The 144,179-nt window shown below is 43.7% G+C and overlaps 1 protein-coding gene across 1 annotated transcript; it reads right to left on the minus strand.

Annotated features, from left to right (window-relative positions):
• Positions 1–8,371: 8,371 nt before the first annotated feature.
• On the minus strand, positions 8,372–102,682 carry gfod1 (glucose-fructose oxidoreductase domain containing 1). Its single transcript, XM_060850113.1, has 2 exons — positions 102,169–102,682; positions 8,372–9,336 (listed from the first exon to the last, which is right to left on the minus strand). The coding sequence occupies exons 1-2, from the start codon at positions 102,419–102,421 to the stop codon at positions 8,417–8,419; spliced, it is 1,173 nt and encodes a 390-aa protein (XP_060706096.1). The 5' UTR covers positions 102,422–102,682; the 3' UTR covers positions 8,372–8,416.
• Between the last annotated feature and the right edge of the window lie 41,497 nt (positions 102,683–144,179).

The following is a 144,179-nucleotide window of genomic DNA, read 5'->3' on the forward strand; positions in this document are numbered from 1 at the left end:
GCTATGCTAACATGAAAAAAAACTAATTTTCAAAATGCCTAGCTAAAATATTAACAGATTTTGATGCAATAATTAGTTTTAGTATGTCCTGTTGGAAGCCGTTATTGAAAAGCTGAAAACACTGATAAAATAACTCTCAAGCATTTCAAAGAATGACTGGTTTAAGAGGTGATGTAGGATAATGATTCCATCGACAGAATCATCATAATGTAATATTTTAAAAACACTTCATAAATTTGCTTGAAATAAATTTATTTTAATTATTTTATAATCAGAGGAGAATGTACTGCTCTAACTTTGATCACACAATGTATGACCAAATAATGCTTCATGCTGTCATTACAAAAACAAGGAATACTAGGCATTCCACTACTAGGAATATTTTTAAAAACTATACCTCAACATAATATACATGTAGCCTGTTTAATCACAAATATTACCATCGCTACTTACTCATAATGAACTAATAATAAGTAATTGATGAAACTGTGCTCATTTTACTAGAATTTGTCCATAGCTTCACATTAGTCTTGAAACCATCTGTAAGTGTGTTCTATAAGGCAATTCATAACTTAAAGATATAAACAACTTGTAAAATTTACAGTAAAAGTACATTTCAGTACAATTATTGCACCCTATTCAGAAACTCAACACAATTTCTGGTAATCCTTTCAATGAGTGGTATTCCTTTAATTGCAATTGAGGGCATGCAGCATTAGAAAACTGATATGCTCAGTTGGACAGTTCTTCAAAGCTGTAACAGAATATGACAGTGCATACAGAACAATTTGCATATTACAAGTTACACATACCAGAAAAGCTTAGACAAAAAGTAACACATTCGTTTAGTATTCCAAATAAACAACACAAACTACATCTATTGAACTGACAAACATATACAGTAAGCTTGTCTGACAAGATAGCCATTTTAACCCTCTTCACAGTACTAGGATTTTAAAGTCCAATTGTTTTGTGCACATTTTAAATAAGAATATTTTAACAAAACCAAGTCTGTTTTGTCTGTCCTATCTATTATATAAAATATAAACTTTGTATAGTTTATAGTACTTGAAGTTTTATCTTGATAAATATTTTTTTCTGCATATATACTGATATTCATGCTAAAAATACATTACCATAAATAACACAAAGAATAGACAGACAAGTCTCCTCTGTACATATATCAAGCACTTCAAAAACCATTAAAAGAACACATTTAGTAATAATTCACATCTTGTCATCAGCAACATTTAATTTCAAGTACAAATGCAGACAGAAGTCTGAGTGAGCGTATTATTTCTCATTCAATTCCAGCAAAAAGATGTTTTACAAAAATTGAAAGCAGATTTATTTACTAGCCAATATTAGCCATTGATTTTATAATAGATTGCTAGTTTTACAAATAATTTTTGTTTTGTTATGTAATTGTATATTGAAAATAATCGAGCAATACAGAGGAACCTCACTTATCTGACATTCGATTATCCGGGAAGATTGCAAGGTCTCGATGCTCGGCTAAACTATGTTAACCAGCATTCGATTATCCGCAATTCGATTAACTAAGCAAAATACTGCCCGCCCATGTCCCTCGGATAATTGAGGTCCTCTGTTTAAGTTGGAAAATCGATCTTCATATGTGAAACAAATGGCTCACCTTCAACTGGGAGTTGTGTTTTAATTCTATCTCAGTGAATTCAAGCCTAAGTCCTTGAAATATGTTTTGAATTAATTTGTGTGAGATGAAAATGGTGAGGAGTGGGTGCATCTTTCTTTGACTCCATCTACATTGTTTACATTTGCAGTGCTAGTACAAATGATAAATTTATCTTTTTATAATATCTGTTGAGTCAGAGACAACCAAATCTAAATAGGAGTGGCATGTAAAACTGCATTTCTGTCATCCAACAGATTTTTTTTCATTATTGCACACCTTTAAGTATTGCTTATCATGCATTCTTTGTTACAGGACAGCACAGGATGAGGCCATTTGACTCATCAAAGAGCACCCCAATTCCAACCACTCCTTATTTATTTTCAATAAGTCTTGCAATATTTTCCCCTTTAATTATTTATCCAGGCTCCCATCTGAATCTGTATTCACTAATTTATCAGACTGTGCATTCCAAGTCCCAGCCACTCATGGTATAATACGTTTTTCCTCATGTTTCCTCCTGCTAATCATTTGTATCTTTACCTTTTTTGTCTACAATAGATAAAGAACTAAAGCTCTATTTAGCTGTTCATTATACAAAGCTGCATTATTGTGAATAACTTAAGTTTTGATGCTAACAATTACAGTCATATTGCAAAAAAATGTTTTTAACTAGGTTCTGATAGCTTCTGGTACAACTGCTAACTCCCAGAAACAGTGATATGTTCTCCTTCAGAGAACTGATTGCCGTTTCCAAGATGTCAGTGTTGAGCCACTGCTTAAAAATCGTTACTAGACGCAAACCAGATTATGTCATACACTGCTTCTAATTACAGATGTATTTCATGGTACTTACTTATTTAGTTGCTCCTTTTAGCTTTTGATCATATGTGTCTTTGGTGTACAGAATGTCCAAAGTGGGTGATTTTAGCTTTTTAAAATTTTCTTTTTGAGTAATAAGACAATTTTTACTCCTAACCAAGAGCTTCACAGAATAGAAGATAAAATGAATAATTTAGGTTTTTCCTCATAATTTTCTCCGCTGATAATCTGGATTTATATTCAGGGTTGGAGAAACTCCGTGATGGGAGTACAGACTACAGTAGTAACATTATCTCAACTTCCAAAAGCACCAGTGCCTAAAGGGGCGTGAATAACGCAGAGAGTATTTGTGGATTTTTGTGCCATCACAAATTCAAAACCTCAGGAAAAGATTGAGATCGCTGCATGCTTTGTGATCCAGCAAAAGTAGAAAGGTTCTAGCAATTTCCAAATGCTCAGAAATTTCTCAAAGGATAAAAGTGAAATCCCAAATGATAGAATCAACATCCAAAATCCATTCTTGTGGTATAACTTTAACAAATGGATAAAATGTACATCAAACAATTTTCAGAATGTAGAGTAGTAGTTTCATCACAGAACATTTAGTTACATTAAGTTGGAGTAAGCATTACAACTTAGGAGTGTCTCTCTGCTGCATTTTAGGATCTTTTTGTTTGTATTAGGAACGTTTCAGAGATCTTGTTATGTGTTCAAAGCATTTCACAATATATTTTTTTAAAAATGCAATTATACATTGTTTGACGTACATTTTATCCATTAATTAAAGTTACTATCATGTTAAAAAAAAAACAAGTATGGATGTTGGATGTTGATTCTGTCATTTGGGAACTCAGTTTTATCCTTTGAGGAATTTGAGTATTTGTATTGGAAATTACTTGTTCTACATTTTACTGACAATTATCCTGCAGTGGTATGTTGTGTTTGGACTCATATTTAGAGGAATACTTAATGTCACTGCCTAATGTTTGCTGGCATCTACTCACAAATGCTTCCTGAGAAACTCATAGAATCTTTACAGTGTGGAAAGAAGCCTTTTGACTCATCAAGCCTGCACCAACCCTCCAAAGAGCATTCTATCTCGACCCTACCCCCATAACCTCACATTTACTATGGTGAACCCACCTAGTCTGCACATCCCTGGACACTACAGATATCAGTGTAAAAGATAAGGCTGAAGCTTTTATAGCAATATTCAGCCAGAAGTGCTGAGTGCATGATCCATTGGTCCCCAGCGTTACAGATACTAGTCTTCAACCAATTCAATTCACTCCACATGATATCAAGAAACATTTGGAGGCACTGGATGCTGCAATGGCTACGGACCCTGACAACATTCCGGCAATAGTAGTGAAGACTTGTTCTCCAGAACTTGCTGCTCTCCGGCCAAGCTATTGTAGTACCCTTATGATTTTGGTATCTACCTGACAATGTGGAAAATTGCCCAAAGTATATCCTTTAACATAAAAAGCAGGACAAATCCAAGCTGGCAAATTAGCGCCCCATCAGTCTCGATCATCAGTAAAGTGATGGAAGGTGTCATCAACAGTGCTATCAAGCAGCACCTGCTCAGCAATAATCTGCTCAGTCGCACCCAGTTTGGGTTCCACCAGGGCCATTCAGCTCCTGACCTCATTATAGCCCTTGGTTCAAGCATGGACAAAAGAACTGAATTCCAGGCATGAGGTGAGAGTGGCAGTCCTTGACATCAAGGCTGCATTCGACAATGTGTAGCATCAAGGAGCCCTAGCAAAACTGAAATCAATGGATATAAGGGGGCAAACTCTCCAGTGGTTAGAGTCATACCTGACACATAGAAAGATGGTCGTAATTGCTGGTGGTCAGTCATCTAAGGTCCAAAACATGTCTGCAGAAGTTCATCAGACTAGTATCCTAGACCCAACCATCTTCAGCTGCTTCATCAATGACCTTCCCTCCATCGTGAGGTCAGAAGTGGGGATGTTCACCAATGATTTCACAATGTTCAGCACCATTTGCGACTCCTCAGACAATGAAGCAGTCTGTGTCCAAATGCAACACAATCTGGATAATATCCAGGCTTGGGCTGACAAATGGCAGGTAATGTTTGTACACTCAAACACCAGGTTGTGACCATCACCAACAAGAGACAATCCAACCACTGTCATTTGATATTCAATAGTGTTACTGTCACTGAATTCCCCCACTATCAACATCCTGGGAGTTATCATTGATCAGAAACTTAATTCGACTCACCACATAAAGGCAGTGACTACAAGCGCAGGTCAGAATACTGTGATACCTCTTGATTCCCCAATGCCTGTCCACCATCTACAAGGAACTCCCCACTTGTCTGGATGAGTGCAGCCCCAACAACACTCAGGAAGCTTGACATCATCCAGGACAAAATAGCCTGTTTGATTGGCACTGCATCCACAAGCATCTACTCCCTCCACTACTAACGCTCAGTAGCAGCAGTGTGTTCTACCTACAAGATATACAGCAGAAATGCACCAAAGATCCTCATACAGCGTCTTCCATCTAGAAGGATAAGGGCAGCAGATATTTGGGAACACCACTACCTTCATGTTCCCCTCCAAGCCACGCAACATCTTGATTTAGAAATATATCACCACTCCTTCGCTGTTGCTAGGTCAAAATCCTGGAATTCCCTTCCTGATGCCACTGTGGGCCGACCCACAGCAGGTGGACTGCAGCCATTAAGAAGGCGGCTCACCACCACCTTATAGGCAACTAGGAATGGGCAATAAATGCTGGCCAGCCAGCGACACCCACAGCCCACTAAAAAAAATTAGATAAATAAATAATTAGCATGACCAATCTACTTGCAAGTGTCATGAAAGCAAATTCAATTAAGGCATTTAAGAGGGCATTGGATGATTATTTAAACAAAGTCAATGATCTGGATTACAGGGAAAAGATAAGATATTGGTACTAATTTAAAATGCTGCGCGAGTCAGTGTAAACAGTATGTGCTAAATGTTGCCATTAAGCACCCATTTAACTCATGATCGCCAGCAACATCTTCTCAGTGCCAGAGAGTGAAGGAGGTCTGGTAGGGGATGGGTATGGTGGTTGAAGGTACATGGTTTCTTCACAGTATCTTGGTGGAACACGACCACAGTTCACATTCACAATGTCATGTGAAGGGAGAGAATGCATTGAACCTATTCCAGCACAATAGTAGTTCCATCTTGTAAACTCAAATTACATTGTACTGTTGGTGTTCCAAGTATCATTTTCTTTAAATTTCCAAAACTAGAGTTTGAAACTTCTTTGAAAGGAAGGAAACATCTTCTGTCATGAAAACTATTATAACTACTTAGCATTCTTCATAAGATAGCACTACAATTCTGATAGACCATAATTACAAGGACAAGGTATTAAAAGTCCTATTTTCTTCAACTCCACAATTTTAATTTATTTACAGATTTCAACTTTGAGAATAATTTTATCCTCTTTTGATATACCTTGTACTTTGGCAAAGGGTTTAATCAAGTGAGTTCTAAGTTCCCAGGTGACATGCAACAAGGGAGGAATTGCAGTTGCAAGAAGGATGCAGAGGGAGGCTTAAGGAGACTTAGACAGGCTAAGTGAGTTGGCAAATTGAACATATTGGAGAAATGTGAAGTTAGCCACTTTGGTAGGACAAAAAATGTGAAATATATCTTAAATGGTGAGAGATTAGGAAGTGTTAATGTGCCAAAGGACATGGGTGTACTTCATGAAAACTAACATCGAGATTGTGTACAATTTGGTTTTCTTCCTGAAGGAAGTACACATTTCTCATGGAGGGAGTACAATGAAGACTCATTCCTGGGGAGAAGAAATCAATGAAACTGGGCCTATATTCTCTAGAGCTTAAAAGAATGAGAGATAATCTCATTGAAACATACAAAATTCTTAGAGGGGTCAGCAGGGTCAATATGAGAAGATGTTTTCCTAGGTAGAGAGTCTAATACCAGTAAGTTAGTCTCAGAACAAGGAGTAGGTCATTTCGCACTGAGATGAGAAGAAATTTCTCACCAAGGAGGTGAATCTTTGGAATTCTCTACCCCAAAATGTTGTGAAGGTTCGGTCATTGAGTATGTTCACCACAGAGATCAATAAGATTTTTATATATTAAAGACATCAACGGATATGGAGATTGTGCGAAAAAATGGTGTTGAGGTAGAAGATTAGCCGTGACCTAGCTGAATGGCTCAAGGTGCCGAATGGCCTTCTGCCACTCTTATGTTCCTATTTCCAAAACTTAGTCAACATCACCTACTCAAGATCAATTAGGGACCGGTAACAAACTGGCATCCCACAAAAGAATAAACCAACAAACAAAACCACTGTTGCATGTACAAGAAGTGATGAGTATCAACTGAGTGAAACCCATGCTTACTGATTCTTTTTGCCTCAAAACTTTGTTGATGCTCGCTGGTTTGTTTAATTGCCCAATTGAGACTGACAATTTGACACCTGGAGAAGCTTAGATGCAATATCAATCAATGAAGGATGGAACATTCATATTTTGGCAACTCTACAGCACAAATTATGCACCGGTGACATTTGCCTCCTTGTGATTTTTGTTTACATAGCCCAGCCTTGCTTAATATTTGTGTTGCAGCTTAAAAAATTAAGCAGCATATGTTAGGGAAAACAGCACCACCATTCATGTCCTTTTTATTTATTATTGGGACATGGATAAGGCTGGCATTTATTGTTGACCTTTGTTTGCCCTGAGAAGGTGCTGAACTTTCTTCTTAAACCTCTGGCAGCTCAACTGCATACCATTCTAGGTTACTTTAGAGGCCAGTTGAGAGTTAATCTCATTGATATGGGACCAGAATCACATGTCTACTGGAGTCCTTTCAGTATATGATATCACTGGACCAGGTGGATTCTTGACAATCAAATCAACTTCTGGATTGCTTTTTAAAAAACATTTCTTGACTTTGTATCAAACTGAATTCTCAAGCTGCCTTAGTGGGATTTGAGATTACATTTTCTGAATTATTAGTCCAGGCCTTTGGATTACTAGTTCAGTAACATCAACACACTACCGTACAGGATCATAAAAAAAATTATTTTTTCAAAATGCAGTTTTCATTTTTTAACTTCCCAATTTATCCTCACCTTCTTTGGGTTTCCTCTTGCAATGCACTTTTTAAAAATGTAACTTGGAAACCTAAATGCAACTGTTGAACAATAATGTTCCTCAGCCAAGCACCAGGAATCTACATGTTCCCTGTTAAAGGAATCTTTTCCATCACTCCATTGTGAAAGCAATTAATATTACAAAAGCATTACATAGTGAACTGTTTAATTAGACTTGAAGCTGATTGGTGCAAATAGTTAAGATTTAAACACGATCCATTTTTCAGTTGTAAATATGATGTTTTAGGGCAATTCTGGTGCATCTTCTCATGCTTCAGTGGAAGCACACAGAAGTAAATAATAAATAGAAGTTCGTACTTATGACTTTGTAGCTGACTTGATATTCGGTCAACTAAAACTAACAGACCTCTACATACCTGCTATATTTCTTTAAAATTCTGTGCCTGGAGTGCAAAATTGCAATATTTCCAAACAACGTTATCTCCAATACAAGTTGCTTGAATTACAAGCAATTTAAGGTGTCACATGGTAATGAAAGCCATTGCCTTTTCAAAAGCTTAACAATGACCAACAGGGGTAGTCCTCAGTAGTTAATTAATATATTTTTGCTTTCATGACATTTTTATTACCAGACACAAAATTTTAGACTTACTTGGGATAATTTTAATCTTACTTACAAATAAATCCTGCAGATATGTCAATATTTATTTAAGCCAGGAAGTCACAGAGGTATAACACTAACATATCTGTGCATTCAAATATATATAAGTTTCTTTCACATACTGAATCTACTTGTTATAAGAATTGTTAAAAAAAGAGTTAGTATAATAGTGACATTCTGCTGCGACGCATGGCCTCACTGATCAAATATGCAGGACTAATCTCAGGCTCCTCTGTCATAATTACAATGTTCTGCCATTCACCGGTCTCATTTGATTTTTTAATGCTGTCCACCACACACAGTGCGTACAAACAATCCTCAAATGTTGCTGCCATTGTTAATGGTCTTCCATCCCAAGTCCGCCGGTCTTCTTGGTCTTGGAATGCTTGTCGAATGGCTTGAACCATCATGATAGTACCTCTGAGGAATGGGGATGGAATATCCCTAAAAGCTTTCTCTGGAAGCAGTGTATTACTTACAGGAGTCGAGTCTTCTAAAATCAATTCCTTTTGAGATGCAGTATTTCTTTGTCCATACAAGTCACTGCCATTAACCATTAATCGGCCAGTTGAACCCACCACAATGATTTCTTGTTTAAAATCTCCAGGGACATTGAAATTCAAAGTTACAGTACAGCACACACCACCGTCTAATACCATTTGGAAGGTGCAAAAGTCATCACTAGTGATTTGACGAATACCTCTGATATGCTCTGTCTGCTTCACAAACGTTTTCAGGAAGCCATGGACTTTGGCAGCCTTTTGGCTTGTCAGAAAAGTCAGAAGGTCAATAATGTAGCTTCCCACTGAATGTAGCCCTCCACCCCCCATCAGGTCATCACAGCTCCAGTTGTATTTCTTACCCAGAAGACTTCCACTATGAACCTGAACTTCACAGATCAAAAGGTCTCCGACATAGCCCTCTTGAATCATTTGTTTCATCTTAACAAAAGCAGGGAGGAAACGAAGAACGTTACCCATTATACTCATGAGTTTGGGATAATAATGTGCCGCTGACATCATCCTAAATGCATCCAGAGGAGTCGCAGCTCTATCACAGATGACATTCTTCCCAATTCCTAATTGAAAATAAAAAGACAATATAGGAACACGTGGTTACAAATACTTTTGCCCACTCACAAGCACAATGTTTAACAACTAGATAACAATCCAATTCCCAAACTCAGTTAACAGTAGACAAAAATATTAGAAGGCTGAAAACATACAAATACTTGAAGTAAAATGCTCTAGACAGGCATCTAAGTTTCTGTTACTAAGGAACTCTTTAAATCCAGTTAAAAATGATCATCTGTCTGTACTACCGTTGGTTTGTTAAGCAGGTTATAAAACCATGTAGATAGAAGTGAAAATGAAGTAAGGGACCTTACATTGTCATTTCACTGATTTTATTTCTATGCATAACTGGGGCTGTAGCACAATGCAAATCAACTCTTCCATCTATAGAGTGGATAGTTCATTTGGTACATGGCACAACAATGATCTATTATTACCACTCACCATGTGAGTTCATTCCAGGTTCTCAATCAGTCATTAAATCTAACTATTAGATTGCCTTATCCTCGTTCATCCTCATTGGATGCTGCCCAACATCATTATCTCAGATGCCAATGTTGGAGTATCTGTTGTTGTGCCCTAATTTATAGCACAGCAAACTGTTCATGGAATTCCTTCTCCCTGTAGACAAGATGTATTATCTTGGGAGAACATTGAAGTTTTTTGTGCATATACAGTAAAATCATCTTTTAGAGCTCAATCTACACAAACAAAAATCAAAACTGGCATGTGGCACATGGAAAAAACATCCACCATAAACATCTGACTTTGAAGTGGCAAAATGTTTGTATAGTTTCATGATCTCCCTATCCCCATTAATTATAATGTGATCTCTCCATATACAGATAATAAGACAAATCACTGGTGTAGAAGTAATCCATTTGGCCCATCATACCTGTACCAGATCTATTATCTAATGCTAATCTCCTGCCTTTTTCCCATATCCTTGCACACCATTATATGCAATAAACCATCTAATGCCCTTTGAAAGTTGCCACCCAGGTAAATAGTGCTGTGAAGAAGGCATATGGCGTACTGGGCTTTATTGGTAGAGGAATTGAGTTCCAGAGTCCTGAGGTCATGTTGCAGTTGTGTAAGACTCTGGTGCGGCCTCATCTGGAGTATTGTGTGCAGTTTTGGTCGCCATACTATAGGAAGAATGTGGAGGCACTGGACCGGGTACAGAGGAGGTTTACCAGGATGTTGCCTGGCATGGTAGGAAGATCGTATGAGGAAAGGCTGAGGCAATTGGGGCTGTTCTCATTGGAGAAAAGAAGGTTTAGGGGAGATTTGATAGAGGTGTACAAGATGATTAGGGGTTTAGATAGGGTTGACAGTGAGAACCTTTTTCTGCGTATGGAGTCAGCTGTTACTAGGGGACACAGCTTTAAATTAAGGGGAGGTTGGTATAGGACAGATGTTAGGGGTAGATTCTTTACTCAGCGAGTTGTGAGTTCATGGAATGCCCTGCCAGTATCAGTGGTGGACTCTCCCTCTTTATGGTCATTCAAGCGGGCATTGGATAAGCATATGAGGTTATTGGGCTAGTGTAGGTTAGGTAGGCTTTGGTCGGCGCAACATCGAGGGCCGAAGGGCCTGTACTGCGCTGTATTTTTCTATGTTCTATGTTCTATGAATGCCTCAACTGAACCTATTGCCACTATCACATTTCCAGGCAGTGCATTCCATATCCTAACAACTCGCTGTATGAACAAGTTTTTCCTCACATCACCCATGTTTGCACGTCTCTTTAAATCTATGTCCTCTTTTACTTGTTTTCTTTTGCGAGCAGAAACAGCTTCCCCCCATCTACTCTCTCCGGCCCGCTCATTTTGAAAACCTTAATCAGATCTATTCCTTAATTAGTCATTCCCTCTCATGAAAACAATTCCAACTTCTTCAGTCTGGCCTCATATCAAAAGTTTCTCATACCTGGAACCATTCTAGCAAATTGCTTCTGCACTCTCTCCAATGCATTTGCATTTTTCCTACAAATTGGCGACCACAATAATACAAAATTGCAAGAGCAAAAAGAATTCTAAAAATGATGTCCAGAAAATAAAATTTCTGTCATTTAATTAAAGCTAAAAAGCTCATCCACAAGGCAAATCAGAGGGCAGCAGAAAGAAGGTCGACCTATGTGTCAAATGAGCTACAGTAAATGAATGAGGATGGGACAAGACAGATAACTGTCACATGCCAAGAAAATAGATCTCCTACATGTTGCAGCAGTAGCATTTGCAAGACAGAAAAATGAAAACTCTAACCAGCCATTGCAAAAATTAAAACAGGAGTTCACATTTCCCTACCAATGCCTCCAACAAAGAAAAGAAAGGCTTATCTTGCTGTCATGATTTGGAGATGCCGGTGTTGGATTGGGTTGTACAAAGTTAAAAATCACACAACACCAGGTTATAGTCCAACAGGTTTAATTGGAAGCACACTAGCTTTCGGAGTGTTGCTCCTTCATCAGGTGATAGTGGAGGACTCAATCCTAAAACACAGAATTTATAGATAAAATTTACAGTGTGGTGTACTGAAATTATACATTGAAAAATACCACGATTGCCTGTTGAGTCTTTCATCTGTTTGAACAGTTTCACTTCTTTCATGTGTAAATCACAAAACCTTTTTTTAAAAAGTTGCATTCTCAGGTTAGCTGTAACAATGAGTGTTAGCTAGACAATATGTTGAAGGTGTTATCTAAATTTTTGTAAATTTTTGCTATAAATTCTGTGTTTTAGAATTGAGTCCTCCACTATCACCTGATGAAGGAGCAACACTCCGAAAGCTAGTGTGCTTCCAATTAAACCTGTTGGACTATAACCTGGTGTTGTGTGATTTTTAACTTTACCTTGCTGTGATCAATTTATGACCTTTGCTCCTCAGTCCCTATGTCCCTCTATCCATCTTCCTCTCCTTCCATCTAATTTCATCCCCACTCTCCTTATCTTCAACTGTCTCTCTTGGTGCTCCTCTCTATTGTCCTATCAATCCTTTTGTCTCCTTCCTTTTCTGTTCCTTACATAGGTGTATTTGCTCTCCAGGCTTCCAGCTCTGCTCAGAGTAATCCCTTTACCTGGAAATTATGTGCTTTTTCATCTGACATTACTAGGTTTTATGCATGATTTTCAAAGTTAGCCTTATAAATAAATGTAGTGTAAGCATAATTAAAGAGCTAGTAGTATTGCAGCTTTCACATTGTTATGATGTCCGGTATGTCTTAACTCAACCAATTGCTTTTGAAGTGAAATTGTTTTTTAAGTAGATAAATGCAGCAATTTGTGCACAGTAAGGTTCCAACAAACAGTTAATGAGATGAATGTTCAATTAAATAGTTCTTGATATTTGTTAAGGGATAATTGTTGACCAGAACATTGGCAGAACTTTGCCCTTAGCTCTGCTTCAACTGTCATAAAATCTTCTACGTTTACATAAATTGGCTGACAGTATTTTGACTCCTGAGTGGTGAAGCACATGATTTTCAAATTATTATCCTTCGAAAACAGTGGCACACAAAATGAAAAATGTTAAGTAGCTCTAATAAACTTCTTGAGTTGTCTGCCACAAGGGAGGCTCTCTCCACAGTGCCTTAGGTCCTCCACAGGTAGGGCGAGGAGAGAGGTCCCAAATAAACCTTAACTGGAACAGGGATCAAACACTATTGTTTGCATTAATCTGATCCGCACTGACCATCCAGTCAACTGATCCAGCTTATCTCTCAAGAAGTCCGAGTTGCTGTAATAACATTCACTTTTACATGCATGTTATAGCCTGGAGTAACCGATTATGGTGGTAGAGCTCAATTTCTTTCCAACACGTGGCTAACCAGCAGACTCCCACTCTTACTGTCTGCTCTAGGCATATGTTGGAAGGATTTATAAGTTGAAATTCAACCTATTTAACCATGTTATGATTGCATTTGTTTTGTCTGTCAAGTCCTGATTAGGAGCTTGAACAAAGAATTTCTGGTTCTTTGTTCAAGAGGCAAGGATTCCACCATTGCTTTTTCTGTAAAACTATGGACTGATTTTGATCAAGGTAATGTTCCTTCTACATTCAAATGTTGGATGATTGCTGACATTCAAATAATTCATCTTTGTGGTGTGTTATAGACCACAGGGAGAGTCTCAATATGCACTTCTGCATGCAGTCGTAGTCTGGAGTTAGGGAAGGTTGGTAGTGACTCCAACGTTTTGTCCATCACATGGCAGACCATGCATCTCTTCCACTCTTGCCATCTGCCACTGGCATGTGTTGGAAGTTTTTGCAGATTGATACCAACCTGTTGGCAGTATTATGAATGCATGTTCCTGAATGCTGGCTGAACCAACACCACCCACACTGGCAAACAAGTAAGAAAAGGTACATCGGAAAGGTCTGTTAGGAAGGAAGATCCAGGAGCATGACTCTGTCAGTGAAGGAACAATTACATAGTTCAAGTCAGGATGGTGTGGAGGCTTGGAGGGGAATTTACAGATGGTGGTGTTCCCATTCATCTGCCACACTTGTTTTTCAAGGAAGTAGAGGCCGTGGGTTTCAAAGGTGGTGTCAAAGGAGCCTTGGTGGATTGCTGCGGTATAACTTGTGGATGGTGTGTGTACTCTGCTGTCACTGTGCATTGGTGATGAAGGTAGTGAATGTTGAACGTGGTGGACTGACTGCCAATCAGTTGGGCCGCTTTATATGGATCTGGAGCTATGAAGGGCTACCACATTTAACATCCAATATCGGTGACATGTAATCTGGATTTAGTATGTTTTCTGAATTAGAGGGATACAATAATATAAAAGAAAATCAAATTAAGACAGTGAATGACAAATTAGCTAATCACTTTTATGCTTGTTTTATCATGAAATGAATATAAACTAAGATGGTAATCTGCATCTGGGTATTAATTTAAATGTTGTGGCCTGGAAGATAAACTGGCTAAGAATTGATGGGGTTCATATTTTTTCTCTGGGGTGGGGAGTGCAGAACTCGAGGGCATAGGTTTAGGGTGAGAGGGAAAAGACAGAAAAGAGACCTAAGGGGCAACGTTTTCACTCAGAGGGTGGTACGTGTATGGAATGAACTGCCAGAGGAAGTGGTGGAGGCTGGTACAATTGCAACATTTAAAAGGGATCTGGATAGGTGAATTGGCCGAGCTAAATTGCCCATAGTGTTAGGTAAGGGGTAAATGTAGGGGTAGGGGTATGGGTGGGTTGCGCTTCGGCGGGTCGGTGTGGACTTGTTGGGCCGAAGGGCCTGTTTCCACACTGTAAGTCTAAGTCTAAGTCTAATCTAATGAATAGGAAGGGTTTGGCGGGATATGCGCCTGAATTGGGTTGGGATGTCTGGTCAGCATGGACGAGTTGGATCGAAATGTCTATTTCCTTGCTGTACCTCTCTCTGACTCTATGACTAACTAAATGATGCAATGGTGAAGCAATGTTGGGATAGGTGGGAGAAATCGGGTCTGGGCTATATGAAAGAATTGTGGGAAGAAATCGCAGAGGCATTCTTACATAATTTAATAATTTGTTAGAAAAAGTATAACTGTAGAAGACTGATAGATAATTATGGAATGACGTTCTTTAAGGAAGGCGCATACATGTTCCAGAACTTACAGACTAATCAGCCTAATACTGGTGGCAGGAAAAATAATGGAATCCCTATTAAATTAACAAATTTGACCTTGCATTTTCCATGACAACACCCTCTATCAATCAGAATTGATTTTTCAACCAATCAGCAGTCTCCCCTCAAACAGCACAAATGTCCATTTTCTTCTTATGCTGGTACTTATTGCAACTTGTCCTGATAAATGCAAGGCAAAATGCTTCAATAAAATGGTTTTTTCAGCAATACTCAACTTCTGTACTACCAAACAACTACAGGAGAGTATAGAAGAATATCCAGAAAAGAAATATAGAATTATGAATCTAATTCAGCATGGATTTCAAAAGAAATATTCTTGCCTTATGAACATAATTCAATTTTGGGGGGAGGTAACAGTAAGCGACAATGTTGTAATGCAGGAGATGTCATTTATCTGGAATTTCAAAAGATTTTTGATGAGGTGGTCTATTATAAACTAATGAATAAAATCAAGGAACATAGAGTCTGGAGAAAAGTGGCAAAATGGATTGCAAATGGCTTCAAGTTAGAAAACAAAGAAAGGGAGTAAAGGGTGGGTTGTTCATAGCAACAGCAGCTGGGAAGTGATGTTCACTGCGTTAGTGTTGGAACCACTGCAGTTCCCACATTGGCCTTCTGATGCAATCAAATCTTAATTTCAATATTTGCAGACGACACCAAATTGGGGAGGTGAATAGCCAGTGCCCTACAGATTAGTGAGAGATTGTACAATTTGCCAGAAGGTCACATTGCTTCGAAAGAGCTATCCCTGCTGGTTAGACAAAAATCTTGGAGCACAAGTGCACCAATAAATAAATGTTATGCCTCAGTTAGGAAGCCATTACAAAAGCAAAGCAAGCATTAGACTTTATTTTCAGCAGGATAGATCGAATTCAGAAATAACTGTAGTGGAGTCAGGAGAAAAGTGGCAAAAATGGGTTGCAAATGGCTTAATCCTGTGCTTTAATCCTGTGCCTTAATCCTATGTAATCATGTGTAGGTTAGTCTACTTTACCAGAAATGTTGCTATTCAAATATTCCATCCTTAATATGAATTGAGATTTAACGTACAATTACTTTTTGTAAATGCTAGATTTCAATGCAAATCTGATTACACACCTATACCAATACTCCACACACAAAATATATCACCTTGCTGATCTTTGAGGAGTCCTATTGTCTCCATAGCCTGTCTCCCTATTCTCTCCCTAACTTGTGGCCTGTCTCAGGGAATGAACACAACTCTGCAAAGTACCTCCAGATATATATGCAAACACATTTCTCTCTGTATGTGCTTTTCTTTCCTTTGTGGGGCCAGTGCTTCTCCAGATCTCACAAGGAAAGTTTAGAGTTTTCTCTATCCCAGATCTCTATTCAAATTTTTGTACATGAACCCTTTTTGCACTGTCCCCCTTAGCTACACAGTTTTCCGGCACTCCTCTCAGCTCCTGCCTCTTTCAGGTTTGATGACACTAAACAGGCTTTGAATGAAGTCTGCTCATTTAAAACTGGTCAAACCTCGTTCCGTAGCGAATGAAGTCTTTAGCATCTTTTCCCTCAAAAAGCCACTGGCAATTGTTTACTTTGTGTACTAGATTCATCAGTCCCTTCCAATGCAAGCACAATTTCAACTTCATTTTTCCTGCTAATTTAAATGAATGTAGCGTGCACCCTGTCTTTTAATTAATTCATGGCACGTGAGCACTGTTGGTCAGGCCTGCATCTATTGCTCATCTGCAATTCCCTGAAAGGGCAGTTGAAAACCAGCCTCAATGCTGTGAGTATAGTCACATGTAGGCCAGCAGATTTATTTCTGAAAATGTGTTGCTGGAAAAGCGCAGCAGGTCAGGCAGCATTCAAGGAACAGGAGAATCGACTTTTCAGGCATAAGCCCTTCTTCATGCCTGAAACGTCGATTCTCCTGTTCCTTGGATGCTGCCTGACCTGCTGAGCTTTTCCAGCAACACATTTTCAGCTCTGATCTCCAGCATCTGCAGTCCTCACTTTCTCCCAGCAGATTTATTTGAACTGCACTGCCCCAACAGGAGGCCTACAACATGAAAGGTTAGCACAGGATTAAGCTACTTAAAGGCAGCCTGTGCCTCCTAAAACAGGAAGCACTGTAGCTGCAGCAGGTGCTAGATGCCATTCTAAGTTGACTGTGTCCTGGGAAAGAGGAGGCCTTGGTTGGAGAGGTGCAGAGGAGGAAAGAGATTCTGTGTCTGTGAGGCTCCCTCCACATAAACTCTCAGAAGGTTTTAGGAGCAGACATGCCCATGATGATCACTGACTGCAGCCAAGACTCAATGAACTGAATCGGTGCTGCAAAATGCATTTTATCAAATGCCACATCCATCTATTTCGTTACTAACTTCACACAGTTCTCAATCCACAGCACAGCCATCATTCACATACCAACAACCTCTGTTAATCAAGTCTCATCGCTAAAATTCTAAGCTGTTCTTCATTCTCTGACACCCAAGTTTCATTCCTTCCCACACCTGTCAGATTGCACATTTCTGGCTATTCAACTGTGGCAGGCATATCAGCAGTAATACTGCATCAACTCACTGGCACATATTTTTTTCATTCTTGAAAGACAAGGTGTCACTCAACCAGAGGAGCTGACCAGTAGGGGGCAGGCATGTCTGAATGTCCATACACCTTGGAAAGGGCAGTATTTACAATCGCTTGAGCAGCCATTGCTGAGGCATGGCAGTGCTGAAATGAAATGACTTGATAAGAGATCCTCAAGCGTAATTGTACTTCTCACACTTATCCCTCAACTTACACGCTCATCTGATTTATAAGCTGCAAATAATGACCCAAAGCTGCTTGAGGTTATCCTTCAAAGCATCTGAGTCTTCTCCACCTTCTACCCATCATGCTGCAGACACTGAGTTTGCACTACGCAGTCGCAACGTTATAGGCAAGATGCAAAACGATAAGATACCGAGGAATATGCAGGGTTGATTATTGGCAGTTTTTATGCATGATAAAATGCTTTAGACTATAAATTTGGTTTGAAATGTTTATTTTGTGGTGACTTTTGTTTTTGAATTGAAACCAAGTGTGTGCCATAATCATTAATAAGAGAAGAAGGGTAAGGGAATTGAACTGGGAAAGGGGTAGGGAAGTGGGGTTGCTTCACTGGCAAACAATTATTCACCATTGGATGAGTTGTTCAGAGACAGCCCAGGCCGAAAGTGATTCATACCCCTCCAACGCACCATATAGCTGTGTATTCATGATGGCAAAGTTGTGCACTGTATAACAGACCAGCATGACTCTTAGCCTCCGCCCTGTCAATTCTAGCAGGGGTTCTCCAGGGAGTTTCACAGAGCAGAAGTGTCGTTTCAGCACACCAATAAACTGCTCCATCACATTTCGTATGGAAGTATGGCATCCATGAAATACATCAAAGAAGGAGATGTGATAACCAGGAACACACAGTCAAGTCAAAAAGGTGAAATGAAAGGACAGTCTCAATGGCGAATTGGGAAATGAATTCCAGAGTAAGGAGCCAAGGCAACTGAGTGAGGGAAGGGAGTCAAAGTCCTCAATCCTGACAGGAGTGTGAATCTGCTGACACATAGCAATTGAAAGTAGTGTTTGTAAAGTTATACTTATTTCAGAGGAAGCAAGGGTAAATTCATGTGCGTATTTATTTGTAAAGTGCCTGTTAATAACTTGAATTGTAAACAGACAACAAAATACACAGATTTAGGAATTAAGTGATCCAGAATCTGAGTGATTTGTAAACTAACTGCTCAGTTGGAAGTTTGGTGTGATTGGGATCTCTTTGTTGAGTATTTTTCAAGATTAAACTTAGAATAAAAATTAGAAGATGATGTAGATCTTTAAAACTGGAAAGTTAAGTGCAAAGATTCCTAGTAGAGATTCCTAGCTAATAAAGACAGCCTGAAAGTGGCAGTTAACCGTCACTGTTTCTTGAACCAAGTACAAAGACCTGAATTTGGTAGAAGCAGTGCAGAGGAGGAAGATGTTATTTTTAATTACTTTTTTTTTACTTCCTGTAGGTTGTAAGTGTTCTTTTGTCTGCAAGGTCAGTGTTTTGCTATAATTTTAGCTATCTAGTTACTAATTTATGACAGACAAGGTAGGTGATGCATTGCAACTGCAATATGTGGGAGTACATGGAGTGCATTGTAGTCTTGGACAACAATATCAGCAGTGTTTATTTCTAATTTACTTGTGAGATGGGGATATTGCTGATGAGCTGCCTTCTTGAAATTTTCGCAGTCCTTGGGCTGTAGGCATATCCACAGTGCTGGTTGGAAGGGATTTCCAGGATTTGGCCCAGTGATGAGAACAAAGTCAGGATGGTTTGTGGTTCAGTGGGGAACTTGCACATGATGGGGTTCACATGTATCTGCTGCCTTTGTCCTGCTAGGTGGTATGTTTGAAAGGTGTTGTCAAAATAGCTTTGGTGACTTACTGCAATACATCTTGCCACTGTGAGTCTGAAGACAATGAATGCCACAACATCACCACAACCACCTGAAGAAGGAGCAGTGCTCCGAAAGCTAGTGTTTCCAAATAAACCTGTTGGACTATAACCTGGTGTCGCGTGATTTTTAACTTTGCACATCTTTGGACTGTGAGAGGAAACCACACAGACACGGGGAGAATGTGCAAACTCCACACAGTCACCTGAAAGTGGAATTAGACCTCGGCCCCTGAAGCTGTGAAGCAGTAATGCTAACTACTGGCCCACTATTCCACCCAATTTGGCTTGTCCAGTTAGGTTTCTGGTCAATGATAATCCCTAATGTTTTGATAGTAGAAGATTCAGTGATGGTGATACCATTGAATGCCAAATGATGACAGTTAGATTCTCTGTTATTCTAAATGGTCATTGGCATACACTTGCTTCATATGACTGTTACTTGCTACTTGTCACCCCAAACCTGGATATTGTCCAGGCATTGCTACATTTGGTACTGCTGCTTCAGTATAAGGAGTCACAAATGGTGCTGAACATTGTGCAATCATCACAATTTCTGACCAAATGATGGAGGGAAGGTCACTGATGAAACATCTGAACATTGTTGGCCATTACCCTGAGGAATTCCCACAAAGATGTCCTGGAGCTGAGATGATTGACCTCTAACAATCACAACTATCTTTCTTAGAACATAGAACATAGAACAATACAGCACAGAACAGGCCCTTCGGCCCACGATGTTGTGCCAAACATTTGTCCTAGCTTAAGCACCTATCCATGAAACTATCCGATTGCCACTTAAAAGTCACCAATGATTCTGACTCTGCCACTCCCACAGGTAGCGCAGTCCATGCCCCGGCCACTACCCCTGACATCCCCCCTATACCTTCCACCCTTCACCTTAAATTTATGTCCCCTTGTAACACTCTGTTGTACCCGGGGAAAAAGTCTCTGACTGTCTATCTATTCCCCTGATCATCTTATAAACCTCTATCAAGTCACCTTTCATCCTTCGCCGTTCCAATGAGAAAAGGCCTAGCACTCTCAACCTATCCTTGTACAACCTATTCTCCATTCCAGGCAACATCCTGGTAAATCTCCTCTGCACCCTCTCCAAAGCTTCCACATCTTTCCTAAAGTGAGGCGACCAGAACTGCACGCAGTACTCCAAATATGGCCTTACCAATGTCCTGTACAGCTGCAACATCATCTCACGATTCTTGAATTCAATCCCTCTGCTAATGAACGCTAATACACCATAGGCCTTCTTACACCTGGGTGGCAACTTTCAAAGAGCTATGAACATAGACCCCAAGATCCCTTTGCTCCTGCACCTTACTAAGAACCTTACCGTTAACCCTGTATTTATTGTACTGAAGCTGAGATGGTTGACTTCCAACAATCACAACTATCTTTCTTTATATTAGGTAATACAGCAACCTGCAGAGAGTTTCCTCATGATTCCTACTGACTCAAGTTTTGCATGTTTGAACCAAGGCTGTAAAGATGTCAGGAGGTGAATGGAACTGATTGAATCTAAACTGGGCATCGGGGGCAGGTTATTACTTCGTAAGTGCCACTTTCCATATTGTCAGTGATCGAGAGGAGACTATTAAGGCAGTAATCAGTCAGCTTGGATTTGTTTTGCTTTTTACAGACAAAACATAGTTGATCAATTAACACATTACTGAGTTGATATCACTGTTGTATCTGTACTGGAACAGCTCCGACAGAGTCACAGGTAGTTCTGGAGCATAGGTATTCATTTCTGTTAAAGAATATCTTTAACTTTGAGTCAGAGCTGCTGAGCTGGACCTCAGGCTGCAGACATTGTAGGCATCAAGGAAGGGAGAAGTACCAGGACACACTGTTCCAGGAGGCAGCCACTCCCCTTAGGTTACATAAAATTTTACAGTTTGTCTATGGTAAGTAACAGAAGGGCATTGCTTCGAGTCAAGCATGTTTGAGGATACAGTGTGTAATGATGTGTAATGACCCTCATCTATTGTCTTCAACTAACAGATACAAGCTATATACTAACTGTGTGAATAAGAAGAATTGCAGGGTGGATGAGCAAATTGAAGATGTCACCAAATGGGCAATGATAAGGATTGTGATAGTAAGTGGGGACAGTAAACAGGTCAGGGGAATAATCGGTGTCCTCTGCAGTTGTGACCAGGAGCTCCAAAGGTCGTCAGTCAAATAAAAGCGTAGTAAAATGTAGAAAAAAAAGGAAATTCCCTTGTGACTGGAAACAAACCTGGAGTGGGAGTGGAAAAATACAGTTTCCTTGAATCATGTAGGAATTAAAGGCAAGGAGGCAAGTCAAAGAGCTAGCTCACTGGAAGGCACCGTTTTTCAAGGTGGTTCTGAGACATTTAGGCAGGTTGCAGGCCCGGGGTAGTCATGAATGTTTTTAGAGAAACAGAGGATGTGAAGAAATAAATTCACTTTAAGGAAGGCTTACTCCAGGATTCAAAGACATCTCCATAAAAGTGTTCCTGAAGGATTAGAGCAAAGGATTTAGATCTTGTTTTCAAAAGGCACAAGAAGGAGGCCTGCAAGTCTAATGAAGAAGGCATGTCTGGGAAGGTGAAGTCTGTAGTTGTGAGGTAGTTTGCAAGACAATGGATGCAATGCTGGAAGAGAATAATAACCTGTGGTGTATAAAAAGGTGGGTGACCTCATCTTCAGCAATAACTCCCTAGAGAGATGCAGTCTGAGACATTGCTGCTTGGACATTTCCATGAATGAAAATAAGATCCTGATGGTACACCTTTGAGATGCTTAGTGCCTTCTATAACCATGAAGCCTCATTGTACCCTCCTCATCCATGCCCAATGGCTGTCCAACCCATCTGGAGCTCCCCTGACATTACACTCCACATGCAGCCCTTCCATTTCTGTGCCATGAGAGGATTCTAACACAAAAAAGGGAAACTCCATAACCAAATGAAATCTCCACTGCAATAGACTTTTCAAGAATGTGTGGACCTGAGAAACACCTATTTAATAATAGCACCTAATTTTAGACTTGGACTCTGTAAACTTGATAGCCTTCCATTTTCAAAATAAAGCTTCCTATGTCAGCAGAAAGTTTTAAACAATGCCTGTGACTTCCTTCCAGGCTCAGCTACTTCACAAATCTCATCTTCTTTCTGCAGGTCCTCCAAAAATACACAAAAAGTTTGCAAGCCTGTTACCAGCCTGAAGGACCTACCTGCCATCGGTCTTTCAGCTATTGATGTGCCATGTCACCCACTTCTCATACATTTGGTCAGGTAAGGAATACTGTCAGGAGCAATCCCATGCCATTTTGCCTGCTTGCCCATCCTGTCACTTAGACAAGGTCCCTCATGGCAGATTGATACAAAAGGTGAAGTCACATGGTATTAAGGGTAGGTTGTCAAGGTGGAGATAGGTGAAAGTGAGGACTGTAGAGCTGGCTTAGCCATAGGAGCCAGAGGGTAGTGGTGGAAGGATGCTTATTAGAATGGAGTACTGTGACTAGTGGTGTTCCACAGGAATCAGTGCTGGGACTTGTGTTGTTCATGATCTACATAAGTGATTTGGAGTAGAATGTAGCTGGTCTAATTAGTAAGTTTGCAGACAATACAAAGATTGGTGGAGTTGTGGATAGTGAGGAGGATTATCAGAGGATACAGCAGGATATGGATCAGTTGGAGGTTATGGCAGAAAAATAACAAATGGAATTTAGTCTGGACAAATGTGAGGTGATCCATTTTGGAAGTTCAAGGACAGGTTGAAATTATACAGTGAATGACAGAACCCTTAGAAGTATTGATAGACAGAGGGATCTAAGTGTGCAGGTCCACAGATCACTGAAGGTGCCAGAACAGGTGGATAAAGTAGTAAAAAAGGCCTATGATATGCTTGCCTTCATTGGAAGGGGCATCGAGTATAAAAATAGATAGGTTGTGCTGCAGCTTTATAGAACTTTAGTTAGGCCACACTTGGAATTTTGCCTACGGTTCAGATCACCACACTACCAGAAGGAGTGGATGCTCTGGAGAGGGTACGGAAAAGATTTGGCAGGACGTTGCCTGGTATGGAGGCTTTTTCCCACGATGGACTGGTCAGTTACTAGATCAGATTACTTACAGTGTGGAAACAGGCTCTTCGGCCCAACCAGTCCACACCGACCTTCCGAAGAGTGACCCACCCAGACCCATTTCCCTCTGACTAATGCACCTAACACTGTGGGCAATTTAGCATGGCCAATTCACCTGAGCTGCACATCTTTGGACTGTGGGAAGAAACCAGAGCACCTGGAGGAAACCTATGCGGACACATGGAGAGTGTGCAAACTCCACATAGACAGTCACCCGAGGCTGGAATCGAACCTGGGACCCTGGTGCTGTGAGGTAGCAGTGCTAACCACTGAGCCACCGTGCCACTATTACTAGGGGACACAGGTTCAAGATAGGAAGGGGGAAGTTAAAAGATGTGCAAGGCAAGTTTTTCACATAAAGGGCGGTGAGTGCCTGGAATGTATTGCCAGAGCAACATTCAAGAAGCACGTCGATGAATACATGAATAGGAAGGGAATAGAGGGTTATGGATCCTATAAGTGAAGTCAGTTTTAGAATGGAAGGGCAAAATGTAGCGGTGCAGGCTTGGAGGGCCGAAGGGCGTGTTCCAGTGCTGTATTCTTCTTCATATGGGACTGGTAAAATTCAGTCCATGCAATTCAGCCATAGCCAAATCTTCTAGGCAATAAAACAAAGCCTGGCCTACCTGGTCAGGTGGAAGTAAGGAATATCATGTTACTATTCCTTGAGCAGGGAGCTCTAAATATTCTAGACTACTATAAAACATCCACAAAATCAGATCATCTGATTATTTGTCCATTTTCCTCTTCTGTCAAACCATGCTGTGCACACATTGGCTGCCTATTTGCCTGTGGGAGCAAGACAGTGCTTCAAAAATAATCATTGATTGTAAAGCACTTGAGAATGTCTTCAGGATAAGATGTTATATTAAAATGTAAACTTGCTTTTCTCATGACTTAACAGATTTTGTTTGTGCAAGTGAAGCGTTGGTTTTGCTTTCTCATAATAGCGATTAGGAAATCCCAGAACCATAGAATAAGTTCAAAACGAGTCAATCAAATAATCAGCTTATTCTTAAAACACTTTGTTATGCATTTTCTCTTCTGCTCAGATATGTGGACAACAACAGTTGTTATAATAAGGGGAAACTGTGTAGGTTTACATCTAAAAAAAGGTATTGAATTTTGTTTAAAGTCTTCCTGTGAGTTTACAATTTCCTACTTCCCCTCCACAATTGTTCAAATTATCAGATTATCCAACCAGAGGTTTATGGGCATTTCTTTCTCTTTTTTTAAATGGGGTGTAGGTGTTGCCAGCAAGACCAGTAATTATTGCTTATCTCTAACTGTCCTTGAACTGACTGGTTTGTTAGGTCATTGCAGAGTCAACCACATTATTGTGGATCTGGAGTCACATGTAGGCCAGACCAGGTCAGGACATCTTGAGTTTTTGTAACATTGATAATTGTCATGATCATGTCTACTGAGATTAACTTTCAATTCCAGATTTTTAAAACTAATTGATTTGAATTTCATCAGCTGCTATGGTAGCATTTGAACCTATATTCAAAGACAACTAGCCTGGGCCTTTGGATTACTGTTCTAGTGATAATATCATTAGCAACACCAATTTGACTCTAAAGTGAAACACAATACATATGCCTTGAGGTCAAGAAAATTGGTAATTAACAGTTCTATGTACTCAGATTGGCAACTGATTGACAATTTTACAGATACTAATGGTGATCTTTAAGATGAAACAGAAAGTTTCTAACGACCTTAATAATGATGATTCTAGCTGAGCAAATTGTCCTGGAATCAACTGGGGTGTAGCTTAGTAGGGGGAACTAGAAAATTGCTTGCTGAGGCAGGTCAAAGAAATGTTCAACTACAGGAAAGCCACCATGTGGTGGGGACCAAAAATCTTGTCTTTTTAGCCTTTCAAATAAGTTTACTTTAAGGACATTTGAATAAGTGAAACAGTAGAGGGGAGGAGAATTGATAGACAAAATGAAAATCCAGTATAGATGCATCATACATCGTCAGGTACAAGGGAAAAAGCAGCCTGACTCCAAAACTTTTATGGCTGGAAAAGTGTACATTATGCTGCTGAAGGTGAGTAACAAATATGTTGTTTTCTTTAATATTCTAAGGTATCTGCCCATTGAAGAAATGGTGTACTATCCCAATGAGTCTGATACATAAATGTAAAGGGTGAATGGAACTTGACAACTGATAGCACTTCAGTGTCTGAACTGGTATTTGAATGTGGGTGAGACTGGTTTTGAGGCGAACAGCAGTTTCTCAAAAGCACGTAAGTGCTTCTTTGCTGAAGGATTGCAGTGAGCACAGCTAGAGGCTGCAAACTCAAAATCTGACATTTCCATTGACATTGCTCCTTTTCCTTATTTGTAAGGATACCAACACTTCAGAATTGATGCAGAATATGACCGTGCTGAACCACTGCAACCACTATCCTTTAAGTGGTTGCAATAATAAATCTCGAATAGGAAGAACTGCTATGAAGAATTCAAGATTACTTCTCAGAATGCATTTAAAATTCTTATAGCCCATTATAGTTTAAATGCTTGCTTCAAAGGTTGCTTGGTACTCTTGAAGGCCCTGTATGATATATATTTTTAGAGGTCAATGTAAAAACAATGTTTAAGAGTTGAAATTTGAGTGCATGTTTAAACTATGTTCTCCTGCCTCCTTTCTTGAATACCATCAGTACATTAGGTAACAAATTACTTCCAAAGCTTTTGGTCCTTTGCTAAAACAAAAATCAGCTTGTTTAGACATGTTATGACACATCTCCATCACCAACCTATATTGAGTTGGGACTTGAATTTGAACCTATTGGTCCAGAGGTAGGAAGACTCCACAAGATTCCTCAGGCTTTTTTTTAAAAATGTGAACAAGTCATTAGCTTGACCAAGATGTCCAGCTGGATGTGATGTCATGGGCCTGTTGTCATGATGGCAGTGTGGAAAATGGTTGCACCACTGAACCACGCTGTATTCTCATTGGATAACAGTATCTTATGATTGTCAACTCAGCATTCAGGAGTCAGAACTGTAATTTCTGCATAGTAACATTGATGGAAACTGGACTGGGGATTCATGGAATCCTTGGAAAGATGTCTATGGATTTTAGAGTCGACAATACATTCAAATACTCGTGAGAGAAAAAGGAATTTGTAAATGTAGTTTTGAGGGACACTGGAACCAAATGTTTTTTTTGAGATAGATGGTGGTTAAAGAGAGAAGGAATATCACCTGAAGAAACTAGAGAAAGATGTCAGTTCAGAACTAGGGAAAGGGTAAAATTGAAAGGACAGTGGGCTGGAATAAGTATATGGTAGAATAAGCAGCTAATCATAGCATCATAGAGTCCCACAGCACGGAGACAGACCCTTTAGCCCAAAGTGATCCATGCTGACCAAAATGTCCATCCACGACAACCTCATTTCCCTGCACATGGCTCATATCCTTCTAAACCTTTCCTATCCATGGATTTGTTCAAATTCCTTTTAGATGTTGTTAATGAACCAACCTCAACCACTTCCATTGGCGTATCAACCTCTCTGTAAGAAAGTTGCCCCTCAGGTTCCCTTTTATTCTTTCCCCACTAACCTTAAACTGATGCCCTCTAGTCCTCAGTTCACCAACCCTGGGGAAAAGACTGAGTGCATTCACTCTATCCATGTCTCTCATGATCTTATACACTTCTATAAGCTCCCCCCTCAGTCTCCTGCAGGTCTAAAGAAAAAAGTCCTAGCTTGTCCAACCTCTGACTATAACTCAGACCTTTGAGTCCGAGCAACATTCTTATAAATTTCTTCTGTGCACTTTTAAGTTTAATAACATCCTTCCTATAGCAGGGTGACCAAAACTGAACACGGTGCTCCAACTGCAGCCTCACCAACATCCTGTACAACTGCAACATGACTTTCTAACATTTATACTCGATGTCCTGACTGATGAACACCAGTGTGCCAAAAACCTCCTTCATTGCCCTGTCTACCTGTGACTGTAGTTTCAGAGAACCATGCACCTGAACTCCAAATCCCTCTGTTCCACTACACTCCTTAAGGCCCTACCATTCACCATGAAACTCCTGTCTTAATTTGACTTTCCAAAATGCAACACCTCACACTTATCTATATTCAACTCCAATTGCCATTTCTCAGCCCACTTCCCCAGCTGATCAAGGTCCTGCTGCAATTTCTAATAACCTTCCTCACTGACCACAATACCACCTATTTTAGTCTCATCTGCAAACTTACTAATCATGCCTTGTACAATCTCATCCAAATCATTGATATAGACCACAAACAGCAATGGGCCCAGCACCAATCCCTGGGCACTCCACTAGTCACAGGCCTCCAGTCTGACAAGCATCCTTCCACCATTACCCTCTGCTTCCTACCATCAAGCCAATTATGTATTCAATTTGCCAACTTTCCCTGGATTCAATGTGATCTAACCTTCCAGAGCAGCCTTCCATGTGGAACCTTATTAAGGGCCTTACTGACATCCATATAGACTACATCAATCCCCTTGCCTTCATCAACCTTCCTGGTGACTTCGTTGAAGAACTCTACCAATTTTGTGAGGAATGATCTCCCACATACAAAGCCATGCCGACTACTCCTAATCAAGTCCTGTCTTTCCAAATGCATATATATCTTCTCTCTCAGAATTTTCTCAAATAAATTGCCTACCACAGATATTCAGCTTCCTGGTCTATAGTTCCCAGGATTTTCTTTGCTACCTTTCTTGAACAAGGGCACAAGGTTCACTTCCCTCCAGTCTTCCAGGACCTCGGGTGTAGCTAATGATGATGCAAAAATATCAGGCAGGTCCCCGGCAATTTCTTCTCCAGTCTCTTGCAGGGTTCTTAGATATATCTGGTCAGGACCAGGAGGCTTATCCACCTTCATTCATTCTAATACATCCAACACCTCCTGTGCTGTGATAGGGACTGTGACCAAGATATCACCACTAACTTCCACAAGTTTCCAAGTCTTCAGGTCTTCTCCACAGCAAACACAGAGGAGAAATATTCATTGAGGCCCTCATCCATGTCCTGCGGTTCCACACATATATGTCCACTTTGGTCCTTGAGGGGTCCTATTCTCTCTTTAGTTATTCTTTTTCATTTAATATATTTAAAGAACCTCTTTGAATTCACCGTAATCATCTCAGCCAAGGCTACCTTGTGCCCCCTTTTTGCCTTCCTGATTTCCTCCTTTAACAAACTCCTGTATCCCCTATATACCTCCAGAGATTGCCTTGGTCCCAGCTACCCATTTTGTACACTGGGTCTGTCTCAATGTATTTGTTAATGGCCTCTTTGTTGAGAACGAGGCTTCCAAGAACTCTCCTGCCTGTCTCTGTTTGACTTCTCCTAGAATGGTTACTTAGTCATAGTCGAACTGGTAGCGCTATTGGTCTGTGTGTAAAGAGATGAGGGAGAGTGGATCATGTCATTTTGTTGCCAGTTGCTGTTTGTGAAGTTGAATGGCTAGTTTTCTTCCTTGTAGTGCTTGTTGCAACTGTTGCAAGGGATTTTGTTTATCTAGATGTCATGGTGGAAAGGATGACCAATGGCAGATTCACAACCAAAGTATATAGGAAACCCACCCACCTATACCAGACCCTCCCCTTCAATAGCAACCACCCCAACCTCCACAAACAGAGCTGTGTCAGGACACTATTCACAAGAGTCTTGACACATTGCAACACACCAGAACTGCACGAGGAAGAGCACATTTACAAAGTATTTGCTAACAAGGACGCCCCATCAGCTTCACCCACTGTTGCCTGTCCAACAGGCAACACCAAGCAGACACTGTACCTACCAATACGCCCAGTGTACAAACCGCTGCAAAGAAGACCCGGAAGTCATACTCAGTCCAACAAACCAGATCCACATTAAAAACTAAGCTGGGCAGATCAAGAGTGCTTTGCGGAAATCACTCTCAAGATGTTGCCCAGCATGGTAACGAAACGTCTGCATGGTAACCCAGCAGCTCAGTGAGCTAAGCAACTACCTCATCAAAGCATTTATTGTTGGAGGTGAGGATGGAGGAGAAGAGAAGAGGCCACAGACAGTATTCAGTGAAGAGAAGAAACCCTTGACTATTTTTATTTTCCATTTCCTGGCATCATGTGCACTTGCAGCAGGCAGGAGCAGGACTCCAAAGTGCATCATATAGTTCAGCTCAGTCAGATCTCTGCCCCATCCAGTCATAGAACAAAATTACAGGATGCAGTTATCAAATATCTACCTATTCTAATCCCACTTTCGAGCACTTGGCCTACAGCCTTGTATGCTATGGTGTTTCAAGTGTTTATCTAAATAATTCTGAAATGTTCTGAAGGTTCACACCTTATCCACTCTTTTAGGCAATGGGTTCCAGATACCCAAAACTCTCTGGGTAAAAAAAGACTTTCCTCAACCCCTCCAAACCTCCTGCTCCTTACTTTAAAACAGTGCCCCCCCCTCCCCAATCTACAAAGGGGTAAAAGGGTTGATTAGTTCAATAGGCTGGACAGCTGGTTTGTGTGCAGAGTGGGGTCAAAGACATACATTCAATTTCCATAGTGGCTGTGGTTACCATGAAGGACTCTCCTTCTCAACCTCTCCCCTCACCTGAGGCATGGTGACCCTCAGGTTAAACCACCACTAATCAACTCTCTCCGTCTCTCTAATGGGAGAGCAGCTCTGTGGTCTGATAAGACAATGGCAAACTTACCTTTCACTAATAGGAAAAGTTTCTCCCTATCTACCATGTTTATGCCCCTTAGAACTTTCTGCACCTTAATCAGATCCCCTCCCCTTGTTATCCTTTTCTGCTCTAAGGAAAACAATCCCGTCCTGTCTAGTAAAAAAATGAGGTCTGCAGATGCTGGAGATCACAGCTGCAAATGTGTTGCTGGTCAAAGCACAGCAGGCCAGGCAGCATCTCAGGAATAGAGAATTTGACGTTTCGAGCATAAGCCCTTCATCAGGAATGAGAGAGAGTAGCCAAGCAGGCTGAGATAAAAGGTAGGGAGGAGGGACTAGGGGGAGGGGCGATGGAGGTGGGATAGGTGGAAGGAGGTCAAGGTGAGGGTGATAGGCCGGAGTGGGGTGGGGGCGGAGAGGTCAGGAAGAGGATTGCAGGTTAGGAGGGCGGTGCTGAGTTGAGGGAACCGACTGAGACAAGGTGGGGGGAGGGGAAATGAGGAAGCTGGAGAAATCTGAGTTCATACCTTGTGGTTGGAGCTACCTGGACTACACCTCCTCCCACCCTGCCCCCTGTAAAAACGCCATCCCATATTCCCAATTCCTTCGTCTCCGCCGCATCTGCTCCCAGGAGGACCAATTCCAACACCGCACAGCCCAGATGGCCGCCTCCTTCAAGGACCGCAGATTCCCCCCAGACGTGATCGACAATGCCCTCCACCGCATCTCCTCCACTTCCCGCTCCTCCGCCCTTGAGCCCCGCTCCTCCAACCGCCACCAAGACAGAACCCCACTGGTTCTCACCTACCACCCCACCAACCTCCGCATACAACGTATCATCCGCCGCCATTTCCGCCACCTCCAAACGGACCCCACCACCAAGGATATATTTCCCTCCCCTCCCCTATCAGCGTTCCGCAAGGACCACTCCCTTCGTGACTCCCTCGTCAGATCCACACCCCCCACCAACCCAACCTCCACCCCCGGCACCTTCCCCTGCAACCGCAAGAAATGTAAAACTTGCGCCCACACCTCCACACTCTCTTCCCTCCAAGGCCCCAAGGGATCCTTCCATATCCGCCACAAGTTCACCTGTACCTCCACACACATCATCTATTGCATCCGCTGCACCTGATGTGGCCTCCTCTATATTGGTGAGACAGGCCGCTTACTTGCGGAACGCTTCAGAGAACACCTCCGGGCCGCCCGAACCAACCAACCCAATCACCCCGTGGCTCAACACTTTAACTCTCCCTCCCACTCCACCGAGGACATGCAGGTCCTTGGACTCCTCCACCGGCAGAACATAACAACACGACGGCTGGAGGAGGAGCGCCTCATCTTCTGCCTGGGAACCCTCCAATCACAAGGTATGAATTCAGATTTCTCCAGTTTCCTCATTTCCCCTCCCCCCACCTTGTCTCAGTCGGTTCCCTCAACTCAGCACCGCCCTCCTAACCTGCAATCCTCTTCCTGACCTCTCCGCCCCCACCCCACTCCGGCCTATCACCCTCACCTTGACCTCCTTCCACCTATCCCACCTCCATCGCCCCTCCCCCTAGTCCCTCCTCCCTACCTTTTATCTTAGCCTGCTTGGCTCTCTCTCTTATTCCTGATGAAGGGCTTATGCTCGAAACGTCGAATTCTCTATTCCTGAGATGCTGCCTGGCCTGCTGTGCTTTGACCAGCAACACATTTGCAGCCGTCCTGTCTAGTGTCTCTTTGTAGCTGCATCGCTCTAGCCAAACAACATCCTGTTGAATCTCTTATGCCCCCTCTCTAATGAAATCAAGTCCCTCCTACAGTGTGCAACTAGAACTGTAGCTGTTGCTTAACTAACAGTTTTATACAGCTTCATCATAACCTCCTTGCTTTTGTATTAAATGTTTTGACTAATAAAGGCAAGTATTTCATATGCCTTCTTAACCCCTTATCTAACTGTCCTACTCCAATGTCCTCTGATCTTCTGTATTTCCTCCATTTCTACCATTCAATATGTATTTGTTTGCCTCATTATGATTTGGAGATGCCAGTGTTGGACTGGGGTGGACAAAGTTAAAAATCACACAACACCAGGTTATAGTCCAACAGGTTTAATTGGAAGCACTAGCTTTCGGAGCAACGCTCCTTCATCAGATGATTATGGAGTGTAAGATTGTAGGACAGAACTTATAGCAAAAGTTTACAGTGTAATGTAAATGAAATTATATATTGAAAAGACCTGAATTGTTTAAGTTTCTCATCTTTAGAATCGGCATGTTAGTTTCAGTTCTTTTTATATGTAAATTCCGGAACTTTCTTAAAGTTCCATTCTCAAGTGAACTTTAGCAATAGATGCCATGTCGGCCCAGATAATGTATTGAAGATGTAAGGTGCCCTGTGTGAGGCTGTCTATGCCCCAACGTTCAGACTGATTCTAATCTAAAGGGATTTACAGAATCTTACATGGATTCATGCAGTTTTTGACCAAAATAAAATGTAATTCTGCAAGTACAAATTCACCCCACAAACTAATATGTGTGTGGGGGGTGGGGTGGGTGTGTGGGGGGGGGAGGTGTATGAATGTCTGTCTGTCTGTCTGTGAGTGTAAAGGAGTATAAGTCTGTGAGAAGGGGTGTGTATGAGAGAGGGTCTGCATGACCGTATAAGAGTGTGTGTCTGTCTGTCTGCTTTTGAGTCAGCATGTGTGTGTAAGTGTGTAGTGCAGTGGGGTCACTTGTAGTGTGACATGAACCCAAGGTCATGGTTGAGGCTATCCTCATGGGTACCGAGCTTGGCTCTCTGCCTCTGCTCACCCACTTTGCATTGTTGTCAGTCCTGAAGTCCACCTTGGAGGATGATCACCTGAAGGACCAAGGTCGACTGTCTCGGACCGCTGAAGTGTTCCCTGACTGGGAGGAAACACTTCTATCTGTTGATTGTTGTGCGGTGTCCATTCATCTGTTGTCATAGCCTCTGCTCGATCTCGCCAATGTACCATGCCTCAGGGCATCCTTGCCTGCAGCATATGAGATAGACAACGTTGGCCGAGTCACATGAGTATCTGCCCCACATGTAATGGTAGTATCCATGTCAACAGTCTGTCGGAATTTACATACGAAAGAACTGAAACCAACATGCCCATTCTAAGGTTGAGCGACTTAACAAACAATCCAGGTCTTTTTCAATATATAGTTTCACTTACATCACACTAAACTTTTGCTATAAATTCTGTGCCCTACAATCTTATGCTCCACAACCACTTGATGAAAGAGCAGCACTCTGAAACCTAGTGCTTCCAAATAAACCCGTTGTCGTTTTTAACTTTGCATTATTAGTCCTTCAAAAATGCATCAACTCTTAATTTTCATGATATAATGTAATTTGCCACTGTTCAGCCCATTTCACCATACCTATTTATATCATCCTATAGTCTAAGTCTCTTCTGACTATTTATAACATGACAATCATAGTCATGCAGTCATGCAGCACAGAAACAGAGCAAGGGATCCATCACCAAACCCTGTGATGTGCCACTGGACATAAGTTTCCAATTACAAAAACACCCTTCAACCATAAATCATCACGTTCTACTTCCAGCCAATATGCCAGTTTTGAATCCAATTTGACCAGTGTTGATGTAAGAACTTATCAAAAGCCTTACTGAATGCATGTAGACTACAGACACTGCACCCCCCTCAACTACATGTCTAGACAATTCCTTGAAAAATTAATTCAAATTTATTAGACATGAACTCCCACTTTCAAAGTTATGCTGACTTTGTTTAATACTGTTTTTCCAAGTGAAGATTAATTCTGTCCCTCAGAATTTTTCCAATAGTTTCCATCTCACAGACGTTACTCTCACTAGCCTGTAATTGTTTTGTTTATCCCTGCTATCTTTCTTGAATAATGGCACCATATCAGTTGTCCTCCAATCCTCTGGCACTCCTCCTGTGGCCAGAGCTGAGTGCTGTGCAAATTAATGTCGATTTCCTCCCGTACCTCCTACAGCAGCCAGTTTAGCACAGCTTACTAAAACCGTTAATAATTCCTTTGTCTCAATGCTATTTCACTCAAATATATCACAGTTCTCGTTTCTTTCTATAACTACATCATCCTTCTCTCAGATAGCATGGGGGCTCAGTGGTTAGCACTTCTGCCTCACAGTGCCAGGGACTTGGGTTTAATTCCAGCCTTGGGTGACTTTTGGTGTGGAGGTTGCACATTCTCCCTGTGTCTGTGGATTTCTGCTAGCTGCTCCACTTTCCTCCTACAGTGCAAGGTAGGTGGATTGGCCATGGTAAATTGCCTCGTAGTGTCCAGGGATGTGTAGGCTAGATGGATTAATCATGGTAAGTGCAAGGTTACAGGGTTAGGTTAGGGGTCTGGATTCTATGATTTGCTACAGTGAATACAAATGCGTAAAGTAGTAATTTCTTTCCTCAGCTGCATCTTCTGGCTTTACATATGTTTGCAACTTTGGTTGCTATTAGGCTCTATTCTTTTTCTGCTTATTACATTGCTTTTAATATACAGTACTTCTAAAACACCTTTGGATTTTCTTTAGTGTTACATACCAGTTTTTTTTTTTTCAAATTTCCCTCTTTTTTTTCTCTCCTAATTTATTTTTAAGCAATGCCCTGCACTTCTGTACTCCTCCTGGGCACCTGCTGTTTTTCAGCATTTGGTATCTACCATAACCTTCCATGTTGTTCTGTATTAAATCCTGTGCATCCCTTGACATGCAGGGTTCTCTGCACTTGTTGGTCCCACCCTTCACCATTATGGACACTCTCACTATTATCCACCTGAATGACAAACTGCTCTGATTTAGATTTTCCTGCAAGGAGCTACTTTGGTCCGATCCTGTCTTATGGTATTAAAATCAGAGCGTTTATTTCTGGTCTATCTTCTTATCAAGAATTACCTTAATGCTTACTGAATTTTAGATTAGATTACTTAGTGTGGAAACAGGCCCTTCGGCCCAACAAGTCCACACCGAGCTTCCGAAGAGCAACTCACCCAGACCCATTCCTCTACATTTACCCCTTCACCTAACACTATGGACAATTTAGCATGGCCAATTCACCTGATCTGCATATTTTCGTACTGTGGGAGGAAACCAGAGCAAACCCACGCAGAAACGGGAGAATGTGCAAACTCCACACAGACAATTGTCCAAGGCAGGAATTGAACCCATGTCTCTGGCGCTGTGAGGCAGCAGTGCTAACCACTCTGCCACCATGTGGCCCCTTATGGTCACAACTGCTGAAATACTCCCCCATTGCTACATCTATCACTTGTCCAGCTTCACTTCCTAAAATTTGGTTCAGCACAACCTTCTCTCCTGTAGGAGTTCCTATATATCAACTCAAAATGCTCTCCTGGGCAAATTTCAAGAATTTCACCCTCTCTAAGCTTTTCACATTGTCTAACTCATTTCAGACTGGGGAGGTTGAAATGTCTTACTATTATTATCCTATTATGTTTACATTTAGAGTCATAGATGTACAGCATGGAAACAGACCATTTGGTCCAACTCGTCCATGCCGATATCCTAACCTAATCTAGTCCCATCCGCCAGCCCATATCCCTGTAAACACTGCCTATTCATATACCCATCCAGATGCCTTTCAAATGTTGTAATTGTACCAGCCTCCACTTATTCTGGCAGCTCCTTCCACACACGCACCACCCTCTGTATGAAAAAGTTGCCCCATTTGATCCCTTTTAAATTTTTCCCCCTCATCCTCAGCCCTCTTGTTCTGGACTTCCACACCTCAGGGAAAAGACCTTGTCTATTTATCCTATCCATGACCCTCATGATTTTATAAACCTCTCTAAGGTCACCCCTCAGCCTCTGACGCTCCGGGGAAAACAGCCCCAGCTTATTCAGCCTCTCCTTATAGCTCTAACCCTGGCAAAATTCTGAGATTTGTCTACATGTCTGTATTTCTATCTTTCCCTCACTGTTTGGGTCTATAGTATACTCCCAGCAAAATGCTTGAGCCCTTTTCCTTAAGTTCTTCCCATATAGCGTCCTGTTTGTAAACTGTATATGTCTATGACTCTGATATCATTCCTCCTTACTGCAGTAATTGACTTTTTGATAACACCCCTTCCTGTTTTTCATCAATCCTCCTCTCTCTATCACAAATGAAGACCCTATATCCTGGAATATTGAGATCCCCTCCCGCAGCTGTGGCAATAATATCTAATGAACTAATGAACACCCTCAACCCTCTGCCTTACTTACTGCAAGACTTCCTGCAATGTCATCCAGCCTTGCCATGCTCCCATGGGCCTTGACTATATTCCCACTGCCTTCTAGGCTCACTTGGACTTTCTATTGTGCTTCCCTCTGTATCCAAAAAAACCTGCCAAATTATTTTAAGCCCCACCAACCACACTAACAAACCTCCCTGGTAGGATATTGGTCCTGTTCTGGTTCAGGTGCAACCTTTTGGATTTGTACAGGTCCCAACTTCCCCAGAAATACACCCAGTGCTCCAGGAATCTGAAGCCCTCCCCCTGCTCCAACTCTTCAACGACACATTCACCTATTCTATCTGCCTATTTCTTTACTCGCGGGCACTTGGCACTGGGAGTGATCCACAGATTACAACCTTTGAGGTCCTGCTTTGTACGTTGCTATCTGGCTCTCTCAATTCTTGTTGCAGGAACTCCTTTCCTTTTCCTCATTTGTCATTGGTCCCAATTTGAACCACAATCTCCGACTATTTGTCCATTCCTTCAGAGTATTCTGCAGCCATTCAATGACATCTTCAACTCTGACCCCAGGGAGGCAACACACCATTCTGGAGTCATGTCTTCTGTCTGTAACCCTCACTACTGAATCGTCTCCCACTAATGAAGTTCCTTTCTTTCTGCTTCCCTGACACCACCACCTGTGCAGCTGGGCTCTGGCACCACTCCCAGAGGAACTGTCATTCTCACTGTTTGCCAACACTTAAAATCTGTTCTTGAATAAGGTGCACATCCATTCAGACACAAATCTCGTAGACTAGCAAAACCTTCCAAAAACGCAAAAAAAATCCTAAAATTTTTCAAGTATCTGTGTGATACTCCGATATGTAATGCAATTTTCCTTTGCAAATTTAGATTTTTAAAGTATTTCCAAGTTGTTGCATTACTAAGTAACTACTCCTTTTCTTCTCCCTCTCAATTCACCATATCCCAGGTCATGCAACCAATTTGAGTTTTCACTCTCTTCCCTTTCCTTCTTAATTTATGGTGGTACTCTTTGCAATGCTTGTTCCAGCTGCTCTGGGATAAAATTCCGTTGCACACTGGGTTTCAAATTCCTGTTTACAAGACGCTTACAGGAATGTCTGCCTAAAGGGTGGGTTGAACTGCATTCTTCAAAAGAGTGGTAGCACCAAGGAAAAGCTAGGTTTGATATGCCTGGAGCAATGCAGATTTTCATAGACAAAAACAAACATTTCTGACGATGTCAAAAGGACAGGTTCTTCAAATATTACTTCCAATAAATTATTATTTTCAGAACCAATGAAAAAGTGCAAAGATGCATATGGTGTAATACACAAGGTCTGAATGAAATTAACATAAGATAAACATAGATAAAAGAAAGTGAGGACTGCAGATGCTGGAGATCAGAGTCGAGAGTGTGGTGCTGGAAAAGCACAGCAGGTAGGGCAGAATCCGAGGAGCAAGAGAATTGACATTTCGGGCATAAGCCCTTCATCGGGAATAAAAGAAAGCTAGTACATTTTGTACCCTGAACAAATTACAAGCCTTGTGGCGAAGCTTGATTTCAATTGCTTTGACCTCTAAGTTGAAGCAAAATCCTTCTAAATTGGAAGATTATTGATTCAGGTCCCGCTCCAGGTCATGAGCAAATCTTAAGGTTGACTCTCTAAGTAAAACCTGAAGGTGCATCACTTTGTTGAACGCATTTTCATTTTGTGAGATGTCAATCCAAACATTCCACCTGGAGAAATCAGCATTAACAGTTACTCTTCGAAGCACTGACTCTCCCGCTTTCGACAATGACTGTTCCTCAACCAACAGAACTCAATACATGAACAAAATAGTGAACTTGTTATTAGCTTCTTTGTCCTTCCTGAGACTGTGTGAAATTATTAGTATTTGCCTGTGAAACACATTTTAGACACTTTTTTGGAAGGCACAGATGTGCAGATTAGGTGAATTGGCAATGCTAAATTGCCTATACTTTCCGAAGGTGCAGACTAGGTGGATTAAAGTCATAGAGTCATAGGATCTGTTTTGGTGCAGTACATCTCTTCGGTCCAACTCATCCATGCCGACCAGATATCGAAGCCAAATCTAGTCCCATTTGCCAGCACTTGGTTAGCCATGGGAAATGCAGGTTTACGGGGATAGGGTTGGGGGGTTGGGTCTGGATGGCCTGCTTCCACACTGTCAGGGTTCTTTGATTCTACATGATACCTATGTAAGTTTGTTCTTTCGTAATTTACTTTATATAATTTGCTTGCACAAGGAAGACTTATGTAGCTTAGAAGTCTGCATCAATCTATCTTAAGATTCATAAGCCCATGCGATATTCTTTATCATCTGGTATGGCTGCTACAGGCAGTAATTTCCAATGTAAGCCCCAAAACTCAAACATGAGCTTATGAATCCTTTCTTTAGGTATCTGTTTATTCCCTACCATTTATTTCTCCATAATTTCTAATTTCTAATCTTACCAAATTTGCCTCATTAGCCATTTACTCTGCCCCACAGTATCCTTGAATCCAATTCTGGCCCCATTTTATCAATGTCGTTACTGGAGTAACTTGACATTCACTAGCTGTCCCAGAATTCCTGGGCATTCTTACTGCCAGAGCCATCTTCAGAAGACTGCTGTACACCTAGACGCACTCAGTATGGAGCAGCCCTGCATTGTTCCAGACATTTGGCTTGTACATGGCAGAGAAGGGAAATTTGACATCCTGCTTTGCAGACAGACATTTGGAGGTCCTGCTGGACAGAGATGTGCACACGCAGGATCTCTTCCTCTTCCCCTGAAATAAGGCAGCAAAGACCATGACATCAAGGTCATCTGAAATTGTTACTTGGGTCAGTGCAGTCTTAGCCAAGTGGAGGAATGCACAGCAAAGTAGGAAGTCTGAGTGCCACTATCTTCTCTCCACTATTTCACACTCATTCTATCTTTCTACTGTACGTACCTCCAACAAGACCACTCTTACAGTAGCCCGCAGTATTTTCTTTACTTGATGCCACCTGACATACCAACCCTGCACGCCATCTGGGTTGCCTACTCAGGACACAATCCCACTTTCCACCAGAAATAAAATCTCATCCAAGATGGCAGTGGAGTCGGTCTCCTGAGATGGAACTCAGCCACTTTATCTGGTTTTCTTTTTTCTCTTTTCAGGTTTCTTCTTTCTATCTCCCATCCTTGAGTGGCATCAGCATTGTCCAGGCTGAAGCCAGCGTAGACTCCCGGCCTTGAGGTCTCCAATGAAGCCAGCACAGACTCTTATCCTTGACAGCCTCAATGTGAAGCGAGGCCCAACAGAGACTGGAGGCCAGCACAGACTCATCTTTCCATCTTCACTGCTTGGAAGGACTGTAATTCTGAACTGCTTATTTCTTTATTCTTCTAATTTATTCCTAAGATTTGTACCTAGGTACCTCGGTACCTACGATGTCACTGTAAATGCCAAATTTGTAAACCTTTCACTTGACAATTTAGTTTAATTCAAATTCTAGACGTAACAACTGTGCCATCCACCTTCATCTCTCAACAGCTGCTACTCTCTCATTCCAGGAGTAAAACAGCCCCTATAAAGACAGAAAAAGTCATGATGCGTGGCCAACTGCCTTATATTTAGATCTTCATCCCTTGTGAGGAATGAATCCTGACTCTGTCCACCCTGAGCAGATAAGTAATATGTCTCGGCTGGTATTGGAGGTTGTCCTTGACTTGACTGAGGACTACAGCTAATCATAATAAGCTTCCCAGTTTGGTGTCTATGCTAAACAGCAGCACAATATAATAGTACTGTGAGCTTGATACCTCTGGCTAAAGGAACGAAATGCAACAGGTAAAGCAAGGCATTGCAAGACAGGGAAACTGTGAGCATCCAGGTTGGCTCAGAGTGAACATTGAGTCTGTCTGGGGCTCATAACCCCTTCCAAAGATCGCCTGCTCCCCACTTTACCCCAAAATCCAGTTCTCACGACCTCAACACGTGAGTTATATAGGAAAATCCAGGCATAAAGTGACGTAAATGTGAAACACCACCAATGTAATACATATGTTGGGCTGTCATTTAAGAGCAATGATTAAGTATTATATGGGATGATGTTAAGTGAGGATTTTCTGTTTATGGCACAAATAAGTATTTTTAGATTTTATAGAACTTGTGATCCACATATAGGGGAACCACCTTTTATAGGTTGGTCTCTTCAGCATCCTCCAAATGATCTTGCATGATAATACAATTTGTCTAAAGACTAGCACAGGAGTCAAATATAAGGCCTGCCATGTTAACGGTTGAGACTGTCACAGCATCTCACTCTAACTGTTACTGGCAAAAGCCATTCCTCATCCCTATGAACTGTCTGAACAACATTGTCACTGAGAATGTCCTGGGATCATGTGTGAGGCACAAAGTTTGTTGAAAGACAAACTTAGGAGAAAATTACTTAAGAAACGGGGAAGTGGTTGATGATTACGATTGTAACAACATAAAATCCTCAGCTACAAAATTAGAATTTCAGTTATCAAGCCTAATTCATTTATGATTATTTTTGATTTGTCTCAATACCATCAAGGAAAGCTAAATTCCCTTCGTACTGTCGCTAAAATAAATCAAACAGGTTATATATCTCCTTCTAAATAAGTTCATATAAGTCAATATACTGGATGATACCATTTTGTTTCAAAACAAAAATTCTATTAACAAGAGTAGTGATATTGATGTAGCCCCTTTTAAAGATGTTCACTGACTGAATCAATTACCTTCGCTTGGGAATTTTGTGTGCCATTAATTTAAGAAAGGCTTAAAATACTAAGTAGTGGTCATTTATAGCTGTGTTTTGCTGTCACTAAAGTTTATTGATGTCATTCAACAGCTACATGTTAGAAAGGCTGATTACTAATTGGGTGACGTCTGATGCTTTCTTCATCCGTAACAAAGTCAGACAAGGGTATGTTCTGTACTCATCCTGTTTAGTCTATCCTCATGTTCCATGTTGAAGGAAGGCATGTTGATCCTCCGGCAAGGAATATATTTGCAGTTCAGGACAAAAAGAAAGCTGTTCGCCTTTCACAGAATACACTACAAAAGCTATTGCACACCAGATGGCTGTATTCTGTTGACCTACTAATGATTTCCAACCATTTGGCATTTATAGCCAAGATCTACGAGCTATCCATCTAAGTGAAAGAGACGTTATAGTCAGGGCAAAACAATGTAAATAAATCCATACATTTTCTATTTCCTGGGAATGTTTTAGTACCATACAGCACTGCATTGTTCTTCCAGACATTATCGTTTTCAATTTTACATTGCTCAATTTGAACTCAGCAGAGAGGACCCATTTTCTCCCTTTCACTCCTAAATTTACACCCTATTTCTTTTTCCACCACAATTAGCAACTTCTTTGTCTTTTGCACCAGGCTTCTATATCATCTGGTCATCTCACTCCTCCTCTGTCTCTGTCAAAAGTTTAAAACCTCAAATTTCCAACATTTGTTCAACTTTCAAGAAAAGTCCAACAACTTTCAAGAAAAGTCATAGAACATAGACCATTTCAGCGCATTACAAGACCCTTCGGCCCTTGATGGTTGCACAGGTCAGTGTAACAATTTGAAGCTTTTTTTATCCTATACTATGCCATTTTCATCCATATGTTTATCCAATGACCATTTAAATGCCATTTAAAGATGGCGAGTCTACTACTAGTGCATTCCATGTCCCTACTACCGGTGCATTCTTGCGACCTTGAAACCTTATTTCTGACCTCACTATTCGCAACTTCCTAGACACTAGAACTACAGTTTAGGCTCCCATCCCCCTGCTGAATTAGTTTAAACCTCCCGCAGAGTATTAGCAAATCTCACCCCCCAGGATATTGGTACCCCTCTGGTTCAGGTGTAAACCATTCTGTTTGTAGATGTCCCACCTACTCCAGAATGAGCCCCATTTGTCCAGGTCTCCAAATCCCTCCCTCCTGAACCATCCCTGTAACCACGTGTTCAGCATCTCTCTCTCTCTCTCTCTCTCTCTCTCTCTCTCTCTCTCTCTCTCTCTCTCTCTCTCTCTCTCTCTCTCTCTCTCTCACTATTCTTTGCCTTGCTAGCACATGGCACAGGTAATAAACTAGAGATAACAAGTCTGTTTTGTTCTAAGACTAAGCTTCCACCCTAGCTCCATGATTTTCTGCCTCAAATCCCCATCCCTTTTCCTACCTATGTTGGTAGTACCTATGTGAAGCATGACTTGGGGCTGCTCTTCCACCCCCCCCACCATCAAGGATCCCGAAAACACGATCTGACTCATCACAAACCTTGGCACCTGGGAGGCAACACCCCAACCGTGAGTGTGTCTCATTCCACATGCTTTCCACTTCCTAACTACGGAGTCCCTAATTACTAATGCTCTGCTCTTCTCCCCACTTCCCTTCTGTGTGACAGAGACCTATACCCATGGCTTATCCCTGGTAAGATGTTTCCCCCCCCCTCCTCCACGAACAGTATCCAAAATGGTATTCTTGTTATTGAGAGGAATGGCCATGGGGATCCCTGCACTGCCTGCCAGTTCCCTTTTCATTCCCTGGCTGTAACCCATCTGCCTTTTTCTTGTACCTGAGGAGTGATTACCTCCCTGTAACTCCTCTCGATAACCCCCTCCACTTCCCAAATGTTCCAAAGTTCATCCAGCTCCAACTCCAGTTCTGTAACGCTGTTTTCAAGGAGCTGGAGTTGGGAGCACTTCCCCACAGACTAAGTCAGCAGGAACACTAGTAGTGACGCTTACCACCCACATTCTGCAGGAAGGAGGAACATTCAACTGGCCCAACTGATTCTTAATTCCCAGAGACTGTAGAAAAATGAAGAATTTTTTTTAAAAAACTAGTTGCCTTACCAATCCAGCGCACAGAACTTCTTTATTTTGGTTAGAGGAGGAGGATGTGTGGGAGACACTACCTGTCTTTATTTTGGTAGGAGGAGGAGGGTGGGAGGATGGGAGACACTACCTGAGTAGTTTTAGGCAACCACCCAGATATATTACTCCAGTTACTCACAGCAGACCAGTGTTCGCTCCTGCTAAGTATGCACTCCGCATATTCATGAGGTAAGTTTTTAAATCAGTGACTCATCTTCCCATCAGCCCCCGGATGATGCTCCCGCTCTTTCTGCAGCTGAAACAAAAATGGACTTGAAACATAAACTCTGTTTCTCTCTCCATAAATTGTCAGATCTGCTGAGTGTGTCCAGTATTTTCTTGTTGTTTTAGATCTCCAGCATCCACACTGTTTTAAGTATAGTACAGACTGGTTCCAGGGTGTTGCCATACTGTGATCTAATATGATGCAGCATCATGGCAATGCCAGTTATTATTATTATTATTATTATTATTATTATTATTAATTATTCTACAAGGATACCATGTACTCAGGGACAGGTTGTGGACTGGACCAAGCTGGGTTCTTTGCTCACTGTATCACCTTCACACTCACAGCATCCCTGCAATGTTTGCCTTTGTTCCCTCTTAGCCAGAGCTGTGATGCTCATTTACGTCAAGGTATTCCTGAGGTTGTTTATTTCCCTTAAGTCTACGCACCTTGGCTCAAAACATCTCTTTCTGTGTACGATACTCATTACTCAGTGTTCTGTCAGGCTTGAGCACAGAGTGAGCTGCTTCTGCATGGTTCACCACTTCCCCAGGTGAATGATCTTTTTCTTTAACTAGCTGTACTTGCTTCATTGTAGCAATGGCATCTTTTGATTTCTTTTCCACTTTTTATTGAAGCACCTTCACAATCTTAAATTAGGACAATGAATCTTTTCTTTTTTGACAAATCAGTGGAAGCTTTCATTCAGGTGTTCCCAGTGCAATACATCAAAGGCAGCCTCTTTATATCAGTCCAACTGCTGCTCAGTCTGCTCGGCATTGGGTTACCTCTCTAATGTGAAATTTGATCTCGCTGCACCTTCTCTGTGGCTGTAACACTGTATTTGGCACTCTGTACCACTATCTGATACACTTTTTTGTATGGTAAGACCTGCCTGTATAGCATGCAAAACAACACTTTTCTCTGTATCTCAGTGCATATGACAACAGTAAATCAAACTCAAACTCATTAAGGGTGAAGCACTGAACAGCATTTGTTTTGAATCTTACTGCCCTATGGTGGTCTGTTTTCCTCATAGAATGAGACACAGACAGGTATTACAGACTACAAAGCAGGTGGCACAGCCATTACTGTTGGTGCATATGGATCCAGTGGTATCATGGGTTGTGATGATTGAATGCGAGTGAGGAAAGATGTTTTAGACAATAGCTAGAATGAGCTTTCGTGGGAAGTGTCAACTGTAGCAGAAATAGAACAGAAGTAAGGTTTTGGAAAGAAGACGGTGGCACTTATGCTGAATGACTGATGGACATTGACCTGTCTGCCACCCGATGGGCATCCTTAAGTTGGCTGAGAGTACTTTAACCTGGGTGACAAGTTCAGACCAGGCTGGTAAGGTCTGGTCACTTGGCTTTCATTACTGTCCTTCGGGAAAAGGAAGTCCTGTATTTCAAAACCCCATCCAGCAGAACCTCCAGGAGACAGCTTCCTTCCATCTTTGCAAATTTGTCTACCTTCATTCTACCTCGAGGACACCACCTGCAAAGCAGAGAGCAGATTTCCTCCTGTCTGCCATGTCCTGGACAAATGTCAGCAACTGTGCAGGGCAGCTCCAGACTGGCAGTGCACTACAGTCTAGAAAAGTGACATGGCACAAGGAATGCGGGTGAATTCCAGGATATCTGCTGAATACTGAGTTGTTCCTGGAACAGTGCATGTTATGATGAGGCAGGAATCGAGCATGAGAGATGCCATAGGAGCTGGGTAGGTAATTAATGCAGCTAGATTGGTATGGTATGATGAGAAAACCCATGAGACCCACCAAACATTTAATGCAGCTCATGCTTAGTCAAAGACATGTAACATTCAATCCTATATTGTATCACTAAAATAGCTTCCTTCCATCTTTGCAAATTTGTCCACATCATTCATATTCAGCGTACTATTGCTGAAACTTTGGGGTGGATTTTGGCTATTGAAGTTTGTAGGGCATTTCTTGATTTGTCAGACCCACCTCAGTAGAAACTGCTGCAAATGGCATGAGTTTACACTGGAATGTGGATGAGATGGAATCAGACCCATTGGCTCTCTGAATCCAGAATCATGGTCAATCAGGATTGATTGAAAGATCCACCTCCGCTCTCTGGGTCTTTATCACAATTGCTTTAAAAGTTATTTGCCCCATTATCCCGAGTCCTCTCAACCCCTCATCTCTCTCCACACCAACCCACCCAGGCTTTCACAATCTCCATGTCAGCTTCATCTCATCCCCTGACCTATACTTCCCCACCGACAGTGATATGAGAGGTAGGTCAAGGGTGAGCGAGAATGCAGAGTTGTGTCGGCTGCTTTAGGTTATGAGCATGCCTACCTCCATCCCTGCTATCCCTGTCAGAAAACAACCTATCTGGTTCACTAATGTGTTTAGGAAAGGAAACTATAATTCTTACCTGCTCTGATCTACATGTGACTCCAGACTCACATCAATGTGGTTGATCCTTAACTGTCCTCTTGTCAATGTAGACTGGCAATAAATGCTGGCCTGACCAGCAATGCCCACATCTTGAATGAATAAAACCCAGCCCAAAACTTGTAATGCACTCTCAATATTCTTGCCCCATCGTAATCTCTTCCAGTTATATGCCAACCTGCAAATGTTCTATTTCTCTAACTCCAAAGAATTGGAGTGACTTGTTGTTTGTGACCACACTTCCTTTCTGGGCATATTCTGCTGCAAAGAATTGTGCATTTCCCCTCTCTTCCATTTGTATTGATAGCAACCACTATGGAGGTTGCTTAGCTCAGTTGTCTGTATGGCTGGTTTGCCATGCAAATAGATGCCAACAGCATTGGTTGAATTCCTGCACTGGCTGAGGTTACCATGGAGGACTCTCCTTCTCAACTCTCCCCTTGTCTGAGTTGTGGTGACCCTCGGGTCAAACTACCACCACTCATCAATCCCTAATGAGGGCGTGGCCCAAGGTCTGGTAAGATTAGATTCCCGACAGTGTGGAATTAGGCACTTGGGCCCAACAAGTCCACACCGACCCATGCACCTAACACTGTGGGCAATTTAGCATGTCCAATTCACCTGGCCTGCACAGCTTTGGATCGTGGGAGGAAACCAGGGCATTCAGGAAACCCACACAGGCAGACACACAGAGAATGTGCAAACTCCACACACAGTCACCCAAGGCTGGAATTGAACCTGGGACCCTGGTGCTGTGAGGCAGCAGTGCTAACCACTGAGCCACTGTGCCGCCAGATTATGATGACTTCACCTTTTACTCTAAGCAATATTCCTTAGAACTGTCAGCTTCAATCACTGCCTCTTCACTATTAAAAGTCCTACCTCTGTAGTATTTAGGAATATCTTTTTTTAACCTCTATCTTTCAGATCAACATTTTGTTTACTTTCCCCCATTTTTAGATTAGATTAGATTACTTGGTGTGGAAACGGGCCCTCTGGCCCAACAAGTCCACACCGACCCGCTGAAGCGCAACCCACCCATACCCCTTCACCTAACACTACAGGCAATTTAGCATGGCCAATTCATCTGACCTGCATATCTTTGACTGTGGGAGGAAACCGGAGCACCCGGAGTTAATTTGTGAATTAACTTGAGGATAATTTCTTGCATTGATGTCATTCTATAAATGCTACAGCTCATCCCCATCAGCAAATTCCACTTGGTGATACTAACTATACAAACTTCATTGGTTACAACTGAGAACCAAAGTGCAGAATGTCCCAACAGGGAGGCATTCTCTCTGCAATACTTCCTTTTGTGTCTCTGGTTTTAAACGAATTGGTAGATGTTCCAATCTAGTGAGGCTACACTGGAGATATGAGAGTCAGGCTTTTAAAAAAACATTTGAACCATCCTACGGCAATTTACAATGAGGAACAAAAGCAAATGTGGTCAAACTATTTAGATTTTAGGAAGTTAAATAATGACTCAATCTCCAGACATCAAATAAAACTGGAAGACATAGTCAGGCTATTTACAAGGCAGCATCCTATGATACCAGTATTGTGTTGACGCAGTTAGTTCAGTATTTAAAGTAATTTAGTGTTGTCCTGTCAATACATGTGGGACTACTGTTAAAATTCCTTCATGTTACAATAATATGTTAATATCGAGGAGTAGGAATTCTGATTGGAAACACTCAACCACAAGCATTTGATATGCTTAGCTATAATATTGGCCATTTTAAATTAGATTACTTAGTGTGGAAACAGGCCCTTCGGCCCAACAAGTCCACACCGACCCGCCGAAGCGCAACCCACCCATACCCCTACATATACCCCTTACCTAACATTACGGGCAATTTAGCATGGCCAATTCACCTGACCCGCACAACTTTGGACTGTGGGAGGAAACCGGAGCACCCGGAGGAAACCCACGCAGACACGGGGAGAACGTGCAAACTCCACACAGTCAGTCGCCTGAGTCAGGAATTGAACCCAGGTCCCTGGCGCTGTGAGGCAGCAGTACTAACCACTGTGCCACCGTGCCGCCCAAGTGCAGAATCCATTTCAGGGCAATGTGACTGAAAGGATTTTTTAAACCGATTTCAATCACAAACTTGACACCTGCAAAAGAAAGCAAAAAGCATCTCACCAAGTGATAGTGTATTTAGCTAGGATGGATGAAGAAAAGTTGCTTAATGGTCGATAATGGTAGATGGTGGCCAGATGAGATGTAAAGGCCAGTTGATGTCAAAATCTGTTCAGTTTTTATGCTTCTAGTGCATGCATAGACACTATGCACTCACTTTGTTAATGAGGGGGAACTGTGCCCAAAATGACTGCAGCAACCGGACTAACAGTTTTGGGAATCTGTAAGCCTACATCCGTGGCACTATGGACCCCAATTTCATGGCCAAATCATAAATTGAAGTTAGTGCAGTGTGGTCTTGTCACACTTAAATTTCTACATATTTATGTGATAAGCATCACTGTTTTGACTAGCTCTATTTATTCCATATCCATGAGGTCTGTTACAGCATTAATAACTGCAACTTGTTTTGCAGGATCTGACTATGTAAACCTTCTCACATTACAACAAATATACAGCACAAGGGATTGCGTTTAATGCTGTATAATGCTGCTTATAAAACACTTTGCCAGTCTCATTTTGAAAGATAAAATTGATTGAAAGGCTTGCAAGCCCCATAAGTGAGTTATAAAACCCTACTATCCAAAATGTCCTGGCTGTTGTGTGTTGTCCAGCACTTTATTTCAATCGTATTAACCTGTTACAGGCTAGTGAACACATTCTGGAAAACATTTACCTCGATCGCAGAAACTTCTCGGAGTCCATTCAACATGCAACAAGTAGAATAATTGCTAAAGCACCGATAACAACATTGTCATTTCACAAGATTGGACTTAATGTTAATGACGGGCAGCACGGTGGTACAGTGGTTAGCACTACTGCCTCACAGTGCAAGAGACCTGGGTTCAATTCCCAACTCAGGCCACTGTCTGTGTGGAGTTTGCACATTCTCCCCGTGTCTGCCTGATTCCCTCCAGTTTCCTCCCACAGTCCAAAGATGTGCAGGTTAGGTGGATTGGCCAGGCTAAATTGCCCGTAGTGTTAGGTGAAGGGGTAAATGTAGTGGAATGGGTCTGGGTGTGTTGCTCTTCGGAGGGTCAGTGTGGACTTGGGCCGAAGGGCCTGTTTCCACACTGTAAGTAATCTAATCTAATATACAAGCATTAGCAGACAAATAACTCATCCTGTTCAGACCTGAGTTAATTATCTTAGATCATACACAATTCTATTCATATTCATGTTGAAAGTCTCAACTAGTTCATATTCTATATTGTTTATTCCTTGAAATTCTACACTTATAAACATTTGAAATAGGAAAGTTACTTATAAATTGGATTAAATTGTCACACTTTCTTCTCATGTCTGCACAGTCAGCACAAAGCTTCAGACAGCGGAAGAGCAGGTGGGAAAGTTCGGTGTGAGGGTGACACACCCAGTTTACACTTGCTTGTAAGATGAATCCTCATCACAGGCAACTTGGTGTAAGATCCATCTGGTAGATTTACTGCAACTATCTTCTTTCCTGGTAGTACACGACCTGGTTGGTCTAAACAAGATGTAAGATCAGAGTAGGTCAGGCAGTATCCGAGGAGCAGGAAAATTGACGTTTCGGGAAGGGCTTTTTTTTTTCCCTGCTCCTCGAATACTGCCTGATCTGCTGTGCTTTTCCAGCACCACGCTAATCTTGACTTAACCTCCAGCATCTGCAGTACTCACTTCTGCCTTCAACAAGATGTAGTTGGTTGTATGAAGGCAACTAGGTACCAGTTTTGTGTGACAGGTTTTGCTACTAACACTGAGGGAGGCCTGTATTGTTAGCTCTTTCTCCTTTTGAGATCCAAAGATGCTACCCCTCCTGGGTCCATATATGTCTTGATATTGGCTGGTGGTGAATGTGCTCCTTTAAGACCCTTATCCCCTTATAGAAACATCTATTCCAGATTTTTTGTTTTTAATTTTAATAACTGGAACAGTGTGGAGTCATAAACTGGGCATGCCAACATTCCATTGAACATGGCTCCATGTAAGGAGAGCTAGGAAGAAAAATGATCCCCAGGAACAGTTGTGCTTGAGGAGCTAGAATCTCCTCAGAGGTAGCTTCACACTGGAAATGGGAGGTATAACCTCTACCCATCACTCAGTCTCTGCCAAGAATACAGCCCGTTTCCCTGAGTCTAATTACAGGCAGAATGGCTCACAGTGAAGCACAAAAGGAAAACTACCATCACTGTAGAATGCCACAATTCAATTGCACTCACATCAATATCACAGGGAAGAAGGTGCAAGCAGAAGCAGTGGAACACTTCAAAAGTTTTAGGAAAGGCTCTGACAGCCTTTTCTGATGCTGCTATGGGGACTGAACAATGAGAGGTAGCCATTGGTGAACCTTCTCCCACCACTGGGCCTTGAGCTTGTCCTGTCATCACCACTGCTTCCTTAAGCATGTTATCTTCCTAATGAGTCCATTGTGACATCAACTAATCAAACTAAAATTTATGAAAAGGTCAATTGAATTAAGGAACATCACCCTTGCTATTGATAGTAAAACACTTATCTCTCACAAAAAATGATGCAAAATAAAAGCTCCAGATTCTAATGATGCATATAGTTTGTTCTCAAATATGATACTTATAGATATGTCATTGCCAACAATAAATACTGCTTCAAGTACAGCATCCCACACTATCCTAAACTTAAGCTATGATGTCACTTCAGATCAATCACACTACACAGAAATAGGGCTTTGTAACTGACCAACTTCATGAGCTTCCAGTTACCCAACGCAGCAGAGTTGTGTAATGTAATCAGATGGTATTATGACCTAAAATCGCTGTCAACAGATTTCATAAGTAAACTTCAATTAGATACAAAGAAGCAACAGTCAAAAATACAATTACAGGCATTTTTTTTTTAAAAAGGAAGCGACTTTTGCGTTTCGAAAGCCAGGACGGCGCTCTGAAAGTTGGTGTTCCTCCAATTAAGCCTGTTGGACTATAACCTGGTGTTGTATGATTTTTAACTTTGTCCAACACCGGCATCTCCAAATCAGAAATTCTTTTGACAGCCATTTTTATCCACCTTTTTGTCGTCGGAAGTGGTGGCATATTGGTATTGCCTGACCTTCTGTGCTTTTCCAGCACCACTCTAATCTTGACTCTAGTATTGTCACTGGACTAGTAATCCAGAGACCCAGGCTAATGCTGTGTGGATATGTGTTCCAATTGATATTGAATTCAACTAAGAAATATGGAATTAAAAACTTGTCCAATGGTAAGCAAGAAACTATTGTATAACCCCACCTGGTCCTTTAGGAAAGGAAATCTGATGTCCTTTTTTGATCCAGATCCATAATGTGGTTGACTCTTAAATGCCCCATGAAATGGCCGAGCAACTCAGGAAGGTCTATCTTCTGTTGCAAAGTCAATGTGAAAAATTGCCCAGCTATATTCTGTACTCAAAAAGGCCTAGTCTTTTAAATTTATTAATGAGATATGAGTGTTACTGGCTAAGCCAGCATTTATTGTCCATTGCTGGTTGCCCTTAAGAAGATGGTGTTGAACTGCCGCCTTCATATTTTGAAGCTGACAAGTGCTAAGTGTTATTCATACTTCACAAGTGCCTGAGCCAGAGAACTCATGTTCCATAGTGAATAAAAGAAGAAATGAAATTGGATGGATCACCGAGCATTGACTAAGTCACCAGAAACTTTTAGAGCACATACAATCCTGTTGATCCTAACAAATCCGACTTGCCACCATCACCATCCCTGGATGTGTCCTGTCTCAGTGACACAGTAATCCACAATCAGCAGGGTGCCTTCAACATTGACTCCAAACTCCATGAGGTCTCATGGCATCAGGTTAAATTCGGATAAAGAAACATCTTGCTGATTAATAGCTACTACCTCACCATCCCGAACCCTTCAATGAATCTGTCCCCTTTTGTGTTGAAATGACTTGGAAAATGCAATGATCGGCAGAGTTAAATGATCCCACAACCAGATCTAACTTCCTCAGCCTGAATCATGGATGGTTAATCAACTCACTCCCCAAACTGTCCAGAAATTAAATTGAACATTTCCATTTTTCTCCCTTTTTTTGTGTCTTTTATTCCTTCTTTCTACTTACCTCCCATCCTTGAGCCTCTAGTGAAGCAATCACAGACTCCTGGCTTCAGCATGGAGGTGAAGCCAGCATGGACTCCTGATCTCAGAACAGATACCCAGCCTCGAGGCAAATTTGAGTAGAGTCCCAGCCTTGAGGTGAAGCTGGCGCAATCTGAAGGTGAAGGTCAGTGGGGACCGAAGGCGAGGCCCAGAGTGGTCTGGAGGCTCGGTGCTGGCATGGACTGTGTTGGAAGGACAGCGATTCTGAAAATTTTATTTCTTTATTTTTCTAATTTAGTCCTATGATTTTGTACTTTTGTGCCTAAGGTGACACAAAAGTTTGTGATGCTGGATTTTTTTACTTTTTTTTATTTTTCTATTTTTTTTCTCCCTAAGAGTTTGCACTTAAGAATCCATACCTTTGTACCTAAGATTGTGCTATAATTGGTGACTTGTAGACTTTTCACTGTACTTATGTATATATTTGTGAGAATAAAACTAATTCTAATTCTGACCTGCCATATAAATACTGTGGATAACAAAAAGCAGGTCAAATTCTAGGAAGTTTGTAGTGAATAACTTATCCCCTGACTCCCAAAAGCCTGTCCACCAATGATCTACAAGGCTCAAGTTAGGACTGTGACGTAATACTCTCTACTTACCTCGATGGGTGCAACTCCAACAGCACTTACACAGCTTGACACCATCCATTTCAGCTCAGCCTGTTTGATTGTCATCCTATCTAACATGTTCAACATTCACTCCTTTCAACACTAACACACAATGGCAACAGTGTGTACCAATTACAAGATGCAATCTAAAAAATCTACCAAGGCTCCTTTGACAGCATTTCCCAAAAGTGTGATCTCTACCATCTAGAGCAGCAGATCATCGGAACACTGCCACCTGGAAGCTCCCCTCCACCTCACACACTAACTTGACTTAAAACTATTCTTTCATTTTTGCTGGGACAAAGTCCAGAAAGTTCCACTCGGTCAGCCATGTGTTTCTACAGAAGAGAATTGCATCAGTTCATGAAGGTTCTCAGGGGAAATTAGGGATGGGCAATAAATGCTCACCTACCATTGTCACCAATATCCCAAGAATGAATATTGAGAAACAAGGCACTGGAACATTTAAGAAATAGTAAATTAAAATACATTTCTACTAAAGCTGGAGGGTGACTTTTTTTTATTCTTCAACCTCCTTTCTGAAAGTAGATGTTTTAACAGTGATTATTTATGTCTATATTCCAATGTGCACAAACTTGTGGCAAAATCTAATGCAGGAAACAATCGAATAGTTGAGGAACATAACATTGATACATTTAATAGAAACTTAAACAAGGACTTGATGGACAAAGCAAATATTTTCAGCAAATGAACTGAAATAAGTAAGTAATGTGGGAAAAAAGCTTGTCTGAGCGTAACCACTGGCATTAGCCATTTGAGCTTAGCATCTTGTTCCAACGCTGTAAAATACTATGGGCAGAATTTTATACGACATGGGCTATGGCAAGATGTGTGGCAGAATCAGGCCACAAGTACAAGGAGGCCCACCTTGACGTCCAGTTGATCATCGGTCTATTTCTCCTGTTGTTTTCACAAGCACCATGATGAGATTCCCATTAAAAGTGGCAAATGTCGACTGTCAGTCATTATTGCTTGTTAAATACCTTTTTGACAGCTCGACTTACCTCATTTGTAGTCAGTCTCTCAATTTATGAAACGCACCAAACAAACTAGACGTCCGGTAAACTCAAAGAAACCAGGCGAGGGCCTGACTGATTGAGCCCAGTACTTTTCCTAAATAGCTTCCATAGTGCAAACTGGGCACCGACATGTCGGGGGACAATAGGCATGTGTGACACCCACCCCACTTTTGTGGACATTGGCATCCAACATGTGCCAGCCTCCAAAAATCCTCATGGCACATCTCTGATCCACTTACAGGTCGTTTCTGTTCTTCAATGCTGCAGCTCAGATTGTACTTGCAACTGCCACAAGGACACTGCGCTCAGGGACCTAGATTTGATCAGGCTGCATCTCTGGGGTCTTTGCTCATCATAGCTTTCACTCACTTTGGCCATATCTTCAAGCACACAGCATCTCTCCATTGCATTACACTGACTTTTTGCACTTTGCCCCTCAGCCAGCGATGCCTAGCTCAAAGAACTATTATCTTACCTTCTATTTAGCACAGACACAAAGCCAGAAAGCTTGTAACAGTTGTTAGCAGGCTTTCTAGTTGAGGTTCCCAGCACAATAAGTCAAGAGCAGTCTCCAATATCAATCCAGGCCCTGTCTGATGCTGTCAATGTCAGTATCCTCTCCTCATAAGGAATAAGAAGCAAGCTGAATGATGGGCAGAACACAGCTCATCTGGAGTATTTTGCCATGTTGTAGTCTAAAGGGAATGAGAAACAAGCAGATAATATGGAAACAAAAGTGGGTGATACAGGTATTACTGTTGGTGCAGGTGGGATGGTGTCCCAAGCGAGTGTGTAGAGAGTGCACAGAGCATGCTGGGTCAGTGTTGTTGAGGGTTGGATTAGTGATGGCAAGCTGATGGGAAGCTGTTGATGGCACAAAACCAGAAATTTCTGGAAAAACTCAGCAGGTCAGGCAGCATCTGTGGAGAGAGAGTAGAGTTACGGCACTGCAGCTTCACAGCACTAGGGTCCCAGGTTCAATTCTAGCTTCGGATGACTGTCTGTGTGGAGTTCACACATTCTCCCCGTGTCTGCGTAGGTTTCCTCTGGGTGCTCCAGTTTCCTCCCACAATCCAAAGATGTGCAGATTAGGTGAATTGAGCATGCTAAATTGCCCATAGTATTAGGCGCAATAGTTAGAGGGAAATGGGTCTGGATGGGTTACTCTTTGGAGGGTCAGTGTGGACTGGTTGGGCTGAAGGGCCTGTTTTCACACTGTAGGGAATCTAATCTAATCTAATCTTAACATTTCAGGTCCAGTCTTCAGCAAGATTTGATAGCAGAGATCTAGTAAGTGTATACATTGGAGAGAAGCTGAGGCTTGAAGGAAAGTGGAATGGAGAAGGGCATTGACCTTTCTCACGCAGTCCTGCCTGGACATTCTCTAGATGGTTGAAATTGCCCGATGGCAACCTTGGACCAGGATGGCATGATTTGCTGTAGTGGTCTCCACTGCTGTTCCTGGGGAAAGAGGTGTCCATGCAGAGTAGCACACTATTCAGCAGGACCTCTAGGACTGTGCCTGCAAAGCAGAGTGATGATTTCCCTCACTTTCCCATGTCCAAGGCAAATGTCAGCTACCATGCAGGCCAACTCCGGAATGACAGTGTCCAAGTGCACAATAGGATTTGAAAGATGGTCCAGGCAGGCAGAAGGGATTATGATAAATTCAAGGATGTCTGCTGAATAGCAAGATGTTCTGGTTATGATGGGTTAAAAGATGGGGTGGAAATCAGCTCTGACACCCAGAGATGCAATTGTTGTGGCAAGCTGGGAATTTGTGTTGCAAAAGTTTTGTCCCCTGTCTAGGTGACATCCTCAGTGCTTGGGAGCCTCCTGTGAAGCGCTTCTGTGATGTTTCCTCCGGCATTTATAGTGGTTTTTCTCTGCCGCTTCCAGTTGTCAGTTCCAGCTGTCCGCTGCAGTGGCCGGTATATTGGGTCCAGGTCGATACGTTTGTTGATAGAATCTGTGGATGAGTGCCATGCCTCTAGGAATTCCCTGGCTGTTCTCTGTTTGGCTTGCCCTATAATAGTATGAACACCAACTAGCCATGAAACGACACGACCAGCTATCCTTAGTAGCCTCATACGCAGCAACATGAGTTTGACTGGGACAACACTACTATTATAGGACAAGCCAAACAGAGAACAGCCAGGGAATTCCTAGAGGCATGGCACTCATCCACAGATTCAATCAACAAACACATCGACCTGGACCCAATATACCGACCACTGCAGCGGACAGCTGGAACTGACAACCGGAAGTGGCAGTGACAAACCACTATAAATGCCGGAGGAAACATCACAGGAGGCTCCCAAGCTCTGAGGATGTCACCTAGACAGGGGACGAAACGTTTGCAACACAAATTCCCAGATCGGCGAACAGAACCACAACGAGCACCCGAGCTACAAATCTTCTCCCAAACTTTGAACATTGTTGTGGCAAGTTTGGTAATATGGAGCACGACAACTTGCCAGGTCTCGTAGTGCTAACTCTCCAAAAACTGTTTAAGATTCCAGTCTGATGTCATGCAACATATCCATACATGCCTGATGTGACCTCAGTTATAGCTACTTCAATGCTGGTAAGCTCAGGATACTCCATGGCAGTGAGGATCAATAACTACACCTATCACCTGCCAGCCAAAACTGCTGTTGTAATTGGTTACGTGCCATTTTTCCCTCCAAGAAAGATGGAACCGTGTTTTGACCCAGTGGTGCCTTGTGGTGCAATGTATTTGGATGATGTAACTATCATGAGACATATGAATAGTTGGCAGTGTTTGTAACTGTGAGATGTGTGAGTAAGGCTTATAGCTGTGCCAATAGTGCAAAGATGAGTAAAACTACTGAATCTGAGTTATGAGTCAATATTGACGGAGATTGCAGACGAAGTGACGGGTGTGGTACTCTGAGCGCTGTTTATAGTTTGAAGTACAGATGATGAAATGGAACATTTGAAAATGCATTCACCAGTGAATTTCAACAACTTATGTCAGCTCATTGAACATCTTATGATATTATGTTTAATCGCTAAGAACTAGATTAATGGCATTAATTACCATGGAGGGTCTCTGTGGATAGAATACAGCATTCTTCCTGTCCACCTTTGTACTCAGGGCTCCAGTAGAGCATATTGCACTACCCTTCTGTATTTCCTAGGTCAAAGTCACTTTTGTACTGAATTTTAGCACCTGCTGAATTAAAAATGTACCCCCTCCCCTTTGATAGGTGCAGATTTACTTTAAAAAGAATTGGCCAGTTTGAACTTGTGCTAGCCTCTCACAATTTTGTATTCCTTACTAAGCAACTTGATGGAATGAATTAGAATTAGAACAGTGAATTCAGTGCTAACTGCATTATTATAATGTGCACACAGCACAAAGTGTGCCTGTTGCATGCACTGTAGTGAATGTGTGAATCCTGATGAAGGGCTTTTACCCAAAACGTCGATTTCGCTGCTCCTTGGATGCTGCCTGAACTGCTGTGCTCTTCCAGCACCACTAATCCAGAATTTGGTTTCCAGCATCTGCAATCATTGTTTTTACCTGCCTGAATGTGTGAATCATCTATTGCAAGTTCCAATTTCCTGCCCAATTTTGGGCCTTATCCAATTATTCCTTCGCAAGATCCCAACTGGTCGATGCAAATATAAGTTAGATTCAAATCATGTACAGAAAGTGAAATAGAGATTGGGGTAGGAAGATGGGATTAAGAGAGTGAGTCCTAAAGGAGATAGACTGAAACAGTTAAATCAATTTATGTAAGATACTGAATAAAAAATTCTTTTGATGTTTTAAAACAATCTCCTAACACTGCCTAAATTCTGAAGAAAGGAGATTCCACTCTTGAGAGGGTTAAAGGGATTGCTTGGTAATAAATATGACTGATCACTCTATTCAAAACTTTGTAACACCTGAATGCACCAGCCCTAACATTTTCTTGGCACATTTAGTGTATTAGTACACAGCGTCATACCCTTATATTGACTTGGATTTCAATAAGTAATTATTACAGCATAGTCAGTGGAAGGACCTATTAGCTCAGACCACAACTTCCAGATTTCTGCACTTGTTGCATATGGGCTTCCTCCAGAAATTGCTATCCATTTTATTCCGTAAAGTTAAAAATCACACAACACCAGGTTATAGTCCAACAGGTTTATGTGGAAGCACTAGCTTTCGAAGCACTGCATCTTCATCAGTTGGTTGTGGAACAGGATCATAAGACACAGAATTTATAGCAAAAGGGTTATAGTGTCATGGAGCTGTAATGATGTATTAAACGAATTTAGATTAAGTCTTTCATCTTTCAGAATGAGATATGCTAGTTTAACATGTAAATCCCAGGACTCATTTTAAGTTACATTCTCAAAATAGCTTTAGCTTTGCTGACAATAGGTGCCATCTCAGTTCAGACAATGCTTTAAAGGTGTAAGGTTAAAGTCTGCCTGTGTCCCCACATTGAGTCAGACTGGTTCTATTTCTAAAGTGGGACTTACAAAATCTGAAATGGATTTATGCAGTTTTTGAGCAAAATAAAATGTAATTCTGCAAATACAAATTCGAATTCATCCCATAAATTTATACGTTTGCATGTGTAGGAGAGACAGAGTGAGTATGTGCATGTGAGTGTGTGCATGTGGGTGTGAGTGCATATGAAAGAGAGTGTGCATATGTGTCTAACTTGGTCAAGTATGTGTGTGAGTGTGGTGGGGTATAACCCTGTGAGACAGTGCGTGCGTGAGTGCAAGTCTGGGGTGGGGGGGAGGGGGCGGAGTCCATGTGTGTGCATATGAGAAAGAGCTTGTGTATGACAGAGGGTCTGCCCTTCCCTAATTGCCCTTAAGAAGGTAGTGATCAGCAACCTTCTTGAACCGCTGCAGTCCACCTGCAGTGGGTTGACCCACAATGCAATTAGGGAGTGAATTCCAGAGTTTTGACCCAGTGACAGTGAACGAATGGTGATATATATCAAAGTCCGGATGGTGAGTGGCTTGGAGGGGAACTTGAAAATGATAGTGTTCCTATATATGTGCTGCCCTTGTCCTTCTAGATGGAAGTGGTTTTGGGTACACAATTCTTGATGTTTGTACCACAGGTAGACAGGGTGGTGAAGAAGGCATTTAGCATGCTTGCCTTGATTGCTCACACCTTTGAATATAAGAGTTGGGACATCATGTTGAGATTGTACAGGACATTGGTGAGGCCTCTTGTGGAGTACTGAGGGCAATTCTGATTACTTTATAGGAAGAATATTATTGAACTGGAGAGGGTTCAGACAAGACTTACCAGCAGGAATGGAGGGTTTCAGATATAAAAATAGACTGAAAAGGCTGGGGCTTTTTTCACTGGACTGTAGGAGGTAGAACGATGACCTTACTGAAGTTTATAAAATCATGAGGGGCATAGATAAAGTAAATGACAGGGGTCTTTTCACTAGGATGGGGGGGGGGAGAGGGGTTCAAACTTAAGGTGCAGATTTTTAAGGTGAGAGGAGAAAGGTTTAAAAAGAACATGAGGGGTAACTTTTTTTCACAGAGTGGTTCATGTGTGGAATGAGCTGCCAGAGAAATTGGTAGATTCAGGTACAGAAACAACGTTTAAAAGTCATTTGGATAAGTTCATGAACAGGAAAGATTTGGAGAGATGTGGATGAAGTGTAGGCAGGTGGGACTAGTTTAGTTTGGGAATATGGTCGGCATGGACTGGTTGGACTGAAGGGTTTAAATCCATGCTGTATGACTCTAAGACTATAATTGTATAAACAATATGATACAAAATTATTTACAAGAAGGTGAGTTGTTTTGTTTTCATTTTTCCATAATCAAGTATTTCTGTCAATATAAGTAAGAAATTAGACGGAATGGTCAGGTCGTATATGATCGAGGGGATCAATGTAAAGTAGCATGACTGAATTGTACTGAGGAGGAGGAACTCTAGCCAATATTTTAATGTCTATCCCAGATGCAGTGAGACTAATTATAAACCTATTACTGCTATCTTGGTTGTGATCAGCTAATTCAGTATTGAACATATGAGCAATTAAAAAAAGCAGATGACATGTTGACCTTTATTGCACGGCGATCGGACTAAAGAAATCAAGGATTCTTGCTGCAGTTGTATACATCTTTGCTGAGATTACACCTGGTATACTGTGTGCTTTTGAGGTCTCCATTAAATTATAGACATTTATAATCAACCTGTTCAGACACTACCATGACACCACAAGAGCCATCAAAAACTCAATTCCATTAAGTTTTTATAACAGATGGGAGGCAGCACCCCATGCCTTCACACTAGGATGCTGAAAATTTAGTAATGTGTATGCATGCTTTGGAAGGTGGTGCATTGAAGGTTCACTAAACTGGTCTCCAAGATGATGAAAAGCTAAATAAATTGTTTGGATATTCTCTGGAGTTTAGAAAGAAAAGAGGCAATTTCATTGAAAGTGACAAGACTCTAAAGGGGTTTGATATTTTTCCTTTGCTCAGAGATGTTATTATATACCCCTAGAGTAGATAGGACTTGAACCCAGGCTTTCTGCTGCAGAGGTGGGGGGCCTTACCTGCACCACAATGCCTTTTCTGCTGTCAGCTGCAAGGCAACAGATGATGTGTTGTAGATATTTCCATGTAATGATACACTTCTGGACCAGGAGAACTGGGTTCAAATCCAACCTGCTGCAGAGATAGGGACTCTACCACTGTGCCACAAATGACCCCGATCTTTGAAAAGCTAGATGCTGAGAGATTGTTTCCACTGATTTGGAACGTGAAACATTCGGCACAGGGTACAGTCCCAGAATAAAGGGGCAATCATTTAGGACTGAGTTGAGGAGAACTTAATTCACTTGAAAGGGTTGTGAACCTTTGGAATTTTCTACTCCAGAAGATTGTGAATGCTGCAGTTTTGAATATATTTAAGAGTCTAATGGACTCAGAGAATCAAAGGGCATGGGGAGCAGGCAGGCAAATGAAATTGAAGACCAAAATCAGTCATGACCAGCTTGAATAGCAGACCAAACTCTATAGGTTGTACAGTTTATTCATATTTCTTGAGTTTCTCAGTTAGTATGATTCAGCTACTTGTGGGTTAAGCTATCTGGAAAGCGCAAAATTACTTCTGTGCATTTGCCGTTTGAGTTACAAATCTTGATTTCACCATGCTGAATAGTTTGCAGTCAGTGACAGACCACTATTTCGGAATAACTGTGCAACACTAACAGTTGAGAAAAATAGGAACAAACACCCTGGGCGGCACGGTGGCACAGTGGTTAGCACTGCTGCCTCACAGCGCCTGAGACCCGGGTTCAATTCCCGACTCAGGCGACTGACTGTGTGGAGATTGCACGTTCTCCCCGTGTCTGCGTGGGTTTCCTCCGGGTGCTCCGGTTTCCTCCCACACTCCAAAAAAAAATGTGCGGGTCAGGTGAATTGGCCATGCTAAATTGCCCGTAGTGGTAGGTATGGGGTAAGTGTAGAGGTATGGGTGGGTTTCGCTTCGGCGGGTCGGTGTGGACTTGTTGGGCCGAAGGGCCTGTTTCCACACTGTAAGTCTAATCTAATCTAATCTAATCATATCTGGATGTTTGAACATCATTTACAGATCCTGAACAAATGCTCCCCCTTTCACCTAACTTTAATTGCAAATGCAGCCTATAGATCTGAAAACATCTGAAAAGTTGCCTGTTTTGTATTTTGCACACCTTGTAGTTTGGCTAAGATCCTCGGAAATTAAATCTTATCCTCAGCTGATAACAGGCTTTACACACTTGGATGGAGGCCCAGAAACATTTAAATTTCCCTGAGGGACTATGTGAACCCAACCAATTAATGACATTGCTCAAATTGTGTAGTTTCCTAGAAATGGAATTTCAGAACCAAAAATAAAAGCAAATACGTAACCTAAAAAAAAGTTCCCTGTAATTGTGACCAAAGTATTGTTTTGAACTGTTGCCTCTCATCTGATGGAGATGAGGTAATTTTTTTAAAGGATTTGTGTTAATCCCCACCACCATGGCTGATTTTAACTGCAGGGTTTCAACATAATAGTTAGCTCCTCAGCCATGTTCTGCACAGGCCAGTGGAGGAGGTCAAAGATCCATCAACATCAGGAGAAAGTTGCCAGCAGCAAGGCAAGTCAAGATGGGGGAGGGTGGTTCCTTGAAGGTGTCAGTGCTGAGGAGGGAATCCTGAGCAGCAGTCAGTCAGTTACTTGCCCTTCCAAACTCAACTGGGGTATATATTTTTTAAAAACTTAATTTTCTTCAATCTTTAAATTGTCCCACCTGAAGGGGTAGCCACAGTCGGATCTACATTCATGAGCCACCTGCTGGACTCCAGTGGAAGGCACATTTCTGCCAAAGCCAATGACGCTAAAAACACAGGACAGCAGAATGGGAAAAAGAACCACTGTTCCCCAATTCTCAAATAAAAGCAAAACCCTGCACATGCTGGAAATCTAAAATAAAAACAGAAAAACCTCTTTGAAGATGAGTCATACTGGTCTTGAAATGTTAACTTTGTTAACATCACAGATGCTGCAAGACCTGTTGAGTTTCTCCAGTGCTCCCTGATTCTTCTGCCAACTGGAGAGAGTTCAAATTTCCACTTCAGTGTGCACTGTTAGCAGGGAAATTTGTTGTCTGAATGCATATAGCAGAATGTTGTAAATATATTTTCTCAGTTTTTTAAAAAAAACTTGCATTGGTTCAAGATTTATAGTTGTTTTAAATCACATGTTTGCAAATTGTTGGATTTAATATCAGGAAAGAAAATGTGAAACTGCTTGGTGTTTTTAAGAATAATCCAATTACTAACTGCAATTCCTCCTTGCTGATTGCATTATCATATCCTGTGAAACTTGATAAAAACAGCATTTGATTAGATTAGATTAGACTTACAGTGTGGAAACAGGCCCTTCGGCCCAACAAGTCCACACCGACCCGCCGAAGCGCAACCCACCCATACCCCTACATATACCCCTTACCTAACACTACGGGCAATTTAGCACGACCAATTCACCTGACCCGCACATCTTTGGACTGTGGGAGGAAACCGGAGCACCCGGAGGAAACCCACGCAGACACGGGGAGAATGTGCAAACTCCACACAGTCAGTCGCCTGAGGCGGGAATTGAACCCAGGTCCCTGGCGCTGTGAGGCAGCAGTGAAAGAAATTCTAGATATTCTTCTATAGATGACCCACACCATAACTAATGTTGGTCCACACTCCAGTACTTTCATAGGAAAATGAAAGCGCAAAGATTATCATTAAAATTCATGAAAACTTCACAGTCATGAATTCTTCAATAACTACACAAGCTTCAAAAACATTCACCTCCAATGCTTTTGGGATTTACAGGTCTGTTGCAATTAATCCTGAATTTCATCAAATAAACAGAACATTCTTTCCTATGTAGGAATTACTAATGGAAGTATATAACTCAAGATCGCTGTTCTTAATTCGAGAATGGGATTGAGTGTCTTTAAGAAGGCCAAATTTGCTCCTATCCATGATTGCCCTTGAGAAGATGGTAATGAGGTTTGCTGTTTATTGCCAGGGATAAGATTTTTCTTAACTTTAATGAATTCCGATCTAGCTCCTCAAGCACTCTCCTCAAGGTACTTGATCAGACTGATACTTTCAAACACTGAGTGTTGAGTTGGTGGAATCCTTTCTTATTCAATTACCACTTTTTCAATTTAACACCTTCTATGATTTCTTTCACAAGCATGGGTTTCTCACCACAGACATCTTCCCAATCTTGCTGAACCTATTTCCTGATAAAATCCTTGAGCCAGTACTTACAATTGCACTGTCAAAATCTTATGTGTCCAGACATTTGCCTCCCATTTGTTTTGGCCACAAAGTCACCTCCATCTTTGATGCCATTGTTCCAGCAAATCCTTTACTCTCCACTAATCCAGTCAATTCTCTTGGTTCAATCCCTATCTTCACTCCCCCTAGTTCATCCCCCATTTTCACTCCCTTGGATTCATGTGTGAGTAGATCTGCAAAACCCCGATTAAGTTGCTGTTCTTTTCTGTTGACCTCTTCCCTTCCCACTTTTTTGCTGAACTCATTTGCTACAAGGCATCCTTTTGCCAATCCCAATTAAAGTTCTGATCTCTCAACTTCACTTCCAGTTCCACATGCTAGATGTATTGTACATTATACTCTCTTTTCAGATAAGTCTCCCTCACTTTCAAAGCCTCCATTATAGTATCCTGTAAGTTATGCCGTATCTCCAATTTCTCTTTTCCTTCCAAGTTCTGAATGCATTGCCATGTCACAGATTTGTAGCTATCTTTCTGAGAACTCCATACTTGAATCTCTGATCAGATTTCCATATTTCTCGCAGCAACAAAATTATCGTAAGCAAACTCATACATGACATCCTCTTCAACTGACAGTGTTCTCCTGCTTCTCTGTATTAGAGTCATAGATATGTACAGCATGGAAACAGACCCTTCGGTCCAACCCGTCCATGCTGATCAGATATCCCAACCCAATCTAGTCCCACCTTCCAGCACGTGGCCCATATTCCTCCAAACCCTTCCTATTCATATACCCATCCAAATGTCTCTTAAATGTTGCAATTGTACCAGCCTCCATCATTTCCTCTGGCAGCTCATTCCATACACGTACCACCCTCTGTGTGAAAACATTGCCCCTTAAGTCTCTTTTATATCTTTCCCCTCTCACCCTAAACCTATGCCCTCTAGTTCTGGACACCCCAACCCCAGGGAAAAGACTTTGTCTATTTACCCTATCCATGCCCCTCATAATTTTGTAAACCTCTATAAGGTCACCCCTCATCCTCCAACCCTGGAAACATCCTTGTAAATCTTTTCTGAACCCTTTCAAGTTTCACAACACCTTTCCAATAGGAAGGAGACCAGAATTGCATGCAATATTCCAACAGTGGCCTAACCAATGTCCTGTACAGCCACAACATAGCCCCCCAACTCCTGTACTCAATATTTGACCAATAAATGAAAGCATACCAAATGCCTTCTTCACTATCCTATCTACCTGCGACTCCACTTTCAAGAACTATTGACGTCTCTTGTGAAACAATTGACTACATGATCTTCCACCAAGCAGCTTCCTTTACAATCTAACTCAATCGGATAGCCCCATTTGTAACATATGTACTCAAAGGCATCTCCAACAATGCATTTGTTCTAGCCCCTTCAACATTACTTCAGGTGTGCCCCAGGTTTTCTTGTATTCCATATTGCCACTTGGCCTTATCATCGACAAATATGCTGATTACATATATCTCTCCTCTCTATCGCCTCTCTCAAACATGTCATTGCTCTTGTATTGTCCAAAATTCAGTCATAAATAAACCATGGTTCCCTCCAGTTAGGCAGTGAATTGAGGCCATTTTAGCCTTCACTATAAACTGCACAGCCTTGCAATTGATTTCATTCTGCTTCACAGTATATCCTGTCTCAACTGAACTGTCTATAATCTTGGCCCTCTTTTAACCCATGAGTAAACCTTTCAACTATATATCCTCTCTCCAAAGATTGTTACATTTAAAGAAGGCTATATTGAGAAAAATTGACCTGCAGTCAAACTTTAGAACTTCTATCAATTTTTTTTTAACTAAGATACATGTTAGAAACATACATTTCTTAATTCAAAATTTTCAACCATAATTCAACATTGTTTCTGTCTGTTCCAAAGAAACATAGAAAATTAGAGCAGGAGTCAGCTAGTCAACCCTTTAAGCCTACTCGGTCATTAATGTAATAATGGCTGATAAAGAACTCAGTAACCTGCTTCTGCTTTCTCCCATATCCTTTGATCCTTTTAGCTCTAAGAAATATATCTAATTTCTACTTGAAAATATTCAATGCTGTGGCCTCAACTGCTATCTGTGGCAGAGAATTCCACAGGGTCACCAGTCTTTGTGTGAAAAGATTTCTCCTTATTGCAGTACGAAATGGCCTACCCTTTATCCAATGACTGTGACTCTGAACTCTAGACTCCCCGGTGTCACGAAATTAGTGTGTAAAAATGGTAAAATGAATTGAATAGCAGTGTGTGGTGCCTTTAAGAAATTGTGCTTTGTTTGTGATTGGAAATTTGCAAGCATTGTGCAGAGAGCCCCAAAATTGAAACGTGTATCAAAAGACTTCAGTTAGCAGGCCCAAGCTGCATTTTTACCCACACAACAGTTTAAATTCTGCCAATTAATTTAAAAAGACATTTAGAGACTAAAGACCAATTGAATTTAAAATGGATTGTTTTGACACCCAGAAGCCAATCAAAGAGTTTAATGTGTAATGGGGTGTATGTAAAACTGGGAGTTTTGAAAATCGGCAGAGAGCCAACTGTTATCTGAAGGGACAGCTAAACTTAAGCTGCAGTGAAAGTAAGTCCACCATCTGAGAGACAAACCCGGCTTTCACACAAAATTATTAAGCTCTCCAAAAATACTCAAAGATACCACAGTATTTCCAGCTCAAAATCCTCACAGAGGAATTGTTGGAAGAGATGTCTTTGTGACATGAGATCAACAGAAGGAAGATTGGAGATAAAGCAGAGAAGGCATAGACTGGGCAAACTTGGAGAGATCAAGTTTTAATTTATTGCTTTATTATTAATTGGGTTTATATAAGTGGGACTTGTGTTTATTTGAACAACATTCGTTCCAGTAAAATTTACTTCAGTTTGGGAATAGTTAGTACTATTAGTTACCTAATAATAGAGAAAATTGTCTAGTTTGATAGTAATTCTGTCAAATTGTTTTTAGTTAGAGTTGAATGTATAAATTATTACTTGTTAAATATAGTGTGGATGAAAAAATTCCATTTCATTTAACCACTCCTTTATAACAAATTGGGGGTAAGAGGTAGGTTATAATACTTGTCATATTTCTTTCATCAGACTACGAGGCAAGGTGGACTACTCTGGGTATTTCATTTTAATTATCAGAGGGTTATCAACCTCTGTTTCATAACACCCGGTCATCAGGAACATCCGTACTGCTTTTACCCTGTCTAGTTCTGTTAGAATTTTATAGGTTTCGATGAGATCCCCTCCTCATTCTCAAACCTCAGTGAATATAGTCCTAACTGATCTGGTATCACTGGTTTTATGTTCTTTAGGTAGCAATCCAAGTAGACATGTCACCAAATTTATTTTTGTAAACATTTTATTTGCCCATAAAACATTCTCTACTTTAGGGTGTTTCATCTAAGTCCTTAAATCCAAAACATCTCAACTCTAGTTTGAATGTATGTCCAGTTGAAGTGGCCAATCAAGCTGCACAACTGCTTTGTCTCTTCTTTCGGTATGAAATCATCTGCAGTGATGATTAACCAGAATAGGAGTAACACCCTAAAAAGGTTTGTTGATTTAAAATTATTCCAAAGTGATATTGGTTAATACATAAATCAATATAGTTAAGATGAAGAGGAGCAAGTATTGGCTGAAGGAGCAGCGCTCTGAAAGCTGTTACTTCCAAATAAACCTGTTGGGCTATAACCTGGTGGTGTGTGATTTTTAACAATATACTTAAGGAATGTCTTCAGGCTTAGACTTCAGTGCAACTCTACTTATTATACATTAATATGAAATATTTTGATACATACTGATCACAGATATACCAGGCTGACTTATGGTTACTGTAAGTAAAGATTAAGCTATTTTCTTCATGTGTTCCTGTCCATATACTCTCTTTGTCTTCCAAGAGAGTCACACCTTCTTCCAAAGTGTTTTCCATAGATCGTCTTACAGACTGTACCGAATGCTGGTTAAGTGCTCTTGCAGAGTGTTTTAACTCTGTCCACACTGAGGTATTTATACCCAGTGATGTGCAGTTCTATGACATCATAACAATGTTGCTTCAGGGTCTTTTTGTCCTTGCACAACAATACCAATAAAAAATTCTGATTAACATAACCTATTTTCAGCAAAACAGTTACAGAGTTATAGAGTCACAGAGTCAGGCCCTTTGGCCCAAACTGGTCCATCCAGACTAACCCCATGTGCCTGCACTTGGCCCATATCCTTCTAAACCTTGCATATCCTGTATTTGTCCAAAAGCCTTTTAGATGTCGTTAATGTACACACCTCAATTACTTCCACTGGCAGCCTATTCCATTTGCGTACCACCTTCTGTGTGAAAAAGTTGCCCCTCGAGTTCCCTTTTATTTTTTTCCCCTCAAACCTTAAACTGATGCCCTTTAGTCCTCAATTCCCAACTCCGGGAAAAAGACTGAGTGCATTCACCCTATCCATGCCTCTTATGATAATACACAATTGTATAAGATCCCCCTCAGTCTTCTACACTCTAAAGAAAAAAGTCTTAGCTTGTCCAACCTCTCCTTGTAATTCAGTCCCTCAAATCCTGACAACATCCTTGTAAATTTCTTCTGCACTCTTTCCAGTTTAATAACATCCTTTCTATAAAAAGGTGACCAAAATTGAACACAATACTCCAAGTGTGGTCTCATCAATGTCCTGTAAAACTGCAACATAATTTCCCAACTTCTTTGGTCAATGCCCTGACTGATGAAGGCCAGTGTGCCAAAAGCCTTCTTCACTGCCCTGTCTACCTGTGACTCCACTTTCAGAAAACTGTGAACCTGAACTCCAAGATCCCTCTGTTCACTACAATCCTTAAGGCCCCACCATTCACCATGAAACTCCTATCTTTATTTGACTTTCCAAAATACAAGACCTCACACCTATCTGTATTAAACTCTGTTTGCCATTTCTTGGCCCACTTCCCCAGCTAATCAAGGTCCTGCTGCAATTTCTGATAAACTTCCTCACTGTCCATGATATCGCCTATTTTAGCATCATCTGCAAACTTATTAATCATGCCATGTGCATTCTCATCCAAATTATTGATATAGATAACAAACAGCAATGGGCCCAGCAGCGACCCCTGAGGCAAACCACTAGTCACAGACTTCCAATCCGAGGAGCATCCTTCTGTTTTCTGGAAGCATTATTCAAGCCATTGGTGGACTTGCTTAGTATCTTTATTTTCCTTCTGAACCTGTTGCCTCTTCAGGTAGTGTCAGTCATATTTCTCTCTGCAAGTCCTCAGACTGACATCTATTTATTGGATCCCTCTGGATGTCACCTGAATTAAATTTACAAATGGCACTTTCATGACCATTGAATATATAACCAAAAGAACACAAGTAATTTTAGTAAATTCCCTTCCAGCTGTGGGTGACTCCCTATAACAGTCATATCATTTAGTCATCCTTGAAATCCCTAACAATTCAATCCCCCTACAGACTTAGAAGTCTAACCTGGAATAACATTTTCAGTACAGATACTCTTACATGACAAAGTTGGTTACCATGAATAATACCTCAGAATAAATTCAAACTCTGTCCAACTATCGAATTTGCTTCATTTAGTCTTTTTTGATTATTTATTCTCATGTTTGTTGGCAGCCCCAAACTCTCATAATCATGAGGACTTCTGATTCTAGTTCTGTTTTCCAAACTGTTCTGTGGCCATTATTTCTTACCTAATTGATTCAAGCTGCAGCTTATACTAGCATTTCTAGACTGGCTGAGGTTCCTCCATCCTTATTCTTACAGTATTGAAGATTCTTTCTCAAGTTTGTGATCGTTTTCTAATATGAGTCACTTCCAGATTTACTATTGTCATCTTCACTGAGCTTTCTTATTCCCACCTTTTCATCCCATTTCGCCAATCCATTGACCTCACTTCTTATCCACTATTCTGAACACTCAACCAATATTTCAATTTGTTAATAGTTCCTTCTGCAAGTCCTCTAACTGCCACATCCATCTATTTATTGGACTCCTCTGGAATATGTATGTAACCTGAATTAATTTATAATTGCAATTTTAAAAAAATGTAATTTCTTGTTTGTTTATAAATCTAATAGAAATTTAAAGGATCATGATTTTCTTTTCCTTAGATTTTATTTTGGTCCCATATCAATGATAGTGAATTTGAATTCAGGGCTTTTCTTAGATTGTTAGAGGTTTATGATTTTAAAGTTATTGTTATTGCTATCACATACATCCTAAGAACTGTACATGATGCAGAGATTCCTGAAAATTGCACATACTATGTGGGTGACTATGGAAGAAACATGGACATAGAAGTGGCATGAGATGGCATAGGCAATGTGAGGTGGCAAGCAACCCTCAAGACATTTGAGAACTGTTTAGATGAACACTTGAAATGCCACAATTTGCAAGGCTATAGGCCAAGTTCTGGAAAATGGGATTAGAATAGATGGATGTTTGATGACATGGACATGTTGGGCCAAAGGGATCCTTCTGTGCGGTTAAAAACTCTATGTTACTGTTACATGGAGACAGAGATGGCATGGGGGAATAGGAGGGGACATAGGTATCCTGGGAAAATGTGGGACAGCTAGAGACTTGCTTTGAGGCATTGTGTGGAGGGTGAACAGAGGGGCGAAGGGATATGAAGCCTTTAAACAATATTAGGAGTTGCAATATTGTGGTGGGAAACAAAGCCACACCTCTAACTGGCCCGCCTACCAAGCAACACTCCTCATGCACTTTATCACAACTCACAAAATATACCACAAAACAAATACCCCACCCCACTCCAGCCTATCACCCTCACCTTGACCTCCTTCCACCTATCCCACCTCCATCGCCCCTCCCCCTAGTCCCTCCTCCCTACCCTTTATCTTAGCCTGCTTGGCTCTCTCTCTCTCTTATTCCTGATGAAGGGCTTATGCTCGAAACGTCGAATTCTCTATTCCTGAGATGCTGCCTGGCCTGCTGTGCTTTGACCAGCAACACATTTGCAGCCACAAACAAATACAGCCCTGTGTGAAAAGACACAAAGTGCACAGGTTGAGTTTTCCCAAGAACAAGCAAAAGTTTGCTCCAGTGCTTCAATGTAATTACAATGTCTCTGATTCCTTAAGGCAAGTTCCCTTCAAGCAAAACTAGGAACTTACAAATAGTACATCAACATGCCCTAAGCATCACATTCCAAACGTTACACTTTTTCCATGATGAAAACTCTTGTAAAAAGGGGACATTCAATTTATTTAATGCTGGGTATACTTTGCCCAGAGCCAAAATTGTTATAACATAGAACATTACAGTGCAGTACAGGCCCTTCGGCCCTCAATGTTGCGCCGACCTGTCATGCCAATCTGAAGCCCATCTAACCTACACTATTCCATGTACGTCCATATGTTTGTCCAGTGACGACTTAAATGTTATGTACTTCAAGTTTTTAAAGATCCCAGAGAAAAAAGATCATAATGTTCTCTGAACAACTAAACAACTAGACATAATTGCCTTTGAGGCACAGACTTTCACTTCAGTAGAATAAACCATGGTGCAAAGTAATGCATTATTATAACCGAAACAAAGTAGAAGAGGAGGAAAACTCTTCCAAAAGAGTTAGGAATTTTTGAGGCCCAAAAAAACGGAATGAGCATCGGGAACAGCGGAGGAACTGGTTTTATTTGAGCAAGGGGTCTGCATATTACTTGTAACCCTTCATTCACTCAGCAAATATTCAGCAAGTTCCACTCTCAAGACTAACCTCAGTTCCTTTCCCATTAAGTCCTTGTCAGCATCAGAATTCTGTTTAAGAAGGTACTTTAAGGAAAAATAACCTTCCTGTCCAAATGTTTTATCTCAAGCATCATCCCAGGCAATGGCATCTCAATGGTCTAAATAACAAGACTGAGCTCAGCAGAGGGAGGACAAGGTTCTTTTCCAGCTAGGCTGAGCAGGACAGAGAAGGACTTCAGAGTCTCTTATAAAAATGTAAGCTACTTATCTTTAAAAACAGGCAAGTTACTGGGACTCCTGCCAACAAGTTTCAGCACCATGTTGCAAAGTGTCGAGTAGTTTTCTAGCTTGCATGGTGTAATTTTGCATGACTTTGCATTCTGTCCTTAAAACCTGAGCAGCTCCCAGGGTGCTGCAGCTGGTCTTTCCCAGCTTTGGTGGAAGCTCAAGTGATGGAAATGTAAGTTTTGGGCTTCAATTTGGTGACAAATCACATCCTTGGTTAAATTGGTTGACAAAATTAATAGGGGTTTTCAAGGAATCACAAAACTTCTCCAGTGGCACAATGAGAATGGCAGGTCGCCCCTTGCCATAGAGTCAAACCTTTCTGCTTTTCTCATGTCCCAGGAACATCCTTCTTTGTAACAATATCAGAAAGGTGCCTGACTGCTTTGATAGCAGCTGAGGAAGAATGGTATGCAGCGGGACCTTCATAGACTTAACCACCTAAACGTCACTGGTGATGAGCAGGAGGAACAGTATTTTTCTACAAATTTTGTTGAAACAGGAGAGCACCTCACAAAACTAGTGGACCAAGGAAATCACTTTTAAGAATTGTTCATATTTGGGTAAGAAATGAATTAAAGACAATGTTGGCAAATAAATTAATTCAACTTAATCACATTTGGTATTTTGGAATACAGAGATGTCTTAAACCTTTTTCATGTCTGCAGTATGCAATTGATGTAAAGATGAAAGAATAATTGGACTAATCTTTTACATTTTTAAAACCATATATGAATCCACTTTTTAGTCAACAAAAAATGTCACTTTAAATTGGAAATAGAAATTTATATTCTTACTTGCATATTTGATCCCACATATTATATTGGGACAGATATGGGTGGCACAGTGGCGAGCACTGTTGCCTCACAGCACCAGGGTCCCGGGTTCGATTCCAACCTCGGGCGATTGTGTGGAGTTTGCACATTCTACCCGTGTCTGCGTGGGCTTCCTCCCACAGTCACAAAGATGTTCAGGTTAGGTGAATTGGCCATGCTTAAATTTCAATTAGGTGCATTAGTCAGAGGAAAAAGGGGTTTGGGTGGGTTACTCTTTGGGGGGGGTCAGTGTGGACCTGTTGGGCCGAAGGGCCTGTTTCCACACTGTAGGGAATTTAATCTCATCTTTTAGTCATTAAATCTGCAAGTGCAAAAGCAGAACGACCATTAGGGTCCTAGAAAATAAGTCTGATTTGTATATATTTGTGCAGGCATCATATTACAGAAGAAGTATTTTACAATGGTTTTACTTTGGGACATGTTAAAACCTAACCAGACCTTCTGATTCTCTTGGAAACAGATCTCAATAAAAAAAACTGTCCTTCATTTAAACGTTAAAGTAATGTTACTCATGATTTTCTAGTGGTGCAATCTTCGTTTTTAGGTGAGGGGGTGAGCTAGTTAGATGGTAACTGGGGTGGCAAGGGTTTGAGGCCTTTAATTTATTTGTTAGCATTTCCAAAAAAAGGATTATCAAAATAAATTATACTTTTATTGCTAAGTTCTGAAATTGCAGTGTTGGCATTTTGTGAAAAAAATGCTTCAGTGATTTCTCAATTTCTCTTTAAGCCCATCCATCATATACTTTATCATGCCCAGGTGATCAAAGGGAAGCAACGTTGGAGCATACATAGTTCTCATTAACAACCATGGCAAACTGGCAACTACAGTGACTTAGAAATAACAATGTGAAACTATGTCAATAAGTCAGCAAAGAGTCAGACGGTCCCAGAGAATCATGACAACCATAAGTATTAAAGGGGGCCATACAGCCTACTGTCTATATTAAAGAGCTATGAAATTAGTTCTATTCCCTGTTTCTTTCCCTCATTGTCCTTTATGTTTATTCTTTTCAACTTTGTCTACAATGCTTTTCTGAAGATGATTTTTCACTCTGCTTCCATCATCCCTTCTGACAGTGCATTCCAGATTGAAAAAAGTAAAGAAATTCTTCTCATCTCCTCGACCAATCGCCTGAACCTGTGACTTTTAATTGCTGACAGATCTGCCTGTGTAAACCAATAATTTTGAATGCCTCTCCTAAGGCTTCACTTAAGCCTCATCTGTTTTAAGCAAAACTGTTCTGATAATAATTCATTGACCTAAAACGTTTCTCTATTTACAGATTCTGCTCACTACTGAGTATTTCCAATATTTTCTATCTTTATTTTGGAGAATAATTCAGTATTTCTAACCTCTCCACAAAACTGAAGACCAACATCTCCAGTACCATTTAATTCTGCTCAGCAACACCAACAAGTTCGTGACCTCTTCCTAAAGAGTGGTGCTCAGAATTGGACCCAAAACATCACCTGAAACCTCACCAATGTTTTACAAACACTTCGCATAACTTCCGTGCTTATGCAGTCTATGCCTCAAATTATTTAACTAAGGGCTGGAAATTTGCTTAAAGGAGGAGAGAATGGGGATAACAAAAGATGCTGGGTCAGGCAGCAACCATGGAGAGAGAGCAAGCTAATGTTTTGAGTCTAGATGACTCTTCATCGGTGAAGTGTGGGAGGGGAGGGTGTTTGAGGGCCCTGGGGGCAGAAGATATTGATTATTCAGATTAAGTAATTGGATTATGAGAATGATAGAACAATCATGTGCCTAACTGCCCAACTGGAAAGAACAGACAGTCCTACTGGAGTGGGGTGAGGGGAGAGAAGTCATGGTGACAGAAAGTGTAAGAAACAAACCTAAAAGAAAGGGAAGGAAGGGGGTTCAAAATTTGATGGTTTTGAACTCAATATTGAGCCCAGAAGGTTGTAAAGTGCCTAGTTTGGAGGTGCGATGTTGCTCCTCCAGTTTTTGCTGTGATTCGCTGGAGCTTTGCAGCATGCCAATGACAGACAGGCGAGTCTGGTCTGAAGTTAGAAAACCCAAACTAAACCCAAACCCAAAGAGCTGAGTACCACTATTTGTCTCCATTTTCTAATGCAGCTAGCCAGTTTTGAGAGGCTGGCTGGCTACACCTTTCCCAACAGGCTATGGCTGGACAGCAGCAAAGATGGCAGGAGGAAGAGCACAGTTCAGTGATTGTGATGTTTAGTGAGGCGTGAAACTTGGGAGGAGCTGCTGATGCAGTGGAAAGTTGGAGCCTGGAACTGGCAAAGGCTGGCGCAGGGGATAAGTGGGTGGTTGTGGTCAGGCAACATAAAGGAGGCAATAGCCAGTGAAAATCAGAGACCAGAGTTGGGGGACATTGAAAGCCAGAAGCAGACCGAAAGACTATTGAAGGAGATGAGAGGCTTCATAGAGGAGTTCATAAGAGTCAATGGGGAGAGATCGAAAGGTTTGGTGGCAAGTTGTTCAAAGGGCATTCAGGTGAAGTATGTCCACTGGACCCAGTAGCTAAGTGGAAAGGTACTGGATCCAGTAGTCTTCACTTCCTTCTAGTTGTTGGTTTCCCAAGGCCTGAAACTGTAATTGAAATAGAAGTCAAATATGAGGTACGCAGCTTCCTTATAATATTTAGTCTGTCAATATGCCTCCTGTAAATGGATTGGTTGCCTATTTTATGTTTTGCCTCTGATAAAATAGGAAGTGGATAGATGGGGGAATAGGAACTAGGGGAGAGAAACAGGGGCATCATTCAGATTTTTAACATTTTAACATCCCAACATTTAAACATGCTCATTTCTAGAGTTAAAGCCTCCCCTTAATGATCCCATATTATTTTTATCAGTCTTATTCCCTTCTCCCCATCCTTGAAATGTTTGTGTACATAAACCCCAGGACTTTATCTGCACCTTTTCTGAAATTATACAATTTAGATTACAGGACAACAAGGTCACCTTCTCCTCTCAGTTTTAATGCCACTGTCTCTTCTCAGGTATATTGCTCTGTTGTTCTCTCTGGTCGGTGCCCTGTACTGCCTAAAATAGGCACCCAGGTTGAACTGTCTTTATTCAACAGCTCTTCCGCTAGTCTAGCTTCAGTAAAGAATTTTGGGCAGCATGTTATTTTATCACTTCCCGATTTGATAGCATCTATATTTTGCTGTTTCTTCCTGTGCAAGACAATGTACTCTTCACTAAAAATGAATCTTCTGCTCATACATGGTGAAGTGTATAGCTAGAAACCTTGATTTTTTGATGCGTTAAATTTATAGTGTCAAAGAGGCATTCAGTCATACAGCATGGAAATCCTTTGGCTCAATATATCCGCACTGACTAGATATCCGAAACTGATGTAGTCCCTTTTGCCATCATTTGGCTTATTTTTCCCTAAGCCTTTCCTCATCATGTAACCATCCGGATGACTTTTAAATGTTGTAATTGTACCCACCTCCACCACGTCCTCTGGCAGCTCATTTCATATACACACCTTAGGAGCCTTTTAAATCTTTCCCCTCTTACCTTAAACCAGTGCCCTCTAGCTTAGACGCCCGTATCTTGGGGAAAAGGCCATGACGTTTCAACCTATCCATGCCCCTCATGAGTTTACAAAGTTCTATAAGGTCATTCCCTCATCCTCCTATAATCCAGGGAAAAAAAGTCCCAGTTTATCCAGTCTCTCCTTATAACTCAAACTTTTCAGTCTCAGTAACATTCTCGTAAATCTTTTGTCCAACCTTTCCAGTTTAATAACATCCTCGCCACATCAGGGCGACCAGAATTATGTGCAGTACTCCAAATGTGGCCTTACCATTGTCTTGAACAACCATAACATGGCATCCCAACTCCTGTACTCAATACTCTGGTTGATGCAGGCAAAACATGTCAAACACTTTCTTCACCATCCCGTCTACCTGTGATGCCACTTTCAAGGAACTATGTACCTGCACCCATAGATCACTCTGTTCAACAACACTCCCTAGGGCCCTACCACTAACTGTGTAAGTCCTGCCCTGATTAGTCTTACTAAATGCAACACCTTACATTTATCTTCATTAAACTCCTTCTGCTATTCCTTGGTCCAATTGATCAAGATCCCATTGTACTCTTAGATAACCTTCTTCACAGTCCACTATACCACCAATTTTGGTGTCATCCACAAACTTAAAACAATGCCTCCGATATTCTCATTCAAATTGTTTACATAAATGATGAACAACAGTGGACCCAGCAATGATCCCTGCAGCACACCACTGGTCATAGGCCTCCAGTCTGAACAAAAACCCTCTACCGCCACCCTCTATTTCTTACCATCAAGTCAATTTTGTATCCAATTGGCCATATCTCTCTGCCTCCCATGTGATCCAACCTTACTAACTAGTCTACCATGCAGACCCTTGTCAAAGGCCTTGCTGAAGTCCATGTGGATAACGTTTATCACTCTGCCTTCAAATATCTTCTGGGTCACTTCTTCAAAAACATTCAATTAAGTTTGTGGGACATTATTTCCCACATACAAAGCCGTGTTGACTATCCATAATCAGACCTTGCCTTTCCAAATTCAGTCTCTAAGAATCTCCTCCAACAACTTACCCACACAGACATCAGGCTCACCGGTCTGTAGTTCCCTGGCCTTTCTTAAATAATGGAACAACATTTGCCACCCTCCAGTCTTCTGGTACTTCACTCGTGGCTACCAACAACACAAATATCTCTGCTCAGAGCCCCACAATTTATTCCCTAGCTTCCCACAATGTCCTGGTGTATACTTGATCAGGTCCTGAATTTATCTATCTTTATGTGTTTTAAGACCTCCAGCCCCTCCTCTCCTGTAATACGGGCTCTTTCCAAACCAACACTAATTATTTTTCTGAGTTCCTTAGCTTCCATATCTTTCTCCACATTAAATACCTATGCAAAATATTTGGTTAGGATCTCACCCATCTCCTGTGGTTCCAAACACAGATGGCCTTGTTGAACTTTAAGGGGCCCTATTCTCTCCCTAGTTACTCTTTTGTTCTTGATATACTTGTAAAATCTCCTTTTCCTAATTTGCCAAAAATATCTGATGTCCTCTTTTTGCCCTCCTCATTTCTCTCTGAAATGTACTCCTATAGCCTCTCTATCCTCAAGGAAATCACTTGATCTCAGCTGTCCATACCAAACATATTGCCTCTTTTTCTTTATCAGAACCTCAATATCAAGTCATCCAATGTTCCCTATCCTGCCAGCCTTGCCCTTCACACCAACAGAAATATGCTGCCCCTGAACTCGTCTCCCACTTGCCAAATGTCTCTGTACCTGTGTACAGTCTCCCCCAATAAACTTTTGAAAGTTCCTGTCTAATACTATCAAAATTGGCCTTGCTCCAATTTAGAACTTTAACTTGTGGATTAGGCCTGTTCTTTTCCATAACTATTTCAAAAACCAATATAATTATGGTCACTGATCCCAAAGTGCTCCCCCACTAACACCTCAGTCATTTGCCCTGCCTCATTTCCTAACAGGAGGTCAGATTTTGCCCCTTATGAGGCAAAAGGGATATAGGGAGAGTGCAGGTAAGTGACATTGAAATGCCCATTTGCCATGATTGAATGGCAGAGTGGAACACGATGGGCCAAATGGCCTTACTTTCACTCCTATCTCTTATGGTCTTATGGTCTTTTGTTTTGGGCCATCTACATTTTGATTGCAAAAGTTTACTGAACACACAACAAATTCCTCCCCATTCAAGCCCTTAACACTATGACAGTCCCAGTCTATGTTTGGAAAGTTAAAATCCCATACTATTACAACCCTATTATTCTTACAGTTATCTACAATCTCCCTACATATTTGCTTCTCAATTTCCTACTGACTATTGGGGGTCCTGTAGTACAATCCCATCAAAGTGATCAACCCCTTCTTATTTCTCAGTTCCCACATATTTCACTGGGCAATCCGCCCAGAAATATCCTCTCAAAGTTCTGCCAAGATATTTTCTCCAATCAAAATGCTGTTCCCCCACCTCTCTTGCCTTCTTTTGCTATCCTTCTTTTAGCATCTATACCCTAGAAAATTTAGCTGTCAGTCCTACCCCTCCCTCGGCTATGTTGCTGTAATAGCTTTGATATCCCAGTCCCGTGTTCCCATCCATGCCCTGAAGTCATCTGTTAATTGATTAGTCTTCCCTCGTTCTATGCCATGCTGTTGTTTGCCTGAACTGCTGTGCTCTTCCAGCACCACTAATCCAGAATCTGGTTTCCAGCATAGTGGGCGGCACGGTGGCACAGTGGTTAGCACTGCTGCCTCACAGCGCTTGAAGACCCGGGTTCAATTCCCGACTCAGGCGACTGACTGTGTGGAGTTTGCACGTTCTCCCCGTGTCAGCGTGGGTTTCCTCCGGGTGCTCCGGTTTCCTCCCACAGTCACAAAGATGTGCGGGTCAGGTGAATTGGCCATGCTAAATTGCCCGTAGTGTTAGGTAAGGGGTAAATGTAGGGGTATGGGTGGGTTTCGCTTCGGCGGGTCGGTGTGGACTTGTTGGGCCGAAGGGCCTGTTTCCACACTGTTAATCTAAAAAAAAATCTGCAGTCATTGTTTTTACCTTGTTGTTTGCCTTGTCTATTTAACTTGCTGTCTTTAATTTCTGTACCAGTGTCAACCTCTCTCTTGCCTCACTACTGCTTATGGTCTCATCCCATGCCAGACAAGTTTTAAACCCTCCTGAGTAGGTCTAGCAAATCTCCCCGCAAAGATGTTGGTTCCCCTTCAATTCACGTGTAACCTGTCTCTCTTGTACAGGTCACTTCTGCTCCAGGAGACATCCCAATAATCCAAAAATCGAAATCCCTGCTCTCTACACCGGCTCCTTACTCTCCTTTGATCTGTCCTATCCTCCTATTTCTATGCTCACTAGAATGTGGCACCAGCAGTAACCCAGAGATTATCGTCCTTGAGGTCCTGCTTTTTAACCTCCTTCCTAATTCTCTAAACTCAATAGACAGAAATCATGGCTGAGGGAAGACAATTTCTTGATGCCCAGAAAAATAACTCTTAATGCCACAAGGATCGGTGCTGGGCCCTCTACTTTTTGTCATTTACATAAATAATTTGGATGCGAGCATAAGAGGTACAGTTAGTAAGTTTGCAGATGACACCAAAATTTGAGGTGTAGTGGACAGTGAAGATGGTAACCTCAGATTACAACAGGATCTGGACTAGATGGGCCAATGGGCTGAGAAGTGGCAGATGGAGTTTAATTCAGATAAATGCGAGGTGCTGCATTTTGGGAAAGCAAATCTGAGCAGGACTTATACTCTTAATGGTAAGGTCCTAGGGAGTGTAGCTGAATAAAGAGACCTTGTAGTGCAGGTTCATAGCTCCTTGAAAGTGGAGTCGCAGGTAGAAAGGATAGTGAAGAAGGCATTTGGTATGCTTTCCTTTATTGGTCAGAATATTGAGTACAGGAATTGGGAAGTCATGTTGCGGCTGTACAGGACATTGGTTAGGCCACTGTTGGAATATTGCATGCAATTCTGGTCTCCTTCCTATCAGAAAGATGTTGTGAAACTTGAAAGGGTTCAGAAAAGATTTCCAAAGGATGTTGCCAGGGTTGGAGGATCTGAGCTACAGGGAGAGGCTGAACAGGCTGGGGCTATTTTCCCTGGAGCATCAGAGGCTTAGGGGTGACCTTATAGATGTTTACAAAATTATGAGGGGCATGAATAGGATAAATAGATAAAGTCTTTTCCCTGGGATCGGGGAGTCCAGAACTAGAGGGTATAGGTTTAGGGTGAGAGGGGAAAGATATAAAAGAGACCTAAGGGCAACTTTTTCATGCAGAGGGTGGTACGTGTATGGAATGAGCTGCCAGAGGATGTAGTGGAGGCTGGTACAATTGCAACATTTAAGAGGCATTTGAATGGATATATGAATAGGAAGGATTTGGAGGGATATGGGCCTGGTGCTGGCAGGTGGGACTAGATTGAGTTGGCATATCTGTTCGGCATGGACGGGTTGGATCGAAGGGTCTGTTTCCACGCTGTACATCTCTATGACTCTATGTGTAATCATCTGTAGGTATGTGAATACAGCAATCAGCAAAACGTAACTTTGCACTATTATCTGAATAATATTCTGTGTGAAGAAAACTTAAGAACTAAGAAATAACATAACCAGCTTAGTTTATAAATACAACATAATATGCAATTAATTATTCAGAGGGATATACTGTTGATCATGTTAATTTAGCTAGGATCAGGTTTCCTCTTCATGCTCCCAATAGGGAATTTCTTGTACCAAATGAGCATTTTGGAAATTCAAACACACAATCCACATGATTTCTCAACCATTAAAGATAACTTCTTATCTGTGCTCCCAGGTGCGATTCCCTGCCAGGATTAGATTACCTACAGTGTGGAAACAGGCCCTTTGGCCCAACAAGTCCACACCGACCCGCCGAAGCGCAACCCACCCATACCCCTACACTTACCCCTTAACACTACAGGCAATTTAGCATGGCCAATTCACCTAACCTGCACATCTTTGGACTGTGGGAGGAAACCGGAGCACCCGGAGGAAACCCATGCAGACACGGGGAGAATGTGCAAACTCCACACAGTCAGTCGCCTGAGGCGGGAATTGAACCCAGGTCTCTGGCGCTGTGAGGCAGCAGTGCTAGCCACTGTGCCACGATTGCAAAGTGATAAAAAAAAGTACCCTGTAATTGTTCTTTCTGCACAATTAAGCCAGAGAATCCAACCAGTTAGTGGACAACAGTTCTGCTTTTCTCCTTCTCCACTGCCAATGTTTAAGCTATTTAACATGGAATACCATTAAAATTGACATTTTTTAGATGAATTGATACCAGGAGTCCAGGGTATCGTAATCATTTTATTGCATGTTTTTAATAATTTCATGCTTAGATTTACTGGTTAATATGTCCTATTTTCTTTCTATAACAATGTACCCAGTTTGTGAAAAGTCAGTGTTTTTCAAAACATCTTGTGACATTTTCCTATTTTATGATGCAAGGGTCATTGATATAAATTGCTCCTCCCTATCCTGCAGTATTGATTTGCTCCCGTAAGCTACACCCAGTTTATAAAAAGGATTCATTAACAAATGTTAATAAGCCAAATTAGTATTATTTATTTTCTTTTAATTTTCTTTTAATTTACCATTGACAATTATTTGTGAAGTACAGAAGAGCCAGAAAGCCATCAAACCTTTGGCTCAAATGATAAGAAGTAGTATTTCTATTAGGATTCATGAAACAAGATCTACATCCCCATGTTGGACACATTACAAAGGTCAAGGGACATAATTTTTTTTAGATTGTACTTATTTCAAAACATCATTGATTGCTAAACTTACAATGATTAGAAATTAAGTGTATACTTCTGCGATCATTCTGAGAGTTAGAGTGAGAATCTGTGATGGTAGAGAAGCTGCTCTTTCAGGTGATGTACTGTTTATCCAGTATCAGGATGGCTCTCCAGAAATAACCAGTTGGTTCTGACCAATTGTAATCGCATTGGCAATCAACTGTTTTAGTCATAGAGTTATACAGCATGGAAACAGACCCTTTGGTCCAACTCATCCATACTGACCAGATATTCTAAACTGATCTAGTCCCATTTGCCAGCATTTGGCCCATAACCCTCTGAACCCTTCCTATTTATGTACCCACCCAGATGCCTTTTAAATGTTGTAGTTGTATCAGCCTGCACCACTTCCTCAGTCAGCTTGTTCCATACACGCACCACCCCTCTGCACAAAAAAGTTGCCTCTCAGGTCCCTTTTAAATCTTTCTCCTCTCACAGTAAATCTATACTCCCTAGTTTTGGACTCACCTACCCTGGGAAAAAGGGTATTGGTTATAAGGTTATTTCGCCTATCCACACCCCCATGATTTTATAAAGCTCTGTAAGGTCACCCCTCAGCCTCTGACACTCCAAGGGAAAACCCCCAGCCTATTCAGCCTCTCCCTATAGCTCAAATCCTCCAAACAGTGTTGGAACAATAAATGTTGATTCTTTCATTTAATTGAAACCTATGAAATTACTTGCCATGTGTTTGTTCTCAAAAAGCATAATAATCAATGACTTAAAATCACTTTTCTAAAATGCAACCTGTTGTGGCCAATTGAGAGGTGCAAAAAAAGGTGAATTTATCCTCCCATATCTGTAACAACCAAGTAATGTTAATCTTAAATGGAATGATTTGTAATTAAATTGCCCAAAATAAACTTTAACCTTGATAAGGCAGATTGTTTCAAATGAATTTATGTTTGTCAGTCAATAACAGAGTCTTCATTCAAAATCTGAAGTACCTGAAAGAAAAAGGTGTGTCCATCTGTAATAACAGGCTGTGTTCAAAACTGAGCTTTCCAGCATGTGATGGAAATTATAAACCAGTAAAACTGTTATCTTGAAGAACCAATTAGAATATAATTAAATTGCACCAAATTATGTGACTATTGTTAGACATTCCTCATTAGGAAATTAAACTTCTTATGCCTATAGTGATTCTTTTCAAATTAAAATCTGAATTGAAGAAATCTTGACTCAAAGGGCATTCGTATCCAAGAAGAGAGTTTGAAACCTCACCCTCAGACAATAAATTTCACAATTGGGATATATTATGATTGACCCAGTTGTTATAAATAAACCGAGACCTACTGAGTTAAAAAGTGTGACGCTGGAAAAGCACAGCAGGTCAGGCAGCATCCGAGGAGCAGGAGAATCTACATTTCGGGCATAAGCCCTTCATCAGGAATGAGACCTCATTCAATGTTTCGGGCATAAGCCCTTCATCAGGATTCTCCTGCTCCTCGGATGCTGCCTGACCTGCTGTGCTTTTTCAACACCGCACTCTCGACTCTGATCTCCAGCATGTGCAGTCCTCACTTTCTCCCTACACCTAATTGAGGAAATATTATACAACAGCTTTACTAGTTTTAGTTACTACTACAAAATATTGATTATCACTTTCATCGTACATATACTTTGTCATGATCCTAAGGGAGTTCAGGTAGTTAGCAGTGATGAAAATAACCTAGAAAACAATTATAGTCAAATGGAAAGCAGATATCTCATGACTATGTTCTCAAGGTAGAGGATAAAAAATGTTGAAGCTGGAAATCAAAGAACATGATTAATGCTATCCAATTCCGAGTTTAATTGACTGTGCAGCTTTATTCTCATGTATACAGGTATCTCCATATGTGATTTTTACACAATAATTTACCAAGCTGAAAGGAAGTAATCCTAGGCTTTTTACCTCCTAGTTGCCAGTGGCAGACTTAGAGGACCACCATGGTAGGTCCAATAGTAAAGAGTGGATAAAGGCTGAATAAAGATAGAAAAAGGAGTTATACTGTTTTCAGATTCTGCCATAAATGAAGTTTAAAGAGGAGACAATGTCATAGGTTAGAGAAAGGCCAAATTCTTTCCTAGCTTTGGCCTCATCAATTTTATTTTTACATTTTCCTTCTTACTCGACCTAATCCACTGAACACCCGTCTAACATTTCTATATGCACTGAACAAAAGTTCAAGCTGTATATTTTAACAAGAGCACATGATTAGATAGTTCCCATTTCAATTTTTGACAGAGTAAAGGTACAGAAATCTCAGAATGCAGATCAAGAAATATTTAAGGGTGGGCATAAAATCATCAAATAGGATTCTTGGTTTTGCGTGTTGCATTGATGGTCAATTTTCAGTGTTAAAGCCTTACTGGAGTATTGCTTGCAGTTCTGGATATCCAACTATGAGAAGTTAAAAATCACACAACAGGTTATAGTCCAACAGGTTTAATTGGAAGCATACTAGCGTTCAGAGCGACGCTCTTTCATCACCTGATGAATGAGCATTGCTCCGAAAGCTAGTGCTTCCAATGAAACCTGTTGGACTATAACCTGGTGTTATGTGATTTTTAACCTTTGTACACCCCAGTCCAACACCGGCATCTCCAAATCATGACAACTATGAGAAGCATGTCAAATCTGTAGGAAGGTTGCAACAAAATTTCCTTTTACTGTTGCTGTGAAGAGGAGCTAAGGTGCTTTGAAAAATGAGAATTTTGCACTGAAACACAGAAGGTTAGAAAGAAATCAAGCAGGAATTTTCAGTGTCGTGGAAGGTTTTGAAACAGTAAATAGTATCATCACCATATGGATGGGTGTTCCTTTAAAATTGTCCTTCAGTTAAGAATGTGTGTGTTTGCATGTGTGACCCGCTTTCTGTTTGCAACTGATTCAGTTTAAAAATACCCACCATCCAAAGGCTTCTGTAAGTTACTGAAGTAAAAAGGATAAGTAGCCCACACATAAAGTTTCCCTGATTAGTCATGCTTCATTTAAATGCTGATATGTTATTAGTACTGGAAATCTCATTGAGTATGGGGAGACTGGTTATAATGTTATTTACTGCAGTATAGTACCTATTATCATTGGCAATATTATGGTGCAGCATTTCCTTCCCCAGTTTGCAGCCTCTCTGGGTACCAGACCAATGTCTGAGTTCTGTAGCAGGGACCTCCCATGTGCCTGGCTACAAACTGCCCACCGCAGCCACCATCCGTCCTCGCTGCACAAAAGCATCTCTCCCAAGAAGTTGCCACTGCTCCCAGGACCTACCTGGACATGATGGAGGTACCTCTCCTGGTCTCCCCTTGGGGCTCCAGCCATGACTGAGCTCAGCACCCTCTCATGCCCACAGAATTCTGGCAGAACCAAGCTCTGCTGCCTTCCCCAACCAGTGGTACATCAGTAGGTCCAAGCTCAGCAGTACCTCCTTTCAATGATATGGTGGTGGCCAAAATGGAGGGGCTTCTGCAGTCGCAGGGAGTGGCCCCTGCGAGCAGTGTTCTTGAATTTGTTAGAAACTGTGTGTCCTTTTTCAGCCACTTACACAAATATGGCACTGCTTTCTGGCAAACAGAAAATTTAAAAAGCCATGATCACTATAGTAAGCGGCAGAATTGGGTCAAATTTTCTGTTCACATTGACATCGGTTCTTATTTCCTTAAATGTCTAGATTAGAGTGGTGCTGGTGCCTATGCATCGTAGAATGCAAGAGTAAAATATAAACAAAAAGTGTGGTCATGTCCCCTCTGGGCTAAAGACATAAAGAATACTATCCAATAATCCATGTTGTGTATCATGTATTCATGTGGAAATGAGTTAGGGGAGAAGCATGAACTGTGCTTCCTTCCAGAGTTAGATAACCTGGATCTTGGGCAGAAAATTACAAAGGGAAGAGTGATGGCCTACATCCCCACCTCCCAGAAGAAAAGTGAGTGGCCTGCTGTCAGGCCCAGTTTATGCCTTTCCCATAGCAATAAAGCACTGCGGCAGTTCAATGAGTCTATGACTATGACTCTAAGTAATTCCTTCTCACCCTTAACCTAAAATTATGACCTCTCATTCTAGTATACCCCACAAGGGAAAACAATTGCTCTACGTCTACTTTATTAATTTCTTTTAGTAGTTTATATATATCAGTTAGATCTCTCCTTCTAAATACGAAGGTTCCTAAACTGGTCAGTCTCTTCTCATAAGACAAGCCTTTCATCCCTGTACTTAATCTAATGAACCTTCTCTGAACAGCTTCCAATGCAGTTATATCATTCCTCAAGTAAAGGGACCAAAACTGTATACAGTGAGTTTTGAGAAGATTTGTAGCTCAGGTTGAGGTTCTAGATATAGGTTTGCTCGCTAAGCTGGAAGGTTCATTTCCAGATGTTTCATCATCCTGTTCTTTTTCTCAGGGAATGGTAGATGGGGGTCTAACTCGATGTGTTTGTTGATAGAGTTCTGGTTGGAATGCAATGCTTCTAGGAATTCTTGTGCATGTCTCTGTTTGACTTGTCCTACAATGTGTGTGTTGTCCCAGTTGAAGTGGTGTCCTTCCTTATCTGTATGTAAGGATACTAGTGAGAGAGGGTCATGTCGTTTTGTGGTGGGATACAAGAATACCAACTAGGAAGTGACAACATCACAGGACATGATATCACCACGGGAAATGACATCACCAACCCAAAGAAACACAAACATATAAATAGAAAGCGGAATCATGTACAGTGCTTTGCCTTGAGGCCCACTGAAGATATTACCTAGTAGGGTGATGAAACGTCTGAAAATGAACCTTCAAGATCAGTGAGCAAACCTACATCCACTGTATACAGTCCTCTGGATCTTACTGCCTTATATGGTTGCAACAATACGTCCCTGCTTTTATGCTCCATTCCTTTAGTAATAAATGCCAAATTTCCAGTTGGTCTACATTATTCGCTATATCTGCATACAAGCTTTCTGCACGAGGATACCTAGATCCCTCTGCATCAAAACATTTTGAAGTGTCTCTCTATTTAGAAAGTTATATTCTTCCAACCTTACATTTATCCATGTTAAACTTCATCAACCAAACTTTGGCCCATATCGTACCAACCAGAAAAAGACCCATTTTTCCCGATTCTCTTTCTGTTGGTTATCTAATCCCTTATCCAAACTAATAAATTACCCCCAAACCAATGTGCTGTTACCTTGTGGATTAACCTGTTGTGTGGCGCTTTATTAACTGCCTTCTGGAAGTCCAAATATTCTCGATCTACATGACCTTCATCCACTTTGCTTATTACATCTTTGAATAACTCTAGCAAATTTAGCAACATGATTTACCCTTCATAAAGCTATGCTGACCTGATGGATTATGTTTAGAATTTTCAAATGTCACATTGCTACTTCCTTAATAACAGATTCCAAACATTTCCCAATGTTAAACATTGAAATAACTAACCTATAGTTTCCTATTTTGTGCCTCCCTCTCTTTTAGACACTAGCATTTTTCCAATCCACTGGAATCTTTCCAGCATCCAGTGGGTTTCAGAGTATTATAACCAATGCATCCACACTCTCTGCTGCTACTTCCTTTACCACCACATCATGTAGGTCATCAGACCCCGGGGATCTGTCTGCCTTTAATTCCAATAGTTTGCTTAGAAATGAGCAAATAATTCTAATCATATATGTCCAAACGCTTTCTGATCAAATAAAATCATTCCAGTTCTAATTTGTTTGCCATTGTTTTAATTTTATATTTTGTAAACAAAACAATCAGATGTTTGTGTCACATATAGACAGGCTAGTTAAACAGTGTTTGGCACGCTTGCTTTCATTGCTCAGTCCTTTGAATATAGGAGTTGGGAAGTCATATTGTGGTTGTACAGGACTTTGGTGAGGCCTCTTCTGGAATACTATGTTCAGTCCTGGTCTCGCAGTTATAGGAAGGATATTATTAAACTGGAGAGGGGTCAGAAGCGATTTACCAGAATGATGCCAGGTATGGAAGCTATCAGTTATAAAGGAAGTCTCGATAGGCTGTGACATTTTTCACTTGTGAGAAGGTGGTTAAGAGGCGACCTTATAGAAGTTTATAAAATAATGAGGGCTATACAGAGGACCCTCAATTATCCGGCATTCGCTTAACTGAATTTTGGATTATCCAAACAAGATTGCAAGGTCCCAAAGCTTGGCTAACTATGTTATCCAGCATTCGATTATCTGGCATTTGATGAACCGAATGAAATACTCCCTGCACGTGTCCTTCGGATCATCAAGGTTCCTCTACAGATCGAGGTAATAGTAGTTGTGGATGGGGGATTTCAAGACCAGGGGACACATTTTTAAGGTGAGAGGAGAGAGATTTAAAGAGATATGAGAGGCAAGTGTTTCACACAAAGGGTGGTTTGAATGTGAAATGAACTCCTGAGGAAGAGGTGGATATAAGTACAATGCAACATTTAAAAGACATTTTGATAAGTACATGAATAGGAAAGGTTTGGAGGGATATTAGCCAGGAGCAGGTAGGTGGCACTAGTTTAATTTGGGAGTATGTTCAGTATGGACTGGTTGGACCAAAGGCTTTGTTTCTGTGCTATATGACTCTATAACTCTGTCCTAAAGCTAAACTAGTAAACAAGATGGACAACAGGGCAGCACGGTGGCTCAGCGGTTAGCACTGCAGCCTCACAGCGTCAGGGACCCGAGTTCAATTCCCACCTCGGGCAACTGGCTTGTGGTGTTTGCACGTTCTCCCAGTGTCTACGTGGGTTTCCTCCGGGTGCTCCGGTTTCCACAGTCCAAAGATGTGTGGGCCAGGTGAATTGGCCATGTTAAATTGACCCATAGTGTTAAATGGAGTAGGCATGGGTGAATGTAGGGGAATGGGTTCTGGGTGGGTTGCTCTTCAGAGGGTTGGTGTGGACTTGTTGGGCCAAAAGGCCTGTTTCCACTGTAGGGAATCTCATCTCAAGGACAATTTTCAGTGGAAACCTTGCAGGACCCTAGAGAATAGATATTTGGCAATTTGATTACTTTCTTTGTTATTGGCAATACAATGTAGTAGATTGTGGATGAGGTGGTACACTTTATGTTCTAGATTACCTACAGTGTGGCAACAGGCCCTTCAGCCCAACAAGTCTCCGGAACACCTGGAAACCCACACAGACACCAGGAGAATGTGCAAACTCCACACAGACAGTTGCCTGAGGTGGGAATCGAACCCAGGTCCCTGGCACTGTGAGGCAGCAGTGCTAACCACTAAGCCACCATGCCGCTCAAGGCTGCAGATGATATGGTTCACTTTCATCACAAACTCCTGCACTGGTAGTTGTTGACTCTAGTGCAGTACATGAGCATTCTGGTGTAACCCTCACTGTGAGTTATGTGCTTTCTTATGCTTCCAGGCCAAGTTCCTCAAGTTCTAGTTGCATTGTGAGATGAAACTCACCGGTGGTTGCTGTAAAATGAAAACATTGCTCATATAAAGAGAAATTTTGTGAAGGCTCTGAGTGCAATTCTATCAATATTGCTGCTTGATTTCACATAGTACCTTTGCAAGGCTCTGTTCTCTTGTTACTTCTGTGCCCTTGTGAAGCTGTAATTTGACTGTCCTTCAGGCTAACTCGAGTTAGTACCGACTGATTAAATCTCAGAATTTCTTCTCCCACATCCACAGCTCCCAAACAAAAATTGACAAGAGTATCTCTGGAAATGCACCTGAATGAGGATTTAGTGTCCTCAGTAAATTTTATATATCCTAACTTCTGAAAATATTTCAGAGGGGAAACAACCATGAATCTGGTAACAATGGAGGACCTCCTACAACCTCGCGTTCAAATAAGCATTTTTGATCTTGCTCACGTACTTTATTCATATCTACTTTTTTGTGAAACTTTTGTTCAGTGGCAAACATAACCTCAGGAGTTTTGACTTCAGTCATTGAGTGTTTCAGTACTAAATGGGAAGTAGACATCATCCTCTGATAATGATTTGGATCAGCATGTTGGTGACTCAGTCTATCAAACAATGCCACTTGCCACACAATTTCCATTTATTGAAAAGAAAATAATTGACAGAAGTGGTTAAGGTTACTGCCTTTGTTAGTCAATTTTATGGTGTGCCTGATAATGTGTGAAACCCTGGCATTTCAAATCATACAATTAAAAATGTCCATCAATTATATTTCAGGACCTTCAACGAATTACTTGTGAATATATGTTAACGAAACAAAAAGTTTGCATACATTAAAAATTCCACATTAAATGGCTGACTGAGAATCTGTTTTTGATAATGTTAGTTGGGGAAAAGATATTAACTGGGACACCAGCAGAACTCCCTGATCTCTTTCAGATATGTCGTTCATAACCATCTAACCAATGGATAGAGCTTCTGTTTAATATTTCATCTGGAGTATGGCATCATTTAACAGTACAACACTCTATCAGATTCTGACCAAAGCTTGGACAAAAAGCTTTCTGACACAAAAGTGTCAGATAACTGAAGCTGACATGTGAGCTGCTTTTATGTTATTCTTTGCCCGCTGAAGCCTGTACAATTTTCCTATAGGTGAAAGTGAGGACTGCAGGTGTTGGAGATTAGGGTCGAGAGTGTGGTGCTGGAAAAGCACAGCAGGTCTGGCAGCATCCGAGGAGCAGGAAAATTGATGTCTGGGGCAAAAGCCCTTCATCAGGAATTGAAGAGCTTTTGCCCAAAATGTCGATTTCCCTGCTCCTTGGATGCTGCCTGACCTGCTGTGCCTTTCCAGCGCCACACTCTTGACAAGTTTTCCTATAGTTAATTCCCTAACAAAACTGAAACTGTTGGGTCCACTATTCCCCTGGACCGTAGGCCTGAACTTTACGCAGGAAGGCAGGAAGGGAATGCTTTTAAAATAACATGAGGGTGCATCAGGCAGACTCCCTCACGTCTTCTCGTCATTGACCATTTTTCCCAAAGTGGCAGGCAGGGCAAATCACCAGCAAACTGATCAAACGTAGGTAACATACTTAAGGATCCAACAGACCAGGATTTTCCCAGATAATTCTAATCTTTCACTGCCATTCTCAGCAGATGAGGAGCTGGAAGGCCTACTGAAACAAGGTGAGCTAGTCAGCACCAGCAGTGTTGTGAAGGGATCTAGCATGGTTTGTGAAGCTGTCTGCATCATATGGCCTTAACCAAGCCAAATGAACACGTGTGAAGGCTCCGCAGAAGGTGAGGCTGAAGAGATTTGCTGTAGTATAATGGATTTATTCCGACTGTGCGATATGCTAATCATAAGAAATGATGTAATGAGACATGAATTTGATCCCTCTTGCAGCCTTGTAACAAGTTAAAGCCAGACTAAGATGTTTCTTCAATAAAGTTAACACTTTCCTTATCTTAACAGGCTCTATAACTATTCTTTAATAGCACAACTAGACCAAAATTATTATTTGATGGTAGCTTCAAGGGAATCACAGGTCCCAATCAAAAAGGAAGTGTGACTGAATTAACACCAAGGAATATTTTATTCTATCTCCCCTTGCTGCAAAGCCAGTGCAAAGGCAAAAATCAAACAACACCAGGTTATAGTCCAATTTTTAACTTTGTACACCCCAGTCCAACACCAGCATCGCCAAATCATGACAGGCCAGTGCATTATTGTAGTCAAGCAAATGATCAACGAAGGGTTATGTACAAACAAGTAATAAAAGCATTAGTGCCTAATTCAACCTGCAAAAGAACATAATTGTTGAGCAGGCTAAATTTAATAAGAGCATCCAGTGAGGTGGTTATACAAAAACCCAGAAGGCAGGAACCACATGAATCACCTGTCCCAGCTAACTGTTCATTGAGTGACAGTAAAGCATTGATACTTTTATCAATGATCTGCACAGAGTTGCAGAGAAGTGTGAGCATGGCAGCTTAAAAGAAGAAGTAATCAGGGAATGAATTGTCGCCAGAGTCACAGACTGTTGAATCACTTGCAGGCAGTTGATGGCGCACCATTAATAAAGGCAGTTCACCTGAGCAGACGAGCTGAGGTCAGAAAGTAAAATCGTTCTGAGGTTCGGAGTGACAGGGAGAAACAAATCATAAAAGTGACTGATCCAGGGCAAAAATTCTTCAAAGAACCAGGAAGCAGAAACAGCATTTATCAACTATCCCAGCTAACTGTTATCACTGTAACAGAAAAACACCAATGCTAAATTGTTCTAACAAAGAGGTTAAATTTTATTTTTTCAAGAAGATTTCCCATCCCGGATGATACATGCTGTTTGTGAAGCCGGTGTACAATAAGCCAAAAGAGAGGACCAGAAAAGAAGGTTAGTTCCACAAAATGGAAGATATTAATAATATTGAGATGTATTTTTTTAGTGAGATCAATGAACCAAGCAGAAGCTACTGGAGTGCTGAAGTCCTAGTAAAAAATGCTTTAAGTTTGACACAGACATAGCCGTTTTGGCACTTTTCAATGCTAAACTCTAAGTGGAAAGAAGTTCTCTTGTGCTACCAGGCATAAAACTACATGGTCCAGGACTACTGAAGGCAACCCTTCAGTACAGAGACAGGAAAATCACTGACACCTTATGTGATACTGAACGAGAATTCTTCTCTCTTCACCAGGAAAGCCAGTATCAACCTGAATCTCACTTGCACAGTACAAGAACTGGAAAACCAGGGAGATCATCTATAAAAAACCAAAAGAACTGCAGATGCTGGAATTCAGAAACAAAAATAGAAATTGCTGGAAATGCTCAGCAGATGTGGCAGCATTTGTGGAGAGAAATTAGAGTTAAGTCGAGTCCAGTGACCCTTCCTCAGATCAGCTATGAGCTTCAGTGTTGAATTTTCACTGCCATTCTCAGGACCAAAAAAGACCATATCATTCCAAGCCCTGAAACAAAGCTAGTATGTTTGTTTATACGTCGATATATTTATTGTCCATTCAGGTCAAAAGTAAAAAAAAGAACTCACTGTATATTAAATCAAGGGGTTGCAAAATTAACATTTGGTGCACGAGTCTGATCTCATCATCAAACCCAATGGATCGATTGGAATCTGCATCGGTCCTACCCGGCTGAACAAAACAATGGAACATAAGTTCAGCCAATGTATGTTGAAGAGGACTTAGCAAAATTGGCAGAGTTCAATCTTCATGAAACTAGGTGCAAGTTTTGTTTTTTTGGCAACAACCCTTCAATGAAGAATCTAAACTGCCCACAACCTTCATTATACCATTTGGAAGGTTTTGCTTCAACACATTATCTTTCAGCATCAACATGATGTAGTTTTAGGTGAAGGTGTAGAAAGGTTAAAATTGACACCAAACACAACCTTTTCAGCAACCTCTCAGCAACTGAATGAAATCAGAGATGCACAGAAATCTATTGAAGAATGTATTCAGGTCAGAGAGTACTTCATCATAGAAAGGCCAACATACATACCACACAATCCCATTCCCAGACAGTAGTCTAAACAGAGAAATGTGGTCAATTATTTACTCATTTATAATGAACGGTTGTCATTCGAGAGTTTTGAAACTCAATATACATTACCAAATGCAAGATATTCTTTTTAGCAGTAAAGTTTCTCAAAACAGTTGGTAAAGATGTCATCAACTAGTGCGACTTGGGCTGTTTAACCTCAGGTGAAAAGAGAACCAATGATATTGACTTCTTTCCTGTAAAGGCTATGGAAATGTCTTGGGATGACCTGAACACAAAGGTAAAATGTTCTTGATAGTAGTAAACTACTATTCCAGATGGATAGATGTCATGCAAGTCCTGGATCAGACATCTGAAGCAGTGGTTATATTGTTGAAGGATGTTTGTGCAACACATAGAAACCCAGATTTCGTAATCTCCGATAACAGACTGCTGTGTGACAATGTAGATGTAAAAGATTTCATAACTACGGTATTTTCTCAGATGACCACTCCTGGTACCTTGTGGCGTTTTCTACTTCTACCAGTATGTGGTACCAGATAAGGGTAGTTTGAGGTAGACTGCTGCCACAAATCCTCCTTTGTCTTTGATTTTGGGCTGTCCAGTGATTGGTGGTAAAGGATTTACCACGATAGAATATCAACAGCAAAGACATTGTTGTGAGGTAACAAGGAGGTTTATTGCATGATAGCAATAACAATATTTGGTCAGGATTTTAGACAGCTGGTAAAAATACAACTGTTAACCCTGAAAGCTGCAGTGGAACTCCTTGACTCCACTCACAAGACACTGTGATGTGTGACATCAGTACATTGGATCGGGTCATGGAAACATGGATATTAACCCTTTCAGAACCATTACCTTATGGAACAACATTATATGTTTCCAAATGTGCCTCAAGGTATTGCTGAAGCATGGGGGTGATTCTTCCTCTTTCTGGTATCATCTCTATACTGTCTCCTCAGCTGCCTATCGCTCACCTCTTGATTCTAGACAAACTGCTACTTAAATTCATATAAAAATCCAGTTGCACGCAAGCTCCAGGTGTTAGGACCTGCCTGATGCTAATAATTGAAGGGTTCCCTTGCCAAAAGTCCCATAACTGACAGCTGATAATAAAATGCAGGGTGAAATCCTGTCATCTGTCCATGTACACCAGCTCCACACATTTTTGCACAGCATTGGGCCACTGCTGTGACAGCAAAATCCTGTGCTGAATGTAACCCGATGTAGCTGAATTCCATTGAGACTTTATCATCATATAATTACATGTACAAGTTTGTACAGGACTCTAATATAAATCAGGACATCATTCCTTCACCTACCAAACAATAGAGACTACTATACCAAAGCAATTCATTGGTCTTTCAGTGCTTTGAAAATTTTGAAGAATGTGAGAGGTACACCTAAATCTGACAAACAAAAACAGCTAAATTTCACACACTGCTACCAATATTAAGCTAATGTAAATCAGCCAAAGCTTCTGGCATCACTCAGTGTACATTACTAAAAGACAGGGTTTCCATAGATACTGCCAAAAACAGCATTATCCAAATGACACGATAAAAAGAATGAGGTTTCTTTTAATGTTTCTTGTGAACATTTAGAGTTATTAGGACACGGATTGACAACAGTTCCATTTCAGTCCCCAGTGTCAGCACCAAAAATTCCCAAATGAGGTATAACATTTAGTTGAGCCTGATGCTAAGAAGAGGTCCATCTGCTGTAAAAATGTGCCCCTGATTTGCACAGAAGAAGACTCTAAGCTGCCAGGGAACATTTTTTCCATTTGCCACACCTTTATCCTGTTGCCTCACCTAATGTTGTTCACAATTAGAAGCAAATTAACAGCAGTTTCCTGATGGGCCTATGCCACTAAGAGCTAGGTTCAGACTTCTCAAACTTTCACAGAACCATCAGAAAAAGCCTCTCATCCACTTAAACAAGCTGAATTTGAATTTAATGTTTCAGAAATGAAAGGTCAGCACCTCACTGAGTTTTTCTAAAGCAGTTTCCATTGTAAATGCATCATGAAAAGTCCTCTTTCTTATCAGTTACAAGAACAATCAGAGATGAGTCGCTCACTGCAAGCAATTTAAACCTACATAGCTAGGAATGGTAGACATTCGCAAAATCTTCCCTGGAATTTCAGGAAGACCAATAAGTGGCTTGGGACATGGTGCAGGAGGGAAGTCTTCAAATTCTGGGACAGGAGTCATCAATTCAGAACTGACAAGTTCGCTTCAAGTATGCTGGAACCAATGTATTTTTTTCCTCCTTTCTCTCTGGTGAGATCACATGCTTCCTATAATGCAATAACTACAACCGTTGCTGTACACCAACTGTACTATGCAAATATGAAAAGTAGCACTTCTGATAATTCAGCAACTGTCTTAATATTATACAAAAATGTAAAATATGGTTATATATTCAAATCCCAGAATGGGACTTGACCTTACATCCTTCTGACTCACAAACAAGAGAAGCATCAACTGAGCTAAGGGAAAATGTTTAGTTCCTGTTGGAAATTTCAGTGATGCAGTCAGCTCCATGGCAGGAAGTCATAACCTTGTGACATGGATGCTCATACTGTGACCTCTGTGATGTTCAATTCATGAATCACTGTATAGCCACTAAAATTATGAATGTCATAAAACCATGTTTAGTCACTGAATTCCTACAGTATGGAAACAGGCCATTTGGCCCAACAAGTCTACACTGACCTTCTAAAGAGTAACCCTCCCAGACCCATTCCCCTAACTAATGCACCAAACCTTCACATCCCTGAACACTACGGGCAACTTAGCATAGCCAATTTATGTAACCTGCACATCTTTGGATTGTGGGAGGAAATGCACGCAGACACGGGGAGAACGTGCAAATTCCACATAGTCACCCAAGGCTGGAATCAAACCCAGGTCCCTGTCATTGTAAGTCAGCAGTGCTAACCACTGAGCAAAAAGCCACCCTCAGTTCAATTAACTCAAAGCTCTTTGCCATGTTACATGAAGATTTACGGACAAAGTACCAACAGTTGCTTGTGCAGAGAGAAAGCCATTAGCTTTTGAAGTGTGAATTTTCACATGTTTTATAAGAAAGACTTTATCTGTCCTGTGGATTAATCTCCAGATGGACTTTGATTTACCTGATTAGCAAATCTTGAGCGATTTTCTGTTTCATCTGGAAACATATTTCTGGGATTACAGATAACTACATCCCTGACAGTCTCAATAAGCAAACAAATGCTGGGAGAAGTTCATACAAAAATAACACATTGGAACTAGTCTGCCTTTTTGCTTGTAAGGATGCAACATTCTTCAGATAAGGCAGAGATGCAACAGGTCAGATATAGCAGAAATGTTTAAAATGTGGCACTGCCTCTATTCTGCCCCAAAATACCTGTACTTAGTCATCAAGGACAATGTAAATTGTTAAAAATCACAACACCAGGTTATAGTCCAACAGGTTTAATTGGAAGCACACTAACTTTCGGAGTGACACTCCTTCATCAGACAATCACCTGATGAAGGAGCATCGCTCCGAAAGCTAGTGTGCTTCCAATTAAACCTGTTGGACTATAACCTGGTGTTGTGTGATTTTTTAACTTTGTACACCCCAGTCCAACACCAGCATCTCCAAATCATGTAAATTGTCCATTTTACCACTAATCAATCTCTTCAACTCGCTGAGTAAAGGTTGTCATTTTAATTGTAAATGCTTCATAGCCTTGTGGTCTGAACCAGAAACAGTTTGGATCAATCTTATCATAAAACATGTTTTTACATCTGGTAAATGTTTTCAACTTTTCAACTACACCACTGTGAAGTGACTACTGTGCATCCTCGGACCTGGTTTTGCAATGCAGTACAAAGACAAACACCTCTGATACTGGAGACCTGAAGCCAGTGCTCTATGTATGATTTTCACATTTTCATGCACAGATGATGGTATCAGTTCCTCAGGCCTGTGTGTGTATTGTGTATTTATATTAAGGAATGTATGTAATTAGGGGAAGTGAGACAATTAACTATAGAAGAAGTCTATATGGAATGCAGCCAAAATATTTACACTTATATTATAGCTGGGATGTGTAAAGAATATAAACCAGGGTGTCCATGTCACACATAGTATGCAAATTTCCCTGAATACAATGTAGAGTGTAATCTACATAGTGTGGTGTCAGTGAGATATTTACACTTAAAATGTAGCATGAATGTTTACACTATGCAATATAGGCAATGGTGTCTATTTGAGGGAAGGTAGTTGGGGTTTCCTATTTGGAGCATAACCAGAAATCTAAACAGTGGGGACTATGGGCAAAAGTAATTGGAACTAGTGTAGCCACAGTGTATACATTATGAAATGCAATAAGGAACTCGAAGTTCACTAGTACAGCGCGGACACTGATATTTAGAGTGTTGCAAGCAGTGTTTACATTATGTGCTACAGTCAGGAAGCCCATATTTGGAATGTTGTTGTGAAGCTTCTGTTTGGAGAGCAGTCATGAAGCCCGTCATTCAAGTGCAGTCACGGAGCCTGTGTTTTGGAGCGCAGTTGCGAGCCTGTGTTTTGGAGCGCAGTCCCGGAGCCTGTGTTTTGGAGCGCAGTCACCGAGCCTGTGTTTTGGAGCACAGCCGCGGAGCCTGTGTTTTGGAGCGCAGCCGCGGAGCCTGTGTTTTGGAGCACAGCCGCGGAGCCTGTGTTTTGGAGCACAGCCGCGGAGCCTGTGTTTTGGAGCACAGCCGCGGAGCCTGTGTTTTGGAGCACAGCCGCGGAGCCTGTGTTTTGGAGCACAGCCGCGGAGCCTGTGTTTTGGAGCACAGCCGCGGAGCCTGTGTTTTGGAGCACAGCCGCGGAGCCTGTGTTTTGGAGCACAGCCGCGGAGCCTGTGTTTTGGAGCACAGCCGCGGAGCCTGTGTTTTGGAGCGCAGTCACCGAGCCTGTGTTTTGGAGCGCAGTCGCAAGCCTGTGTTTTGGAGCGCAGTCACCCAGCCTGTGTTTTGGAGCACAGTCACCCAGCCTGTGTTTTGGAGCACAGTCACGGAGCCTGTGTTTTGGAGCGCAGTCGCGAGCCTGTGTTTTGGAGCGCAGTCACCCAGCCTGTGTTTTGGAGCACAGTCACCCAGCCTGTGTTTTGGAGCACAGTCACGGAGCCTTTGTTTTGGAGTGCAGTGTGGGCCCTAATTTTGGACTGTGCCCATCGAGCCTGTCTTTGAATATATCAAGACGTGGATACGGAAAGTGAATATACTGTGGTAAGTTTGCAGATGAAACAAAAATAGGTTGGAAGGAGCAGTGGCAAGAGTGGAATGGATCGAGCTTCGTTGGAGCAGCAGCACAGGAGAGGAATCCAGAGGCAAAGCACCTATACTGAAACCAGGGTTCAAAAAATGGCACAGGCCAGGAGAATTGACTGCTTAGGAACTTTAGGGACTTGGAAAGCAGTTCCTTGCAGGGGGAGGGGAAACAGAATGTGAAGCCCTTATTTTTGTGTTTTGTAGTTTGTTAGGAACGTTTCACAAAGGCAGGAGAAATCAGCCCCATGGAATGCTCTTCCTGCAATATGTGGGAAATAGTTAACACTCTTAGTGTTAATGGTGACTACGTTTACAAAAGGTGTGTTCAGCAGCAGTTCCTGATTGACCACATGGAGTGGCTGGAGCTGTGAATAGACTCCCTTTGGAGCATCTTTGATGCTGAAGATGTTGTGGCTAGCACATTTAGTGAGCTGGTCAAACCACAAGCAAGAGCTACATAGGCAGAAAAGCATTTGGTGACCACCAGGAAGATGAGTAAATGTAGGCAAATAGTGCTGGAGTCTCTGTGACCATCCCCCTCTCAAACAGGTATACCATACTGGATACTGCTGGGAGAATGGTCTCTCAAAGGAAAGTAGCAACAACCAAGTTTATGGCATCGTGGTTGGCTCTGTTGCACAGCAGGGGAGGAAAAAGACTGGGAGAACTTCAGTGATAAGGGGAACTGACACGCAGTTCTGTGTTTGCAAATGAGACTCTCAAATGACATGGTGCCTCCCAGGTGCCAGGATCAGAGCGGCTGCAGAGCAATCTGGAGGAGGAGGACAAACAGCCAGCTAGCATGGTACATGTTACCAATGCTGAAAATGTGTTGCTGGAAAAGTGCAGCAGGTCAGGCAGCATCCAAGGAACAGGAGATTCGACGTTTCGGGCATAAGCCCTTCTTTAGGCATCCTGAAGAAGGGCTTATGCCCGAAACATCGAATCTCCTGTTCCTTGGATGCTGCCTGACCTGCTGCGCTTTTCCAGCAACACATTTTCAGCTCTGATACTCCAGCATCTGCAGACCTCACTTTCTCCTCGAACATGTTACCAATGACATGAGTTAAAAAAATGAAATCCTGTAGCAGGAATTCAGAGCATTAAGTAGTAGATTAAAGAGGAATTCTGCTAAAATTGTAATCTCCAGATTACTTCAAGTGCCACATGCTACTGAGTACAGGAGTAGGAAGAAAGGTCAGATGAATGCGTGGCTAAAGGGATGGTGTAGGAGGGAGGGCTTTAGATTTTTGGATCATTGGTACAGCTTCTGAGGTATATAGACCTATACAAGCTGAACGGGAATAATTCCAATATTCTTCCTGGGAGGTTTGCTTATGCTGTTGGGAAGGTTTACACTAATTTGTCAGAGGAATTGGACACAGGTCGATGTAAAGTCAGATGCAAGGCCCAATCAGATGTAGAAGTAGTAGTAGAAAGAGTAGGGCCGATTAGAGTCTAAAGGGGCGATCAGTACATGGAGCCAGAAAATGTGGATACAATCTTATTAATATTTCTTATCAGTCTCACAGCAGAGGAAAATATAGTATTTGGATATTTCAGTTGAGATGGTGAGGTTCTAGAGCAAGTCAAGATTAATAAGGAGGAGGTATTAGATTTTTTAGTGAGCATAAAGATGCATAATTCCTAGAACCTGATGAGATCAATTCCAGGCTGCAATGATAGCAATGAAGGAGATTGCTATTGCCTGTTAAATATTTAATACTTCACTGTCCACAGGTGAAATGCCACATGACTGGAGGATAACTAATATCATAGAATCACTAGAGTTCAGATAGAGGCCATTAAGCCCATTGAATCTGCACTGACCAACTGAACAGCATTCCACCCAAACTAACCCCCATACCCCTGCATTTATTATTACTTATCCACTTAGCCTACACATCGCTAGACAATTTGGGCAATTTAGCGTGACCAATCCACCTAACCTGCACATTTTGGACTGTGCGAAGCAAACAGAGCACATAGCGGAAGGCCACGGCAAACTCGGGGAGAGTAGTTTCTGGTGCTGTGCCACCATACCATGGTTCCTTTGTTCAGTAAGGGCAACAGAGATAGGCATAGTTAGTCTGATGTCAGTGGTAGGGAAATTTTTGGGGAGGGACAGGATTAATCAACAATTGGAAAGGCAGGCATTGATCAGGGATTGTTAGCACAGATTTGAGAGGGAGATCCTGTCTATCTAATTTAACAAAGTTCTTTTTGAAAAGGTGATGAAATATATTGATAAGAGTAGAACAGTTAATGTGGTTGACATGGCAGGATAATCTAAAAGCTGAGTGGCAATAGGACCCAAGGCAAGTTGGCAAACTGGATCCAAAGTTGGCTTATAAATAGGAGGCAATGGTGGAGGGTTGTTTTCGTGACTGGAAGCTTGTCACCAGCAAAGGCATCGGTGCTGGAACCCTTGCTATTTGTTACATATTTTAACAACTTGGACGTGAATATATAAAGTACATAATTAGTAAGTTTGCAGGTGACACGAAAATTGATGGTACTGTTGACACTAAGGAAGGTAGTCTCAGATGGCATTCTGATATTGATCAGTTGGTATATTGAGCAGAGCAATGGCAGATAGAATTTAATCCTGATGAGTGGAGGTGATGCATTTTGGGAAGTCTTATAAAGAAAGGACATACACAATGTATGGTAGGTACCTAAAGAGTATTAAGGAACAAAGGGACCTTATTATTTCAGCAATTTTTTTTTAAAGAGATAGATGTTGTTTTGAAATGGTCACACAAACCATACTGAACACAAGGTGAAGGAAGTGACACATCACTTCCTAGACATATATGCTTCTGGGAACTGAGAAGCTATTTTCTTATCTCTACAATTTGTGGTATTAACCAAAATAAAGATTAATTTAAATACTATTTTGCATAAATAGAAAAAGTCACAGTTGCAGTATACTTTAAGAAATATATTCTCTTAACCAGATATATCATAACTCGGGGGTGACAAAGCTATGTATGAGTTATCTGGCAAAGTGTCAGTTTGGCTAGTATTTTATTATATCCTGTTACTGACTGTGACACATTCTCTATTTACTCCTTTAAAAAACACTGGTTAACATGATGAGGTTTGTCCCTTATCACTTATGGTGGTCTTTGTCAGCCATCGAGTAAAAAATCAATAATCTTAATTGCCGTTGTCCATTACGTTATGCTTGAAATGCCACTGCAGTGAAAGATCAGTTTGGAAACCAGGGAAACAGCAGCACAGCGTAATACCTTACATTATACATTCATCAGGCAATTGCCCTAAGGATTGTATGTATGTATGGACCAACAGGCTAACACAAATATATTTATGTATCTTTATACCCATTATTTACTATCACAACATCCTAGCAGATGGACATCTCTCACCACCACCACCCCAAAATAACAAATTAAAGCAGATAAATGAACAGCCGTAGGGGGGACGCGTGGTAGCCACCGTGGATTTGCCTCGCCCACTCTGCCTGGCTGAAACAGAAGACCAGGTCGAAAACAAAACTATCTGCTCCAACTTACCCAGTGTCTTGACAGCGATCTGGCGAGTGAGCGGAGGCGGCAGGTTAATGCAGACCAGATCCACATCCTGGTGCAGCAAGACATCGTCGATCCTGTTGGTGTAGAAAGGAACGTCCATCTCCTTCGCCAGTTCCTCCGCTTCTTCTGGCGTCCTTCCCCACAGAGCTTTCACCGGGAAGCCTTGGCTCTGCAGCAGAGGGGTGATCACCCTGGTCGTCAAACTAGTGCCAAACACACCGACGCCGGGCAGCATGGTGACTGAAGGAGATGGGCTCCTCACTCTCACTCTCCACCTAGTGACACATTACTGGGACCAGCCAGCGTGAGGACTTACCCCTCGGTCACCTTTCCCCATGTCCTTGCCTCAGATAAAAGGGTCCTCCTTTCCCCAATTGCAGGTGAAAGCCAACAAGTTGTAATTGTGTTCCGGCACACACTTCCTGTCAGCACTGTAACTGTGTGTGTGTGTGTGTGTGGGGAGAGCTCTCAGAGCTCAGAATAATACTGCCACCTTCTGCTGTTCCGCACCGCCCTCTACAACTGAATCTCCGGGCCTTGCGAGCTGCTGATAGCTGCAGCGGTTTCTCACTGGGGGGGGGGGGGGGGAGGCCGGGCAACGAACAAAACACACAGAAAAACCTCCAGGAGAAGCGGAGCCTGTGGCTGTATGTGGGCCAGCGGAGCCCAGGCTGAGCCCAGGTATACAGGGGCGCGCTGTGACCGTGCTGACCCAGCGGCAGCTTCCAATCCGGCCGATACGTCGTGTTCCTCGCTCTCTCCAGCCCATAATTCGCAGGCTGAGCCCAACCAATGGAGGAGGGAGACTGGTAAACTATTGTCAGTGGCACAGGGATGATAACACACAGGCACTGGCACACAGACGACGGAAATAATCTAACTGGCACCGGTCTGTACGTACCTGCACAGACCCTAACCCAGATAGTGACACTGACAGAAAGACAGAGTGACCCAGAGACAATGACAGAGGGGAACAGTGAGATATTCAGACACATTGAGACCCATAGAGACAGTGTCAGATGCAAATAGATGGAGACCCGTGAAATAACTCACAGAGGCTGCTATCCCATAATCAAGCCACCAAGACAGAACCCCACTGGTTCTCACCTACCACCCCACCAACCTCCACATACAGCGTATCATCCGCCGTCATTTCCGCCACCTCCAAACGGACCCCACCATCAGGGATATATTTCCCTCCCCTCCCCTATCAGCGTTCCGCAAAGACCACTCCCTTCGTGACTCCCTCGTCAGGTCCACACCCCCCACCAACCCAACCTCCACTCCCGGCACCTTCCCCTGCAACTGCAGGAAATGTAAAACTTGCGCCCACACCTCCTCCCTTACTTACCTCCAAGGCCCCAAGGGATCCTTCCATATCCGCCACAAGTTCACCTGTACCTCCACACACATCATCTATTGCATCCGCTGCACCCAATGTGGCCTCCACTATATTGGGGAGACGGGCCGCCTACTTGCAGAATGCTTCAGAGAACACCTCTGGGACACCCGGACCAACCAACCCAACCACCCCGTGGCTCAACACTTTAACTCTCCCTCCCACTCCACCAAGGACATGCAGGTCCTTGGACTCCTCCATCGCCAGAACATAACAACACGACGGCTGGAGGAGGAGCGCCTCATCTTCCGCCTGGGAACCCTCCAACCACAAGGAATTAACTCAGATTTCTCCAGTTTCCTCATTTCCCCTCCCCCCCACCTTGTCTCAACTCAGCACCGCCCTCCTAACCTGCAATCTTCTTCCTGACCTCTCCGCCCCCACCCCACTCCGGCCTATCACCCTCACCTTGACCTCCTTCCACCTATCACATCTCCATCGCCCCTCCCCCAAGTTCCTCCTCCCTACCTTTTATCTTAGCCTGCCTGGCACATTCTCCTCATTCCTGATGAAGGGCTCTGGCCCAAAACGTCGAATTTCCTGTTCCTTGGATGTTGCCTAACCTGCTGTGCTTTAACCAGCAACACATTTTCAGCCATAATCAAGTCACCCTTTGTTTACACGTGGATAGTATTTGACACTGCTCCAGTTTCCTCAGAACCAGCTCTCAGGGTGAACAGACCCCCTGACTTGAATTGATTCCCCTTAACTTGAATGATTTTAGTATCTGGTGCCTCAGAAAACACAACACTCATAATAACTGAAAAAGCTGTGGGTCCACAAGCTGTCTGGAGAATTACTTACTGCTTTTCAATTGCCCCGATGTCATTTACCTAGAAATAAAAACATTCTTTTCACATACTGGGACCAGTCTTTGGCAGTAGGGTCAAAGGAGTCAAGCTTCCCAACTGATTGCATGATCAGAAATGCTCAGCCCAACTCAAAGATGACTGTGGAGAGTGAGTTTTTTCAGGAAGATGCCTTCCTCTCATTGCCACTGAAGTAACTTCACAGAGACTGGTATCCTGTCACCACCTCACCCTTTATTTACACCAGCCAGCTGTCAGTGAACAGGACCTCTGACACGCCTGTTTATATATTTTTTATTTTATTAAACAGCACAATTTACAATCAATTAACATTAACAGCTGTATACAGAGAAACAGCGATTTACAAGGGAGAGGAGCAGCAAAGCCAAATCCCAAACCCCACCATTAACCAGTTTTAAGGGAAATGGGGACAAACCTCAAATCCCACTTTCAGTCATCGCAAAAGAAACAGTGATAGATACATACAAGACAGTCCAATTAGATAATAAATTGTGCCTAGAATACAGACCACACCCCATCCTCACCAGCAAAACCTTCCGTCCCTCTAAGGCAGCCTGCCCCTACGCCCCTTCCGGCTCTCAGCCCGCGCTGATACATCTTCAGGTCACCTCGAGGACACCGTGCAGGACAGCCCACAGGCCTTCCAGATCTCAGGCTGCCCCTACGCACCTTCTGACTCTCAGCTGCTCTGACCCACCTTCCGGCCACCTCTAGGACAGCCCATCCCAATTACCCCTTCATGGGATGACAGTGGTCAGAACGGCCTACCCACCATCCAGCTCTTGGGGCGCCAGACATCGGGGCGGCCTACCCACCTTCCAGTGCACAGGACGGCTTACCCACCCTCCGGTTCTCAGGGTGACAGCTTTCGGGACAACCTACGAGCCTCCCAGCTCACAGTAAGGCCTGCCAGATCCAGGGACACACAAGACAGTGCAGATGATAACCCCAATAAGCAATGAGACAGAGTCAATTACCAACAAACAGAGTCCCTTCTGGTACAGAGTCCATGATCATAAACAGTTCTCTTCAAAACGTGGAGTCCATTCCCGGGAACACAGTCCACTCCAATATACAAAGTGCCTTGTCAGAAATAATGTACTCCAAACTGCAGAGTCCATTGCTAAAAACAGAGTCCACAATCGAGGGCAGAGTCCACTCCTGAAGGCAGTAAATGCACACCCCACAGCACATACACAGGTGTTCAGTCTTCATAGAGTCCCGGCTCATCCATAGAGAACCAGGCCCACTCTCAGGAACACAGTACATTATGAAGGTGTAGTTAACTCACAGGGGTTTGTCCATTCCCAAAGGCAGAGTCCACTCACGAACTCCAGGATGCAGCAAATGCTCACCTCCCAGCACAGACAGAGGTGTTCAGTCTTTACAGAGGCCTAGCCCAAGGATCAGGCCCACCCACAGAAACAGCTCATCTGGAAAGATGTATTTTCTCACAAGGTCTCAGTCCAAACACCAAAAGTGAAAACACATTCAAAAAAGCAAAGAAAACCAAAGGGTGCAAGGGCCAAGCCCTGTCACAAAATCAACATAGTCCTTTTCTCAAAGTAAAAGACAAAAAAAAACACACACAGACTGTAACCAGCCAGTGAAACAGCAGTTCCCTAATGAAAACTGAGTTACACCTGAAACACATTGTGTAAATTAGACAGTTTAGAAATAAGTCCTCAATTTTTTTAAAAAAAAGGAATACCAGTTAACAAACTGATGAAAATTCTATCAGTTCAGGAATCTGGTTTCCTCCAAAAACAAAGCAGAAACCAACAGTAGCAGTAATACACTGACAGTGGCCCAGCCAGCACAGAGTCAGTTCCCTAAACGGAGGAGACTCTAAATGTCCTGGTTCTATATTTTTTCATTTTATTAAACAATACATAGTTTACAAAACAGTTAACATTAACAGCTGTATACAGAGAAACAGCAATTTATAAGGGAGAGGAGCAGCAAAGCCAGGCCCTAAACCCTACCATTCCACCAGTTCTCAGGAAATGAGGACAAATCTCAAATCCTACTTTCTATCACTACAAAACAGCAACAAATACCTATAAGACAATCCAATTACATTTTTAAAAAGTGCATAGAAGACCGACCCCCTCAGCAACCCAGCAAGCCACCCATTCTTTCCACCTTCCAGCCACTAAGGCAGCCCACCCCGGTACCTGCCTGGGATGACAGTGCTGAGGATGGCCTACCTGCCTTCTGGCTCCCGTATTGCCCCAACATATCATCTGGCTCTCGCCCATCCCGACGAGCCATCCAGCCTGTGAACTGCCCTGACACACCTTCCCGCTGTCTCTTGGACAGCCTATCCCCTTCCCTGGGATGACAGTACACAGGGCACCCCACAGGGATCTCGGCCTACCCCAACGCATCTTCTGGCTCTCAGCCTCTCTGACACAACTTCCGGCCACCTGTAGGACAACACTTCCTGATCACCCCTTCTCGGGTCAACAGTGCCCAGATCAGCCTACCCATCTTCCGGCTTTCGGGGCAGCCCATCTACCTTCAGATTCACAGGACGGTCGACCAGCCCTCTGGTTCTCAGAATGACAGCTTTCGGGATGACCTATGAGCCTCCCAGCTCACAGAGAGACCTGCCAGACCCAGGGACACACAAGACAGTGCAGGTGATAACCACAACCAACAAGACAGAGTCAATTACCAACAAAGTCTGTTCTGGTACACAGAGTCCATTATCATAAACAGTTCTTCAAAATGCAGAGTCCATTCCCAGGAACAGAGTCTATTCCAATATGCAGAATGTATTGTCAGAGATAGAGTCCACAACCAAAGGCAGAGTCCACTCTGGTATGCAGAGTCCATTCCTGAAGGCTGCAAATACGCACCCCACAACACATACACAGGTGTTCAGTTTCCATAGCGGCCTGGTTTATCCACAGAGAACCAGGCCCACTCACAGGAACACAGTGCATTGTGAAGATATAGTTAACTCACAGGGGTTTGGTCCACTCCCGAAGGCAGGGACACGGCAAATGCTCACCTCCCAGCACACACACAGATGTTCAGTCTTTACACAGGCCTAGCCCACCGACAAGGGCCAGGCCTGCCCACAGGAACAGCTCTTCTGGGGAAAGATGTATTTTCTCACCGGGCCTCAGTCCAAACAAAAAAAGTGAAAACATGTAAAAATAACAAAAAAAAACACGAGTGTGCAAGGGCTAAACCATGCCACAAAATCAACATAGCCCTTTTAGAATTATAGAGATGTACAACACGGAAACAGACCCTTCAGTTCAACTTGTCCATGCCGACCAGATATCCCAACGAAACCTAGTACCACCTGCCAGCACCTGGCCCATATCCCCCCAAACACTTTCTATTTATATGCCCATCCAGATGCCTTTTAAATGTTGCAATTGTACTAGGCTCCACCACTTCCTCTGGCAGCTCATTCCATACACATAACACCCTGTGCATGAAAAAGCTGCCTCTTAGGTCTCTTTTATATCTTTCCTCTATCACCCTAAACCTATGCCCTCTAGTTCTGGACTCCCCCACCCCAGGGAAGAGATTTTCTCTAGCTATTCTATCCATGCCCCTTATCGTTTTATAAGCCTCTATAAGGTCATCCCTCAGCCTCCGATGCTCCAGGAAAAACAACCCCAGCCTAATCAACCTCTCCCTATAGTTCAAATCCTCCAACCCTGGCAACATTCTTGTAAATCTTTTCTAAACCCTTTCAAGTTTCACAACGTCCTTCTAATAGGAAGGAGACCAGAATTGCATGCAATATTCCAAAAGTGGCCTAACCAATGTCAAGTACAGCCGCAACATGACCTCCTGTATTCAATATTCTGACCAATAAAAGAAAGCTATCCTAGCTACCTGCGACTCCACTTTCAAGGAGCTATGAACCTGCACTCCAGGATCTCTTTGTTCAGTAACACTTCCTGGGACCTTACCATTAAGTGTATAAGTCCTGCTAAGATTTGCTTTTCCAAAATGCAGCACCTTGTATTTATTTAAATTAAACTCCATCTGCCACCTCTCAGCCCATTGGCCCATCTGATCAAGATCCTGTTGTAATCTGAGGTACCCTCTTCGCCGTCCACTACACCTCCAATTTTGGTGTCACCTGCAAACTTACTAACTGTACCTCTTATGCTCGCATCCAAATCATTTATATAAATGACAAAAAGTAGAGGACCCAGCACCGATCCTTGTGCCGCTCCACTGGTCACAGGCCTCCAGTCTGAAAAATAACCCTCTACCACCACACTGTCTTCTACCTTTGAGCCAGTTTTGTATCCAAATGGCTAGTTCTCCCTGTATTCCATGAGATCTAACCTTGCTAAACAGTCTCCCATGAGGAACCTTATTGAATGCCTTACTGAAGTCCATATGGATCACGTCCACTGCTCTGCCCTCATCAATCCTCTTTGTTACTTCTTCAAAAAACTCAATCAAGTTTAGTGCAACATGATTTCCCATGCATAAAGCCATGTTGACTATCCCTAATTAGTCCTTGCCTTTCCAAATACATGTACATCCTGTCCCTCAGGGTTCCCTCCAACAACTGGCCCACCATCGAAGTCAGGCTTACTGGTCTATAGTTCCCTGGCTTGTCTTTATCACCCTTCTTAAACAGTGGCACCACGTTCGTCAACCCTCAGTTGTGACTATCAATGATACAAATATCTCATCAAGGGGCCCAGCAATCACTTCCCTAGCTTCGCACAGAGTTCTAGGATACACCTGATCAGGTCCTGGGGATTTATTCACTTTTATGTGTTTCAAGACATCCAGCACTGCCTCCTCTGTAATATGGACATGTTTCAAGATGTCACCATCTATTTCCCTACACCCATATCCTCTGTTTCCTTTTCCACAGTCAACACTGTGAAAATACTCATTTAGTATCTCCCATATTTCCTGCGCCTCTACACAAAGGCCACCTTGCTGATCCTTGAGGGGCTGTATTTGCTCACTAGTTACCCTTTTGTCCTTATTCTATTTGTAAAAACCCTTTGGATTCTCCTTAACTCTATTTGCCAAAGCTATCTCATGTCCCCTTTTTGTCCTCCTGATTTCCCTCTTAAGTTTAGTCCTACTGCCTTTATACTCTAAGGATTCATTCAACCTAACTTGTCTATACTTGACGTGTGCTTCCTTCTTTTTTTTAACCAAATCCTCAATTTCTTTAGTCATCCAGCATTCCCTATACCTACCAGCCTTTTCTCTCACCCTGACAGGAATATACTTTCTCTGGATTCCCGTTATCTCATTTCTGAAGGCTTCCCATTTTCCAGCCGTCCCTTTACCTGCGAACATCTGCCCCCAATCAGCTTTTGAAAGCTTTTGCCTAATACCGTCAAAATTAGCCTTCCTCCAATTTAGAACTTCAACTTTTAAATGTGGTCTATCCATTTCCATCAGTATTTTAAAACAAATAGAATTGTGGTCGCTGGCCCCAAGGTACCCCCCCACTGACACCTCAGTCACCTGCCCTGCCTTATTTCCCAAGAGTAGGTCAAGTTTTGCACCTTCTCTAGTAGGTACATCCACATACTGAATAAGAAAATTTTCCTGTATACACTTAACAAATTCCACTCCATCTAAACCCTTAACACTATAATAGCCCAGTCAATGTTTGGAAAGTTAAAATCCCCTACCATAATCACCCAATTATTCTTACAGAGAACTGAGATCTCCTTACAAATTCATTTCTCAATTTCCCTCTGACTATTAGGGGGTCTAAAATACAATCCCAATAAGGTGATCCCTTATTTATCATCCCTTTCTTATTTCTCAGTTCCACCCAAATAACTTCCCTGGATGTATTTCCAGGAATATCCTCCCTCAGCACAGCTGTAATGCTATCCCTCATCAAAAACTCCACTCCCACCTCTCTTTCTATCGTTCCTGTAGCATTTGTATCCTGTAACATTAAGCTGCCAGTCCTGTCCATCCCTGAGCCATGTTTCTATAATTTCTACAATATCCCAGTCTCATGCTTCTAACAATGCAGTGAGTTCATCTGCCTTCCCTATTGGGCCCTTTGCATTGAAATAAATGTAGTTTAATTTATCAATACTACCTTGTTCTCTGCTTTGTCCCTGCCTGCCTTGACTGTTTGACTCACCTCTTTTCCCAACAGTACCAGAGTCAGATTCATCTCATTCCTCACTATCTCCCTGGGTCCCACCTCCCCACCTTAATTGTTTAAATTCTCCCAAGCAGGTCTAGCAAATTTCCCTGCCAGTATATTAGTCTCCTTCCAATTCAGGTGCAATCCATCCTTCTAGTACAGGTCACATCTACCCCAAAAGCAATTCCAGTGATCCAAAATGTGAATCCTTCTCCCCAGCACCAGCTCCTCAGCCACGCATTCATCTGCTCTATCCTCATATTCCTCCCCTCACTAGCTCACAGCACAAGGAATAATCTCGAGGATCTCCTTTTTAAATTCCTGCCTAACTCTCTATATTCTCCCTTTAGAATCTCATCCTTTTCCCTTCCTATATCATTGGTTCCAATGTGTACAGTGACCTCCTGCTGGTCCCACTCCCATTGAGACCAATCTGCACAGAAAAGAGTAACACACAGGCTTTAACCAGCCAGTGAAACAACAGTTCCTTAATGAGAACTGAGTTACACCTGAAACACGTTAGCTGTGTAAATCAGGCAGTTTAAAATTCAGTCCTCAATAAAAAGGAATACCACTGCCTCATGGGTCTGTTCCTGGGCCTGGCCATAAACAGGTCCAGGCAGTGGGTGTGGAGGGGGGTCATTATGGCCGACTGCCCGCCCGCCCCTCTTCCGTGGTTACATTAGAACCCGGGTGTCCTTGGAGAAGGAGCACATGGTGTCCACCAACACCCTGGAGTTGTTCAGGGAGAGGTGGGCGCCGCAGGGACTGGAGTGCATCATTTCCCCATCCAACTCTATTTTGATTTAGTCCCTGCCCTCCCCTTCACTGTTTGATCACCCAGCATTGCCCTTTGATGTGAAGGGCACTGCTTGTCACTGGCCACTCGGGTGTTTTGCCTGCTAAGAGTTGGACCAGTGGCAATGTGTGCCTGTAGGAGAAGAGAGGAGAGAGAAGACCAAGGAGGAGGTGGAAGGAGGAGGTGAGAGCTTTGTGTTCTGGGCCCTGTGTTTGAGCTGACCTGGGGCCCACTCCCACTGCTGGTCTCTGGGACCCTGCCTGGGCCTGCCTCCACCACCGCAGCCTGGGACTCGCCTGAGGCCCCTTCCCACAACCTCCTCCACTGGTGTGACCTGAGGCCTACCTCCACTGCTGGGACCAAGGGCCAGCCTGGGACTTGCCAGAGGCCTGCCTCCACCAGCGCTGCCTGGGACTCGCCTGAGGCACCTTCCCACAACCTCCACCACTGCTGACTGGAACTCGCCTGGGAGTCCCTCCCCAACAGGTCCACCTCCACTGCTGGGACAAAGGGCCAGCCTGGGATTTGCCAGAAGCCTGCCTCAACTGCTGCTGCTGCCAGAGGCCTGCCTCCACCACCACTGCCTGGGACTTGCCTGGGAGTCCCTCCCCAACTGAGGGCCTGCCTGGGACTCGCCAGAGGCCTGCCTCCACCACTGCAGCCTGGGACTTGCCTGAGGCCACTCTCCACAGCCTCCACCACTGCTGCGACCCGAGGCCCACCTCCACCGCTGCTGCCCAGGACTTAATTTTGGGGCTGCCTGGGACTTGTCTTGGGGACCCTCCCCAACAGGCCTGCCCCTACCGGTGACCAAGGGCCTACCTGGGACTCGCCCGAAGCCTGCCCCTGCCATTGCCTGAGGCCGGTTTCCACCGTCGCTGCCTGGGACTCTCCTCGGGTGACTGGCTTTGGGCACGACTCCAGGACTTCCGCCACTGCTACAGCCAAAGGCCCACCTCCAGCAGCAGAATATGGCGAGCCAAAGGTCGCAGGGCCCAGCCGGACCTACGCCGGTGTAGCCGCTGCCTTGGGCTCGGCTGGCCCAACCCCGGCCGCAACCGCATCCCCCTTCAGGCACCTGACCAAACGCCTGGGGGTCAAGGCCTATCCCCATCCCAACATGACCATCGAGGCCTGCAGTAAGGCCATGGCTAGTGTGGTCGGCCCACTGGCCATCGTCGCTGCGGCCCGCATGTACGGGAAGGCCGTATTCTTTCTTAAGACCGAGCAGGCGGTCCACCTGGCCGTGGAGAGGGGGCTCACTGTGGGCGGGACATATTTGCCAGTCGACCCTTTGGAGGTCACGGCCCAGAGAGTCGTGATCTCCAACGTCCCGCCCTTCATTGCCAGCGAGCTCCTTCTTCCCCACCTCAACACCTTGGGGGAGATCCGGTCAGGTGTTCAACCGCTCCTGCTCGGTCTTAAGGACCCCACCCTCCGTCACGTGTACTCCTTCCGACGCCAGGTGTTTATTTGCCTGGCCCGGGAGGAGGTCACGGAGGGCTCATTCACTGTCCTCCACGAGGGCGCGGCATACCGCGCCTTCTGGACGGCGGACGGCGTGCGGTGCCACCTGTGCCGTGAGGTGGGGCACATTAGAAAGAACTGCCCCACCCAGAAGGCTGCCCAGCCCACACCAACGGCTGCGGGTGGTGCCGCCGCACCCACTCCCCCTCCCCCAAAGTCAACACCACAAGCCCCGGCACCGGGGGCTAAGCCGGAGGCTCCCAATGCCTCAGCCTCTGGCAGGGAGGGGGGTGAGCGTCCGACCGAACGGAAGGCGCTCAGGAAGACGCAACGCGTCAAGCCCGCCCACGGGGAGACCACCCTATCCCCGTCCCCTTCCCCTTCCCCTCCACGTAACCCACGACCTGCCCCGCCCCGGCACGACAATGCCCCTGCGGCCGTGCCAGCGTCGCCCCGGCGCGGGAACCCTGACCCCCGAACCCCCAAACCCGTACCTGATCCTGGCCCCACTGACCCCGACCCCAACACCGTTACAGAAACACCTGAGGCTTCAACCCCTCCTCCGGAGACCGAGCCCCGCCCCACCCATACACCCCCTGACACTAACCTGAGGGGAACCATCGCTGCTCCACTTCCTGCAGCGACCGTGTCTCTGGGCCCTGGAGAGGGAACTGGGCCCCTGCCCCGCCCGCCATCACCTGATATACCAGGGGCGGGGCAGGAAGTGACATGGCTGACCCTCCCCACCCTGGCCACGCCCCCTGACTTCCCCCAGCCAATCGTATTCCGGGAAAGGCGGGGGGGAGGGACCTCGGGCCCCATGACCACCAAGGCGGGCGGGGAGGAGAAGGCTCAAACTCCCCCCTGTCTCTCTGGGGAAGAGGCACTGGCCCTTGGAGGGGGGAGAAATCCCATCAGCGCGCCGGCGGCGCTGCCCCTCTCCAGGGGATGAGCCGACGGTGTCTCCCCACTGTCCTGCACCATGGCCTGACCTGCCCAAACCCCCAGGGGCGACAGCCGGGCCTTCCACCGCCATAACTCCTCCAGCCCCTGGGGAGGATTTTAATACCATCACGGGCCATGGTGCAGGCGACCGCCTTCTTTTTACCATTGGGTCGTCGAGCGGTGGAGGGGAGGAAGGTGTTATCCTCGCTCCTCCCTCCCAGGCTGTTTTTCCGGGGGCCTTGGCCCTGGGGGAGGACCTTTTCCCCGAGGAGCCGGGCGTCCCGGTGTCGGGAGAGGAGCGGGGCCCCGAGCCTCTGCCGCCCGGCGACCCGAACTCGGGGCGTTCCGGGAAGGGGTGCGCCAAGGAAGATACGGAAGGTGACCCTGGGGGTGGGGTCACTGGAGGTTTGAGGCCAGTTGGCGGTGCCGGACCAGCCCCCATCCTCTCGGTGGGGGAGGGGTCGGTGACCGAAGGCGACCTCCCGGAGGAGGGTTCTGGATCGGTGGCGGACACCGGGGACGACGCGGAGTCCGTCTCCAGCGACATTTTCGAGTCCCAGGTGCCCCCCACCGCTCTCCCCCTCATCCCCCTCGAGGAACTCCGGGAATTTGTCGAGGAAACTCGGAGTCGCCGGGATAGAGCCCAACTGGCGCTCGACCGCTGGAGCTCCTTCGAAAGAGTCTACTGGTCAGCCCACGCTGCGCGCCAGGCGCCTGGGCTTGACGTTAACGAGCGAAAGCGAGTCAGGAACTTCCTGGGAGCACTCCTGGTGAGGGCGAGGGACTTCTGTGCCCCTCTCTCGTCCTCCCAGTAAATGTGTATATAGTTTAACTGAGTGTACCGGTGGTGGTTGCACTATACTTCCGACATGGAGACAACTATAGCCAGCCTCAACATCAACGGCAGCAGGGAGTCACAGCGCAGATTCCAGACCCTCTCGGTCCTTCGGGACGGGAGGTATGCGGTGTGCTTCCTGCAAGAAACCCACACTACCCCGGGAGACGAAGCCACCTGGCTCCTGGAGTGGCGAGGGGGGGTCTACATGAGTCACCTCACCCGCAGATCTGGCGGGGTGGCTATCTTGTTGGCCCCGCATTTTCAGCCGGAGATCTTGGGGGTCAGGGAGCCAGTGCCAGGCCGTTTGCTTCACCTGACGGTTCGGCTGGGGGGCGCGGTGCTTCACTTGGTGAACGTCTACGCTCCCCTGGCTGGGCCGAGGCAAGCGAGCTTCTTCGAAGAAGTGTCCGCTCATCTCGCTTCCATCGACGAGAACCAGTGCGTCGTCCTCGGGGGAGATTTTAACTGCGTCCTCGAGGACAGGGACCACGGCGGTGCCCGCACGAGTTCGACGTCGGGGAGGAGGTTGGGGGACTTGGTCAAGTCCTCGGACCTGGTGGACGTCGGGCGGAATCTCCATCCTGACTCCATCGCCTTCACCTTCGTGAGGCCTGGGGTCGGAGCGTCCAGAATCGACCGCCTGTACGTTTCGCGGGCGTACGCCTCCTGTTTTCCGAAGGCCTCCACGCGGCAGGTGTCGTGCACGGACCATCACCTGGTGTGGGCGGAACTCCTTCCGTTCGGCGCCAGGTTGGGCTCCGCGTACTGGCACTTTAACAACCTGCTGCTGGAGGACGAGCGGTTCCGGGACTCGTTTCGTCGTTTCTGGGCCGGCTGGAGAAGGAAGCGGGGAAGATTCCCCTCCCTGAGGCTATGGTGGGACGTGGGCAAGGCTCACGTCCGCGTCTTCTGTCAGGAGTACGCGAGGGGGTCGACAAAGAGGCGGAAATCCAGGATCGGGGAGTTGGAGAGGGAGATGCTCGACCTGGAGTCACGCCTCGGTCAGCCCGACGCGGACCCGGCCCCGCGCGGGGTGTACGAAGAGAAGAAGGCCGCGCTCTGGGAGCTGCAGCACGTCGGGGCTCGGGGCGCGTACGTGAGGTCGCGGCTCCAGCTCCTCCAGGACCTGGACCGCGGTTCCCCCTTCTTCTACTCGCTGGAAAAAAGGCGCGGCACCCGTCAGCAGCTCCTTGTGCTGCTGGCCGACGACGGGTCCCTCGTCTCGGATCCGGAGGGTATCAGGGCCCACGTCCGATCCTATTACACGGCCCTGTTCTCTCCGGATCCGTCCAGCGAGGATGCTCGCAGAGTTCTGTGGGAGGACCTGCCGCAGCTCAGCCCGGAGGACGCCGGAAGGCTCGACGCTCCTGTCACCTTAGAGGAGCTGACCGGCGCCCTCGACCGGCTCTCGAGGGGCAAATCCCCGGGGCTGGACGGGCTGACTGTGGAGTTCTTCAGGGCGTTCTGGGACGTCCTGGGGAGCGACTACGCACAGGTCCTGGGGGAGTGTCTAAATGCCGGAGAGCTGCCCCTTTCTTGGCGCAGGGCGGTCATCGTCCTGCTGCCAAAGAAGGGGGACCTTCGTTTGTTGAAGAACTGGCGTCCGGTCTCCCTCCTCAGCACGGACTACAAAATCTTCGCCAGGGTGTTGTCTTCTCGCCTGGCTTCCGTGCTGGCCCACATGATTCACCCGGACCAGTCCTACACGGTCCCGGGCCGGAGGATACAAGACAACGTCCATCTGGTCCGGGACCTGATCCATTTCTGTCGACGGGCTGGTCTGCCGAGCGCCTTCCTGTCTCTCGACCAGGAGAAGGCGTTCGACAGGGTCGATCACGAGTACCTGCTCGGGACTCTGCGGGCATTCGGGTTCGGGACGCAGTTCGTCGCCCGGATCCGACTTTTGTACGCCGCCGCAGAGTGTCTGGTTAAAGTTAACGGGTCCCTGACGGCGCCCCTTCGCTTTGGGAGAGGAGTGCGTCAAGGCTGCCCCCTGTCCGGCCAGCTGTATTCCCTGTGCGTGGAGCCTTTCCTGCGCCTCTTGCGGAGGAGGTTGTCGGGGCTGGTTCTGCGCGGCGCCGGCGCGGGGGTGGTCCTCTCGGCCTACGCCGACGACGTGCTCCTCACTTTCACCGACCCGGCTGACCTGGGGAGGATGCGCGAGTGCCAGGCCGTGTACTCGGCGGCGTCTTCCGCCAGGATCAACTGGGCCAAATGTTCCGGGCTACTGGTGGGTCCGTGGCGGGTGGATTCCCTGCCGGAGGAGTTCCGGGGGTTCAGCTGGAGTACCACCCATCTCCTCTACCTGGGGGTCTACCTCAGCCCGACCGAGGAATCCTGGCCGGCCAACTGGCAGGAGCTGGAGGCCAAAGTCTCGGCTCGCCTAGGCCGCTGGACAGGACTGCTCCGAGTGCTATCTTACAGGAGCCGAGTGCTGGTCATAAACCAGCTGGTGGCCGCCATGCTGTGGTACCGGCTGGTCACTTTGGTCCCTCCTCCTGGCTTTGTCGCTGACATCCAGAGAACGTTGGTCGACTTCTTCTGGGACAAAAAGATGCACTGGGTCGCTGCGCAGGTTCTGAGTCTCCCCATTGAGGAGGGCGGTCAGTCGCTGGTGTGCGTCCGCACCCAGGTCGCGACCTTCCGCCTTCAGACCTTGCAGCGATACCTTTACGTCGAGCCTCCTCCTAGGTGGTGCGCCCTGGCGACGTATTTTTTCCGCCAGGTGCGTAACCTCAACTACGACACGCAGCTCTTGTTCGTCGACCGTGACGGTTTGGAGGTCGCCCTCAAGGTGCTGCCTGTGTTTTACCAGGACCTGATCACTGTCTGGAACATGGTCGAATCGCGTCGCGCCTACCCTCCGGCAGGAGTAGCGGCTGTCGTCAGGGAGCCGTTGCTCAGGAATCCGCACCTCTGTGCTCGCGGGTTCGAGTGGCTGTCGGAGGGGAGGGCCGTGGCGGCGAGGGTGACCAGGGTCGGGGACGTGCTGGGTGCCGGGGGGCTGGGCTGGACGTTGCCACAAGACATAGCGAGCAGGGCAGCGGTAGACGTCCGGTACGTGGCCACCGGCATCCGACGCCTTAAAACGGCGGTGCTCGGACCCGACGTAGTGCACCAGTTGGAGGACGCTCAGGTGTGCGGTGGGATCCCGTCCGCGCTCACCCCTGCCCGGACGGAATTTCACATCGGCCCCAAGGTCCCGTACTTCCCGCGGGAGCCTGTGCCCCACAACCTGAGCCACCTCTGAAATTTTAATTTTGTCCCATTCAAGGACGTTAAAAGGCGCGCCCTGTACCGACTGCTGCTGCACACCGTCCACCTCTTCTCCCTCATCCACCGCCCGGACACGCCCTGGCGTGCCCATTTGCCACCGGGTGGTGGGGATCCCCAGTGGAGGGCCTTCTACGCAGGAGTCCTCCCCCTTTCTCTCGGGGATCTGGGGTGGAGGGTGTTGCACGCAGCAGTCCCCTGCAACCACAGATTGCGGTGGTTCACGGACTCCCAGCCCAACTGCTTGTTCTGTGGCGCTGTGGAGTCCGTGGACCATGTGTATGTTGGGTGTGGGCGCTTGCACTCCCTTTTTGATTTTCTTAAAAACCTCCTCCTCTGCTTTTGTTTGCACTTCAGTCCCACGCTCCTGATCTTCGGGCACCCGGTGCGGAGGAGGGAGGGCAGGTCTGAAGACCTCCTCGTGGGTCTGCTCCTGGGCCTGGCCAAACTGGCCATAAACAGGTCCAGGCAGCGGGCCGTGGAGGGGGTCGTTAGGGCCGACTGCCTGCCTCTCTTCCGCGGTTACGTTAGGGCCCGGGTGTCCTTGGAGAAGGAGCACGCGGTGTCCACCAACACCCTGGAGTTGTTCAGGGAGAGGTGGGCGCCGCAGGGAGTGGAGTGCATCATTTCCCCCTCCAACTCTATTTTGATTTAGTCCCTGCCCTCCCCTTCACTGTTTGTTCACACAGCATTGCCCTTTGATGTGAAGGGCACTGCTTGTCACAGGCCACTCGGGTGTTTTCCTACTTTTCCTGGTGGTGGATATTGAATAAAGATTTGTGCACTTTGCGTCTCTCACTGTGTCTCACACCTGCACACACACACCATGGGTGCTGGGGAAAATAAGCACTACCGCAGTTAGGCGGTAGTGTGGGGGGATAAAAAAGAAAAAAAAAAGAACAAAAAAAAAATAAAAAGGAATACCACTGCCTCGTGGGTCTGCTCCTGGGCCTGGCCATAAACAGGTCCAGGCAGTGGGTGTGGAGGGGGTCGTTATGGCCGACTGCCTGCCCCTCTTCCGTGGTTACATTAGAGCCCGGGTGTCCTTGGAGAAGGAGCACATGGTGTCCACCAACACCCTGGAGTTGTTCAGGGAGAGGTGGGCGCCGCAGGGAGTGGAGTGCATCATTTCCCCATCCAACTCTATTTTGATTTAGTCCCTGCCCTCCCCTTCACTGTTTGATCACCCAGCATTGCCCTTTGATGTGAAGGGCACTGCTTGTCACTGGCCACTCAGGTGTTTTCCTACTTTTCCTGGTGGTGGAAATTGAATAAAGATTTGTACACCTTGTCTCTCTCACTGTGTCTCACACCTGCACACACACACCATGGGTGCTGGGGATAAAAATAATAAGCACTACCGCAGTTAGGCGGTAGTGTGGGGGAAATAATAAAAAAAAGAAAAAAAAAGATAAGCAAGGGATTCACGCAGCATTGCCCTTTTGAAAAAAAAAGAAAAAAATAGAAAAAAAATATAAACAGGAGAATTGCCCTTTGATGTGAAGGGCACTGCTTGTCACAGGCCACTCGGGTGTTTTCCTATTTTTCCTGGTGGTGGAAAAAAAAGGTAAAAAGGAATACCACCGCCTCGTGGGTCTGCTCCTGGGCCTGGCCATAAACAGGTCTAGGCAGTGGGCGTGGAGGGGGTCGTTATGGCGGACTGCCTGCCCCTCTTCCGTGGTTACATTAGAGCCCGGGTGTCCTTGGAGAAGGAGCACATGGTGTCCACCAACACCCTGGAGTTGTTCAGGGAGAGGTGGGCGCCGCAGGGACTGGAGTGCATCATTTCCCCATCCAACTCTATTTTGATTTAGTCCCTGCCCTCCCCTTCACTGTTTGATCACACAGCATTGCCCTTTGATGTGAAGGACACTGCTTGTCACTGGCCACTCGGGTGTTTTCCTACTTTTCCTGGTGGTGGAAATTGAATAAAGATTTGTACACCTTGTCTCTCACTGTGTATAAAAAAAAAGAAAGAAAGAAGAAAAAAATAAAAAGGAATACCACCACCTTGTGGGTCTGCTCCTGGGCCTGGCCATAAACAGGTCTAGGCAGTGGGCGTGGAGGGGGTCGTTATGGCCGACTGCCTGCCCCTCTTCCGTGGTTACATTAGAGACCGGGTGTCCTTGGAGAAGGAGCACATGGTGTCCACCAACACCCTGGAGTTGTTCAGGGAGAGGTGGGCGCCGCAGGGAGTGGAGTGCATCATTTCCCCATCCAATTCTATTTTGACTTAATCCCTGCCCTCCCCTTCACTGTTTGATCACACAGCATTGCCCTTTGATGTGAAGGGCACTGCTTGTCACTGGCCACTTGGATGTTTCCTATCTTCCTGGTGGTGGAAATTTGAATAAAGATTCATGCACCTTGTGTCTTTCACTGTGTCTCATGCCTGCGCACACACACAATACGGGTGCTGGGGGAAAAAATAAGTGCTACCGCAGTTAGGCTGTAGTGTGGGGTAAAAAACAAGAAAAAAATTTTTAAAAATTTAAAAAAAAAACAGGAATGTAAGATATCCTGGTCACCCTGAGAGCTGGCCCTGAGGGAGCTGGATCAGTGTTTCTGCATGTAAATAAAGGGTGATTTAGTGATGGGATACCAGCTTCTGTGGAGTTAAATAAACAGGTCCAGGCAACAGACCGTGGAGGGGGCTGTTATGGCCGACTGCCTGCCCCTCTTCCGCGGTTATGTTAGAGCCCGGGTGTCTCTGGAGAAGGAGCACGCAGTGTCCACCAACACCCTGGAGTTGTTCAGGGAGAGATGGGCGCCGCAGGGAGTGGAGTGCATTATTTCCCCCCACCCAACTCTATTTTGATTTAATCCCTGCCCTCCCCTTCACTGTTTGATCACCCAGCATTGCCCTTTGATGTGAAGGGCACTGCTTGTCACTGGCCACTCGGGTGTTTCCTTTCTTCCTGGTGATAGAAACTGAATAAAGATTTGTGCACCTTGTGTCTTTCACTGTGTCTCACACCTGCACAAAAAGTAAAAAGGAATACCACCTCCTCGTGGGACTGCTCCTGGGCCTGGCCAAACTGGCCATAAAAAGGTCCAGGCAGTGGGCCATGAAGGGGGCTGTTATGTCCGATTGCTTGCCCCTCTTCTGTGCATATGTCAGAGCCCGGGCTGTCTCTGGAGAAGGACTACACAGTGTCCACCAACACCCTCAATGTTTTCAGGGAGAGGTGGACGCCGCAGGGAGTGGAGTGTATTATTTCCTCTTCTAACTCTATTTTGATTTAATCCCTGCCCTCCCTCTCACTATGTGATCACGAGGCATTGCCCTTTGAGAAGGACACTGCTTATCACTGGCCACTCAGGTGTTTCCTTTCTTCCTGGTGGTGGAAAATGAATAAAGATTTGTACATCTGTTGTCTTTCACTGTATCTCAATCTGGGTGCTGGGGAAAATACAAGCACAACCACAGTTAGGCGGTAGTGTGGGGTGACAAAAATATATAAACAGGAGATTCAGAGAGTGACAAAAAAAAGGAATACCAGTAAACCAACTGGCTAAATAATTCAGCCAGTTCAGGAATCGGGACTCCCAAAAAAATGCAGAAACCAATAACAGCAGGTACACACTGGCTGTGGCCCAGCCAGCAGAGTCAGTCCCCTAAACTGAGCAGATTCTAAATCTCCTGTTTGTATTCCTGATGAAGGGCTTTTGCCCAAAACGTCAATTTTCCTACTCCTCGGATGCTACCTAAACTGCTGTGCTTTTCTAGCACCACTCTAATCTACAATGTTTGTATCTGTCAGCCAGGGCTCCCTAACTGGACCAGGTTAACAGTCCCATTCAGGGGACTCATATTCTATGCAGTCCACCTGACTGACCTCATTACAATCACTACATCCCATACAGAGGTACTTACTCATGGAGGCTAATGGAATGCTGGCCTTTATACCTAGAGGGTTGGAATATAAGAACACAAAAGTTACGTTGCTGCTATCCAAAACTCTGGTTAGCTCCCACTGAGATGGTGGTGGAGAAGGTGGACTAGTCTGCTCTCATCAACTTTCTTTTTTTGCTTTGGTTCCCTTTAGCTCTTTTTTCTTCATTTTCTTTTAAGTCTGAGAGTGACGGGTGAAGAGGAGGCCTCTGTTGCAGCAGCAGTGACAGGAACATCAGGATACGTCCACCCCAGCCCTGAGTCTCCTGGCAAGTGAGGAGCAAGGCCCTGGCTGATTCCTCTGGCCCAGGCCAAGGCCCTAGGTCCATAGCTAGGCCTGGGAGCCTGAAGGAGAAGAAGTTACAGGGTCTCGGCACAACATGGCAGTCTCGTCCTGTATGGAGTTCTTTTTCGGCTTCCAGGTATTCCGATGGCTTGGCAGGAGGTCTCATCCAGGAATTGTGGTGTCTGCCGGCATGATGGTCTTCTTCAGCAGAGGCTTCTGACCCAGTATCCCAGCAGCCCTGCGTGGCCAGAACAGTAGTCCCCTCCTGCTGCATCATCAGGTTATACCATCGTTCGTTAGTTGGCTTTCCTTGGGCCCAGGTACCATTAAATGAACTGTGATGAACTTTGACTTAATTTTACTTATTTTTATTACCATGTATGACTTCTGTCATTGTTGTAGGTGCCATGGTGGGGCAACTTATAAAACTTTTCGTTGTATTTTTCATGTAAAAGTGCACATGACAATAAATTTTTATTCTATTTTATTCTATTCTGTGAGTAGATCTGAGCACCACACGATGGGAACGATATATTCGTCTTGTAGGGAGTACGATATAGGTTCACAAGAGTGATACCTGGACTTCAGGGTTGTTATCATGACAAATTATGTAAATTAGACCTGTTTTCTCAAGAATTTAGAAGGTTAGGGAGTGAACTAATCCAAGTCTTCAAAATAGTAACAGGAAAAGACTTGGTGGATAACAATAAACTATTTTCACTGGTTGGAGAATTCTAGAATTGGGGACATTGTCTAGAAATGGAGGGCCAGACTGTTAGGAGAGATGTTAGGAAGCACTTCTACACACAAAAGATTACAGAGTCTTGGAACTCTCTTCTATAAATGGGAGTTGATGCTAATAAGCTGTTAACTTTAATTCTGAGATAAGATATTTTTTTCTTAAGCAAATGGATTAAGGGATATGGCCCAAAGGCAGGGAAATGGAGTTCAGTCACACATCAGCCATGATTTCACAGAATGGCACAACAGGGTCAGACTGCTGTTCCTATGACAAGATTGTCGGAGAAATTAACCCAATACAGCAGAGACCACACAAACCAGATCGGGTGAAATCGATTTTATTATAATCGATATAGCTGGAAGAGAAATTGACGAGGCTGACCCAGAACTGACAGTCTGTACAGATAGATCAAGGGTTATCTTCCTCGCGCTGAGGATGAAGCCAGGTTTTATAGAAATCTTGTACTATAAGGTTAATTAAAATGGGGAAAGATACAAAGTAATTGGAAATGGAGTATTCCAGTTACAATGATGACAATTGAAAACCGTTATGGGAAGAATGTCCTAATTCTCGATACAATGCAACATCCTGACAGTATCGATGGGATCAGGAGATTCCAGCTCTCTTTGCAGGTCAGTGAGAATGTCTCTTTTGAAGCAGTAAGGTGCTTCCATTGTCCTGTCCTGGGAGCGAGGTCCTTGGTGGTGCCTCTCCATCTGACCTGTTCTTTGGTATTGCTGTGCTGTGAGACTGCCCTTGGGGCTTTGGGACAGCTGAGTTGACCGGATATTGTCAGTGGGTTTTGGGAAGTGTATTCCCTTGTCTGTGAGCACTGTCTGGTTTCACTTGCCAGCCTGCTTGGTCCCTGCTGAAGCATTCTGGGTGTTTTTTGGTACAGTTTGACCAAGTTTGCTTTCCTATGTTCTGTGTGGCCCTATTATGGGTAGGCAGGTGGCAGATCTTTTCCCACAATTCCCCTTTTTTTCAGTTGGGGAGGGATGAGAAGGGGGCAAAGTGGCTAGAACCAGGGGAGTTGTCATGGTGGGGAGGGGTGGGGTGGTTCTCGGTATCAGACAGATAGCTATTGGTGTCTAAGCCTGGCTCAGCACAGGTTATCTCAGGGGCAGGGACGTTCCCCCAGTGGATCTGTGCTAGCTGAGTGGTGAGGGGGGCAGAGAGTTGCAGGATTGCACATAGGCATGCAAATGTCTCGCCTCTTGTCTCTGTTTTCCAGCAAGCCACAGTGTGACGGTCAGACAGGTCAGGCTGAGGATCTATCCTTGCTGGTCGGAGTGGCGTCTTCTTCTGTCTGGTCCCTGTTCATTTGAGGTGGAGCTTTCTTGCAGTGGGTGGTATGTGTCCATTCGGGCCGTCCTTCCAGTTTCACCTGCAGGTCGTCATCAGGATCAGGTACGGGCCTTTCCACACAGGGGAGAGAGAATCCTTTTCTAGTGATTTTGTCATGACATAGTCCTCGGGTCAGAATGGATGAGTGGGCACTGATTGGGGTGTAGGCAACGCAACCCTGACCTGGTTGGGTGAAACACTAATGCTCCTGCCAAGGGCCTGGACATAATATAGCAGAGCCTCTTGGGTCAGGAGGAGGGTGGTATCTGTGGTGAATTTTGGGAGTCTGGTAGCAGTGGGCATAGGTCGCCCCTTAAGCACTTCAAAAGGGGTGAGCCCAGTCTTGCAGTTTGCTTGCACATGCATAGTACAGAGGGCAAGTGGTGGGGCATCTAACCAGGTCAGTCCTGTGTCTTGGGTGATCTTGGTCAGTGTGGTTTTAAGGGTGCCATTGATCCATTCGACCATGTCTGATGACTAGAGTTTGGTAGGGGATGTGGTGTTGCCATGGTATCCCTAGTGCCCCGCTAATGCCAGTCGTAAGCCTACAGTGAAGTGAGTCCCCCTGTCTGTCTCTGTGTTACTGGGGACCCCCAGTCTGGGGATGACCTCCTTTAGGATCATTTTACTACCATACATGCATCATCCTTTCTTGTGAGGAATGCTTCTACCCATTTGGAGAACATGTCTATGATGACCAGGATGTACTTGTAACCCTGGTTTTGGGACATGTGTGCGAAGTCAATCTGTAAGTGGCTGAAAGGTCCTTCAGGAACTGGTAGGTAGTCATATTTGGCAACAGGCTTCCCTGCATTGTTCTGCAGGCAGATGTGACAGCAGGGCTTGGGCAGCGGGAGGAAGTCCCGGTGCATACCAGGACCACATTCCAGTGTGTATCATGCCCCTATTGCCCGTGTGGCCAGTGCCTTGGGCTGCTAGGTGGTAGGCTGTTGGGCAAATGATGCGGCCATTGGATTGTACAAGCAGCTATAGGGAAGGTGACTGCGTGGCCCCGATGCGGGCCCAACTATCCTTTTCCTGCTGTGGAGCAGCCTTTGGGCAGCTCGCACTGTCTCCAATGGGGCCAGGGAAGACTGGGGCCTTCTCTATTTTGGGGGCCTGCAGTACGTATGTGCTGCTGTGCAGTGTGGCCTCCAGAGCTGAGGCATTCCTGAGGGTGACCGGGTCAGTGGCAGAGGTAGGGACCACACATTTGATAATTGCTAGGGCTGAGGGTAACAGGATTGCTCCCAGGAGGTCAGGGATCAGCGCCGCGTGTTGTAGTGGCCTCCCTGCTGATGTGATGAAGCCTCTCTGTTTTCAGAGTGTGCCAAGATGATGGATGACTCTGAAGTCATATCTCAAGTCTGTATAAATGTTTGCTGTGTGACCTTTGGCAATGACACAAGCCCTAGTGAGCACAAACAGCTCCACAGCCTGTGCGGATGTGTCATCTGGCAATGCAGCTGCCCCTAGCACTGCAACACAGGTGCAGATGGCATACACTGTCAATGTACGGTGGTCTGAGGGCCTGAAGGAGGACCTCTCTGTATAGAGTATGAGGTCAGGGTTGTCTAGAGGTGTTTCAGAGAAGTCACAGTGTGGGGTGACAACCTGCTGAACAAGGTCTAAACAGTTATGGTCGTCCGCAATGGCATTGTGAGTGAGTGGGAGCAGGGTGGCAGGGTTCAGGGGCAGGGGCACATTGTAGGGACAGGTTGGCGTTGGACAGTAAAGTGACCTCATAGCCAGTTCTCCAGTTGGCAGTGAAATGTTGGGTTGCTGCTGAATTGAACAGCAGGGAGACTGAATGGGGAACCAAAACAGTGCATGGGTGATCCAACATGATGCGGGTGGCCTTTTCTACTGTTACCGTGGCTGCTGCCACAGCTCCCAGACATGCCAACATTCCCCTTACAACAGGTGGTAGGTGTACAGAGTAAAAAGCAACAGGGTGCCGGAGATCCCCATGGAGCTGTGTTAAGATGTGAGATACAAACCCCTCGGATTCATTGATATTGAGGTAGAGGAGCTGAGTGTAGTATGGGACCCCCAGGGCAGGAGCAGGGACCAGTCACTGTTTTAATTCAGTGAATGCATGTTCCATCTTTGGTGTCCAGGTCACTTTGGCTGGCTGCTTTGGTGAGGATGCCTCCCTTAGGGGCTCATCAATGGCACGGTGATTTGGGATCCAGTGCCTGCAATAATTCACTGTTCCCAGGAAAGCCTACAGCTGACGGCTTTGTGGCTGGCAGTGGAGGCTTGAGTGATGGCTGCGACTCTCTCTCTGGATAGTGCCCTGAGGCCATGTCAGGGTTCATATCCCAAGTACTGTACTGTGTACTGGCAGAGGTGCATTTTCTCCATGCAGACTCTGTGCCCATCCTTTGCCAGACAGCAGAGCAATGCGACAGTGTCTTGTATTCATGATTCAGCACAGGTGGAGGCCAGTAACAAACAATCCGCATATTGCAGGAGGATGCTGTTGCAGGGCAGGTGTAAAGTAGAGCGGGTACGGTGTATTGCAGCAGCAAAGACTGCGGGGTTTTCCGCGTAACCCTGGGGAAGTTTGGTCCATGTGTACTGACAGCCGCCATATGTAAAAGTAAAAAGGTACTGGCTTTCAGGAGACAATTTGATAGAGAAAAAGGCCGAGCAGAGGTTGATCACAGAAAACTGGTGGCGGAAGCAGGAGTGTTAGTAAGGATGGCATTAGTGTCCGGAACCACTGGGGAGCAGGGAATCACAATTGCGTTTACAGGCCTCAGATCCTGGACAAACACCACTTTCCTGGCCTACTGGATTTTGGAATGGGTAGGATGGGTGTATTACAGGGACTGGTTGTTGGAACTAGGACACGCTGCTGTAGGAGGGACTCAATCAATGGCTTGATGCCTTCTGCTGCAGCTGGAGACAGTGGGTATAGCTGTATAGATGGCAGTATGGCTCCCTGTTTTAGTGTGACAGTGTATGGTGGGCTGGGCCTCACCTGGACGATATGGTTGGGGTGTTGTGCCCACAGTGATGCTGGAAGGTCAGCTAGCAACAGGGGTTTTCATAGGAGGGCCAGTGCACAGGGTTTGCATGGTAAAAGTGACCTGGAATGTTGCAGGGACACAGTGCGCACAAATCTCATCCTGCTCAAGTTGGGCAACCTCTACCGGCCTGACTAAGGGATGCACTTGTCAAAGAGAAGGCCCAACCCCAGTTCAATTGAGGTGATTCTCAATGCGTGTGAGCACAACCAGGCGCAGCTGGAGCTAGCAGGGCCAGAGATTCCAGGGCTGCAGGAAATCGCTTCCCGCAGCATGGAGTACTGTGGGTCTGGGATTTCCAGGGTGAGACCCTGAGGGGAGCAGTGGATGCTGGAATCCAACTTGCACAATGTCTGCTGACCCAGGAGGGCCACTGGGCATGAAGCAGAAGTTATTGCAGTATTAGGGACAGTGACGGGTCCGTCGCTGAAGTTGACAGGGTCAGATAGTAGCTCTACCATGGGTACTCTGTACTCCCTGCTAGATGCAGCAGTCTTAAAATTATGTGGACTCTGAGATGAATTTAATTTCGCCAATATAATTTTCTGAAAGCCATATTGGTGGTTTTAGGGAGATTTAGAACTGTCGTTAGACTCAGTTTTACCATTTTCTTTTGTATTTTAATTAAGCCATATAAAGGTCACATTTATTCTTGTGCAGAATCATTCTGTACCTCAGTCTAGGATGCCAAAATGTTACTCACACTGTATTAGACCATATCATTGAATTTTAATGTATTATCTTAAAATAAACATACTGCCAAAAATTCTGATAAACAAGCAGTGTGCAGTCTGATGTCAATTGAGTTATAGTGCGACTGCTTTGATCTACTTTAGTCAATTCTTTTACTAGTTAGAGAGTGCCAGTGAGGCAGTCATGGTGTCTAAGAAGGGTGGGTGTGTTAAGAGTCATAGAGTCATAGAGATGTACAGCACGGAAACAGACACTTCAGTCCAACACGTCCATGCCAACCAGATATCCCAACCCAATCTAGTCCCACCTCCCAGCACCTGGCCCATATCCTTCCAAACCCTTCCTATTCATATACCCATCCAGATGCCTCTTAAATGTAGCAATTGTACCAGCCTCCACCACTTCCTCAGGCAGCTCATTCCACACACGTACCACCCTCTGAGTGAAAAAGTTGCCCCTTAGGTCTCTTTTATAGCTGTCACCTCTCACCCTAAATCAGTGCTCTCTAGTTCTGGACTCCCCCACCCCAGGGAAAAGATTTTGTCTATTTATCCTATCAATGCCCCTCATGATTTTATAAGCCTCTATAAGGTCACCCCCTCAGCTTCTGATGCTCCAGGGAAAACAGCCCCAGCCTGTTCAGCCTCTCCCTATAGCTCAAATCCTCCAACCCTGGCAACATCCTTTGGAAATCTTTTCTGAACCCTTTCAAGGTTCACAACATCTTTCTGATAGAAAGGAGACCAGAATTGCATGCAATATTCCAACAGTGGCCTAACCAATGTCCTGTATGGCCGCAACATGACCTCCCAACTCCTGTACTCAGTACTCTGACCAATAAAGGAAAGCATACCAAACGCCTTCTTCACTATCCTATCTACCTGCAACTCCACTTTCAAGGAGCTATGAACCTGCACTCCAAGATCTCTTTGTTCAGCAACACTCCCTCGGACCTTACCATTAAGTGTATAAGTCCTGCTAAGACTTGCTTTCCCAAAATGCAGCACCTCACATTTATCTCAATTGAACTCCATCTGCCACTTCTCAGCCCATTGGCTCATCTGGTCCAGATCCTGTTGTAATCTGAGGTAACCCTCTTCGCTGTCCACTACACCTCCAATTTTGATGTCATCTGCAAACCTCCTGACTGTACCTCTTATGCTCACATCCAAATCATTTATATAAGTGAAGAAAAGTAGTGGCCTTGTGGCACTCCAACTGGTCACAGGCCTCCAGTCTGAAAAATAACCCTTCACCACCATCCTCTGTCTTCTACCTTTAAGCCAGTTCTGTACCCAAATGGCTAGTTCTCCCTATATTCCATGAGATCTAACCTTGCTCACCAGTCTCCCATGGGAACTTTGTCGAACGCCTTACTGAAGTCCATATAGATCACATCTCCCGGTCTGCCCTCATCAATCCTCTTTGTTACTTCTTCAAAAAACTCAATCAAGTTTGTGAGACATGATTTCCCACACACAAAGCCACCTTATCTATTAAACATATGCAAAACTTTCATTTTATAAGCATCGATGGTTCCTTAAAAGAAAAACAATCATAGATCAACAAATGCAAAATAAATCAATTCATCTCTGGATCTTGAGCTGCAGGGATTAAGCAGATATTCAAGCAAATGTGCATGCAAGGCCGAACACAAAGAGTCAAAGTTTCTCCAAGGTTCAGTGTATACGTGCATCTGGGCACTAGGACCCTGTTGAGTACTAGCATGAACTGTGACAGACACTGGCTGTGCTGTCTGTCTGTCTCTGTCTCTGCTGCCTTGTGAAGCTGGGATGCCAGTAACACAGCCACCTCATTCCAACCCCCAGAATCAAGTTCCTCAGCAACAAGGTAGGTGTGGGGTACTGTGGGAAGAGGAGCCGGGAGGGGTCCTTTGTTTTCCCAAAGAGTTTTCAGGACTCTGTTATTTTAAGTCAGGGGGATGTGCTGACCACTTCCTTAAACATTTTTAAACTCAGGCCACGAAGGGTCACCATACCTACCTTTCCCATTCTGCTCCCAAACAATATTGGCTGGTGAGCTGTATAAATAGGGTATTCCCTACTGTTCTCTCTGAGCGTAAGTGGTTACCCTGGTGCTTGTTACTTCCTTGAGAGAGTCGGTGTCCGCGGACCGCTGCCTCAGCAGGACAAGTTAGACTTGTCTAAGGGTTAGGGGTTCCACAACCTCATGGACTTCTGGTTCGAGCTGGGAATAGAGAACAGACTTCAGCCCTGACAAACACAGAAACAAACAGGCCAAACAGACAAGACAAATACAGGCCAAACACAAGACAGACAAACAAAGCATCAGGAACTCTGTCAATTTCCCACAATCTGTGGATTTCTTCGTATTAAAGCGAAAATTGATCTCTCCATTTATCTTGCCAGAATTTTTCTGCCCAACCATCTTTCCCTCTGGCTGGATCCGGATCTTGACACAAGTCCTGGCTCAGGTTAGATCAGGCATATGCCAAATTGTTTACAATGTATTTGATCAATTGAGGCCAAGTCTGTGGTTGCTCAACTTCTGAATGGCCACAGTAGCTGGCAGCCAAATTAATTAAAATTTTGTTGATTAATTGAGGTGCTTACCCGACTACCTCCCCAGGCCAAGTCTGTGGTGGGTAAAGCCAATTTGCCACAGTTGCTGGGTCAGAATTGTGGCCACCCTCCGCAGCCGTCCAGCCTTCACTGGTCTGACCCGCTGGGGCAGGGCTGGTCATCAGCTCCGAATTGGGCTAAATTTAAAATATCAGGTTCGCTTACCCTGTTGAGAGAAAAAGGGGCTGCTGACTAATGCCAAATGTTGGAGAAATTAGCCCAATACAGTAGAGACCACACAAACCAGATCGGGTGAAATTGACAAGCTGTTTATTACAAGCAATATCGAAATTGACGAGGCTGACCCAGAACTAACAGTCTATACAGATAGATTAAGGGTTCTCTTCCTCACGCTGAGGATGAAGCCAGGTTTTATAGAAATCTTGTACTATAAGGTTAATTAAAATGGGGAAAGATACAATGTATTTGGAAATGGAGTATTCCAGTTACAATGATGATAATTGAAAACCGTTATGGGAAGAATGTCCTAATTCTCGATACAATGCAACATCCTGACAGTATCGATGGGATCAGGAGATTCCAGCTCTCTTTGCAGGTCGGTGAGAATGTCTCTTTTGAAGCAGTAAGATGCTTCCATTGTCCTGTCCTGGGAGCGAGGTCCTTGGTGGTGCCTCTCCATCTGACCTGTTCTTTGGTATTGCTGTGCTATGAGACTGCCCTTGGGGCTTTGGGACAGCTGAGTTGACCGGATATTGTCAGTGGGTTTTGGGAAGTGTATTCCCTTGTCTGCCAGCACTGTCTGGTTTCACTTGCCAGCCTGCTTGGTCCCTGCTGAAGCATTCTGGGTGTTTTTTGGTACAGTTTGGCCAAGTTTGCTTTCCTGTGTTCTGTGTGGCCCTATTATGGGTAGGCAGATCTTTTCCCACACAGAGAGATGGTGTAAGATACCAATATACAGATACTACATAGAGACACTGAAAGAGATTGACATGGAGCACTGACAGTGACAGACACAGATACACAGAGGCCCATACAGGCACACTGATAGAGACTGACACAGAGCACTGACAGTGTCAGATATAGATGCACAGATGCTAACAAACACTAACATACACGGGTACTAAAATAGAAATAAGGATTGGTGACAGACACAGAGATATAAGCTGATCCAATGATACCAATAGATACACTGATAATTTTAATTGGTTCCCCTATATTAATCGAAATTGGCAAAATGTGAAAGATAGAACTCTTAAAATGTATTCAGGATAGCTTTTGAAGCCTGCACATAGGAAGTCCTATAAGAGAGTCCTAAAATGATTTTTGTCAACAAAGGCAGGCAAGAATACAGGTAGTGGATTAGTGGTGCTGGAAGAGCACAGCAGTTCAGGCAGCATCCAAAGTGTAGCGAAATCGACCTTTCAAGCAAAACCTCTTCATCAGGAATAAAGGCAGTGAGCCTGAAGTGTGGAGAGATAAGCTAGAGGAGGGTGGGGGTGGGGAGAAAGTAGCATAGAGTACAATGGGTGAGTGGGGGAGGGGATGAAGGTGATAGGTCAGGGAGGAGAGGGTGGAGTGGATAGGTGAAAAAGGAGCTAGGCAGGGAGAACTAGCCATTTGGATATGGAACTGGCTGGAAGGTAAGAGACAAAGCGTGGTGGTGGAGGGTTGCTTTTCAGATTGGAGGCCTGAACCCAGTGGTGTACCACAAGAATTGGTGCTGGTTCCACTGCTTTTTGTCATTTATATCAATGATTTGGATGTGGACTTAGGTGGTATGGTTAGTTAGTTTGCAGATGACACCGAAATTGTGGATAGCCAAGAAGGTTACCTCATAGTACAACAGAACCTTGATCAGATGGGCAGGTGGGTCTAGGAGTGGCAGATGGAGGTTAATTTCGATAAATGTGGGGTGCTGCATTTTGGAAAGGCAAATCAGTGCAGGATTTATATACTTAATGGTAAGGTCCTGGGGAGTCTTGTTGAACAAATGACTGGCAGAGTTGACATGACGGGGTTTACCTGGCCATTCCCATGAATGTGGGGGAGCTGCTGGTGCTAATGTTTGACCTTGTGGGTACTCTGGACACCAACATCACCATATGTATCTAATCCTGACCACCAGACTAATCCTGACCACCAGACAAAACATTTTGTCAAAACCTTCATTTTAGAAACTCCTGGATGACCCTGGTAGAGCTCAGCCAATAGATATTGGTGACCTGTGCTCAGGACTGTCATTCGTGCTCCCCACAATAATATGCTGTCCTCTCCTATGATCTGATCTTTCCAGGTCTGAAAAGGTTTCAGTTCTAGTTGTGAAAGCCCTTTGGTTTCCTCCATCACCACCAACTGTTCCTGTTTTGCCAGGACTGGATTCTTCTGCATCCAAAGCCTAAGATGTCAGCTATAACGGAAAGTATGTGCAGAAAATTTAAACCATTATGAACTCGCCCAGTGGCAGTGCCACCAATGGTGCCTCTATATTTGTTACCTCTCAGATAATGTTCCAACTTATAATTATATGCACTTAGTTTTAGAGCCCACCACTGAGTTGAGTCAGGCAGCACTGTCTTGTTCTCTTTAAATAGATCTAGTTGGGATTTGTGGTCCTTTATTATTACAGATTTATGTCTATAAAGGTTGAACTTCCTGGCTCCAAATATGACAGCCAAATGTTCCTTCTGTATCTGGGTGTATTTACACTCTGCATTAGCAAAAGTCTTGGAGGCATACATTATTGGGCATTCCTCTCCATTGGGCCACCTATGAGCCAATACTACCCCAATGCCATACCGGGAGGCAACACATGTCTATACCAAATCTCACTTCGAACCATAGTGTGCTAGCACCTTAGCGGATGAGAAGCATTTCTCCATTTCTCTAAAGACTGTGGCTTGGCTATGCAACCATTTCCAAGGCTGACCCTTTTTAAGAGTTGATGCAAAGGTGCCAAGAGGAAAGCCAGGTTATGCATGAACTTTCCATAATAGTTCACCTAGAAAAGATCTAATCTTCAGTATAAACGTAGGAGTAGGGACATTTTTGATTGCCCTAGCTTTATCTTCCAATGGTTGTAACCTGGTCTTGTAGACTCTGTAGCTCAAGTAGGTCACTTAGGCTGCTTGGAACACACGTTCTTTTCCTTCTAAGACATATAGGTAAAAACAATGACTGCAGATGCTGGAAACCAGATTCTGGCTTGGTGGTGCTGGAAAAGCACAGCAGTTCAGGCAGCATCCGAGGAGCAGTAAAATTGACATTTCAGGCAAAAGCCCTTCATCAGGAATACAGGCAGAAAGCCTGAAGGGTGGAGAGATAAATGAGAGGAGGGTGGGGGTGGGGAGAAAGTAGCATAGAGTACAATAGGTGAGTGGGGGTGGGGATGAAGGCGATAGGTTGGGGAGGGAGGGTGGAGCGGATAGGTGGAAAAGAAGATAGGCAGGTAGGACAAGTCATGCGGACAGTGCTGAGCTGGAAGTTTGGAACTGAGGTGAGGTGGGGGAAGGGGAAATGAGGAAACTCTTGAAGTCCACATTGATGCCATGGGTTGAAGTGTTCTAAGGTGGAAGATGAGGCGTTCTTCCTCCAGGAGTCCAGTGGTGAGGGAGCGGCGGTGAAGGAGGCCCAGGACCTCCATGTCCTCAGCAGAGTGGGAGGGGAGGTTGAAATGTTGGGCCACAGGGCGGTGGGTTTGATTGGTCCGGGTGTCCCAGAGATGTTCCCTAAAGCGCTCTGCTAGAAGGTGTCCAGTCTTCCCAATATAGAGGAGCATTGGGAGCAACGGATACAATAAATGATGTTGGTGGATATGCAGGTAAAACTTTGACGGATGTGGAAGACTCCTTTGGGGCCTTGGATGGAGGTGAGGGAGGAGGTGTGGCCGCAGGTTTTGCAAGTCCTGCAGTGGCAGGGGAAGGTGCCAGGAGGGGAGGGTGGGTTGTTGGGGGGGGTGGGGGGGGGGGGGGTTGCATGGACCTGACCAGGTAGTCACGGAGGTTGCCCACTTGGAGGAAGCATCTAAGGACTATGTGAAAGTTCTCTAAGTGCTCCTTATTGGTCTTCCCTGTTGTTAGCACACCATCTAGCTAAATGGCAGCCGGGAGCAAATCTTGTAAAGTGTTCTCCATGTCTACTGAAAAATGGCAGAGGCCGATGATACCCCAAATGGCAGTCTCCTATATTACTACAAGCCCTTATTGTATTAATTGAAGCCTACTTCTGTGAATGCTCATCTAACTGCAATTGCAAATACAGATAGATCATGTCCAGCTTCAAGAAGCCGATGCCAGCTTTGCTTATAAATTCTTGTTGTGAGGGTTTGGGTATTTATCCAGCTGTGGTCAGTGGTTTACCTTTTATTTCAAATCCCACAAAGGTGAACAAACCGATTTGGCTTACGATCGGTATAACCAATTAGATTAGATTAGATTACTTACAGTGTGGAAACAGGCCCTTCGGCCCAACAAGTCCACACCGACCCGAAGAAGCGCAAACCACTCATACCCCTACATTTACCCCTTACCAAACACTACGGGCAATTTAGCATGGCCAATTCGCCTGTCCAATTCTGTCCATTCTGCAGACTGCACTGGTTTGATGTTTCCTTCACTTTCCAACCATCTGATTTCTGCCTCTGTTTTTGCCTGTAAGGCAAATGGTGGGCCAGGCCTTGCAGAATCATGGAATTGCCTCCTGGACAACATGCAAAGTGGCCTCGGTTCCTTGATAGTCCCTAGACCTTCCTGAAATACTTCCAGGTATTTAATTAGGACTTTATTCAAGCTGCCATTCTTTAATCAAAAAATGTTAAGCCAATCTAGGTGAAATTTTCTCAACCAACTTCACGCCATCAAGCTTGGACCCACACCATTTACTACAATCAGTGGTAACTGAACCAGCTATTTCTCATAAGAGACTGGAACCAAAGCTGGACCCTTAATCTGTAAAGGTTCCCCAGTATAGGTTCTAAGTCTAGCCAAGGTCTTGCACAAAGTTAAGGGTTGGAGTTCAGAGTGAATTTTGTTAAAGACTGGTTCTATGATCACTGATATCACTGTACCATTAGAAGCTATTTATTTGAATTGGTTCTGATTGGACGTTGCTAAGCAATTTAACTTCCAAATAAGATCCTTCTAACACTTGGAAATTCACGCTAAGGACAGTCCACACATCTGGTGAGAAGAACCTTGGCATATCTGACCCTTCACACACAAAAGCCCTCAGGGTTGCCTCACCAAATCTCCATGGCCAATTTTCTCCAATGCTGAGCAGGCTACCTCACTCCAATTACGTTACCAGAGACTCCGCTAAAATGTAGAGGGTGGGAGAGCAAGAAAAAGAACAGGCCAGTTTCCATGGACCTTTTTGCAATGTTCTTTCCTATTATTAAAAGACCTAACATCGGTGAATACTGCAGCCTTATCCATAATGGATCAAGTCACTGTGAACTCTGAAGAACAGTCACACTGGACTCAAAATGTTAACTCAATTTCTTTCTTCACAGATGCTGCCTGGTCTGTTGAGTTTCTCCAGCATTTTCTGTCTTTGTCTGTATCTCTCTGACCATGTTGGTTCTACTGCCTGGACTGGCCATTCTGGAGCCACAGAGTTGACCCACTCCCCAGCTCTCAGAGGCACAGATCCCCTGACTGAGAACTGTCTGAACAGTCACCAGACTGTGACCAATCCCCTGGGCTGATATTGTGGACTGTCCTTGGCTTGCTGTCTCAGGACCCCTTGACTATCGTGCCTCTATGGACCACAGTGAGAACTACTCCCCTGGGAATTTGAGACATGGCTGCTTGCTTGGTGTACATGAAATGTTTTTGCTTAAGCTGCAGTCACATCGAGTAGGAGTGTGAGATAGATGTGTAGTGATGGTAACAAGGTCAGCCAAGTGGACCGCTTGGATGTAAGTTCCTTGACTGGGGCTGTTATCTGGTCCAATAAGAGTGCTAGGTAGCCTGTGGTGTTTCTTTCGTAGTTAGTAATAGAGCCATCACAGGGAGTTGGCCTCCAGCTTGTGTCCCACACTGACAAAGCTTAACACCCACTGAGTGTCAGTATCTAGGCTTATGGGGTATAGCAGGAGGCAGCTGTACGAATGCTTCCTCTGAGGCCTCAGAACTTTCATGGCTGATGCTCCAGGAAGTGACCATTTCACTATGGGAGGTGGTAGGAGAGAGGGCATCATGACCAATGTGTTCAATTAATGAGACTGACAGCAGGCTTAATGTGCAATTTGCACTGGAATGAAAATTGGTACTTACTTATTTCATGGGATACCGGTGTCTTTGCATCCCAAAGGAGCTGTCCCAGCCTTCTGCAAAGGTCAGAATTCTCTCCTCGTAGGGAATGAGGAGCCAAATATCAGGCACACCCCATAAGTATGAACACAGCCCTGCTGTGGGCTGTGTTCTCCTGTAATGACAGAAAGGGAGGAGTTTAATATGGTGAAAGTGGATGGAAATCTGTTAGTCTCAGTCCACATGGTAGACAGATGATGAAGCGTTCCAAGGGAGTGAGGAGGCAGTGCAGAGGTCATGTTTGGTTAGTGTTGAGGGAGTACGTGGTGGTTGACAATGAATAAGGAAGATGGTGCAGACAACAGTGAAAGTGGAAAAGTTTAAGCTTTGGTGGGGAGGTGTGTGCAGTAGCAAAGACAGAGCCCCTGTGAGGTAGCAGAGAGAAATGTCTCACTTATTCTAGTGGAGCAGATCAGGTCATTGATCCTGCTATGGTACTGCTGGCTGTTCCTCTGCACTGTGGCGATGGCATTGACTGAGTCAGTGAACTCAGACCAGTCTGCTAGGATCTACTTGTGAGGCCAATTTTCCAGGAAGAGAACTCCTCTCCGTTGCACCACCCCATTCACCAGATTTTCCAATTCCCTGCTGGAGAATCATGATCCTACCTTTCCCTTCACTGCCATGTTCAGATTCTGTCTTTCGACCAGCAGGGCAACTTTGAAATTCTAGTGCTCATCCAGTACACAGTGCAAACTTAGAGGTGGTTCAACGTAAGTGATGCTGGATATCCACTTTTGCCAGATGTTCACTTAGTAGTGAGATGTTCCATGGTAAGATGCGGGTTGGAATTGTACATGGAATACTGCAAATGGGCATGGTTGGTAATTAATACAGCTTGTCTGGTAAGATAGGACAAGAACTATGCGTGGAACTGCAGGAGGTGGGGGAGATACTCAGTAAGTATTTTGCATTAGTGTGTATTGTAGAAAAGGACGTGGAAGATATAGAATGTAGGGAAATAGATGGTGACATCTTGGAAAATGTCCATATTACAGAGGAGGTGGTGTTGGATGTCTTAAAATGCATAAAGGAGGATAAATCCCCAGGACCTGACCAGATGGGAAGCAAGGGAAGTGATTGCTGGAATCCTTGCTGAGATATTTGTATCATTAATAGTCATAGGTGACATGCTGGAAGACTGGAGATTGGCTAACATGGTGCCACTATTTAAGAAAGGTGGTAAGGAAAAGCCAGGAACTATGGACCAGTGAGCCTGACATTGGTGGTGGGGAAGTTGTTTGAGAGAATCCTGAGGTACAGGATTTACATATATTTGGAGATAGTCAACATGGCTTTGTGTGTGGGGAATCATGTCTCACAAACTTGATTGAGTTTTTTGAAGAAGTAACAAAGAGGATTGATGAGGGCAGAGAGGCGGATGTGATCTAAGAACTTCAGTAAGATGTTCGACAAGGTTCCTCATCGTAGACTGGTTAGCAAGGTTAGATCACATGGACTATAGGGAGAACTAGCCATATGGATACAGAACTGACCTGAAGAAGGCAGAAGACAGAGGGTGGTGGTGTAGGGTTGCCTTTCAGACTGGAGGCCTGTGACCAGTGAGGTGCCACAAGGATTGGTGCTGGGTCCACTGCTTTTCATCATTTATATAAATGATTTGGATGTGAACTTAGGATGTATATTTAGTAAGTTTGCAGATGACACCAAAATTGGAGGCGTAGTAGATCTCCGAGGACAATGGGATCTTGATCAGATGGGCCATTGGGCTGAGGACTGGCAGATGGAGTTTAATTTAGGTAAATGTGTGGTGTTGCATTCTGGAAAGGCAAATGACTTATACACTTATAGAGTCATAGAGATGTACAGCACAGAAACAGACCCTTCAGTCCAACTCGTTCATGTCGACCAGATATCCCAACCCAATTTAGTCCCATCTGCCAGCAACCCGGCCCATAATCCTCCAAACCCTTCCTATTCATATACCCATCCAGATGCCTTTTAAATGTTGCAATTGTACTAGTCTCTACCCCTCCCATGGCAGCTCATTCCATACACGTACCACCCTTTGAGTGAAAAAGTTGCCCGTAGATCTTTTTTATAGCTTTCCCCTCTCACCCTAAGCCTATGCCCTCTAGTTCTGGACTCCCCAAACCCAGGGAAAGGACATTGTCTATTTATCCTATCCATGCCCCTCATAATTTTGTAAACTTCTATAACTTCACTCCTCAGCCTCCGATGCTCCAGGGAAAACAGCTCCAGCCTATTCAACATCTCCCTATAGCTAAAATCCTCCAACCCTGGCAACATCATTGTAAATCTTTTCTGAACCCTTCATGTTTCACAACATCCTTCAGATTGGGGGGAGACCAGAATTATTCCAAATATGGCCTCAGCAATGTCCTGTACAGCCGTAAGATGATCTCCCAACTTCTGTACTCAGTGCTCTGAACAATAAAGGAAAGCATATCAAATGCCTTCTTCACTATCCTATCTACCTTCGACTCCACTTTCAAGGAACTATGAAACTGCCTCCAAAACCACTTTGTTCAACAACCCTCCCCAGGGTTCATAGGATAAATACATGAGGTCTTTTTCCTGGGGTGAAGAAGTCCAGAACTTGAGGCATAGGTTTAGGGCGAGAGGGGAAAAACTTAAATGGAATCTAAGGAGCAACTTTTTCACACAAAGGGTGGCGTGTGTATGGAATGAGCTGCCAGAAGAAGTGGTGGAGGCAGTGATACAATTACAATATTTAAAAGGCATCTGGATGAGTATCTGAATAGGAAGAGTTTAGAGAATATGGGCCATGTATTGGCAAATAGCTGTCACTTCACTATCGTAACTCGCTGTATTATATATTCTACTCTTTAATAGTTCGTATTCTCATCATAGCCTAGCCTTGTTTATTGATGAGCCTGTAAAATATTCTATATTTTTATGTTGGCTAATAATTTAATTCCGTAATTCGCATCTGCCTTTAGTTTTCTTGACTTCACTCCTAATCTTTTCATATTTTCTCTTCTCAAGTACTCCTCTATTGTCTGTGTATCGGCAGCACAGTGGCACAGTGGTTAGCACTGCTGCCTCACAGCGCCAGGGACCTGGGTTCGATTCCTGGCTCAGGCGACTGACTGTGTGGAGTTTGCACGTTCTCCCCGTGTCTGCGTGGGTTTCCTCCGGGTGCTCCGGTTTCCTCCCACAGTCCAAAGATGTGCGGGTCAGGTGAATTGGCCATGCTAAAATTGCCCGTAGTGTTAGGTAAGGGGTATATGTATATGTATATGTATGGGTGGGTTGCGCTTCGGCGGGTCGGTGTGGACTTGTTGGGCTGAAGGGCCTGTTTCCACACTGTAAGTAATCTAATCTAATCTAATTTTTTAATCTTTACAATCAAGCAACTGTTCATTATGCCTTTATCAATTCATGGAGTACTATGAGCGTTTAATTTAGAGTCCTAGAGTCATAGGGATATACAGCACCGAGCCAGACCCTTCCGTTCAACCCGTCCATGCCAACCAGATATCCTAACCTAATCTAGGCTATGATGAGAATAGGAACTATTAAATACGGCAAGTGACGATAGTGAAATGACAGCCTTTTTAAATAATGGTTCTAATTTTGTCGTACCAGGGAGCTAGAACTGATAGATATGATAGTAAATTGAGATGAGTATTGAGATAAGGGCATTTTTAAAAAAAGGAGGATACACTTAATAAATAAAACAATCTCAAAGAGGTAGCAGAGGCTTTACTACTCATTTTTAAAAACTGATTAGAAAAAGATCTGCCAGACAATTGCTACATAGTCAACATAATTCCTGTATTTAAGCAGGGGGTGAGAATTGTCCTTACAATTATAGACCAGTCTGCTAAACATTAGTAGGAAAAATAATGGAATCATTACTAAAGGTGGAAATGGAATAACTTCTTTGTTTCACTCTGACCCTTAGTCTTTCAATTATAGCCAGGTTAGCTCGACAAAGGCTTTTCCTCCATTCTGCATTATCATCTTATGATGGGCTGCACGGTGGCACACTGGTTAGCACTGCTGCCTCACAGCGCCTGAGACCCGGGTTCAATTCCCGACTCAGGCAACTGACTGTGTGGAGTTTGCACGTTCTCCCCGTGTCTGCGTGGGTTTCCTCCGGGTGCTCCGGTTTCCTCCCACAGTCCAAAGATGTGTGGGTTAGGTGAATTGGCCATGCTAAATTGCCCGTAGTGTTAGGTAAGGGGTAAATGTGGGGGTATGGGTGGGTTGCGCTTCAGCAGGTCGGTGTGGACTTGTTGGGCCGAAGGGCCTGTTTCCGCACTGTAAGTAATCTAATCTTAAGTGTTTAAGGATTCATCTTTTATCTTCCTCTTCTCTTCCTCATAAATATGTTCTTAGCAAAACCAATCACAGCCAATCTCCATACGTACATTGTTATAATAACAAGATCTGGACGTAACTCTCTAACATCTGCTTGTCATGACCATATCACTGCTTCTGTACAGTTAGATATCTTGCCCAAGTTCCGACATTACACGAGCTATAATTTCCTCCAGCAGAGTGAAAGGAAAATAGTCATCATCTTTAACCCTTCCATGGATCATGTATTCTAGCGAACGGCTCAGGTGGCATGGTACCTGAGTGGTTAGCACTGCTGCCTCACAGCACCAGGGACCTGGGTTCAGTTTCACCCTTGGGCAACTGTCTGTGTGAAGTTTTTACATTCTTCCCCACGGGTGTATGGGTTTCCTCCCACAGTCCAAAGATATGCAGGTTAGGTGGATTGGCCATACTAAGTTGCAAGTTGCCAGTGTCCAAGGAAGTATAGGTTGGATGGATTATCCATGGTTAATGCAGGGCTACAGAGATTTGGTGGATTCAATGGCCTGCTTTCACACCATAGGGATTCTATGATCTATGAACTCCTTATCACTGGCCATTCTTCCAGTACTGAACCAGACTCTTTATAAATGTAAAATCCTATATGATCACCAATTCGATTTTTTTTTGGATAATAATCTTCCCAGTGCATATAGAGTCAATGATGAATATCTTTGCATGGATTAAAAAGAGTAGTATATCTAAACTGAATTTTTGATATTTGTGCAATATTGCTGCAAATAACACATGAAGGATTTAAAAGCCCAAAATCACAGAACTTTCTTTGAACTCACCTCCAGACTTCCCAAAGCCTGTCTGCCATCTCCAAGTGCAATTCAGGAGTGTTATGAAATAATCCCCACTTAACTGGATGGATACAGTTCCAACAACATTCAAGCAACGTAGCACAACATCCACAAAAATCTGCTCCCTCTATACCGATGCTCAGTAGCAGCAGTATGCACTATGTACAAGACACGCTGCGGAAATTCGCCAAAGATTCTCAGACCCACCTTCCAAATCCATGACCTCTTCCATCTAGAAGGACAAAGGCAGCAGATACATGGGAACACCACCCCCTGGAACTTACTCTCAAAGCCAATCACCATCCTGATTTGCATATTTATCACCATTCCTTCTCTGTCACTGGGTCAAAATCCTAGAATTCCCTCCCTATGGGCATTGTAGGTCAACCTACAACATGTGGACAGAAGCAGTTCAAGAAGGCAGCTCGATTTACTTCCCCTTCACTGTTTGATCACACAGCATTGCCCTTTGATGTGAAGGGCACTGCTTGTCACTGGCCACTCGGTTGTTTTCCTATCTTCCTGGTGGTGGAAATTAAATAAAGATTTGTGCACCTTGTGTCTCTCACTGTGTCTCACAACTGCACACACACACCATGGGTGCTGGGGAAAAAATAAGCACTACCGCAGTTAGGCGGTAGTGTGGGGGGGGGGGCGGAGGCGGGGTGGGTGGGTTTAAAAAAATTTTTAAAAAGAGGAAAAAAAATAAATAGGATTGTTGGCCCTTTGGTAAAAAATAAAGAAGGCAGCTCATCACGAACTTCTCAAGTGCAACTAGGAACAGCAAAGTACTGACATAGCCAGCGATGTCCACAATCCTCAAGTGAATTTTAAAAAGGCAATCAGCTCAGGCACCAGATTGGATTGACTTTGGAGAACCTCACAAGGTGAAGTTTTTAAATGGCAAAAGTGAGTGAAAGCTTGTTTTTAGCCAAAGCTAGTTAGTAATGGATGATTTGAAAGAGGTATGTAATCATCTCTTGTTTCTACATCGCTTTAAAGCAATTTAATTCTCTTTTGATGGTAATTCTGTTTTACTGGGAAATTAGATTTAGCTTTGTCAGTTATCTTTTTTAAGTATTTGATAATTAAGCAAGGAAGTTAGAGCAAACTGATATTGCAGATTAATTTTTGATTGAAATGAACATAGTGAGAGAAAGTGAATAATATAGGTATTGTTTTATACAACTGGTGAATTCGGTGATTAGAGGAGTTGTGATTTATCGAGGTAATTTTAACTTTTTGACTAGGCAAAAACAAAATAGTAATATATCAGCTATTAGTTTTACAGCAACCTAACCGGACTCTTCATGAAAACAAAAAAAAATCAGGTGGGGATGAAAATCTTGTGGAAAAGATTCATTATTGCCCTTTTTAATCTGTCAATTAAAGTTATAAATCCTAACACTTCTGCAATAGTTTGTTATTCATTTATCTTTCCTATGTGAATAAAAGAATTTATTGTTTTCGAAGATTTCTTGGTCCAGTAACAGTAAGCCCTCAATCCGCCTTTCAAAGAGGGTGGAGTCAACACTTCAATACTTCCATGGAGCTGATGTGCAGATTAAGGTTTTTCTAGTGCAAACCATATCTCACTATCATTATCGTGATATTGGCCAGAACAGATGGATATGAGATCTGCTTAGAACTGTGTGCAGGGACATTGAAAGGAGAGAAAATAAAGGAAAAGAAATAACAGAAACAAGAAGACATTAATTCAAATAAACAGAGGTATGCACTCACACAGAGACAAACATGCAACGTGATACATGATGCAGATCAATACATATAAATGTAACAAAAGTCCATCCGCGCAGATGTAGAGTAGAAATGCAAATGGCCATGAATAGACATGCAGAGAGACACATATGGATGATAGTGTGTAGGGAGCAAAAGTCAGTATTAACTGCAATAGCTCCATCAGGAGTGCACGGAAAATTGTAATCAATTGGGGCCCTAACTAGGGTTCAAAGCTGCATAATCAAGAATAGTATTTGCATTGGAATGTCAACACTAATAGACTGAATTATATATTGATTAAAAACAGCTTTATACATCAAGAAGTTATAAGACAGATGTAAGTTATAACACAGAAGTTGGATGTTTGACCCATCAAGACTATATCAACTATCTAGGAGAAAGTGAGGACTGCAGTTGCTCGAGATCAGAGCTGAAAAATGTGTTGCTGGAAAAGCGCAGCAGTTCAGGCAGCATCAAAGGCACAGGAGAATCGACGTTTCGGGCATAAGCCCTTCTTCAAGAATGAGGAGGATGGGCCAAGCAGGCTAAGCTAAAAGATAGGGAGGA

Source organism: Hemiscyllium ocellatum, chromosome 34, assembly GCF_020745735.1.
Source record: "Hemiscyllium ocellatum isolate sHemOce1 chromosome 34, sHemOce1.pat.X.cur, whole genome shotgun sequence".
NCBI lineage: Eukaryota > Metazoa > Chordata > Chondrichthyes > Orectolobiformes > Hemiscylliidae > Hemiscyllium > Hemiscyllium ocellatum.

What these genes read in the sequence shown, in the direction of transcription:
- gfod1 (XM_060850113.1), bottom strand. Translation starts at nt 102,421, where the DNA reads ATGCTGCCCGGCGTCGGTGTGTTTGGCACTAGTTTGACGACCAGGGTG. An exon ending in GATCGCTGTCAAGACACTGG is followed by an intron (nt 9,337 to 102,168) that starts GTAAGTTGGAGC and finishes ATTTTCAATTAG; the next exon opens with GAATTGGGAAGAATGTCATC.